The following is a 144,179-nucleotide window of genomic DNA, read 5'->3' on the forward strand; positions in this document are numbered from 1 at the left end:
TGAACCTCTCTCCCACCTCCCTCCCTATCCCATCCCTCAGGGTCATCCCTGAGCGCCCTGTTTCTTGTGTCGAACCTGGACAGGTGATCTATTTCACATATGATAATATACATATTTCAATGCTATCTTTCAAATCATTCCACCCTCTCCTTCTCCCACAGAGTCCAAAAGTCCGTTCTTTACATCTGTCTCTCTTTTGCTGTCTTGCATATAGGGTCATCATTACCATCTTTCTAAATTCCATATATATGCATTAATATACTGTATTGGTGTTTTTCTTTCTGACTTACTTCACTCTGTATAATAGGCTCCAGTTTCATCCACCTCATTAGAACTGATTCAAATGCATTCTTTTCAATAGCTAAGTAATATTTCATTGTGTATATGTACCACAACTTTCTTATCCATTCATCTGCTGATGGACATCTATGTTTCTTCAATGTCCTGGCTATTATAAACAGTGCTGCGATGAACATTGGGATAGATGTGTCTCAATTCTGGTTTCCTACTTGTGTATGCCCAGTAGTGGGGTTGCTGGGTTGTATGACAGTTCTATTTCCATTGTTTTAAGGAATCTCCACATCGTTCTCTACAGTGGCTGTACTAGTTTGCATTCCCACCAACAGAGTAAGAGGGTTCCCTTTTCTCCACACCCTCTCCAACATTTATTATTTTTAGACATTTTGATAGCAGCCATTCTGACCACGGTGAGAAGTACCACCTTGTGGTTTTGATTTGCATTTCTCTGATAATGAGTGATGTTGAGCATCTTTTCATGTTGTTTTGTGGAAGTTGCTCAGCATTCAAATGATATTTTGATGAATTTGTGGGGGAGAAAGTGGTCTCCCCATCCTAATCCTCTGCCATCTTAGGACCCTCTCCTCATTTTGTTTTGCTTTGACTTTACTATGAGTTCAACATGTTAAGCAATGGTTTCTAAAACAGTTGAACAGTCTTCTGAGGTAAAAATTTTGGAGCATTTGGAAAATTTGAAAAATTCTGGCAAGTTTGTTTAGCTGGTCCAATTATTTCATAGTCTCCCTTTCTAGAGTTGATACTATAACTCTAAGGAGGTGTGAATCACAGATTCTACAACATGAGGGTTTTTAATTTATAATGTTGCAAAATAAACCATCATTTGCTCTGTTCACTCCTTTTTTGGAAATAAGATGACTATAATTCAACATTTTGGTAATTTTCCAAAAGAATAATGCCTCCTGTCTGACCTCCAATATGTATTTGTTAGTTTTCTGTTATGTTCACAGCTTTATGGTGTTGGGAAAGTCTGCATTTAAAGTATCTTCTGCTAAATGTTTGCTGGGCTTTTCCTCTGAATTATCTTGAGATTTTCATGACAGCCATGCTCTGCTAGGCCTATTGCCAGCCTGGGGCAACCAGTGTACAGCCATGGGATTGAAAGGCAGCAGCTGGAGGAGCATTTAGGACCAGACTTCTCTGAGCAAGTGTACATCTAGTGGGGCTCACAGCATCTGACAACATCCACATTAGGCCAAATTGTATTCACTTGTGTCTCACCTCGTCAGCTTGCAGAATGCCAAGATTCCCCATGTTCTAGCAAAAGGGGAAGCAGATTAGCTCTGGGCCAGATAAGGAAGGGAAAATATGAGACATTTGTCAAAGTTAGTGAAAAATTAAATTCCGGACCATTGATGCAAGGGTCTCAAATTCTCTATAGAATTCTACCTAAGTCAAAGGAGGAAATAAAAGAAACACACAACCAACATAATTGTTGTCAAAATGTCTAAATTTTGTCAAATGTCTTAATTTGTCAAAATGTCTCTGAATGTCACGGGGTGAAAAGGGAGAGGATTCTCTTTCACAATATTCAGACAGGATCAGGAGGGACTAAATGTCTTCTCAAGAAAATTAAAATAAATATACGTTAGTACCATGATATAGTATAAGGCAAAATTGCAGATAGAGTGCAGACAGAAGAGAGGCAAAACAGAATATGGATAGTAGATTGAGTTACATTCAGGCTTGTAAACCAGTAGTCATAGTATAGTTCTGAATCTGGAGGAGAGGTCAAAGTAGGGAGAATTTACCACTAACTGTGATAAAGAGAATATTCCAGAGGTTAAACCAAAACTATGGATAATAACAATATTAGTTGGGCAGCAGGAATTCAAAACCACTCAAGGACACTAAAGGAAGGTATAGGTAAAAAGGCATTAGAGGTTTCAGCTGGACAAAATAGATAAAAAAAGGTTATATTATTTTTAAAAAGAGAGAAGAAAAGATAGCATAAAGCTGGACACTCAAAAAAATATATAGAGATTAGAACAGGGAAAGAATAATCTTTTTTTTTTTTTTTTTTTTCCATCTGATGGTAGAATATTTGGTAAATTTGTTCACATAAAAAGTGTGGGTGCCCACCCACAACAGGAGTAACAGATTAATAAAAATAAAGTAAAACTTGGCCTAACAAAGACTCTGGATAGATTGAGGTATTTCAGTCTGAGAGAGGAAAATGAAAGTTGCCTTCAGATATTTGAAGGACTATTGTCACAGAATAAAAATTATTACTTTCTATAGTCTCATAATCTTATCATTCAGATTTCATCTGCTTAACATTGCCTTGCAACTTCCTTCCGTTCCCTAATCCCCTGAATTCTGGAATTTTATGATGTAAATTAAAGTCAGAAATCAATGCAACAAAAGGTGACAAGAGAAGAGGGAAAGAATGAGGACGATTAAATTAGACTGGCAACTTCTGAGGGGAAAAGTTGCTTGACCTGAAGACAAGCTATTGATTCATGAGGAACAAGATAAAGTAGTGACAAAGTGGGATGAAGGGCAGCGAGGCTCTTCTGACACACTGGGTTTGTGAAGCCACTGAGCCTAGGTGATGTCTAGCCTAAGTTCTCTTTACCACCTGATATTCATAAGTCTCAACTCTAGCCTCTGGCCCACAGTACCATTCAGAGTTACTGGGGAGTAGCGTTTTCATAGAATCAATGTTCAATAACTCAAATAGTAGGCATTTCCTAGTCAAGGCATAATTAGCTTTCAATTTGTCACAGGTCTATGCCAACCAGCTCCAGTATTCTTTCCTGGAGAATCTGCATGGATAGGGGAGCCTGAAGGGCTACAATTCATGGGTTGTAAAGAGTGGATATGACTGAGTGACTAAGCAGAGCACAGAAGGAAATTTAAAGTAAATACTTGGAAAGCTATACACAAGAAACTTCTGTAAGATGCGAACTTCCCCCTTCCTCACATGGTGTTAGGTCTTGTTTCTGAGTTGCTGGAATGAACTATCTATAGTGTTGATTCCAATCAGCCTTCTATTTATTAGTCCTGAGTTATTGCTTTCAGGTGTACAGATCAAGGAGAAAGTCCATCTGTTTCAGTTCTAGGAAACTCATGATCGATTAGCCATTGTCAAAATTCCAAGTAGATCAAATTATTATGATTACCAGTTATGCCCTGCTGCTTTCAATGGTAATCTTGCTTCTGTGTATTAATAAATCATACTTTGCCTCTGCTATTCTGAGAATCCAGAGTTCTCATTGAAATCAGGAGTCCATTTAAATGGTTGAATTTCCACTTATATTCTAGCCTAGACACAACCAGTGAAGTGCTCTTTAAGGCCTTGGGTATTCACTTATCAATAGGGAACATCATTTAGGATGCTTGCAGAACATGTTTTGGGAGAATGACCAATTATACATGATAAAGCCACTCCAAAAATCTCATGTTTTCCTAAGCTTTTGGATTTATTCAGTTCATTTCAGTTCAGTTTAGTCGCTCAGTCGTGTCCAACTCTTTGCAACCCCATGGACTTCAGCACACCAGAATTCCCTGCCTGTCCATCACCAGCTCCCAGAGCTTGCTCAAACTCATGTCTGTTGAGTCGGTGATGCCATTCAACCATCTCATTCTCTGTCATCCCCTTCTCCTCCTGCCTTCAATCTTAATCTTTCCCAGCATCAGGGTCTTTTCCAATGAGCCAGTTCTTTGCATCAAGGTGGCCGAAGTATTGGAGCTTCAGCTTCAGCATCAGTCCTTCCAATGAATTTTCATGATTGATTTCTTTTATATGAACTTGTTGGATCTCCTTGCAGGCCAAGGGACTCTCAAGAGTCATCTCCAACAACACAGTTCAAAAGCATCAATTCTCTGATGCTCAGTTTTCTTTATAGTCCAACTCTCACATCCATACATGACAACAAGAATAATCATAACCTTGACTAGATGCAACTTTGTTGGCAAAGTAATGTCTCTGCTTTTTAATATGCTGTCGAAGTTGTTCATAGCTTTTCTTCCAAAGAGAAATAATCTTTTAATTTCATGATCTTTTAATTTCATAATCTTTTAATTCCACCATCTGCAATAATTTTGGAGCCCCCCAAAATAAAGTCTGTTACTGTTTTCATTATCTCCCCATCTATTGCCATGTAATGATGGGACCGGATGCCATGATCTTAGTTTTCTGAGTGTTGAGTTTAAAGCCAACTTTTTCACTCTCCTCTTTCACTTACATCAAGAGGCTCTTTAGTTTTTCTTTGCTTCCTGTCACATGGGTGGTTTCATCTGCATATCTGAGGTTATTGCTATTTCTCCTGGCAATCTTGATGCCAGATTTTGCTTCATCAAGCCCAGCAATTCACATGATGTACTCTGCATATAAGTTACAAAAGCAGGATGACAATAAATAGCCTTGACCTATTCCTTTCCCAATTTGGAACCAGTCTGTTGTTCCATGTATAGTTCTGTTAATTTTTTATCTGCATACAGATTTCTCAGGAGGCAGGTCAGGTGGTTTGGTATTCCCATCTCTTGAAAAATTTTCCACAGTTTGCTCTGATCCACAGTCAAAGCTTTGGTGTAGTCAATACAGCAGAAGTAGATGCTTTTCTGGAACGCTCTTGATTTTTCTATGATCCAACAGATGTTGGCAATTTGACCTCTGGTTCCTCTGACTTTTCTAAATTCAGTTTGAACATCTGGAAGTTGTCAGTTCATGTACTGTTGAAGCCTGGCTTGGAGAATTTTGAGCATTACTTTGCTAGCATGTGAGATGAGTGCAACTGTGCAGTAGTTTGAACAATCATTGGCATTGACTTTCTTTGGGATTCAAATGAAAATTGTCCTATTCCAGTCCTGTGGTCACTGTTGAGTTTTCCAAATTTGCTGGCATCTTTGACAGAGTGCATGAAGAACTATGGACAGAGGTTCATGACATTATAAAGGAGGCAGTGATCAAGATCATCCCCAAGAAAAAGAAATGCAAAAAGGCAAAATGGTTGTCTGAGGAGGCCTTACATATAGCTGAGAAAAGAAGAGAAGCTAAAGGCAAAGAAGAAAAGGAAAGATATACCCATTTGAATGCAGAGTTCTAAAGAACAGTAAGGAGAGATAAGAAAACCTACCTCAGTGACCAGTGAAAAGAAATAGAGGAAAACAAGAGAATGGGAAAGACTAGAGAAAGACTTCAAGAAAATTAGAGATATCAAGGGAACATTTCTTGCAAAGATGGGCACATTAAAGGACAGAAATGGTATGGACCTAACAGAAGCAGAAGCTATTAAGAAGAAGTGGCATCAATACACAGAAGAACTATACAAGAGAAATCATAATGACCCACATAAGCACAATCATGTGATCACTCACCTAGAGCCAGACAGCATGGAATGCGAAGTCTAGAGGGTCTTATGAAGCATCACTAACAACAAAGCTAGTGGAGGTGATTGAATTCCAGTTGAACTATTTCAAATCCTAAAAGATGAGTCTGTGCAAGTGCTGCACTCAACATGCCAGCAAATTTGGAAAACTCAGCAGTGGCCACAGGACTGGAAAATATCAGTTTTCATTCCAATCCCAAAGAAAGGTAATGCCAAAGAATGCTCAAACTACCACGCAATTTCACTCATCTCACACACTAAAAAAGTAATGCTTAAAATTCCTTAAACCAGGCTTCAACAGTATGTGAACTCTGAACTTCTAGATGTTCAAGCTGGATTTGGAAAATGCAGAGGAACCAGAGGTAAAGTTGCCAACATCTGGTGGATCATCGAAAAAGCAAGAGAGTTCCAGAAAAACATTTACTCCTGACTTATTGAATACAACAAAGCTTTTGACTGTGTGGATCTCAACAAACTGTGAAAAAGTCTTAAAGAGATAGGAATGCTGGAACACCTTACCTGCCTCCTGAGAAACCTGTGTGCAGCTCAAGAAGGAACAGTTAGAAATAGACTTGAAACAACAGACTGATTCCAATTTGGGAGAGGAGTACATCAAGGCTGTATATTATCACCTTGCTTATTTAACTTACATGCAGAGTACATCTTGAGAAATGCCGGGCTGGATGAAGCACAATCTGGCATCAAGATTGCAGGGAGAAATAGCAATAACCTCAGATTTGCAGATGACACAACCCCTATGGCAGAAAGCAAAGAAGAACTAAAGATGCTCTTGATCAAAGTGAAAGAGGAGAGTGAAAAAGTTGGCTTAAGACTCAACATTCAGAAAAGTAAGATCATGGCATCCAGTCCCATCACTTCATGGCAAATAGATGGGGAAATAATGGAAACAGTGAAGGACTTTTTATGGGGGGACTCCAAAATCACTGCAGATGGTGAATGCAGTCATGACATTAAAAAATGCTTGCTCCTTGGAAGAAAGTCTATGACCAACGTAAACAGTATATTAAAAAGCAGAGACATTACTTCACCAACAAAGATTCATCTCATCAAAGCTATGGTTTTTCCAGGAATCATGTATGGATGTGAGAGTTGGACTATAAAGAAAGCTGAGCAGTGAAGAATTGATGCTTTTGAACTGTAGTATTGGAGAAGACTTGAGAGTCTCTTGGCCTGCAAGGAGATCCAACCAGTCCATCCTAAAGGAAATCAGTCCTGAATATTCATTGGAAGGACTGATGCTGAAGCTGAAACTCCAATACTCTGGCCCCCTGATGTGAAGAACTGACTATTTGGAAAAGACCCTGATGCTGGGAAAGATTGAAGGCAGGAGGAGAAGGGGATGACAAAGGATGAGATGGTTGAATCTCTAGTCTTTCCCATTCTCTTGTTTTCCTCTATTTATATCCATTAATCACTGAGGAAACTTTTCTTATGTCTCCTTGCTATTCTTTGGAACTCTACATTCCTTGGTTGAATTGAATTTGGATTCCTTGCAATACATTAAACTAAGACATTTCTGGCATCTTCACTTCTTTTGGCTTAGGTTACTCCTGAATCTAGTTTCAGTTAACAACCCATGAAAATAATTAAATCCACTTTCAGTTACTTGAGTTAGTTTGTTCTAGTACATCAAATCCATACTCTTGTAATTACACCAAAACTGACAAATTCAACTTGATCTAAAATATGTTACTCTTTCCCTGGCCTAGCACCCTTGGGACCAAATCCTATATGTTTATTCCAAGATTTTTTTGCAGATATAGACTATGGAAATATATAAGTCAACATCTAGGTTAGATTTTTAATTAATGCCCAAGAGCATACTGGGATCTAACTCCAGATACCACATGGAACAATCCAGGGTCGTAGGAGGAGACCTGACATACTTTGTGTTGAAATCATCACAATGTTTCCAAGCATCACAGTTGGCCTCACCTCACAGGAAAGACGGAATATTTCTGAGATGTTAGTGTATTTGGAGGAGTTGGTGTTGTTCAAATTCTCTCAAATGTTCCAATTCCACTCCTTCAGGGTCCAACTTTTCACCAAACAATGTCTCGTCTTTTACCTGATGATCTAGTGAAGTTGTGAATTTAATCCATGTTTTATTCAGCAACTCACATGATAAGATTCTATAACTGTTTTTGCGTGCATCACCCTTGGAACCGTAAGAGATTATTTTAAGCAGGACATTTAAATGCCTTTATCCTCTACTGTAGTTAGAAGTAGACAGTATTTTCCATTATAACTCTGCTCTCTATAATGTTCTATTACAGTGTTCTTTCAGCCTGTCCAAATCATTCTTTCATTCTTGGTGGCCACAAATGATGACATCAGTATAACAGTTTGCACTGGATGGCACAGAATAAGACTAGAATAATATTAATGTCCTCCCTATAACAGTAACTGGATCCTTCCCCACCCAAATCAAGGAGCCTTTTCTTTTGAGTCTGTGCCCTGCGACTACTTCTGCTCCCAATTATTCTGTGAGTCAGTGTTCATACTTGCAGGCAACAGAACCTATTCTTCCTTTAATTTAATAAAAAGAGATGCCCATCCACACCACAGAGGTGTCTGGTGAAAACCCTACTGATAGAGCCACCTATTGCTTAACACCTAAAACATTATAATCTCCACTATAACTGCTGCAAAACAAACAACAATGAAAACAAGAGGTTCCACCAGTATATTTTACACAAAAAATGCATATCATTGTATCCTGATGTCTACATATACCTTCCAGATTTCATCCAGGTACACCTACTTGACTGAATCAGATCACAACAATCTGAGGTCCAGGGCGTCCAGCAAATGAAGCAGTTAGCTTCAGGAAACACATGCTACAAGGAGATTGGGGTGGTATTTTATGAACCCAGCTCAGGAGATGTCACAGTCACATTTACCAGTATGCAGTGATACTTTGATCTGAGATAGTTTTGGGACAAAATCTCCTTACTATTCGAACCTGGAGTATTAGAGTTAGCATGACTGCTATATTTCTCTGAGAGGAGAAAAGCACCTACAGATGAAAATTTCCATATGCAAAATAAAACTTGCTTTACTTGTTTATATTAGATATTCAAATTTACATCAGCACAGAATGTTAAAAAAATATCTTATTCAAGGTCAGTTCCTACCTTCAGGGATCTGCAGTCAGGTAAGGAGAAAGACACATAAGTAAATAATGATAAAATATTATGACAAATACAAAGGATGAAATGTGCACAGGGAAATCTTGTTGATACACAATAACAACAATGATGCTGGAAGTTAAAATGGATTGAACGTGTCCAGCTGTGTTCTTGGTTTATTTCCATGTGTGTAATATATCATGCCAATATCTTATGATTGAAACTCAATTGGATCTTTGCAATTTTAACATCCTGTAACTCATAAATTCTTTTGGTCCAGAAGGGATCGTACCTTTACCTCTTATATCATCTGACAGAGGAAGAGCTTGGTTTCGTTTACACCTTAAAAGTGGAAACTCTCGTCATAGGCTCTGGCACCCTCCCCCTTTTAGGCTAGACAATAATATTGCTGCTTAGATTTGTGTCAGTTTTCTCTTATTGAAGTTGACAAAATATACTTTGGGGGGAAAAAAAGCTTCCTTATAGTATTCTATGCCTTTAGATAAGTATATTTTCCAACAAAGAAATTTATTTTTATAAGTTTGAACCTAGTGGAGTGGGGGAGGGAATATCTAATTTGTTCCAAATTATTTCATTTCACCCTCCTAAAATTTGGGTGATGCTCAAATAAAATAGGATAATTTCATCATATATCTGCACTGTCATCTATTGTAAAGAATGGCACTTTATAGCAGTTCTACAAAGCCATATCCAGTGAACAAAGTTAGAATCAGCTCTGCCTAAAGTACTAAGTGAGAATGTCACCACCTCAGGTGTGCTGTGGGGAATATCTCCCTGAAACTATCCCTGAATAAGACATCTTTTTCTCTCACTTGGAGTAGTTTACACTAGGGAAAGTTCACAAAGGTTTTTATGTACACTATCATTCTTATTCTCGAACTTATTTCCCTGTATTCATAGGACACCAAAACAAAAGAGATCAACTCTGAAGTGCTAGATGAAACCACCCATTCTAACTTCCACTTTGAATCAACGAGGAAGTATTATTTCTAAAGTAACTCAGCTAGTCTGAGAGGAGGCCCAGGATAGTAATCTAAGTATACTTTAACAGATATGATGTCCCTGCATGCTGCTGGCACTCTTGATCTGCTCTCAGTGTTTTGTTTTGTTTTTTACCCCAGGGGAAGAAATAGTGCAGCCCGGTTAGACGCAAGCCTGTCAACAATTTGATTTATGGGGACCTAGTCCTGATTTCTCTCTCAAAACATTAGCCAAAGAGGCTTTTATTCAGTCATTACAGTTTTATTCCTTTGAGGTTTGGGGCACTTAATCCTCAAGACATTGATTAAACCTCTGTTAGCAGTCAGAACTGTGCTATTACCAGTGTCCTTTGTAGAAATTTCTAAGATTGGGCCATCTGACAAAGACTTGAGAGAAGAAGACATTGGATGGAAAGATGGGGAATATCTAAGAGTTCCGCTGACATCCTAATTTATCAAAGAGATGCCTATGGTGACACAGCATATCAATACTACTCTGCACTCCTCTTGGTTCCAAAGATATTTATTTGGAGTAAGCTGGCTTAGGTTATAAAAATTCTAAAGCAATAGATCAGGAATAAGAAAATCAAAGTCTCTCACTTGAGAATGAATCTCATGACCTTGGGTTGGGGTGGTTTTCTCCAAACACCCCACACCTTGAAGCAGACAGTTGGAGCCAACATCTTGTATTTGATATTGCCCACATTGTAAGTGGAAACAGCTATTTCAAGTCCAATTTCAAAGTGTAAATTATTTTCCAGGAATGACCTTTAGGGATTTTCACCCAGGAGGCTAACCTTTTAAAATCCATAATAAAAGCCTGTCAGATCCTATGTGACAGTCTAATATATTATTCTTGTATTAGGATCAATCACAGCCCAAGGCCTGAGATTCAATATATCTTGTTGAAAGAAGGCAAAGTTTTCAGAATACATTACAGTGAAATTTACAAATCCCATGGACATAAATTAGTAAATCTGTTTAATATACCTTTATGTCGCCAAATCTTTGCTGGGCACTGTGGTGGTGTGGAGACTGAGCAGGGCTCTTTCTGAGGCAGAAAATATAGCAACTCCCTGGACATGCTCCCTACCTCCTCTACCCCCATGACATTCTTGGGTTATTGAATCTATATTCCTCATAGCACATTATAATAACCCTTATAACCTTAAAAGAAGAAATGGTGGAAGATAGAAAAGGAAGAAACATCAAGGAATAAGCAGAAATGGAAGTGTATTTGTTAGTTCAATGAAAGAAAGTAGGAATAAAAAATGTTTTGCTCTGGAAATTTTGATTCATTTTTAAATATTAAGCTATTTTTTAATAGCAATTGGTCTTGGTTCTGATAAAATTTGATAACCCAGAAACTGCCCTTTCAGACACTTTTCACTCCTGACTAGCTCAAAGGCTATGGTTTGGCATGGCTGAGTGAGACCAGACTTCTCTCTTTCAGAGTCCAGCTCTATTGTGAAATCTTCCCCTGTTGACCTGGAAGGACATTGTTGCAAGGTTGCTAATCCTTTGCCTCAGTCAGAAGTGTCTCTGGAATTGGAGGGTGGTAGAAGCAGAACAAACCAAGCAGGTGCTAACACTACCTGACTTCTGAGAAATATTAATTCTCTTAAGAATTCCAGCCCTGTAACTTCTCTGACTTCAATGCTCACACCTTTTAAAATGTTTTACCCATCAGTTATTTGGTGAGTGAAGTCAGAGAAATTAAATCATGAAACTCAACAGAGGACAAGACTTTGTGTCCCATTTGTGATGATTATTTCTCTTCTTCTTGTCTTTTGAAAGTTCAAAGTAGAGACATGATAACCCTTGTAAAGATGTTATGTGCTTCTGTGTTTTAATATTCAATTTCAAAAGAACTTCCAAAGTGAAGATTGTCAAATAAGCAACTATATCCCTCCAGCAACTACAGCAGTGACACCCAACACTTTGGAGCAGCAAGTTCTACATTTGTGTTACCTTATTTCACTATCAACATGAATAAGGTAAAAATATAGATGAGCCATGAGACTGACATCCTTCATGAAGAATGGATTATGTCAGAGGCCAAGAAAAAAGCCAAATTCTTCACAAGAAAATGTGATCAGAGTACATGCTATGCGTGCATATTGGAACAGTTTTCTCTAAGTTACTCAAGTAACCCAGAGGTCATTAGTAAGACATCAAAATATAGACTTCTTGGCAGCAATCACTAAGTCAAAGATAAATACATTTCTCTTTTACATGTAAGTCTGTTAATCCAGGCTTAGCATTGTGGCACTACTGAGTTGGAGACCCCTGTGGTTCTGCTCTTTCTATGGTGCTGCCTTGTCCTCATCATCCAAGAGAACTCATCATCACACCTCATTCAGCCCACAGGAGAGGGGAACAAGAGGACACAGAGGTCATGCCCACTCTCTATTGAGGGCATGACCTAGAAATTTAACAGGTGAATTTGCTGACATCCATTGTCCAAAACTTATACAAATGGCTGCACCTAAGTGCAAGGAAATCTGCAAATTTTAGTCTTCATTTTAGGAAGCCACAGGTTGGGCTAAAATTTAGAGGTTTTAGTTCTAAAAGGAAAAGATAGACTATAGAAACTGGGAGGCTACAGCTATCTTTGACATACATGTGAACAGCCAGAGCCTGTCATAAAGTATTGAGTAAGGAGTGGTCAGTCTTCTACAGCCTGAGTCTTTCTTCTTGTCCAACTGCATGACCTAACAGTTTTCAAACACTGTTTGCCTTCAGCACTATGCCTTAATTTACCTTAAAAAACTATCCTCCCTGGCCCCTTTCTGTTGGGATTTTCCTCGGCATAGCAACCCTGTGTCATTAAGAGAAATGCATTAACAGACACTATATCATGAGTACTTACCTTGACATTTTTTAGAAAACAGTGCCCTCTGTGGCAACTATGCTCAGGTTATTGTCTTCTCTAACATACCTGACCACCCCTAAAATTCTCTGTTGTTTCATAAGAAACTTTGGGAAGCTTCTTTAGCTCATAATGCTTGTATGGATTCTCTCAGTCCATCTTTCATTTATTTCAAGTAATCAAATCCATCGTGATGGTCCAGGTTTAATCTCAACTCCTTTCTGAAGTTTCCTCTGACTACTTGGGACCTCACTGACTATATTCTCCTTCAAACTTCTCTTGGCTCTTAGAGAAATTTTAACCCACAATTTACATTTATATGGTCTCTTACATAACTCATTCATATCATGTAATGTCATAGGTATTAATATTCAGTCAGACAGTACAGTCGATCAGTCATGTCCAACTCTTTGCAACCCCATGGAATGTAGCATGTCAGGCTTCCCTGTCCATCACCAAATCCTGGAGCTTGCTCAAACTCATGTCCATCGAGTCAGTGATTCTATCCAACCATCTCATCTCCTGTCATTCCCTTCTCCTCCTGCCTCCAATCTTTCCCAGAACCAAGGTCTTATCCAAGGAGTCAGTTCTTCACATCAGGGGGCCAAAGTATTGGAGTTTCAGCATCAGTCCTTTCAATGAATATTCAGGACTGCTCTCCTTTAGGATGGTCTGGTTGGATCTCCTTGCAGTCCAAGGGACTCTAAAGAGTCTTTTCCAACACCACAGTTCAAAAGCATCAATTCTTCAGTGCTCTGCTTTCTTTATGATCCAACTCTCACAGTCATACATGACTACTGAAAAAACCACAGCCTTGACGAGATGGACCTTTGTCTGCAAAGTAATGTCTCTGCTTTTTAATATGCTGTCTAGGTTGGCCATAGCTTTTCTTTCATGAAGGAAGTGTCTTTTAATTTCATGACTGCACTCACCATCTGCAGTGAATTTGAAGCCCAAGAAAATAAACTCTCTCACTGTTTCCACTGTTTCTCCATCTATTTTCCATGAAGTGATGGGACTGGATGCCATAATTTTAGTTTTTTGAATGTGGACCTTTAAGCCAGCTTTTTATTAACATTGCCTTCTATCAATTCCTTGAAGACAGTGACCACTTATTATGCTCAGTACCAGTTCAAAACTTCAAACCTGATGAATCGATTAAGTATTTAAAAAGTGCTCATTTTAAGACTATCACTACAATCAAAACTAATATCCATGAAAAATAATAAGGAACTTTTGGAGATGATGGACGTGTTTATAGATATATAATTCTTCTAGTGATGGTTTCACAAATGTGTACTTTTGTCCAAACTTAACAAATTATATATATATCCATATAGCTTTTGGTAAGTCAGTCATACCTCAATCAAGTGGTGAAGAATGATCAAGAACTAAAATATATTCTGAAACACTAGGTCTAAAAGATGAACAGGTAAAGAAAGCAAGGTAAGAGGTAAGGAACAGGTTCCACGGAAGCACCAAGAATGCAGACTTCCCATCAGTTTGGTTGTACAGATGGGTAGACACTTTGACAGAAATACTGTAGAATGATACAAGAAGGGACCATTATCAGCGGTAATATTTCCCTGTTCTGCCAGTTTTACAACTTACAGTTTCTATTTCAGATGTCATTTGGATCTAACTTTTTCAAAACTGTTTCCTCCGCAACACTTCAGTGTTTTTTTTTTTTTTTTTTTTAATATCAAAACTTTACAAAGATCACAAAGGAATTACTGGAACATACCATGATATAAACAGATTTTTTTTTTAACTAAAGTTATGTACGGAGATAGAGAGGTAGAAGACAGTTGATAGATACACACACATACTATATATGTAGGTAGTACAAAGTATTATTGATGCATACCATATGGTTATGGCATTAACTATAATTCTTCCTCAGAATGGGCCAAGAAAAGCCCTAATCCATCTATCCAAATAGATGACCCCTGTATCTTCTTTTGTCTTATGATTCTATGTCATCATTACTTCTCTTGATCCCAGATCATTCCATGCCATATGGTGACTCACAGGAATGACCATTTTCTTACATTAAATCTGAAATACGAATTACATAGCACTTCAGTTCTTCTTCCTCCTCCTTTCTTTTCCTCCTCTTCCTTCTTCTGGCACTAGCTTCTTTCCTTTGCTGTTAGCTGCAGCATGAGTGATATCAGAAATGTTCTTTTGGGCAGGAATTAAGTAACTGTCTAGAGAAGTGACATACCATAAAATGTTCACTAAAAATAATATTCTTAAAAGTCTATTATAGCTATTTTCTATCTCAAACTACTACACTTGTTTATGCTCTCTTATGTGTGTGTGACCATAGCTCTACACATTGCAAGTTATATTTGTTTTGTCACATCTATGCAGCCAAAATGATCCATATAATGCATGTAAAACTTTATCCATTTCACACATTTTGAGACGTGAAGACTCTGACATAGAAGAAAATCACTATCTTTTCTTTTTCCTTTTATTGTTCCACATTTTGTATTCTGTCCTATAGTGCAACTTCTCTAATCACTCCAGCTTTGGAGAGATACAATGCATTAAAGTGGCTTTTATGATTGATTAAATGCTCCAGCTCTGCTCCTACATTTAATCAATGGCAGCAACCCAAGCTGTCTCCATTGGCTACAAGGCACTGCAGATTAAGAGCACACATTTTTTTCTATTTCAGAACAAATTATGATTTCTGTAACTACAATATTTTTGAGCTTCTGAAAGTGACAATTACTTCTAGGAAAATAACATATTCATCTTAATTATAATTAATTAGAATGCTCAATGTTATTGCAACATATATTCCGTTATTACCTTGTTCTGCAAAGGCTATGATAATGTTGGTTCCACAATTATTTCAACAGTTGTAAATGACTCATTAAATGACTACTAAAGAAAACCTGACACTTTAGCCACCAGACACCACACTTTTCAAGCCTTGGAGAATATTTATGAAGAAATTTTCCTCTGCTTGAATCGTCCATGATAGGCAAATCTTCCTTTGTTCTGATGACACAGGAGATACTTATTGTCTTTTATATATATTTTTTCTAGAATGAACTGAAAGACACCTTTCACCCTGTCGGAGGTAATATTTCTTCCCTAAACAACTGGCCCAGATACTGATGCTGATTAAGATTGTTAGTTTATAGTTAGCTTACAATTTATAGGCTTTTGGCCACAACTATAAAAGGAACCTAAGGATCACTGTTTACTGTCCTCTGAAAGTTAGCCCAATGTTTTGTTTTTCTTGACAGCAGAGAGTATATCTTATCATCTTTGTGTCCTTCATAAGAAGTGTAATTCTGTACTCATAATAAGAGTTTAATATACATCCCTTGAGTGTGATATTTGTGAACTATTTTTTTTTTAAGTCCTGAAATCCTTCACAGGAAATAAGACAAAAATTAATTAAGATGCCATCCATTTTATTTATGTGTATGTGAAGTTGCTCAGTTGTGTCCGACTCTTTGCGACCCCATGGACTGTAGCCCACCAGGCTCCTCCATCCACGGGATTTTCCAGGCAAGAATCCTGGAGTGGGTTGCCATTTCCTTAAGACTAAAAATATCCTCTAAGTGAACTCTTATACTGTGTTGATTGCCACGCTTTTGTAAACAAAAATATTTCCAGATTACTACTCAAGATGTCAAGAACACTGAAAAACTTACAGTTATGAATATACCAAAAATAGTGAGTACAGCTTTGACTAATGATCATGAAAAATAAACATCAGCATTTTCCAAAAATGTCAAGATATTGAAAGACAGAGACTAAGGAACTGTTCAAGATTGGAAGAAACTAAAGAGAAATTGTAAATAAATGGAGTATGTAATCTTGGGTAGGATCTTTAAACAGAAAAACAGATATTAGTGGAAAAACTGGTAGAATTCAAGTAAGGTCTGTATGTTATGAAATGAATTGGGACACATTGCTCATTCCTTATAAAATCAATTGCATGCTCACAAATGGTAGAAAAGAAAAGCACCTTAATTAGAATGCCAGCAATCTAGGGAAATGGTGGAATCAGCATCCCCCAAGAACCACCTCTGAAGATTCAGCTCATCCATGAAATTTCAAAGAGAAGGAGGGGAGTAATCTCAGTTAATCATTGAGAGAACCATCAGAATTGTCACCATCCCCCTCTGTGTGCATGCTTGTTGACTTCTGGTGATCTTCCCTAGATGTTATCTTGTTCACACAGTTTGGTCACAGTCTGGGAGATTACCGAGGAGGAAGCTAGGGAAAAGGTCTGGTTATTTGTTCATCCTAGAGGATCAGGTTATCACTTAGGAGTTCCTCAGATGCAAGCAATAGAAACTAGCTTAAACAGGAACGTTATCAGCTTCTTGAAAATTCAGAAGTAGGTGACCTTCTAATTTGGCCCAACAAGGCCAGAGGGAGCTTGGCAGCTCCAGCTCCACTTCTATTACTCTTTCCTTCTCCAACCATGGACTGTCTTCAGGCTAGATTTCTTCATGGCCTTACGATGAATACCAGCAGTCACTGAGAACAAGCTTCATCATTTGCTTTCTGAGAGAGAAACAAACCCTTGTTTTCCTTTTTCATCAGAGCAAGACTCTTCACAAAGTCCTCCAACCATTTTCCTCTTGAGTCTCATGGGCCAGAATTGAATCATATGTACTTTCCTATACCAGTGACTGCCAAGAGGTCACATGATTAATCAGAGCTCATCTTTGAGACAGAGTGTAGAGTTAGATAGAAATCTGAGTATAAGATGTCTTTAAGGGAAAAGGAAATGAATATTTGGGAGGCAAACAACAACAAAAAAATCATTACAATTATAATTTGAAAGCGTTCACTGTTGAATATTTAAGATGAAGTATCACTGCAGATGGTGACTGCAGCCATGAAATTAAAAGACGCTTACTCCTTGGAAGGAAAGTTATGACCAAATTAGATAGCATATTAAAAAGCAGAGGCATTACTTTGCCAACAAAGGTCCGTCTGGTCAAGGCTATGGTTTTTCCAGTAGTCATGTATGGATGTGAGAGTTGGACTGTGGAGAAAGCTGAGCGCCTAAAAATTGATGCTTTTGAACTGTGGTGTTGGAGAAGACTCTTGAGAGTCCCTTGGACTGCAAGGAGATCCAACCAATCCATCCTAAAGGAGATCAGTCCTGAGTGTTCATTGGAAGGACTGATGCTGAAGCGGAAACTCCAGTACTTTGGCCACCTCATGTGAAGAGTTGAGTCATTGGAAAAGACCCTAATGCTGGGAGAGATTGGGGTCAGGAGGAGAAGGGGATGACAGAGGATGAGATGGCTGGATGGCATCACCGACTCGATGGGCATGAGTTTGTGTAAACTCCAGGAGTTTGTGATGGACAGGGAGGCCTGGCGTGCTGCGATTCATGGGGTCGCAGAGTCGGACACGACTGAGCCACTGAACTGAACTGAACTGAACTGCTAAGTCGCTTCAGTCGTGTCCGACCCTGTGCGACCCCATAGACAGCAGCCCACCAGGCTCCTCCGTCCCTGGGATTCTCCAGGCAAGAACACTGGAGTGGGTTGCCATTTCCTTCTCCAATGCATGAAAGTGAAAAGTGAAAGCGAAATCGCTCAGTCGTGTCTGACTCTTAGCGACCCCATGGACTGCAGCCTACCAGGCTCCCCGTCCTTGGGCTTTTCCGGGCAAGAGTACTGGAGTGGGGTGCCATTGCCTTCTCCAAAGATGAAGTACTACTCTACACCAAATAGGGAAAGGAGTATGTCAAGGCTGTATATTGTTACCCTGCTTATTTAACTTATATGCAGAGTACATCTTGAGAAATGTTGGGTTGGATGAAGCACAAGCTGGAATCAAGATTGCCGGAAGAAATATCAATAACCTCTGATATGCAGATGACACCACCCTTATGGCAGAACGTGAAGAAGAACTAAAGAGACTCTTGATGAAAGTGAAAAAGGAGAGTGAAACAGTTGGCTTAAAGCCCAACATTCAAAAAAAAAAAAGCTCAGCATTCAGGAATCTAAGATCATGGCATCTGGTCCCATCACTTCATGGCAAGTAGATGGGGAAACAGTGGAAACAGTGACAGACTTTATTTTGGGGGGCTCCAAAATCACTGCAGATGGTGACTGCAGCCATGAAATTAAGACTCTTGCTCTTTGGAAGAAAAGTTATAACCAACCTAATTCAGTTCAGTTCAGTTCAGCCGCTCAGTCGTGTCTGACTCTTTGTGACCCCATGAACCACAGCATGTCAGGCCTCCCTGTCCATCCTCAACTTCTGGAGTACACCCAAACCCATGCCCATTGAGTTGGTGATGCCATCCAACCATCTCATCCACTGTTGTCTGCTTCTTCTCCTGCCCTCGATCTTTCCCAGAATCAGGGTCTTTTCCAATGAGTCAGCTCTTCACATCAGGTGGCCAAAGTATTGGAGTTTCAGCTTCAAAATCAGTCCTACCAATAAACACCCAGGATCTTCTTTAGGATGGACTGGTTGGATCTCCTTACAGTCCAAGGGACTCTCAAGAGTCTTCTCCAACACCACAGTTCAAAAACATCAATTCTTCAGCACTCAGCTTTCTTTATAGTCCAACTCTCACATCTATACATAACTACTGGAAAGACCATAGCCTTGACCAGATGGACCTTTGTTGACAAAGTAGTCTCTGCTTTTCAATATACTGTCTAGGTTGGTCATAACTTTCCTTCCAAGGAGTAAGAAACTTTTAATTTCATGGCTGCAATCACCATCTGCAGTGATTTTGGAGCCCAGAAATATAGTCAGCCACTGTTTCCACTGTTTCCCCATCTATTTCCCATGAAGTGATGGGACCAGATGTCATGATCTTAGTTTTCTGAATGTTGAGCTTTAAGCGAACTTTTTCACTCTCCTTTTTCACTTTCATCAGTAGCCTCTTTAGTTCTTCTTCACGTTCTGCCAAAAGGGTGGTGTCATCTGCATATCTGAGGTTATTGATATTTTTCCTGGCAATCTTGATTCCAGCTTGTGCTTCGTCCAGCCCAGTATTTCTCATGATATACTCTGCATATAAGTTAAATAAGCAGGCTGACAATATACATCCTTGACATTCTCCTTTTCCTATTTGGAACCAGTCTGTTGTTCCATGTCCAGTTCTAACTGTTGCTTCCTGACCTGCATACAGGTTTCTCAAGAGGCAGTTCAGGTGTCTTTCAGAATTTTCCACATTTTATTGTGAGCTACACAGTCAAACACTTTGGCACAGTCAATAAAGGAGAAATATATGTTTTCCTGGAACTCTGTTGCTTTTTTGATGATCCAGCAGATGTTGGCACTCATCTTACACACAAGTAATGCTTAAAATTCTCTAATCAGGCTTCAGCAATATGTGAACTGTGAACCAACCTAGACAACATATGAAAAAGCAGAGACATTACTTTGCCAACAAAGGTCTATCTAGTCAAGGTTATGGTTTTTCCAGTAGTCATGCATGGGTGTGAGATTTGGACTATAAAGAAATGGAGTGATGAAGAGTTGATGCTTTTGAATTGTGGTGTTGGAGAAGACTCTTGAGAGTCCCTTGGACTGCAAGGAGATCCAACCAGTTCATCCTAAAAGAAATCAGTCCTGACTATTCATTGGAAGGACTGATGTTGAAGCTGAAACTCGAATATTCTGGCCACCTGATGCGAAGAGCTGACTCATTTGAGAAGACCCTGATTCTGGAAAAGATTGAAGGCAGGAGGAGAAGGGATGACAGAGGATGAGATGGTTGGATGGCATCACTGACTCAATGGACACGAGTTTGAGCAAACTCCGGGAGTTGGTGGTGGACAGGGAGGCCTGGCGTGCTGCAGTCCATGGGGTCACAAAGTCGGACACAACTGAGTGACTGAACTGAACTGAACTGAACTACTCTACACGGTAGAGAGCAGGTATGTAGAGAACAGCAACCTAACATTATAACAAGCAAGTGCTACAGGTTTAAGTGCATTTCCAGCTGAGGAGAACTAGATAGCCTTAGGTTAATATACAAAACACATACCACCACAGAATCCTAGATTTAGAGATTTCTTACAGATCTGCACTAAACAGTGCAAAACTCCTCCATCCTAATAACAAGCCTCTTCTAAAACACCTCTCATATGCATTGGCTGCTCTCAGGTCTACTGGCCCAGAAATTATGTTTTACATTGCTTTCATTGTATCTTCCAGATCATCACTCATATTCACTCCTTTTCTCCATGGGAAACTTTCTGAATCTAGATGATAACTTTCACATTTCGCTTCTTCTTCACACTGAACAAGGTTGTTTTAGATATCTTCTATGCCTCCTTAGTCTCTGGATCACCATGTTACCTCTCATACCGTAGCCCTCACCGCCTCCCTCTCCCCAACAAGTTTGATTTCAGTAAAAGAAGCACAGTTTTACCACAAGTTGCAGGAAACTTGGATATTATATTAATGAATGCACCCTCACATTATGTGATTAATATGCTAATATTATTTCATTTTAAGTTCCTTGGGGAGTGTGGAGGAATGAGTTCCCACATAATAAACTGCTTAAATGTGCTGAATAATGATACAAATGTCACTTCCATTCTTCTTCCCACGAACTCCTGCTTAGTGGCCTCCTGAGGGTAATAACAATAAAGCGAAGTTAAGGAGAAAGTTGGGGAAGAACTTAGCAGATGTTTAGCTTATTTGAGCCAGGGGACATACTTTCCTACCAAGGCCCCAACCAACCTTCAAACTACAATAAAATAAACCTTGTTATTGCAGCTGAAGGCATCAAGTCTGAGTTATTGCCTTGCATTAGAATATGCATCAATCTATTTGGTGGCCTTGAGAGCAGTTCTAACTCAATATGCTAAAGTAAAGGTGAGAGGAAGAGACTGGAAAATCACTATATCTAGCAAATCCTCATTTTCCACTCAATGCACTAACATGTCCTTCACATGAAACATTGCTTCTGGACAGAACTGTTTTAAACTGGAGAATAAAATTCTCAGTTTCACAAAGCCAAACAATCTATTCCTGTGTAGACAAAGAATTCTTTCTCTTTCCCCCAAAACATAGTTCTAGTGATGGTCTGGTCTGCCTTCACTGGGGTGACCAAGCAGCTTGATTGGCTAGTATAGCCCCAGTGGATGACAGCTGTTCTGATGTAAATATTAGCAAAGGTCCCTTTCATTCTCAGGTGTCTGGATTTAAACAATAAATTATTTGGTCATTTGATAACAGAATATCACAGATTTAAACCAGGGATATTGGAAGTCCATATGAAGTTATCATCACCCCCAAAAAAAGGTCTTTATGGAATATGAGGCAATCATAATACACCCCCCATTTTGTATATCAGAGAGTAAGTGACACACATTGTCATATAATTTGGTCTTAACAGGACCAGCTATAGAACTCATTTCAAATGTTTCACTAGAAAATGTTGGAAATCATTTATTCTCCTCATCTCCTTTCTTGCAGTCAGACTGATGGGGAGAGAAGGGCAGCTAAGGAGAGCTCTTTTTTTTTTTTTTTTTTTCCTCTGTGCACATTACTTTGCTGTTTTTTTTTTAATTATTATTTTATTTTGGATGAAAGAGACAATATGATGTAAAGAAATATAAAACATGTCTTTCCCCTCTTCTTCACAAAATATATATTATTTATTTTATCTTTAAAAAATAATATATTATTACTAAAACATTTGGAGCATACACGAAATGTAGAGAGAAAAAGAAATGTTCAGTTCTCAGAACACTGTAAATGGAGAGTCTACAAAGAAAAAAACTAAAAGTTTTATTTAGAATTGTACTTTTACTTTATTTACTCTTTTCAGACTGCCCTTCCTACTTTTCTCCATTAATGTAGTCTTTGCATGTTCTTAAGACCTCTCTGAAACATTTCCTAAGAGTGCTGGTCCACAGTAGTTCCTCTTCCCCCACTGTTTCTCAATCACCTATTTCACACATGGTATATATTCCTTTGTAACTTTCTATTATTTATTTTATTGAAAAGTTTTTCTCAACTAGACTCACACCTTTTCATTCAATGGAAAGTCCTATCTTATACCTCTTCATAACCTTAGCACCTAATGTACACATGATAAGAGCTTAAAAACTATCTGTCATTTGAGTTGAAGATATGATGATGATGATAATGATGAAAATGCTACTGTCAAATGTGTTTCTAATTGACTCCATCTTTGTATATACACTATGTTCACTCTGCTCTCTTTGGTTATTAGCCTTGATCACATATCTTAAACGACTTTTAAATCCTGTCAATAATATCTGTGTCCCCACATAGAAAATTACATTCAAATCTAGAGCTTCTCAGATATAAAATGATGTTTACAAATTGCTGCAAATGCAGGGGATAGTTGCTGGATTGAATAAGTGAATGCAGGACTTGATTTATGAGGAAACATTTAAAGAAATAAATATGCATAGCTGGTTTCCACAGAGATTTAGAACTGAACTGGGGGGATCTGACAAATGTATATTAGTAGCTAATGGCTGAAAATAGCATTGCAAGAAGAGCAGCTTAAATTAGGGAAAACAGCCTTTGGAGACACTCACCAAGGATATTAATTACTAGTGAATCAAATATACCAATACATGAATCCAGTGTTTTCTCAGTGCTTCATATGCACAGAAATCACCTAGGAAAATTGTTACAATGCAGATTCTGATACACTGGGTCTGAAGTAGCCAGGATTCTGCATTTCTAGCAAGTTTCCAAATGGTCCAGAGACTAAACACACTTAGCCAAGCCCCTTCTCTTTAAGAATTGTGCAATTCTGCTTAATTACAAAGAGTAATAAGCTTCAAATAAGGGATATATATATATATATTTTTTTTATTTTTTATTTTTCCTGTTCAATAGAGAGGGAGGTGGGAGGGGGGATCGGAATGGGGAATACATGTAAATCCATGGCTGATTCATGTCAATGTATGACAAAAACCATGACAATATTGTAAAGTAATTAGCCTCTAACTAATAAAAATAAATGAAAAAAAAATAAAAGTATCAAAAAACTCCAAATTAATAAGGGATATTTAAATGAAACAAAGTATCCTGGAGCCTACAGTGAGGGAATTGGGGCACAAGCTAGTCAAGCAGGGCATGAAGATGAGTTCTTTCCTCCAAATGTTCATCTGCCTTTTTTGGCATCCATATAGGGCCTGAACAGTGCCATTAGCCACACTGTGATTAGCCTCATTGGTTCTCTCATCTTCTTATTCATATTTTCACTTGTGCTAGATGACATTACAGGAAGAAAGTGGAGATACCTACAAATTATGATGGTAGGCTGTTGTGAAGCTCCTCTTAGCTTCCAAAATAACTCCCCCACATTTTGATTAATGCCTAGAAATCTACAGCTCGTGCTTCATTCCTTTAGTTTAAAATATCCATCCTCTTTATAGAGGACAGGTTCATCTTAGTGTGAGTAGCTTTAAATTCTTTCTTGAAAGATTTTAATAAAGAGCAATAAGATACTATAAGGTTTATGCACTGGGGGAGTAGACAAGGACAGATAATGGTGAGGGCCACCTATTTTACACATAACAATGAGGCCTGAGGAAAAGAGGCCACTTTACCAACATTACCTGCTTATCTCTTTCTTAAATTCACATTTTTAGATTAGCTTTTTTTTTTTCTTTCCAGTACACCAAATCTTCCTCTCTCTACTCCTGGAAATCTGCATAGCTCTGATCTTCATCTATTTCAGGCTAAAATCTTAACTGAGCTTCCTGCAGCCTTTGAAACAAGTCACTGATAGACATTTTTTCTCATCTGAATTAGGCTTAATCAGATAACTTAAAGATAATGTTTCCCTCATGAGGTATAAGTCTTAAGCTGGTGAGTTTCAGTTCCTTTATTATAAGCAAAGCAATTGGGATAAAAATGGATAAGATGAGCTCATATGCTTCCTATCAAATAGCTCAAAGATACTTTAAATAACTTATTAGTTACTTGAAGATATATCATCTGGTCAGTCAAATGAGCACAGAGTAAGGACACTATGCCCCATCCCATCCCAACCCACCTCCTCCTGAACTCCTATGTTTTGTTTTGTTTTCCCCTTTGACACCCAGATATTAACATCTACTGTTCTCATAAGGTTTCATAGGTCACACACAATTTTATATATATCTTCTAATTTGATTATAATGATAACCTTTAAGATAGTAAGAAGTATTGTTACTATTTCTCATTTGGAGGCTGAAGAAATTGGTTCATGAAACAAGTTAAAGTTACACTCAATGTCATACATAATTTGAAATTTGGACTCTGGCCTTTGGACTGCAAACCTCATTTTCTTTTCTTTTCTTTTTTTTTTTTTTTTATTTATATGAATATGTTTTTTTTTTTTTTTTCATTTATTTTTATTAGTTGGAGGCTAATTACTTTACAATATTGTAGTGGTTTTTGCCATACATTGACATGAATCAGCCATGGAATTACATGTGTTCCCCATCCTGAACCCCCCTCCCACCTCCCTCCCCATCCCATCCCTCTGGGTCATCCCAGTGCACCAGCCCTGAGCACTTGTCTCATGCATCCAACCTGGACTGGCGATCTGTTTCGCACTTGATAATATACATATTTTGATGCTGTTCTCTCAGATCATCCCACCCTCGCCTTCTCCCATAGAGTCCAAAAGTCTGTTCTATACATCTGTGTCTCTTTTTCTGTCTTGCATATAGGGTTATCGTTACCATCTTTCTAAATTCCATATGCATGTGTTAGTATACTGTATTGGTGTTTATCTTTCTGGCTTACTTCACTCTGCATATTGGGCTCCAATTTCATCCATCTCATTAGAACTGATTCAAATGTAGTCTTTTTAATGGCTGAGTAATAGTCCATTGTGTATATGTCCCATAGCTTTCTTATCTATTCATCTGCTGATGGGCATCTAGGTTGCTTCCATGTCCTGGCTATTATAAACAGTGCTGCGATGAACATTGGGGTGTACGTGTCTCTTTCAGTTCTGGTTTCCTCGGTGTGTATGCCCAGGAGTGGGATTGCTGGGTCATATGGGAGTTCTATTTCCAGTTTTTTAAGGAATCACCACACTGTTCTCCATAGTGGCTGTACTAGTTTGCATTCCCAACAACAGTGTAAGAGAGTTCCCTTTTCTCCACACCCTCTCCAGCATTTATTGCTTGTAGATTTTTGGATAGCAGCCATTCTGACTGGTGTGTAATGGTACCTCATTGTGGTTTTGATTTGCATTTCTCTGATAATGAGTGATGTTGAGCATCTTTTCATGTGTTTGTTAGCCATCTGTATGTCTTCTTTGGAGAAATATCTGTTTAGATCTTTGGCCCATTTTTTGATTGGGTTATTTATTTTTCTGGAATTCAGCTGCAGGGGTTGCTTGTATATTTTTGAGATTAATCCTTTGCCTGTTTCTTCATTTGCTATTATTTTCTCCCATTCTAAAGACTATCTTTTCACCTTGCTTATAGTTTCCTTTGTTGTGCAAAAGCTTTTAAGTTTCATTAGGTCCCATTTGTTTATTTTTGCTTTTATTTCCAATATTCTTATTTTCTTAACAATATACGTTTTGGTCAAGTCAATTCTTTCAGTCCCAGGTTATCTTCAGGATTTGTTGTTTTTACTTAACAAAGTGAACTTAAGTTCAGTTCAGTTTAGTTGCTCAGTTGGGTCTGACTCTTTGCTTACCCCATGGACTGCAGCACGTAAGGCCTCCCAGTCCAACACCAACTCCCAGAGTTTACTCAAACTCATGTCCATTGAATCGGTAATGTCATCCAACCATCTCATCCTCTGTAATCCCCATCTTCTACCACCTTCAATCTTTCACAGCATCAGGGTCTTTTCAAATGAGTCAGTTCTTTGCATCAGATGGCCAAAGTATTGGGGTTTCAACTTCAGCATCAGTCCTTCCAATGAATATTCAGAACTGATTTCCTTTAAGATGGACTGGTTGGATCTCCTTGTAGTCCAAGGGTCTCTCAAGAGTCTTCTCCAACACCACAGTTCAAAATCATCAATTATTTGCCACTCAGCTTCCTTCACGGTCCAACTCTCACATCCATACATGACTACTGGAAAAACCAGAGCGTCGACTAGACAGACCTTTGTTGGCAAATTAATGTCTCTGCTTTTTAATATGCTGTCTAGGTTGGCCATAATTTTTCTTCCAAGGAGTATGTGTCTTTTAATTTCATGGCTGCAGTCCATCTGCAATGATTTTGGAGACCTAAAAAATAAAGAATGCCACTGTTTCTCCATCTATTTGCCATGAAATAATGGGACCAGATGCCATGTTCTTAGTTTTCTGAATGTTGAGTTTTAAGCCAACTTTTTCACTCTCCTCTTTCACTTTCATCAATAGTCTCTTTAGTTCTTCTCTTTCTGCCATAAGTGTGGTGTCATCTACATACCTGTGGTTATTGATATTTCTCCGGGCAATCTTGATTCCATCTTGTGCTTCATCCATGAGTGTTTCTCATGATGTACTCTGCATATAAGTTAAATAAGCAGGGTGACAAAGTACAGCCTTGACACACTCCTTTCCAAGTTTGGAACCAGTCTGTTGTTTCATGTCCAGTTCTAACTGTTGCTTCCTGACCTGCATACAGATTTCTCAAGAGGCAGGTCAGGTGGCCTGGTATTCCCACCTCATTCAGAATTTTCTACAGTTTGTTGTGATCCAGACAGTCAAAAGCTTTGGCATGGGCAATAAAACAGAAGTAGATGTTTTTCTGGAACTCTCTTGCTTTTTTGATGATCCAACAAATGTTGGCAATTTGATCTCTGGTTCTTCTGCCCTTTCTAAATCCAGCTTGAGCATCTGGAAGTTCATGGTTCACATACTATTGAAGCCTGGGTTGGAGATTTTTGAGCATTACTTTGCTAGCATATGAGGTGAGTGCAATTGTGTGGTAGTTTGAGCATTCTTTGGCATTGATTTTCTTTGGTATTGGAATGAATACTGACCTTTTCCAGTCCTGTGGCCACTGCTGAGTTTTCCAAATTTGCTGGCATATTGAGTGCAGCACTTTCACAGCATCATTTTCTAGGAGTTGAAACAGCTCAACTGGAATTCTATCAACTCTGCTAGCTTCGTTTATAGTGATGTTTCCTAAGGACAGGAACTTAAGTAAGTCATGATAAAATCAATTTTGTGTTTTCTTGTGTAATATTTATTATTTTCATCTATGTTTTCCCAGTTTACCTCCCACTTTGGGAAAATACAATTATTTGCAAGTTTTGATTATTAGAACTGTAATAATCAGAGTTGACATAGTTAGTATTTTCTTCAATTCAGTGGGTAAGAGAAAGAAGCAGAAGGCAACAAAACCAAATGGTGCAATTTTACTTCAATCCAATGCAAACCTTCAAGTCATTAAAGATTCAGTGTGAACTCATTTTCTGTCTCTGTTTTTAGTACAGAACACTGAAAATTCATGACCGTTAAGATGTAGCCAAGGCTGTTTAAGATCCCCAGTCTGCAGAGACAAAATCAATCTTGTTCAATAGGCTCTCCTTACTGAAAAGTAAAACAAATGTGAACATAAAGACAATGCTGCACAAGAGTTTGACAAGTATGTGTTAAAATGGTTTGTAATCTTGATTCGTCTTGAACTATAATTGATGAAACTTGCAGTAGTGGTTTAGTCGCTAAGTTGTGTCTGACTCTTGCTACCCCATGGACTGTAATCTGCCAGACTCCTCTGTCCATGGGATTCTCCAGGCAAGAATACTGGAGCGGGTTGCCATTTTCCTTCTCCAAGGGGTCCTCCCAACCCAGAGATTGAATCTGGGTCTCCTGCGTTGCAGGCAGATTCTTTACCAACTGAGCTAAGGGGGAAGCTTGATGAAACTTCCCACTCTCTATAAGTCCTGTTTAGCTTAGTTTTTATGCAATTTCTGTTTTTTTTCTAACTTGGAGACCAGTTGAAAATACCAAAGTATTCCCACCTCCTTTCATTGGGATAAGCATTTGGATCAGTAGCACAAAACCTAGCCCTCATTTGAGGACCACCTCCTATTCTACTTAGCTCTGTATAAATAATATCAGCTTAACTCTTTCTAGTGATATCAAATTGGCAGTATCGAGAGCAGATGGTACTGTCAATGAAGACATACTTTTTTCTCTGTCTTTTTCCTCTAAACAGTTGCCCTGCCTCCCCTCCCTGCCCCATGCCCCATATCCAAGGGTTCTGCATCTGGGAATTCAACCTGACTGCAGATTGGAAATATTTTTTAAAATTCCAGAAAGTTCCAAAAGCAAAACTCGAACATGTCATGCCTCAGCAATGATTTACATAGCATTTACATTGTATTTACAACTATTTACATAGCATTTGCATTGTATTAGGTATCATAAGTAAATCATCTATAAATGATTTAAAGTATATGGGAGGATGTACATAGGTCATATACAAACACTATGCCATTTTATATAAGAGACTTGAACACCTGTGAATTTTGGTACCTGCAGGGGTCTTAGAACCAATCCCCAATAATTACTGAGGAATGAATGTATTTTTCTATTTAAATTACATGATATTTTAATTAAAGGAGTGAGTAGTGATGTTTATGATTTTTATACATTTTAGTTATCCTATCTTATTTTTTATGTATATCCAAATAACTAAAAGATTTTTGTGCCTTTTTTTTTTTTAGTCATTAACTTTTGTCTGATTCTTGGCCATATGGACTGTAGCCCACCAGGCTCTTCTGTCCATGAGAATTCCCAGGCAAGAATACTGGAGTACATAGCCATTCCCTTCTCAAGGGAATCTTCCAGACCTAGGGATCAAACTCATGTTTCCTGCATTGCAAGTGAATTCTTTACCACTGAGACACCAAGGAAACCTTTTGTGCCTAGAAAGAGAACAATAAAAAATGAAGCCACTGTGACACGGTAAGTAGAATGTTGTTCCAAACAAACATACACTGGAGCACATTGGAAAAGAGCCATCAAAGAGGGTTCCAGACCAGATGTGAAGATAGCCAAATAAAATGCTAAATTTGAGGATTAAAATGAGATAGTCATAGACCATATGAAAATCAAAAGTCAAAAGTTATTCCCTAAAGCCCTTTATTTATACACCAAAATAGCTAAAATTAAAATGACTGTCAATATCAAATATTGTCAAGGACTGAAGTAACTAGGACTCTCACATATTACCTACATGGGTGGAAAATGGTATAACTATTTATATTCCCAAGGACAAAGTAGCCTGGTGAGCTGCAGTCCATGAGGTCACAAAGAGTCAGACATGACTAAGTGACTAAGCACATAGCACATTTTTAGTTTTATAGGCTGTCAGTATCTATTAAACTAAATGTTAACTTACTCTTTGTCATAGACTTTCCATTCCTGGATATATATACAAGAGAAATGAATATATTCAGCCACCAACAGACATGTACAATAGTGTTCATAATAGTCCTATTTTAAATAACCAAAAACCAGGAAGTAATCCAACTGTCAATCAATAAGAAAATGGGCAAATGGTAACATTTCCATAGAACTGAATACTGTATAACAATAATTTTTAAAAAAGCCCTAACTGACACATTCAACAACATGAATGAATTTTATAGATAGTGTGCTGAAAGACAGAGTTAGACAGAAAAGATGTATAATGAATGAATTTATTATATGAAAAAAGGGTGTTATTTATGGATGGGAATTGGGTGGGGTAAGAAGGCTTACCAAATGGAAGGGGGTATGAAAAAGCCTTCTAGAACATTTAGAGAAGTTCCTTATCTTCTGGTTATAGATACATGGGTATGTATATGTAAAAATCCATTGAGTTTTATTCCTAGTATTAATATACCTTATGGACTTTACTATGCATAGAAAGTGAAGTTGCTCAGTCATGTCCTACTCTTTGCGACCCCAGGACTATAGCCCACCAGGCTCCTCAGTCCATGGAAATTTTCCAGGCAAGAGTGCTGGAGTGGGTTGCCAATTCCTTCTCCATTACTATGCATACCACATACTATTATACTACAATTTTAAGTACCTGAAAGTAACAGTAAGTCTAAGCACAGAAACTGAGCAAAATCACCACCTCCATCTTTGCTTAAGTGCTTCCTTCACAGGTCTAGGTCCCAGAGAGAATTAATTCCAACTCTTTTAAAGACACACACTGGTCACACCGCCTCAGTACATACCTAGTCCTTAAAATGTTCTCATTTATCTAATGAGCCAGGTTGTTCCCAGAACCTGTGAGCATATCAGAAAAATGCCCACTGGCCAATGAGTAACACTGCAGTAAATGTCTTTTTTATGGGTATTATGCATATGCATAACTTTCATCATTAACACAAATGTTCCTTTACTCACGTCATCTCCATTTCCCTGTTTTAAAACTGAAAAACTTGGTAATTTGCCATGAGATTTCAGGATATTCATGAAAATGAATAATGTTCCATTATATTTTAATCACCTCTTATATGAGTTTTTATTTCTCACTTATGGATTCATAGTCTATTAAAAACTAGCCTAGGAGAAAATTAAAAAGCCGTAGAAAGGCATAGTGCTGGAATCAGATAATTTTTTAAATGCATTTTAAAGTATAGTGGAAACCTACAACCTATCCCTCCTACCATTTTAAGGTAAAACTGAACTGACAGCAATTTTTGTCCTAATGCTGGGCAAGATAGCAAATTGAATGAATAAATGAGTTTTAGAGGATGGAGATAGCTTGATAATCATTTTCTCATGGAAAAAATTATTCTGCTAGACAGATCAAAATGATTTTTGGACACTGCTGTTGCTAAGACCATTGTGCCATTCATTACAGTGCTACTGATTCAATACTAAGATCTTTCTAACAATAATTCTGAGAATCTACTATAAACGACAATCAAAGTCAGTCAGTCGGTTCAGTCACTCAGTCGGGTCTGACTCCTTGCGACCCCATGAATCGCAGCATGCCAGGCCTCCCTGTCCATCACCAACTCCTGGAGTTTACTCAAACTCATGTCTATTGAGTTGGTGATGCCATCCAGCCATCTCATTCTCTGCCGTCCCCTTCACTTCCTGCCTCCAAGCCCTCCCAGCATCAGGGTCTTTTCCGATGAGTCAACTCTTCGCATGAGGTGGCCAAAGTATTGGAGTTTCAGTTTCAGCATCAGTCCTTCCAATGAATACCCAGGACTGATCTCCTTTTGGATGAACTGGTTGGATCTCCTTACAGTCCAAGGGACTCTCAAGAGTCTTCTCCAACATCACAGTTCAAAAGCATAAACTTTTTGGCACTCAGCTTTCTTCACATACATGACCACCATCCATACATGACCACCAGGAAAACCATAGCCTTGACTACACGGATCTTTGTTGGTAAAGTAATGTCTCTGCATTATAATATGCTAACTAGGTTGGTCATAAATTTCCTTCCAAGGAGTAAGTGTCTTTTAATTTCATGGCTGCAGTCAACATCTGCAGTGATTTTGGAGCCCAAAAAAATAAATTCTGACACTGTTTCCACTGTTTCCCCATCCATTTCCCATGAAGTGATGGGACCAGATGCCATGATCTTAGTTTTCTGAATGTTGAGCTCTAAGCCTACTTTTTCACTCTCCTCTTTCACTTTCATCAAGAGGCATTTTAGTTCCTCTTCACGTTCTGCCATATGGGTGGTGTCATCTGTATATCTAAGGTTATTGATATGTCTCCCAGCAATCTTGATTTCAGCTTGTGCTTCTTCCAGCTGAGCGTTTCTCATGATGTACTCTGCATATAAGTTAAATAAACAGGGTGACAATATACAACCTTCACGTACTCCTATTCCTATTTGAAACCAGTCTTATGTTCCATGTTCAGTTGTAACTGTTGCTTCCTGACCTGCATATAGGTTTCTCAAGATGTGGGTCAAGTGGTCTGGTATTCCCATCTCTTTCAGAATTTTCCACAGTTTATTGTGATCCACACAGTCGAAGGCTTTGGCATAGTCAATAAAGCAGAAATAGATATTTTTATGGAACTCTCTTGCTTTTACGATGATCCAGTGGATGTTGGCAATTTGACTTCTGGCTCCTCTGCCCTTTTTAAACCAGCTTGAACATCTGGAAGTTCACGGTTCACATATTGCTGAAGCCTGGCTTGGAGAATTTTAAGCATTACTTTGCTAGCATGTGAGATGAGTGCAACTGTGTGGTAGTTTGAGCATTCTTTAGCATTGCCTTTCTTTGGGATTGGAATGAAAACTGACCTTGTCCAGTCCTGTGGCCACTGCTGAGTTGTCCAAATTTGCTGGCATATTGAGTGCAACACTTTCACAGCATCATCTTTCAGGATTTGAAATAGCTCAACTGGAATTCCATCTCATCCACTAACTTTGTTCATAGTGATGCTTTCTAAGGCCTACTTGACTTCACATTCCAGGTTGTCCGGCTCTAGGTGAGTGATCACACCATCGTGATTATCTGGGTCGTGAAGATCTTTTTTGTACCGTTCTTCTATGTATTCTTGCCATCTCTTCTTAATATCTTCTGCTTCTGTTAGGTCCATACCATTTCTGTCCTTTATCGAACCCATCTTTGCCTGAAATGTCCCCTTGGTATCTCTAATTTTCTTGAAGAGATCTCTAGTCTTTCCCATTCTGTTGTTTTCCTCTATTTCTTTGCATTGATCGCTGAGGAAGGCTTTCTTATCTCTCCTTGCTATTCTTTGGAACTCTGCATTCAAATGGAAATATCTTTCCTTTTCTCCTTTGCTTTTCTCTTCTCTTCTTTTCACAGCTATTTGTAAGGCCTCCTCAGACAACCATTTTGCCTTTTTGTGTTTCTTTTCCATGGGGATGCTCTTGATCCCTGTCTCCTGTACAATGTCCCGAACCTCCATTAATAGTTCATCGGGCACTCTGTCTATCAGATCTAATCCCTTAAATCTATTTCTCACTTCCACTGTATAATCATAAGGGATCTGATTTAGGTCATACCTGAATGGTCTAGTGGTTTTCCCTACTTTCTTCAATTTAAATCTGTATTTGACAATAAGGAGTTCATGATCTGAGCTACAGTCTGCTCCAGGTCTTGTTTTTGCTGAACTTCTCCATCTTTGGCTGCAAAGAATATAATCAGTCTGATTTCAGTGTTGACCATCTGGTGATGTCCATGTGTAGAGTCTTCTCTTGTGTTGTTGGAAGAGGTTGTTTGCTATGACCAGTGCGTTCTCTTGGCAAAACTCTATTAGTCTTTGCCCTGCTTCATTCCATACTCTAAGGCCAATTTGCCTGTTACTCCAGGTGTTTCTTGACTTCCTCCTTTTCATTCCAGTCCCCCATAATGAAAAGGACATCCTTTTTAGGGTTTTAGTTCTAAAAGGTCTTGTAGGTCTTCATAGAACCATTCAACTTCAGCTTCTTCAGCGTTACTGGTTGGCCCATGGGCTTGGATTACAGTGATACTGAATGGTTTGCCTTGGGAATGAACAGAGATCATTCTGTCATTTTTAGATTTTGTCTAAGTACTGCATTTCAGACTGTTCTATTGACCGTGAAGGCTACTCCATTTCTTCTATGGGATTTCTGCCCACAGTAGTAGATATAATGGTCATCTGAGTTAAATTCACCCATTCCAGTCCATTTTAGTTCGCTGATTCCTAGAATGTCCACATTCACTCTTGCCATCTCCTGTTTGACCACTTCCAATTTGCCTTGATTCATTGATTTAACATTCCAGGTTCGTATGCAATATTGCTCTTTACAGCATTGGACCTTGCTTCTATCACCAGTCACATCCACAACTGGGTATTGTTTTTGCTTTGACTACATCCCTTCATTCTTTCTGGAGTTATTTCCCCACTGATCTCCAGTAGCATATTGGGCACCTACTGACCTGAGGAGTTTGTCTTTCAGTATCCTATCATTTTGCCTTTTCATACTGTTCATGGGGTTCTCAAGGCAAGAATACTGAAGTGGTTTGCCATTCCCTTCTCCAGTGGACCACATCCTGTCAGACCTCTCCGCCATGACCCGTCTGTCTTGGGTGGCCCCACACGGAATGGCTGTTTCACTGAGTTAGACAAGGCTGCTGGTGTCTGCGAAGGATTGTGCAGAAGTGCGGTGGCTGCGACGGACCGCACAAAAGCATGGCCGAGAGGAGCTACCCCACCTCCGAGGTCCGGGGCGGCGGCCAAGAGTAGCTACCCCACCTCCAAGGTCCGGGGCGGCGGCCAAGAGTAGCTACCCCTCGTCCGAGGTCAGGGGTGGCAGCCAGAGGAGCTATCCCACCCCGAGGTCAGGGGCGGCGACCGAGAGGAGCAACCCCACGTCCAAGGAGCGGCGGCTGCGTAGGCACAGGAGGGCCTGAGAGGAGCTACTCCACGTTTAAGGTCAGGAGGGGCTGCCGTGAAGAGATACCCCTCACCCAAGGTAAGGAGCAGCGGCTGTGCTTTGCTGTAGCAGCAGTGAAGAGATACCCCACGTCCAAGGTAAGAGAAACCCAAATAAGACGGTAGGTGTTATGAGAGGGCATCAGAGGGCAGACATACTGAAACCATAATCACAGAATACTAGCCAATCTGACAATCAAAGTAGTATTATCAATAATTACATTTTAAAAAGAGAGAAGCTATTTTCCTTATATGGAGAAGGCAATGGTCGGGCCTGTTAAAAGCCTTGTGTAGCAATATTCTGCCAGAGAAGGCAATGGCACCCCACTCCAGTACTCTTGCCTGGAAAATACCATAGATGGAGGAGCCTGGTAGGCTGCAGTCCATGGGGTAACAACGAGTCAGACATGACTGAGGGACTTCACTTTCACTTTCATGCATTGGAGAAGGAAATGGCAACCCATTCCAGTGTTCTTGTTTGGAGAATCCCAGGGACGGGGGAGCCTGGTGGGCTGCCGTCTATGGGGTCGCACAGAGTCGGACACGACTGAAGCAACTTAGCAGAAGCCGCAGCAGCATTTTCATTATAAACTTTATTTTATGTTGATAAGATGGAGAAGGGGTGTTGGATGTGGAGTACATCTCTCTCCATGAATACATCAGTAATACATCTACAAATGCAGAAGTTCTCACAGAGTACCAGCTATGTACTGGCAGGATTTCTTGACCACCAGACAGGAACATATGGATCCATGCATAACTCAATAGAACAAAGGAAAGAAGGGGGAAAGAGGAGGAGAGAAAGAAGGATGAGACCAGTATCTGGGGGTGATGGGGAGCTAAAGAGGGTGTGAGATACCTGAATCTGGGGCAATTGTTTGGAACAGAAGGGAAGCATTTGAAGTTGTCAGAGAGTGAAACAGTTATTCTGTAACAGTTCAAATGGAGTGAGCAGCACACAATCCATGCCACAGCCTTACATACCCTGGAAATGGACTGTTCCACCAGAATACGAGGTGGCTGGGAGCTGGAGCATGGGGATTAGATAGCAATCCTGGAGCAAGGACTGCTGTTGACTGCAAGGAGATGGCCCAAGGGGAAAGGAGGGGGGAAATCGACAATGAAGAATGCCTTTGGAGGAAAGCCATCTGGTCATAGAGGCAGGGTGCTACTGTTAAGTTATGTGCAAGGGGTAGAGCTAACCCTGTAGTCTCTCTCTCTCCCCACATGCCAGTACCAGCAGCTGAGCAATAGAGAAAGATGCCAGTGAGGGTGGCTCTTTGATGTCTGATGTGCCAAGCAATAAAGAAAGACCCCAACCAGGGGTGCCCTTTCTGCCTGCTGTGCCAAACAAAAGAGAAGGACCAGCCAGGGAGGCCCTTTTAGCACCAGCTGACAGAGGCTAGAAAAGAATCTACTAGAGCCAGATCTCCTGTGCTCATGGCTGCCAGCTTCCCTACATACCAGGTGTCCCTGCAATCCAAGCAGCTGCATCACTTCCATGCCCAGTCCTCACTGGGGCAGATCCAAGTCCTCCAGGGCAGGCTTGAGAACAAACTCCTGTGGGTGACCCATAGGCAGAGGTAGGGATAAAAACACAATTAAGCTCCAGGGGTGAAGTGACTAAGGAAGAGTATCAAACACCTTTCCATGAGCTGCCCTAGGTAGGCAAGGTGGGTTGAGGCTCACAGAGAGAGGGAAAAGATGCTGACAGCTGAGGCCTGAGAAAAGCATTTATTATAATTATTATGTTTCATTCATTCTGTAGTTGGGTCTGGATTATTTTCTAAATTTGTTGTTGTTCGCTCTACTTTTTTCTCTGTTGTTATGGTGGATGTTTTCATTACTAATATCTCTTTTTAGGCTTTTGGGGATCTTTCTTAAATCACATTTTTATTTCTTTCACATATAGCTACTTCTGCTTTGTCTTTCTGTGATTTTCTTTTTATTCTTGTTGCACTCTTTCTTTAATATATCAATCTTTTTTATATATACATCTAGCTTTGTTTTTCTATTTTGTTTTATTTTTCTTCTTTCTTTTTATCATGTTTGTTTATTTTGTTTTCTCTGCTTTCCTCCTCAGTTGTGACTGCTTTGGTCTTGTTTTTCTGTTTTAACTACTTTGCTTTTAATTGGTTGACATCATTTTTGACTTCCTTTTTCTCACTGGGTGACACTTCCACTTTGTTTTGATTTTGTTTGTAAATGTTTATGTGTGTGTGTGTGTTCCTTTGTTTTTCTTTCTATTTGTCTGATTTTGCTTTTTGATTTGCCTCGGTTTTGGTTTTTATTTCTTTTGTTGTTATTGCCATTAAAAGCAAATTGAAGGATTTTGATTCCCCAGCCAGAAGTTGGCCTTGAGCCTGTGGGGTGGGAGTGTGATGTCCAGGACACTGCTGCTGCTGCTGCTGCTGCTAAGTCACTTCAGTCGTGTCTGACTCTGTGCAACCCCATAGATGGCAGCCCACCAGGCTCCCCCGATCCTGGGATTCTCCAGGCAAGAACACTGGAGTGGGTTGCCATTTCCTTCTCCAGTGCATGAAAGTGAAAAGTGAAAGTGAAGTCGTTCAGTCGTGTCCGACTCTTAGCGACCTCATGGACTGCAGCCTACCAGGCTCCTCTGTCCATGGGATTTTCCAGGCAAGAGTACTGGAGTAGGGTGTTCAGGACACTAGACTACCATAAAACCTCTGACCTCAGGGAGTTTTAATCAGTGAGAACTCCCATGAAAGCCTACACCTGGATCCAAGATCTGGCATCACACAACTGCTGGCAACACCGAATGTTGGAAACCTCACTCAAATAACAAGCAAGTGAAAGTCATTCAGTCAGGTCTGACTCTGTGACCCCATGGACTACACAGTCCATGGAATTCTCTAGGCCAGAATACTGGAGTGGGTAGCCATTTCATTCTCCAGTGGATCTTTCCAGCCCAGGAATCAAACCCAGGTCTCCCCCATTGCAGGCAGATTCTTTACCAGCTGAGCCACTAGGGAAGCACAACAAGCAAGAGAGGAATACGAACCTAATCATCAGCAGACAGGCTGCCCTTAGACAACCCAAAACACACCACCTCAAACAGCCCTGCTGATCAGAGAGAGAGAGGAAAAAAAAAAAAAAACTCACCTCCACCCACCAGAATACAATCAAAAGTTTCTCTCAACATGAAGTGTACACAGCCATTGGTCCCACTTCACCCACCAGGGTCTGAGATCAAAAGCAAGAAGAACTACAGCACTGTAGCCTACAGAAATATGATCTCAAACACAGTAAGCTAGGCAAAATAAAATGACAAACAAATATTGTGCAGATGAAGGAACAAGATAAAAATCCTAGTGACAATAAACAAAGAGGAAATAGACAAACTACCTTAAAAAGAATTCACAGTAATGATACCCAAAAAGATGACCCCAAGATTTCAAAAATACAATGAAAAAAATGTAAGAATCATTTTACACATTTAGCAAGGGCCTAGAAGAAATAAAGAATAAGCAAACAGTGATGAACAACGGAGTTACTGAAATTAAAAATACTCTAGAAGGAATCAATAGAAGAATAACTGAGGCAGAAGAATGGATAAGTGAGGTGAAAGATGGAATAGTGGAAATAACTGCTAAGGAGGAGAATAAAGAAAAAAGAAAGGAATTGTGGAAAATATCAGAAACCTCTAGGATAATACTAAATGACAAAACATCCAAATTATAAGTGTTGCAGAAGAAGAAGACAGAAGACAAAAAGGGTCTGAGAAAATTTTTGAAGAGACTATAGTTGAAAACTTCCCTAAAATGGTGAAAGGTTGCAGCTGTAAGCAGTGAATGATGCCAAGATTCATGGCCTCTGGAGGAGAGGAATTCGATCCAAGGCCAGAGATAAGGCTTGATCACTTGAAGCTTTTTTGTGTGTAGCAAAGAAGCTTCTGACATAGACATCAGAAGGGAACAGAAAGAGTTGCCCCTTGCTAGGTTTTAGCAAGGCTTTTATACCTGTTAGCAAGTTGCTAATCAGATAAAGAAATACTTCAAAACTAAGAGAGTTTCAACAGGCCTCTTTCCCATAACATGCATCTTAAGATAAAATAGCACAAGGGGAGTCATCTCTGGAAATATAACAATTGACATGAATCTTGAAGAAAGGTAAATTTCCAGCCAAATACATAGTTTTGTTAACACAGCTTAAGAGAACATTTTCATGAGTAAGAAATGCAAAAAGGCAAAATGGTTGTCTGAGGAGGTCTTACAAAAAGCTGAGAAAAGAAGAGAAGCTAAAGGAAAAGGAGAAAATGAAAGCTATGCCCATCTGAATGCAGAGTTCCAAATAATAGCAAGAAGAGATAAGAAAGGCTCCCTCCATGATCAATGCAGAGAAATAGATGAAAACAATAGAATGAGAAAGAGAACTCTACAAGAAAAATAATTAGAGATACCAAGGGCCCATTTTATGCAATGATGGGCACAACAAAGGACAGAAACGGTAAGGACCTAACAGAAGCAGAAGAGTGGCAAGAATACACAGAAGAACTATGCTGTGATCACTCAACTAGAGCCAGACACCATGGAATGCAAAGTCAAGTGGGCCTTAGGAAGCATCACTATGAACAAAGCTAGTGGAGGTGATGGAATTCCAGTTGAGCTATTTCAAACCCTAAAAAAATCCATGGCTGATTCATGTCAATGTAAGGCAAAAACCACTACAATATTGTAATTAGCCTCCAACTAAAAAAAAAAAAAAAAGTCTGATATCAAGATATCTCTGTTGCATTATGCCTGTGCATAGTGATTCAAGGGGGGGAAAAAAAAAAAGATGCTGTGAAAGTGCTGCACTCAATATGTCAGCAAATTTGGAAAATTCAACAGTGGCCACAAGAGTGGAAAAGGTCAGTTTTCATTCCAATCCAGAGGAAGGGCAATGCCAAAGAATGTTCAAGCTACTTCACAATTGCCCTCCTCTCACAGGTTAGCAAAGTAATGCTCAAAATTCCCCAAGCAAGGCTTCAACAGTATGTGAACCATGAACTTCCAGATGTTCAAACTGGATTTAGAAAAGGCAAAGGAACCAGAGATCAAATTGCCAAGATCCATTGGATCATAGAAAAAGCAAGAGGGTTCCAGAAAAAACATCTACTTCAGCTTATTGACTATGGCAAATCATTTGACTGTGTGGATCACAACAAACTGTGGAAAATTCTTATCAACAGATGGGAATACCAGACCACCTTATATGCCTCCTGACAAATCTGTACACAGGTCAAGAAGCAATAGTTATAACCGGACATGGAACAACAGACTGGTTCCAAATTGGGAAAGGAATACATCAAGGCTATACATTGTCACCCTGTTTATTTAACTTATATATAGAGTACATCATGTTAAATACCAGACTTTATGAATAACAAGCTGGAAACAAGACTGCTGGAAAAAATATCAATAACCTCAGATATGCAGATGTCACTACCCTCATGGCAGAAAGTGAAGAGGGACTAAAAAGCCTCTTGATGAAAGTGAAAACGGAGAGTGAAAAAGCTGGCTTAAAACTCAATATTCAAAAAACTAAGATATGGCATCTGGTCCCATCACTTCATGGCAAATAGAAGGGGAAACAATGGAAACAGTGACAGACTTTATTTTGGGGGACTCCAAAGTCACTGCAGATGGTGACTGAAGCCATGAATTTAAAAGACATTTGCTCCTTGGAAGAAAAGCTATGGCCAAAGTAAACAGCATGTTAAAAAGCAGAGGCATTACTTTGCCAACAAAGGTCCATCTAGTCAAAGCTTTGGTTTTTCCAGTAGTCATGTATGGATGTGAGAGTTAAAAAAAAAAAAAAGAAAGAAAACTGAGTACCAAAGAACTGATGCTTTTGAACTGTGGTGTTGGAGAAGACTCTTGTGAGTCCCTTGGACTGCAAGGATATCCAACCAGTCCATCCTAAAGGAAATCAGTCCTGAATGTTCATTGGAAGGACTGATGCTGAAACTGAAGCTCAAATACTTTTGCCACCTTTTGCGAAGAACTGACTCATTGGAAAAGACCCCGATGCTGGGAAAATTGAAGGCAGGAGGAGAAGGGGATGACAGAGGATGAGATGGTTGGATGGCATCACTGTCTCAATGGACATGAGTTTGAGTAAGCTCTGTTGGTTGGCGAAGGATAGGGAAGCCAGGCATGCTACAGTCCATGGGTTCTCAAAGAGCTAGACACGACTGAGCGACTGAACTGAAAATATCATTTTCATGCGTAAGATACACTGGTTTTCCAAGTCATTATTGCTTCAAGGTTTGAGTCTTTAGGCAGAACAAATTTGAAGAAAGAGAGATTCTAAGGCAAATACAAAGTTTGATTAACATAGTGTAGGAAAAACATTTCCACAAGAAAAAACGCATTAGTTAACTCAAGACTCGTGAAATGTTAAGTTCAGTTGTCATCATGATAACACAGGATTAGAAGAGAAAAAAAAGAAAAAAAAAAAAAAATCTGCCACTTGCAGTTTATTTCTTCCAGTCACTTGGGGACCTTGGCCTTCCTACCAAGGCTGTTAACCTTCTCAATGGGAAAAGAAACAGTCAACCAATTCCAAAATGTGCAGAGAGCTCCATATAGGATAGCCTGAGGAAAAACACAGCAAGGCACATGTTGATCAAACTAAAAATATTTCAACACAAAGGAACAAAATATTAAAAGCAGCAAAGGAAGAGAAATATACAAGGGGAAAAAAAAAAAAGCATATACAAGGGAATCCCCATAAGGTTAACAACTGAACTTTCAGCAGAAACTCTGCAGGCCAGAAGGGAGTAGCAGGATATATTTAAAGTAATGAAAGGGAAAAACCTACAACCAGGATTACTCTACCCAGCAAGAATCTCATTCAAAATTGATGGAGAAATTAAAAGATTTACAGACAAGCAAAACAAGACAATTCAGTACCAATAAGCCAGTTTTAAAACAAATATTAAAGAGACTTCTCTAGGCAGGAAACATAAGAGAAGTAAAAGACCTACAAAAGCAAATTCAAACAATTAAGAAAATACCAATAGGGCAGTGTGTATCAATAATCAGTCTAAATATAAATAGATTAAATGCTCCAACCAAAAGACACACACTGGCTGAATGGATACAAAAGCAAGACTCACCCTTGATAATATACAGATTACCAGCCCAGGTTGGATGCATGAGAGAAGTGCTCGGGGCTGGTGCACTGGGAAGACCCAGAGGGATGGGGTGGGGAGAGAGGTGGGAGGGGGGATCGGGATGGGGAATACATGTCAATCCATGGCTGATTCATGTCAATGTATGGCAAAAACCACTATAATATTGTAAAGTAATTAGCCTCCAACCAATAAAAATAAATGGAAAAATAAATAAATAAAATTTTTTAAAAAGCAAGACTCATATTTATACTGTCTATGGAGACCCACTTCAGATGCAGAGACACATACAGAATGAAAATGAAGGAATACAAAAAGATATCCCATGCAAATAGAAAAAAAAAGACAGCCAGGGTAACAATTCTCACATCAGACAAGATTTTAAAATAAAGAATATTTCAAGAGACAAGAATGGACACTACATAATAATCAAGGGATGAATTCAAAAAGAAAATATAACAATTGTAAATGTTTATGAATTCAACATAGGAGCACCTCAATACATAAGACAAACACAGATATAAAAGAGGAAACTGGAAGAGGAAACTGGCATTCACACAATAATAGGGGACTTTAACACACCACTTACACGGATAGAGAGATCATCCAGACAGAAAACTAGTTGAGAAATACAAGCCTTAAATGACACATTAGATCATATAGATCTAATGATATTTATAGAACATTGCATCCAAATGCAGCCTAATGTACTTTTTCTTATGTGTACATGGAATGTTCTCCAGGACAGATCACATTTTGGGTCACAAATCAAGCTCAGTAAATTTAAGAAAATTTAAATTGTATGAAGCATGTTTTCTGACTATTACATGAGATTACCTATGAATAAACTGTAAAAAAACACAAACATATGGAGGTTAAACAATGTACTTCTAAACAACCAAGAAGCTACTTTAAAAAAAAAAGGAAAGAGGAAATCAAAATATACCTAGAAACAAATGTTAATGATAACATGACAACTCGAAATCTATGTGTTTATTCGCTCAGTTGTGTCTAACTCTTTTTGATCACGTGAACTGCAACCCATCAGATTCCTCAGCCATGGGGATTCTCCAGGCAAGAATACTGGAGTGGGTTGCTATTTGCTACTCCAAACCTATGGGATGCAGCAAAAGAGGTGCTAAGAGGGACCTATATAACAAACAAACAAACAAAAAATCCTACTTAAAAAAAAAAACATGAAAATCATCAGACAACACAACTTGCATCTAAAGAACTAGAAAAAGAGGAATTAAAAAAAAAAAAAAAAGAAGAAGAATCCCACAATTAGTAGGAGAAAAAAATATAAAGATCAGAATAAAAGAAATTAAAAAGAAATGAAGCAATCAGTTCAGTTCAGTTCAGTCACTTGGTTGTGTCCAACTCTTTGTGACCCCATGGACTGCAGCACACCAGGCTTCCCTGTCCATCACCAACTCCCAAAGTTTACTCAAACTCATGTCCTTTGAGTCAGTGATGCCATCCAACCATCTCATCCTCTGTTGTCCCCTTCTCCTCCTGCCATCAATCTTTCCTAGCACCAGAGTCTATTCAAATGTGTCAGTTCTTCACATCAGGTGGCCAAAGTACTGGAGTTTCAGCTTCAAAATCAGTCCTTCCAATGAACACCCAGGACTGATTTCATTTAGGATGGACTGGTGGGATATACTTGCAGTCCAAAGGACTCACAAGAGTCTTCTCCAACACCACACCTCAAAAACATCAATTCTCTGACTCAGCTTTCTTTATAAGCCAACTCTCACATCCATACATGACTACTGGAAAAACTATAGCCTTGACAAGATGGACTTTTGTTGGTAAAGCAATGTCTCTGTTTTTTAATATGCTATCTAGTTTGGTCATAACTTTTCTTCCAAGGAGTAAGCGTCGTTTAATTTCATGGCTGCAATCACCATCCACAGTGATTTTGGAGACCCCCAAAATAAAGTCTGACACTGTTTCCACTGTTTCCCCATCTATTTCCCATGAAGTGATGGGACCAGATGCCATGATCTTAGTTTTCTGAATATTGAGCTTTAAGCCAACTTTTTCACTCTCCTCTTTCACTTTCATCAAGAAGCTCTTTAGTTCTTTGTGTTCTACCATAAGGGTGGTGTCACCTGCATATCTAAAGTTATTGATATTTCCCCTGGCAATCCTGATTCCAGCTTGTGCTTCATTCAGCCCAGCATTTCTCATGATCTACTCTGTATATAAGTTAAATAAGCAGGGTGACAATATGCAGCCTTGATGTACTCCTTTTCCTATTTGGAACCAGCCTGTTGTTCCATGTCCAGTTCTAACTGTTGCTTCCTGACCGGCATACAGATTTCTCAAGAAGCAGGTCAGGTGGTCTGATATCCCCATCTGTTTAATAATTTTCCACAGTTTGTTTTGATCCACACAGTCAAAGGCTTTGGCATAGTCAATAAAGCAGAAATAGATGTTTTTATGGAACTCTCTTGTTTTTTCGATGATCCAGTGGATGTTGGCAATTTGATCTCTGGTTCCTCTGCTTTTTCTAAATCCAGCTTGAACATCTGGAAGTTCATGGTTCACGTACTGTTGAAACATTGCTTGGAGAATTTTGAACATTACTTTACTAGCATGTGAGATGAACGCAATTGTGTGGTAGTTTGAGCATTCTTTGGCTTTACCTTTCTTTGGGATTTGAATGAACATTGACCTTTTCCAGTCCTGTGTCCACTGCTGAGTTTTCCAAATTTTCTGGCATATTGAGTGCAGCATTTTCACAGCATCATCTTTTCGGATTTGAAATAGCTCAAGTGGAATTCCATCACCTCCACTAGCTTTGCTCGTAGTGATGCTTCCTAAGGCCCACTTGACTTCACATTCCAGGATGTCTGACTCCAGGTGAGTGATCACACCATTGTGGTTATCTGGGTCGTGAAGACCTTTTTTTTCTCAATGTCCTTTTAATTGCCTAAAACAATTCAGATTGCAAGCTGTTATATTATATTATTGAATATACCTTTGTTTTACATACGAAAGACCTCTCCATATGGCATAGAAAACATTTGTTTATGGAACATTTACTTCTCCAGTCTCTCTGTGAATTATCCTTTGTCCCCTTTGAAGTTCTAGACTCCCACCCCCTTCTCCTTAGCTCAGAATAGCATATAAGCCTCAATTGACTGACTGTCCACTGAGTCCAAAATTCTTATAATGCCCTACTTATACAAAATTACCTTTGGTTTTCTCCTGTTAATTCTCTGTTCCAGCCAGAGAACCTAGAAAGGCAAAGAAAAATTTCTTCTTCTCTGACAGAAGAAAGGAATGGGAAGAAGAGAAAGAGAAAGAAAGTTCTGTTTTATAGTAGAATGACTAACAAAAAATGTAGAGTGTTGGAATTAGAAGATTAACATTTGGTATCCATCATAATAATAATTGATTCTAGAAAGAATCATAAGTGAATGCCAATAATTTTACCGAAGTGAAATTTGAGGCATACTGAAAGATTTTATAAGCCTCAAAGTGTCTTCTGACTAGGTACTTAATGATTATAAAGGCAAAAGCAGCAAAATTTTATAGTGAAATCACCTAGAAGACATGACCGTGATCAGGTGATCAAAGTTAACTTCGGTAGTAATCCATATCAGCTGTCTCCTGATGTACACATGAAGAACACAAGATCACTTCCAGGGTATTTCTGCCCCGAATGCAACATCTAATTGTGAGGAAGTACTAAAGAAGCCCAAACTGGAGGATAGCCTACAATATAACTGGCCTGTATTATTTTAAAATAGTTAATACCATGAAATAGAAAGACTGTGGTACTGGGCCAAATAAAAGGAAACTGAAGAAAACATGAGAATTGAATATGGAACATGATCCAGGATTTTCTGTAACTATAAAGGGCATTACTTGGATAAAACATAAAATCTGAGTATGGTTTTAGCATGCACGTTCAGTCACTCAGTCATGTCCAACTCTTTGCAACCCCCTGGGAGATGCCTGTCTATGGGGTTCTCCAGGCAAGAATACTAGAATAGATTGCCATTTTCTCTTCCAGGGAATATTCCCAACTCAGAAATCAAGCCCATGTCTCCTCCATCTCCTGCATTGGCAGGCAGATTAACATATTAGATAATATTATTGTAACAATGAATGCCCTGATTTTAACAATTATACTATGTCTCCTCCATCTCCTGCATTGGCAGGCAGATTAACATATTAGATAATATTATTGTAACAATGAATGCCCTGATTTTAACAATTATACTATGGCTATGTAAGCAGATTCTGTATTTTTAGAAAACACGTTGAAATATTTAGAAGTAAAGAGACATTATGTCTGCAATATGTAGAGAGAACAAAAATGGTAAAGCAAATGCAAGTATGCCAAAATGTTACCATTTGGGAAACCTGAGTGAAAGAAGTACAGAATTTTTTTTTCCTTACAACTTTTATGTTTGAAACTAGTGAAAATAAAAAATTACTGGAAAAAAAAAAAAAAAAAAGAGGGAAAAAAATGTGCAGGCTTGACAGGCATAAATGTGGGCTTGAATCCTGGCTCTCCTGCATGCTAGCTGTGTGGTCTTAAGCAAGTTGTTTAACCTATCCAAGCTTTACATTATAAGCTATAAAATTTCTCTCCTAGAGTTTTTAGGAGAATTAAATATTATTACATGTAAAATGCTCTATAAATTTATTATTAGGATGTATAATACAGAGAAAAGTGGATAAACTCTAAATATAACAAGGCGATCATGGGAGGTTCTGTGTACTGGATTGGGCACCACTTCCTGTTGCTCCCAGACTACCAAAATCATTTACTAAATAATACCTGAGGCAAACTTCTCAGTCCTTCCCCTAATCCTTCCCACTTTTTTTTTTTGAAACTATGAAAAAACTTCAAAACTCTGATGATATCTTCTAGGTGATGAGAAAGAAGCAACTTAACAAACTATAAAACTAAAGCACACATACCTTAACAAAAGATATGATATTATAAACTTTAGCAAATTTGTGCTAGCCATTTTTATTTATCATAGTACTTATGTATAATGATATGTCAAGTTGGTCCAATACTTCAGATGACTCTCTTTACCAATTCATTGCACTGGGGAAATGGGAAACTCAGATATAAATGCTCTATTTCTGTTTATGGGACCTAGGTTGTGAAGGTTTCATTTGGATGCCAATGAATTGTCTCCGACAGAATCATTTATAATTTAAGCCAATTCTCTTTTTGTTCAAGAAAGTCTTCAAGATTCTTTAGTTCAAGAAATGTTCAAGGCTATCCATCCATCAGAATTGTGAAGAAGATAATATTCTTGAACTGGTGAAATTATATTATATGAAGGTCCCTATTTCTCCCCCATGCAAAAGGTCAACTCTGCTAAATAATTTCCCATTGTACAAGGCAGTCCTTTTTTATAGTTTTATCCCTTGCAGCATGCAGTCTTATTCATCATGTCATGTTTCAAGGAAGAAATCAGCAACCTATCAGCTTTCAAGGTCTGAGTGATGGGGACAGGAACAAAAAATACCTCAAATTGGAGCTGGACAGGAGCAAAGTTTACAACAGCTCCTGAGAAGTCATTTGTTTTGCTTATTTATATCCTGTCAGGACAGTAGTGAAAAGGGAACCAAATCAAATATAGAACTCAGTAAAGCATCCATAATTTGTCCTTGTCCTTATTTAGAGAATAATATTTCTGAAGAATATAAAGAGTTTGATTAGGAATAAGGTCTGCTATAAGTAGGATGACCATGTAAGTTGTCATTTAAAATGAGCCCCCTTGAAGAGTAAAAGGGGATCAATAATTATTCCAGCACAAAAGACTTCAGTCAAGACTTCCTCCAAACAAATCAAAGCATACGGTCACCACAGTGATGGAGATATTATTTAGAGGTTTGTTCTAATTTTTTCAGATGACTGACAGACCAGGTTCTAAAATCTTTATTTCAGAATAATAGAATAAGCAAAACAGATTTTTGGAGCTCAGATAGCTTACCCTTTCCATTTTACAAATAAAACTGAAAGAAAAGAGAAACTTTATTAATACCTGTAGAATTATAAAATGAAAATATAAAATTATTATTATTTTTTATTGTTGTTGTTATTGTTAGTTCAGCTAACAGCCTGGAATCTAGGTTTCCAAATCATTGCAAGTGACAAGGGAAGTCAATCTATATGCATAATGTTATGGTATTATCTATCTTCTTATCATGTTCATTTGGGGAAAAAAAAAAAAAAAAGACTCAAATATTGTATCACAAGCTTGCTACTCACCCTCATTCTCATACCATGATCCCTGAGTAGAAGTTCTACTTATCAAAGCGAAGACCCAACATGAAGCCAACACACCATTAAACACATTAGTACCCATGAAAAAATACTCCACTCACTTTTCCAAACTTATAGAGAAAAAACATGTCTAAGCTCATAATCCAGAATCCAGATGCATTCACCTAACCAAGGTCCTTGCTTTGTACAAGCCAGATATAAAAATTAAAACTCATGTACACATGCATACATGATTGCCTATAAATGAAGCAAGGTATTGGATCCCAACACAATTGAAGTAAGTATTGTTGTTGTTCAGTTGCTAAGTCATGTCCAGTTCTTTGCAACCCCCATGAACTGCAGCACACCAGGCTTCTGTCCTTCGCTATCTGATGGATTTTGCTCAAACTCATATCCATTGAGTCAGTGATGCCATCCAACCATCTCATCCTCTGTCTTGTCTCCCCCTTCTTTTCTTGCCTTCAGTCTTTCCCAGCATCAGGGTCTTTTCCAATGAGTCAGCTCTTTGCATCAGGTGGCCACAGTATTACCAGAACCTGTAAAGAAACTGTATGCATATAGTGAGGGATTCTCTGGGGAGGTGCAAGTGTAGAAACATAAACAGCAGTGGAGTAGGGGTTGAATATATCCCTCAAAAGCATCAGACTGGAGGGTTGAGAGAAGTATGATGCTTAGCTTTCTGCCATCTGACCAGGATCCTTCTTTCTCTGTGGAAACTCAGAAACTTGCTTCATCCATGATTAGGTATTAGTAACTTTTCTCAAATATGCAGCTGCCAAATTCTTCCGTTCTCATACCACTTCTCTGATCAGCCTCTATGTCTGCCATTCCAGGTCTGTGTCTCCATTCTACTGGAAGGGAAGGAGGGAATAAGTTCAACAAGCAGGAGTCTGGGGCCAGGATGCAGCTCCCTCCCATGATGTCCTAGGCACCACTTCATCTCCTGCCTCCTGCCCCTCATATGTCCTGGCAGTAGACTCTCCCTTACTTCTGTGTTCCAAGTTTTATCTGACTTCCTTAGAGATGGGCATTTCTCCCTTCCTTCTGGATTGTGGGAAGTGGGAAAAAGTAGCAAGCAGGGAGTAAGAGACAAGAAGGGAATAAGGATAGATGGAAGCAGTAAAGAAGAAATAACCCAAGCAATGGAAGTAAATGTAGTAATTTTCAACAAGGATAAGTCCAAATTATGTTTCCGAGGTGAACATAAACCCGTAGCAAATTTCTAAAACAGGTGATTTACAGATGGCTTTGTGCTACAAAGAAAGGGGATCACCTCAGTTTTATTACAGAAGCTACCAACATATTCAATCTACTGTCTCAATCTGCAGTCCCATGAAGTTTGTTAGGAACTGTAGTATGGAGGGAATTTGGGTATAATAGAGAATGAGAGTAAACATCATTCTCTAAGCAGAGCTAGTTAGGGATCCCAAGTCAGGCCACTCCATTGTAGGCAAGGACAAATTACACTATAACTTCCTTCACACCACAGAGGAAGCAATGAGCTCTGTTAGTATTATTTATGGTATGTCATATTAATACAAATCAACTGACCCTTTCCTGAAAAGCTTGGGCCACTTAAGTTTCAAAGTCTTTTTTTTTTCAATTTTAGAAGGAAAACATTGCATAAGTACTATATATTAGACAATACACCAGTTTTGATTTGGGTCTGTAACTCATAATCAGATATAAATTTATTCTCTAGCAAAATATATATTCACACTAAGTGATATAAAAACCATATGTAGTTTCTAAATTCCATATATATGCATTAGGATACTGTATTGGTGTTTATCTTTCTGGCTTTTTCATTCAGGCTCAGGTCTAATTTATCAAGTCATTTTGTCATGCATTTAAGAAAACTTTTGAGTTTGGGAACCTTTTGAATCTTGTCATCATGGATAAGAGATTGTGAACCACATGTTTATTCTTTGGAATAATTAATTCCAAATATTCTTTGGAATAATTAATTCCAAATTTTTTGAAATAATTCTTTCATATTCTTTGGAATAGATGTTGAACAAAGGGATAAATTAATACTGTATTACAGTTTCTTTAAAGGGAGATTATCCATCTTTAAATATCTTTTCCTTAATGCTCCTATCTCTACTATCTGTTGATAATAAAAATTAAAAATAAAATATAGCAATAAAATGATTTATCCTGGTTTATTCTAAGACAGAGAAACAAATGGTAAATAACATATCCTGGGGCTACTTGGATAAAGTTTTACTTCTATTCCTTATCAGTTTCACAACTTTAAGCAAGTTACTTAATCTATCCATTCTTCAGTTTCATCTTTTAGATAATAGGAATAAATATTAGCACCCATATCATGTGAATATCTGAAAATTAAATATGTCACATGTGAACAATGCCTGTCATATGGTGAATACCACAAAAGTGTTAGGTTCTGTCATTATTCAGCTCACAGTGCTCCTCAGCATGACATCAAAATAGTGGCCACTAAAATTCAGTCTTCACATGGCATTGAATGCCCTGTAATAATTGGGGGAAACTAAGGGCCTGCTCCTCCGAAGAGCATCTTCCCCACTAACTGTTGAAGACTTACAGACTAAGATCTTTCCTTACTATAACCCTTGCTAAAATGCATAAGCCTTGGAAGAAGTCAAATTTTGATGGAAATTAAAAAGCTAAAACCAAAATGTTGTAAGAGAAAAACAAAAAGAAAATCTTTTGGACCCTTAGAGGCATGTCACCATCAAGGAAGGAAAATGAGAAATGAGAAAATCAGTTTTCAATTTTTCTCTCTGGATGGTTCTGAAGACTAAGGGCTGAGCACACGAGCATCTCTGAACTCATTTTGCTCAAGCATAAAACTGGCCTCACTTTCCAGGTGATGGCACTGAAACTAAGGATGTAAACTCACTTATCCAAGGCACCTTGCTTTAGAATACTGTTATCTTATGTATACCCATTGCTTTCAGATTTACCTTGGTTTATCTTATCCAATTCATACAGTTAATAAGTGCCAACAGTAGAATTCTAACCCAAGTCTTCTAATTCTAGGTCCCATCTTCTACTCTCTACAACACAAATTTTCCCACCACAAAGCTGCCTAAGCATCCAGTAAGGAATCCCTCTACTTGAGACCATATGGATGGCAGGAAGTAATAGGTGAATAGGAGCTTCACAGTCAAAAAGATCTGGGGTTGAAGGGTCATTAACAAAGTACTCACCATGGTTTATATGCCCATAATATTGGAATAAATAATAGCTGCTATGACAACTACATGAGTTAACATGAAAAATATTGGCAGCTATACAACCAATAGGAGGTACAAAAATACTCTCCACTCCTCCATTTACTTCTGGTTATAAAAAATAGAGTCTTTTTCTGTTCTGTCTTACCTATGTTCCTTTCCAAGCACCAGTCAGAATCTGGAAAATATTGGGAATGGTTGCCAAGAAGAAAGAAGTAAAGACAAAACAACATCAAAAACAGCATGACTACCATCCAGCAGAGAGTTCTGAGTCCTTTCACAGATAATAAACACAAGAAAACAAATAACCCCTGTCATTTTTGGAGGGCAGTGCCAAGGCTCATGAGGAAGCAGCTGGGAGCCTTCTGATATTCTGCACCACTAATGAGGACACCAGAGTTTCAGGGCTCTTTATTTGTACAACATCAGTGACAAGAAGCATCCCCTCACTCCTCTATGCTCTGACCCTGTCAGCGATTTCTGTCTCTTTGCAACACTCTCTATGGACTCCAGAAAAATGCTGTGACAGGGGAAGGAGGTTTGGAGTTCAGAGGAAACTTTGCTCATCATGGCTAAGCCCTAATCTGTCAAGGAGACTTCTTGGGCCCTGACAACATAGATGAGAAGATGCCCTTTCTCTTGGTAGTCTGCAGAGCTGGATTAGCTGCTGTTCAGTAATCTAAAGACATAGCAGGAAAAATATCAAGAAAGATATTGCTCAAATACTTGGCAGGTGTCTGGTTGCTTTTCTTTATTAAAACCAATAACCGTGATTCAGTCTGGCACTGATGTGTCATTTATCAGCCTGCTCTTTCCCTCATGCTATGCCAGATACACCCCCAACCCACACACCCATGTAGCCTTTTTTTGAACTGAGAACAGAATGGCCAGGACAGTAGCATAACACTGCCAATATCACTGAAATATATGACTTGTCTTTCCCCATTAACTCTCCAAATAATTACAAATGAGGGATGCTTACGATAACACAGACTGGTCATTAATTTGAAAATTTTGCTGACAAATTCTTACAAATGACTGTTAACAGGCAAGTCAGAGACTCAGCAGGCAGGACTCCTCTGCCTCTAAAGGTTGACAATTTATGAACACAAGATGCTACTTTTATACAGGCAGATTAATAATAAGAATGTATGAATAATTATCAAATGCAAACAGAACAATGCTGAGAATCAAAACTATAAATCCATAAAGGGTCAATCTGTTAAAAAAAAAAAAAACAAAAAAAAACTTTTGAGTACAAATAAACAGAAAATGACCAAAAAAATCATATAAGAATTCGTTCTTTCTCATGAACAAGTGTTGTATAAAACTTAATTTTATTCCTTCAATACCTACCCATCTAATGTCATTGGCAATGATTTAAAGGCATATGCTTTTCCACCACCGTGATAAATAGAACCTACTAAACCTACCCTGGGCTTCCCTCATGGCTCAGTCAGTCAGTAAAGAATCCACCTGCAGTGCAGGAGACCTGGGTTTGATCCCTGGGTTGGGAAGATCCCCTGGAGGAGGGCATGGCAACCCACTTCAGTATTCTTACTTGGAGAATTCCCATGGACACAGGAACCTGGTAGGCTGCAGGCCATGGGGTTGCAAAGAGTTGGACATGACTGAGCGACTAAGCACAACACACAACAAACAAACCTATACCTTAGCCCTATCTGACCTCTATTAAGGTACAATTAGGATACCCTTATGAGGGATAAAGATGGGCAGGGCCCAAATGCTATGTGGGTACATACTCCTTCCCCACCTCCCTCATGGATATACTTCTATCAAAAGTGTTCTTCCTCTTCCACTTCGTGCACTGTTTCATAAAGTATAAGGATGAACTAAAAATCTCACAGATTTTTCTTAAGGTGTCTGAAAGTAGGCTGCTGTTGTTGTCCAGTCATTCAGTCATGTCTGACTCTTTGTGACCACATGAACTGCAGCACACCAGGCTTCCCTGTCCTTCACTATCTCCCAGAGTTTGTTCAAACTCATGTCCATTGAGTTGATGATGCCATTCAACCATCTCATCCTCTGTACACCACCCCCCACCCCCACCACCACCACCTTCTCCTCCTGCCCTCAGTCTTTCCCAGCATCAGGGTCTTTTCCAATGAATCATCTCTTTGGATCATGTGGCCAAAGTATTGGAGCTTCAGCTTCAGTATCAGTCTTTCCAATGAATATTCAGTGTTTATTTCCTTTAGGATTGACTGGCTTGATCTCCATGAAGTCCAAGGGACTCTCAAGAGTCTTCTTCAGCATCACAGTTTGAAAGCATCAATTCTTCCATGCTCAGCCTTCTCTATGGTCCAATTCTCATATCCATACATGAATACTGAAAAAAGATAGCTTTGACTATATGGACCTGTGTCAGCAAAGTGATGTCTCTGCTTTTTAATATGCTTTCTAGGTTTGTAATTGCTTTTCTTCCAAAGGAAGAAGCATCTTTGAATTTCATGACTGTAGTCACTGTCTGCAGGGATTTTGGAGCCCAAGAAAATAAATCTGTCACTGTTTACATTTTCCCCCACCTGTTTGCCATGAAGTGATGGGACTGGATGCCATGATCTTAGATGTTGGGTTTTAAGCCAGCTCCTCTTTCACCTTCATCAAAAGTCTCTTTAGTTTCTCTTCATTATCTGCCATTAGGGTATTATCTGCATATCTGAAGTTACTAATATTTTCCCTGGCAATATTGATTGTAGCTTGAGTTTCATCCAGCCTGACATTTTGCATGATGTACTCTGCACATAAGTTAAATAAGCACAGTGACAATACACAGCCTTGATGTACTCCTTTCCCAATTTGGAGCCAGTCTGTTGTTCCATGTCCAGTTCTAACTGTTGCTTCTTGACCTGCATACAGATTTCTCAGGAGGCAGATAAGGTGGTCTGGTATATCCATCTCTCGAAGAATTTCCCACAATTTGCTGTGATCCACACAGTCAAAAGCTTTAGCATAGTCAATAAAGCAGAAGTAGATGTTTTCCTGGAATTCCCGTGCTTTTACTCTTACCCAGCCAATGTTGGCAATTTGAACTCTGGTTCCTCTGCCTTTGCTAAATCCAGTTTGTACATCTGGAATTTCTTGATTCACGTACTGTTGAAACACAAAATAATTCTTAAGGCCAAGTTGAGAGCATACAGGACTTGGGGGAGAGAATAGGACTTTAGTGAAGACTATCTAAGAGCTCCAGGACTACCCCAGTGTTTTCAAAATATGGTCCTTGGAGAAGACCCAAATATAACCATAAATTTTGCATGGGCATATAAGGGCAAAGAACCTAACATCAGTGACTTAGACACAGAATAATAGATCCTGGCCCTGGGAGACAAAAACAATGGTCTAAAGAAAGAAGGTGTTTCTGAATGATACACAAGGGCAGTGGTCTACTGTTCAAATCACTGTTCAAAGTATACATACTACTCACTGAAGATTCTTGTCTTCTCAGGAAGCCACATTTATTCAGACTCAAAATTTTTTCCAGGCCTGCTATGATGACTGCTTGCTCCTTACCTGATTAGAAAATAAATCCTGACTCTGGTCATGACAAGTTCTGACATTTGGCCATCTGTTGAGATTAGGTCCTCCTAGAAGGTGACACAGAGCCAAGAGTTTAAGTGGGAATGATTTAGTAAGTAAGTGTTCCCAAGAGCAGGCAGTAAGTGAATGGGAGAATCAAGATAAGGAAGAGAAGAAGTCAAGCACATCTCAGCCTCAGCCTGATCCCATGGGCACCTCATTCAAAAGCGTAATTTCATGAACATTTATTCACTAAAAGCATCAAGCTGTGCATACAAAAAGGATAAATTTTAAGATAGATAGGTATAAGGTGTGCCTCAGTGAGAGAGAAATAGATAAACAGAAGAACAATTGGAGACAGAAAATCTGGGCTACTCTTTAGAAAATGTTAACGTGAATGAGGATGAGAAATAGATGCTCTATGAAGAGGAAAGTACAGTTTAAGTGAGAGCCACTTTTAGATGGAAGAAATAATGTCATTCTGTATGTTAGTTTAAATGACAGTGCCATAGAAAGAAATTCTGATGCATGAATGAAACGGGCAGATTGTCAGATAATTAATCTAAAATGGCAACTATTCACTAAGCCCTTACAATATGTCAGTTGCTAGATGACATATTACATATACTATTTCATGCACTCCCTAATTGCTGCTTCCTTGGGAAATGGATAATTATGTCTTCAATTACTTGATAAGAAAAGTAAGGTTCAGAGAGGTTAAATACATTACCAAGGGACACACAGAGGGTATTAGAACTAGACTTCAAACTTACCTTTTACTCCAAAAATGCTGTTTCCCTAAGAGTCCAACCCACCTAACTTTGTTAATGACTTCAGTAATCTGCACAATTGACCTACTGTCCTGCCTAGGGCAGAATATGATCCAACTGTAAAAAAATCAATGACTTTCTTTAAAGGGCTAAGCCAGCAAGTGGTCTTCAGATCCCACCCAAACCAATCACTAAAGTACATCTAATATACATATGAAATATTTAAGCTGAAAAACTCTGAGATGAAATATTCAGAACGAGGGCTGAATTCTGCTTTTCAGAAAGTATCATGGCATTTTCACACCCTAATGAAGATGCTTATCCCCCGCCCCCCGCCCCGAGAAAGGAGGTGAATTTTAAATATTCCCACTATCACAGATTATAAAAGAAAACTAAATGTTGACTATCTCGGGTGATCTGGCACCCCAACATAGAGCTGTGCTATAGGATAGAGTCCCACATATAAGGAAAGAGCATTTGCTCTGCAACCAGTGGTAGGCATTTGCCGAGCTTGTGGAAATTACCAAGAGATCTCTAAAAATATCACTGGAAGGAACTCTATTCATAAATTTTGGCAATTACAAATTCACAAATTGTAATCTAGTATTTTATACCAAAAATTAAAGTTTCAGTATATTTTGGTATGGTAATCACAAAAACAGCTCCCCAAAGATGTCCACATTCTGATCCTCAGAACCTCTGAATATGGTACTTTACATGGCAAAAGACTTTGAATGTATGATTACATTAAGGGTCTTAAAATAGGGAATTGATTCTGTATTATATGGGTGTAATTAATGTAAACACACTCCCCTATAAGAAGGGTCCTTATAGGAGTGAGGCAAGAGGGTGTTTTGCAGAAAGTTTTCACTTTCATCTCAGGTTCAAGGATTTGTTAAAGTCATGCATTACATACAAATAAACAGTCCCAATATTTATTAGAGAATTATCTAGCTTACTTTCAATATATTAACATTAACTGAAAAGGGAAATAGAAATCGCAGAGGCTACATTACCAAACTGGGTTTGAGCAACATCCAGACCTAAACAGCAGTTGGAAGTCCTGTGACACAGCACATCTGGAGTCCCAATTAGGAAAATGTCCCAGACTGTGCATCCACTCCATGGATGAGAGTTCAAAAATTGCAGTTTGGCGTTCCTACTTAAAATCCCAGGATACAAACCAAGATGGTCATCAATCTGTGAGCAAATTGCAGCTCTGATTTCATGTTAATGCATAAACATTGGGCTACTGTTAAGCCCAGGACTTGGCTGGTCAGATCCCCTCCAGGGGCTCAACAATCAGTCCCCTATCATATCGATGGTGCCACAAGGCTTGCACTCATGGAAGGCAGCCACATACAATCACTCACAGTCAGGGTAGTGTCCAGGCAGGTTAGAAGCAAGGCCTGCTCTGCTTTGTCTCTGAAGACTAAACAAGACTATCTTATTTCCCTAACAAAGGATCAGAGTTAAAGATTAGGAAATGTTATGCCATTGGCTTTGAACATGGAGTTAGGGACCATCAGCCCAAAAATGCAGGTAATAGATTCTCTCCTCAAGTCTCCAGAAGGGAATACAGCTTTGCCAACACATATTTTAGCCCAGTGAGACACCTTTTGGACTTCTGACCTCCTGAATTGTAAGATAACAAATATCTGTTGTTTTGAACCAACTTGATCTATGGTAATATGCTGAGGCATCAGGAAGAAACTAGTACATGAATATTTGGAGGCCTAGAGAAAAATATTGATGGATCTGAAACACTAATTTATATTCAAAAAAGCAATTATCTTGGCCCAAGCTACAGAGATATTTAAAATTAATACCAAAGTCTAGAAGTCCCTTAGACACAGAGCCTCAGGTAAAGATTGAGGGCAGGTGGTGTATGTAGGAGGTGATGACAGGAATAAAGAGTAAAAGAGCAGTGAAGAGTAAAACAGAAAAGGAAGAGGAAACAAAGAATGGTACATTATCAGTGTCACTGCTGAAGGCCATGGTAGCCACTGGTTCCTCTAAGAAGAATGCAACATGCTTCCCAGAATTGGGCTTCCCTGATGGCTCAGCTGGTAAAGAATCCACCTGCAATGCAGAAGAGACCTGGGTTCAATCTCTGGGTTGGGAAGGTCCCTGGAGAAGGGAAAGGCTACCCACTCCAGTATTCTGGCCTGGAGAATTCCATGGACTCTACAGTCCATGGGGTCACAAAGAGTCAGACACAACTGACTTTCATGTTCACTTACTTTTTTCCAGAATTAACCATCCAGTGTGGGGAGGCTAGAGCATCGCTCCACTGCCTCCAGTCCCCTACTGGATGAGCATTAACCCACATCATCCAGTTAGACTGCAAGACTGGAGAATCCCCTAAAATGGGAAGCAGACATGATGGATACGTCAGAAAATCTGACCTTGCACAGAACCCTTATCCACAGTTATGGATTAATCATAGGTAGGTCAAGAGTAGGTGATGAAGGGCATCAAAAGAATTTGTTATAGTTAGTGTTTTATAAAAACAGTGACTCCGAGGAGAGAAAAAATATCACAAACCTACCAGAAGGCAAAAGGAATAAAATGTAGGTAGGCATTATACCAAAGAATTAATACAAATTAATAATAGGTACATGAAAAATGGCAGCATTCATAAATAGTGGTAAGTGCAAATGAAAGTAATGAATAACCCCTTGACTATCAAATTAATACTTCTACACTAACGAAGAGAGTATAAACTATACCAGTTTCTCTGGGAGTTATTTTTGTCTTTTGTATTAAAGGAATGAAAACATGAATTTTCTTTTACTCATCATTTTCAGTTGTAATAATAAGGAAATTAATAACATATTTAATAATGTAAATATATTGTAACAGGAGACTGCTTAAATAAATCTTAGGATAAAAATATAGTGAGATATTAAGCATTATTATGTTGTAACCATTTTTAGATATGATAATATATTCATGACAACTTATTAAATATGTAAGTAGGCACCCATAGGGCTATTCAGTTTTCTATAAAAATATTTTTATACCTGAAACTATACATTTCAGCTTTTTATAAGTAATTATCTTTGGAGTTTGGTTTATTTGTCAATATTTTCTACAAAGAGTATGTATTTCTTTTGTAATACACTTCAAATTAGGATTCCTCAAAAAGAACCCCACACTATAATAATAGTGGTCAGTTTTATCAAATAATTCTTTAACTGAATAGTAAAACTACAGATAGTAGAATATATCTACTTGATATTCTCAAAGGATTTGTCCTGAGACATTGGAGGATTCATTTTTTAAAAACTGGCATTCTAATCGCTTGAACTTTCTCTTAAAATACAGTAGAGTATTACACACACAAAAATAAGTGAAATAAGGATTTCAGATCTTTAATAATTCCACAAGACTTTAAAATTCGTTCCTGAAATTAAGATTTATCATGAGCAAAACAAGCCATATTGCATCAACATTCTAATACTCAAAATAAGTGTTTATGATAAAAAAAACTCAAGCAGAGATAGCCTGAAGCATACAGTAGGATGAATTAGATTTCTGGAGTATATCTAAGTTCACCCCAGTCTACTGTATACAAAGAAAAGGAAAGAGCCACCTATTTGCAATGAAATGCAGATAGCTGATGGTCGACTCTACTTTCTTAAATATGTATGCACACAAGACAACTATCCATTCTATAAATTCATTCCAAATGCATGCAAGAAATCCAGGTTCTACTGTAGTGTTCATAGATTAATTCATTCTCAACAAATAATGTTACTGTTTTCATTAGGTCCTAAAATAAATCTCCTACCTTGTATGTAGTAATCATGCCTTAAAAAAAAAAAAAAAAATGGAGCACAATTGCTTTACAGTGTTGTGTTAATTTCTGCTGTAAAACGAAATGAATCAGCTATATGTATACATCATGTATCCCATCCCTCTTGGACTTCCTTCCATCACCACCCCCGTCCCACCCATCTAGGTCATCACAGAGCACAGAGCTGAGTTCCCTGTGCTATACAGCAGGTTCCCATTAGCTATATATTTACACATGGTAGTGTGTATATGTCAATCTTAATCTCCCAATTTGTCCCAATCTTCCCTTATCCCTTGTGTCTACATGTCCATTCTCTACATCTACATCACTACCTGTGTTCTTCAAATAGGTTCGTGAGTACTATTTTTCTAAATTCCACAGATATGCATTAATATACATTTGCTTTTCTCTTTCTGACTTACTTCACTCTGTATGACAGATTTTAGATCTATACACATCTCTACAGATGATGTGATTTCATTCCCTTTTATGGCTTAGTATTATTTCATTATAAATATGTACCATATCTTATTTATCCAATCATCTGTTGATGGACATTTAGGTTGCTTCCATGTCCTGCACTATTCTTTGCCACTCAGTCATGTCTGATTCTTTGTGACCCCATGGACTGTAACCTACCAGGTTCCTTTGTCCATGGGGATTCTCCAGGCAAGAATACTGGAGTAGATTGCCATGCCCCTCTCCAGGGCATCTTCCCAACACAGGGACTAAACCCTGGTCTCTCACATTGCAGGCTCAGACCCACCTGAGCCACCAGAGAAGCCCAAGTCCATGTCCTGGCTATTGTAAACAGTGCTGCAATGAACATTGGGATACACATGTCTTCTTGCATTATGATTTTCTCAGGGTATATGGCCAGTAGTGGAATTTCTGGGTCATAGAAAACCCTCAGAATAGGAGAAAATATTTGTAAGCAAAGCAACTGACAAGGCATTAATCTCCAAAATGTACAAACAGCTCAAGCAACTCAAAATCAAAACAAAAACAATCTAATCAAAAAAATGGGCAGAATACCTAATCAGACATTACTCCAAATAAGATATACAGATGGCCAATAGACACATGAAAAGATGCTCAACATCACTAATTATTAGAGAAATGCAAGTCAAAACTATAATGAGGTATCACCTCACACCAGTCAGAATGACCACCACCAAAAGATCTACAAACAATAAAAGTTAGAGAGGATGTGGAGAAAAAGGAACTCTCTTGCACTGTTGGTGGGACTGTAAATTGATACAGCCACTATGGAGAACAGTATGGAGGATCCTTAAAAAACTAAAAATAATCATACATTTTTATTTTTTGTATTTTCTGATGTTTTGACATCTGGAGCCCTGATGATCCTGGAGAGACTGCTCCTTCCAGGGCTAATTAATCCCCAAAGGTAGTAAACTGGCACTCAGAGCATGCTTTTCATATGCACACTAATCAATCCAGAGCTAGCACCATTTTCCTCTATGGGTTTCTTATATGCTAGACCAATGTTTCCCCATTCTAGTCACCCTTGTGGCAGGTATCAGGCAATTGGGACTATGTCTTATTCCCTAGAGTCAGATAAAATTATTCATTTAGTCAACCTTAGACAGTCAGCTTACCTGTCTCAATCATTGCTTCTGTCATAAGCCACAATGAAGACTCTTATCCACATTTCCCCTGGCTTTCTCTGCCTCTTGACCCATCCCAGGGCCACCTGTGTGGCAAGATATAGTACCCCCCCCCTCCAACCCCTTGGGAACTGTGAGTAGCTGTCTTTTCAATGGCAATTTTCTCCTGATCTCTTGGCTTCACCATACTAGAATAATAATAAGACCTATATTTTAAAACAATATATGACTCCAGATAGCACCTGTTGATGGGTGCAGATTAGGTATAATATATATAAATAGCAAAGCCAAATGTCACATTAACTATCTAGTTTCTGTCTGATGTGCTTCATATTTCATATGGAATTTATAACAGTTGTTTTTTTCAATGTCAGGAAGAGTGTATTTCAGAGACCAATAAGAATATCCAAGTAAAAAAAAATAGTCCTTGCAAATCACCAAATTAAAGGAGGTTTCAATGTGCCCAACAACATTGTCCGTCTGATTGATTCTGTCTCACTTTGGTGCATTTGCCTGTTCAGAGATTACTTCCAGTGCTGCAGGCTGCTTCACAGCACAGGAAGAAAGCAGGGCTGATCCAGCTGGCTCTGTTCCAGCACACTTCTGCCACCAGCTTTAGTTCTGCCCCACTTACCATCCTCAAGACTGCTGATGCCCTGCTTGTGCCAGTCTTTCATCATTTCCCGTGATCTTGCCCAGAATTCCACAAAAATATACTTGTTCAAGCTGAATACACGTCCAAAATGTTAACTCTACCCTCTGAAGAAAAGATCGCATTCTTTACCATAAGTCTACCTGATTCCAGCCTCAAAAGAGAGAGGAAAGGGTGATTAATTACATTGCTCTGTTTTTGTGCTTATATCTGGTTTCTCCCTCTGGAATCCACTGTAACAGTTTCAAATAGGTCCTATGGATCATATAGGTAGTAGCAACCTCTTGATAATCTATAGTTTTGTTAAATATTGCTTTGACTCAGGGATCCTTTATAACAGACCTGCTAACCTCTTCATCCCTGGGAAGCTTGACTTCAGGATCAGGGCATAAAATTAAAACTTTTTTTTTCATTTATTTTTATTAGTTGGTGGCTAATTACTTTACAATATTGTAGTGATTTTTGCCATATATTGACATGAATCAGCCATGGATTTACATGTGTTCCCCATCCCGATCCCCCCTCCCACCTGCCTCCCCATCCCATCCCTCTGGGTCTTCCCAGTTCACCACCCCCGAGCACTTGTCTCATGCATCCAACCTGGACTGGCGATTCGTTTCACACTTGATAATATACATGTTCCGATGCTATTCTCTCAGATCATCCCACCCTCGCCTTCTCCCATAGAGTCCAAAAGTCTGTTCTATACATCTGTGTCTCTTTTTCTATTTTGCATACAGGGTTATCATTACCATATTTTTAAATTCCATATATATGTGTTATGCTGTAATGTTCTTTATCTTTCTGGCTTACTTCACTCTGTATAATGGGCTCCAGTTTCATCCATCTCATTAGAACTGATTCAAATGTATTCTTTTTAATGGCTGAGTAATATTCCATAGTGTATATGTACCACAGCTTTCTTATCCATTCGTCTGCTGATGGGCATCTAGGTTGCTTTCATGTCCTAGCTAATATAAACAGTGCTGTGATGAACACTGGGGTACACGTGTCTCTTTCATATCTGGTTTCCTCAGTGTGTATGCCCAGAAGTGGGATTGCTGGGTCATATTGGCAGTTCTATTTCTAGATGTTTAAGGAATCTCCACACTGTTCTCCATAGTTGCTGTACTAGTTTGCATTCCCACCAACAGTGTAAGAGGGTTCCCTTTTCTCCACACCCTCTCCAGCATGTCTTCTCCATCCTTAAGTGACACCCCAGGGTGAGCTGTGTACCTAGGGACTGAACCATAATTTTCAAATAAAAGTACTTACTTTCCAGGACATTCATGAATTTTGTTTACATGTAATTCATTCATGTGCCTATATGAATCAATGAGCTCTTCCTTTTTATTTACAGAAAAAGTGGTTTAGTGTGTAGGGTCTGGAGTAGACTGCCTGGCCCTAGATCTTGACTCTGACATTTACCAGCCATGTGACCTTGGGCAAGCTACTTAGGTTTCCTATGCCTCAGTTTCCTTATCTGCCAAATAGAGATAATAATAAAAGTACCTAACTGATATTCTTTAGGTAGGCAGTGTGATTGAGTGAGGTAATACTCTTAAATCATTAGAAACAGTATCTAGAATTCAATAAATTTTAACTGCTATTATATAACTCCAACCTGTCTTTTAAGGCCTATCTCATATTGATTCTATTATATGAGTAATGCCCAGGTTTTTGTGTACATAATAAACACTTGAAGACTCTGTTTTTGAAGGCAGAGTCTCATACCCCAGTCCAGAGAGAATGATTGAGTAGGGCTAGATATGCCTTAGGAATCTACATTCTTAACAAGCATTCCAGGTGTTCTTATACAGGTAACTTGAACTGTATAAGATAGCACTGTTCTAAGTCATCTCTAACTACCTTTTGTCCACTTATCAGCCTTGCTATTCTAAATTTACATAGCAGTTGCCACTTGGCATTTACTAATTTATTTTTCATGTTTAAGTTATATCATCAAGTAAGATTATAAATTACTCCAAGACAGGAATTTAATTTTCTTCAGTTTGGTATTCTCCATAGAATGAAATAGTGTCTTTCATACACACCAATGTAGGATATAAATTAGTTTCTTGACAGGTTGATTATTGAAACTTCCAGTTTCAAATGCACAAACCCAAGTCTTCTAACTCAATTCAGTTTTAAATAAGCAGCACTAGACTCTGTCCTTAAATACAGACTCAGGATATTACTTTAGTTTTTCTAAAACTGTAATTATTTAATTTGCTATATTTACATTTTGATTTTATGAGATGGTAGTGGGTTAAATCATGAATGTTATTAGACTCCAAATACTTTACAGAGAAAAGTTTAAGGCACTGAGAAATTATGTAACATTCTAGAAATGATTTGTATAAGTTTGGATATGCCCAGAAGAAACAATAACTTGAAGAAGACCTTGGACAACCACTGTTATCCGTAATATAAATGTCATATTTCATTGTAGTATTTTGAGTTAATTATGTGAAATTATAAATTCTCAGTAATGACGAAAATTTCCTGACATTTTCCCAAACTTGTCCACAAATAGTGGTCATATGGTTAGCTTCAATATAGCTCAGTAGCTGCAGAGTAGAATCCCCTGGGAAAATTTAAAAAGTACTGATACCCAGAAAAAAATCCCAAACCAATGAAATGAGACTCTCTAGAGTTATGTCTAAAGGTTCAGAATCTATAAAGCTTCTCAGATGACTGCAATATGCAGCAAGTTTGAGGACCACTGGGACCACTTGATGAGAATCGATTCATTCAAGTTTAATAAGCATAAATGCCCAGATCTCAGTCCTAATGATATGTAAAAAGCAGAGAAATGTAAAAAGTCCCCAAAGTTATTCTATTTCATAGTAAGCCATAAAAGATGCTCATCTAATTATGTTTTCTATTTGATAGGTGAGAATTAGTGACAAAGAAAGATTGTTCTAGATCTCTCATTAGCGGGAAATTATGTCACAAGATACTATTTCCTGATGCTATTACCACTACAGTTGACCTAAAATATCCTCTCTAACTCAACCTAAGTTTGAAAGAAGAGGATAAAATAAGTTCACTGGACTGCTGAAGCAGGAGATGAAGGATTTTTGAGGAATCAGAGATTAGAAGAGTGAACCTAACAACTATGGGCAAATTTTATACTTTAGCAAAGTTTCGTTGAATAAATATATCTGGTCCACTTACAACTGTAACTGCATATGAAAAGGACCACTTAAGTATTTCCTATTTTAGAATGAATGTGGGAAGAATACCTCTATCTGTAATATGCACCAGGAAAAGTGATGTGCTGATAGTCAGATATACTCTAACACAAGAAAAATGAAAATGCTCTTACAAAACAGCAAGTTAAAATGGCAGAAATTACAGAGCCTTACTTTTTTATGAGACTCATAAGTAGACTATGACATATTTGAGGGTTAAAATTTTATGAAGTTACTAAAAATTATGTTTCTTTAAGGTTAAAATACCATAAGAACATCCTTATGTTACAATGTTAAATGAAAAAGTCAGAATTAAACATGATGCAAAGTATGATCACAGCCATGTAAAACAAACAAACTACACATTTTCACGGGAAATCTCTAAAGAAAAACACATCAGAATGTGTTGGCTTTGAGTGACAGAAACATGACTTTTTGTCTATTTTTTATGTAGCAAATGCTCTATCATAAGCAGTCATTATTTTTATAATAAAAATTAACTTGACTTTTGAAATATGCAGTATAAATGAATTCTGTTTGTATTTAAGTCTGAGATTGATCATTTCTAGTACATATATGTTAGACATGGCACGTGTCCTCACAAACTACAGTAGTATTATTACTACTAATGTGTTTATACATGTACAACTATTTTATGTATACAAAGGTTTTTTCAGACAATAGAGGAAAGTCAACCCTGAAATCTATGAGCAGTTAAGTAGTCCCACCATGGAGGGTGTGGAGAAGGAAATGGTAACCCACTCCAGTATTCTTTCTGGGAGAATCCCATGAACAGAGGAGCCTGGCAGGCTACAGTCCATGGGGTCACAAGAGTCAGACATGACTTAGCACCTAAACCACCCCCATCACCACCACCACCACCACCATAGAGGGTGAAAGCTGAGGCAGACCTTGTCTTATTTAGTTCTTACTAAATAAAATAATTAATTTCATTCTTTTACAAGTGGTTGACCAGTTTTCCCAGCACCACTTGTTAAAGAGGTTGTCTTTTTTCCACTGTATACTCTTGCCTCCTTTGTCAAAGATAAGGTGTCCATAGGTACATGGATTTATCTCTGAGCTTTCTAGTCTGTTCCATTGATCTATATTTCTGTCTTCATGCCAGTACCACACTGTCTTGATGACTGTGGCTTTGTAGTAGAGCCTGAAGTCAGGCAGATTGATTCCTCCAGTTCCATTCTTCTTTCTCAAGATTGCTTTGGCTATTCGAGGTTTTTCGTATTTCCATACAAATTATGAAATTATTTTTTCTAGTTCTGTGAAGAATACCATTGGTAGCTTGATAGGGATTGCATTGAATCTATAGATTGCTTTGCATAGTATACTCATTTTCACAATATTGATTCTTCCAATCCATGAACACGGTATAGTTCTCCATCTATTTGTGTCCTCTTTGATTTCTTTCATCAGTGTTTTATAGTCTTCTATGTATAGCTCTTTTTTTTCTTTAGGTAGATATACTCCTAAGTATTTTATTCTTTTTGTTGCAATGGTGAATGGTATTGTTTCCTTAATTTCTCTTTCTGTTTTCTCATTGCTAGCGTATAGGAATGCAAGAGATTTCTGTGTGTTAATTTTATATCCTGCAACTTTACTATATTCATTGATTAGCTCTAGTAATTTTCTGGTAGATTCTTTAGGGTTTTCTATGTAGAGGATCATGTCATCTGCAAACAGCGAGAGTTTCACTTCTTCTTTTCCTATTTGGATTCCTTTTATTTCTTTTTCTGCCCACAAAAATTAACTCAAATGGATTAAAGATCTAAATGTAAGACCAGAAACTATAAAACTCCTAGAGGAGAACATAGGCAAAACACTCTCCGACATAAATCACAGCAAGACCCTCTATGACCCACCTCCCAGAATATTGGAAATAAAAGCAAAAATAAACAAATGGGACCTAATGAAACTTAAAAGCTTTTGAACAATAAAGGAAATTATAAGCAAGGTGAAAAGACAGTCTTCAGAATTGGAGAAAATAATAGCAAATGAAGAAACAGGCAAAAGATTAATCTCAAAAATATACAAGCAACCCCTGCAGCTGAATTCCAGAAAAATAAATGACCCAATCAAAAAATGGGCCAAAGATCTAAACAGACATTTCTCCAAAGAAGACATACAGATGGCTAACAAACACATAAAAAGATGCTCAACATCACTCATTATCAGAGAAATGCAAATCAAAACCTCAATGAGGTACCATTACACACCAGTCAGAATGGCTGCTATCCAAAAGTCTACAAGCAATAAATGCTGGAGAGGGTGTGGAGAAAAGGGAACCCTCTTACACTGTTGGTGGGAATGCAAACTAGTACAGCCACTATGGAGAACAGTGTGGAGATTCCTTAAAAAACTGGAAATAGAACTGCCATATGACCCAGCAATCCCCCTTCTGGGCATACACACCAAGGAAACCAGATCTGAAAGAGACACGTGCACCCTAATGTTCATCGCAGCACTGTTTATATTAGCTAGGACATGGAAGCAACCTCGATACCCATCAGCAGACAAATGGATAAGAAAGCTGTGGTACATATACACTATGGAATATTACTCAGCCATTAAAAAGACTACATTTGAATCAGTTCTAATGAGATGGATGAAACTGGAGCCCATTATACAGAGTGAAGTAAGCCAGAAAGATAAAGACCAATACAGTATACTAATGCATATATATGAAATTTTAAAAGATGGTAACGATAACCCTGTATGCAAAACAGAAAAAGAGACACAGATGTATAGAACAGACTTTTAGACTCTGTGGTAGAAGGCGGGGGTGGGATGTTCAGAGAGAACAGCATTGAAACAAGTATACTATCAAGTGTGAAACAGATCACCAGCCCAGGTTGGATGCATGAGACAAGTGCTCAGGGCTGGTGCACTGGGAAGACCCAGAGGGATGGGATGGAGAGGGAGGTGGAAGGGGGGATCAGGATGGGGAACACATGTAAATCCATGGCTGATTCATGTCAATGTATGGCAAAAACCACTACAATATTGTAAAGTAATTAGCCTCCAACTAATAAAAATAAATGGAAAAAAAAAAAAAAAGAACAAAAATGAAAAATAAAATAAAATTATTGTTTCACCTAAAAATAAATAAATAAATAAATAAAATATTTAAGGACTGCAACTGACAAAACTAGAATACCAATTCAGGCCTTGTGGCAAATTTGAAAGTGAAAGTTAAGTCGCTCAGTCGTGTCTGACTCTTTGCGACCCCGTGCACTGTAGCCCACCAGGCTCCTCTGTCCATCGGATTCTCCAGGCAAGAATACTGGAGTGGGTTGCTATTTCCTTCTCCAGGGGATCTTCCCACCCAGGGATCGAACCCGGCTCTCCCGTATTGCAGGCAGACGCTTTAACCTCTGAGCCACCAGGGAAGCCCAAATGTAGAGCACTCCAAAATTCCACCACGATTAACCTATTCATACCAACTTGTTTCTCTCTCTTGATAACATAAAATAGCTAATGTTTAGTTAGTGAGGAGTTTTATGAAGTTCTGGGGATTCACAACAAGGTGTAAGGTACATGTGGAGTTTCTTAAATTCTGTTTGCTCATATTTTTATAGAAATGTAAGTTATAGCAACACCCCCAAATAATCCTTTAAGGCCCAGTATGAATAGAAATCACAGTTAAGGCAAGCTGGGTTGTTGTACTCTCTAAGTGTCCAAACATCGTGATGGACTTCCGGTGGGGTAATCTCGTGAGGCTTAATGGGCCAATCGTGCTTCAGAGGAGCTGACAAGATTCAATACACTAATATGTAGATTTCCTAAGGACTTGTTAGGCAATGTAGCATCTTATGAAGCAGCTCTTTAAAAAGATTTTTAAGAGATGAATTTTATCCTTCAAGTCCTACAGGTTTTCCTTCCAAGTCCCTCTCCCACCTCCCTGCCACACTCCCAGGCCTGGTTCCTTGTCACCTTTGCTGCTCCATGCAGTTAGTTGTCCCACTACCAGCCTCAAGAACTTTCTTCTCAACTGCTGCTAAAAAGAGCTTTCTGTTATACCTGAAGAGGATTTGCCTCTTGATAGAGGGATACTAAAGAGTATAAAAACACATCTCTAAATAATAATCTCTGTTATCATGATCTCAAAATTCATCTTTATCTTTATTCAGCCTCACCTCTTTCCTTCCTGTGTTATCTCCCTTTTCATAGCAGAACTATATTGCATCTCCTCAGGCATTTGGTTCCTCAAATAACCCCACCTATAATTCCTCCATGTCTTTCTAGAGGCCTCTTTTTCTTCCTTCAGCTAAAAACAAACTTGTTGAATCACTATATTCAAGATATGCACAAGCTGGACTTTATCTGCTTTGTGAACTTCCCCTGCTCACCACCCTGTTGTTTTACTTTCCATCTCCACAAAGGACCATTCAACATTTACTGAATATTCATAATTGTGTCACACCTGCATGCTCATGCCTTGATGATGTCTTCCAATGGAACTGTCTTGCCTTGAACTCCCCACCCTTTTCTAAGGAGTTTTCTAATCTTTCTTAGGGAAACTGAGCTAATTCTTCCTCTGTATGTGTGTTCTCAGTCACTCAGTGATGCCCTACTCTTTGCAACTCCATGTACTGTAGCCTTCCAGGCTCCTCTTGCCATGGGAATTCTCCAGGTAAAAATACTGGAGTGAGTTTCCTACTCCAGGGGATCTTACCAACCCAGGATCAAACATGTGCCTCTTGTTTCTCCTCCCTTGGCAGTGTACTCTTTACCATTGTACCACCGGAGAACCCTAATTCTTCATCTACACTACCATTATTATCATCACATAAGTTTATTGTAAAACTCATTGCATTCTATGATAAATGGAAATTTGTGTTTCTATGATGCTATCTGATTTGAGCTGCTCAGTGTCAAGGTCTCTCTCTTATCCACTCTCACTGTATCAAATTACTGATAAAGAATTGGGCACATACAATGACCAAAATAATAATTTAACTACTATGGTAAAATTTAAAAAAAAATCATGATGATTAATGCTAGCATTTCAGTCATCCTAAGAAGCAATGTAGGAGAGAATTTCTGGTTAGGCACCTGGAACTTCCTGGAAATTATGTCAACCAATTGCCTTGCTATGCAATTACAATTGCTACAAGACAAGTCAATTGCACAATAAATACTCTCTCTCCCTTTTAAATTAAAATCAAACAAGTTTTCACTTTGAAGAACCAACTATAAAATTTAAGAGCTGTAATTAAACAAACATTACAACCAAATTAATTTGGACTAAGCAGAATACTTACCAGAATGTGTTTAATAGGGCATTAATATTACTAGCAGACATAGAGGAAAATAGAGCTCAGGAGTCTAAAACATTACAATTTATCATGTTTCAGATTTACCCGCTATGAGAGAAAATTATAAATATAGGAAATTTAACATGAAATTAAACAAGTGGAACGTATTTTCTAAGCAAGAAAGAGTTACATCATAGTTAATGGTATAATTTGACCAAGTTAGAAAACTATGTGAATGTTTCTGACATTTATATCTCCACAGGAAATGTAAATATAACTAAATCCCATTTATCAGCCAATGATAAATAGGTTGATAAATAGAAACTATGAAGAAACTATGATGGGCACAAAGAAATATATATGTATGTCTGTCTGTATGTGTGTGTACTCCTGACTTGTAACATTTACCAAGTCTCTAAATATGATGGAGGGACAAGACATATGTTTCCTGACAATTTCAGACACTGGTTAATGATGAAAACAAATTATATGATCTAAAAGCCATTTAATAACTTTTTCTGTTTGAAAATTGTAATATTACTGTGTTTCCAATAGTGTTTTGTTTTGTTTTTCCTAATTCAGTCTAAGAAACAACACAACCATGAATCACTAGGTTGGACAAGGAAAGGATAAACAACTTTGCTATGGTTCTGTGGTTGCTAGGTTGCTAAAGGCTTGAAAGTGGTAATTTTCCTTATTTGATACAGATAATTTGCTAAATGAGTGTTAAGGCAATCGTTGATGCCTGGAGTAGTTGAAGTGACTTACTGGCATACTGACCACCATGAAATCTCTTCCATTCTCCCCAAGAGTACAGTCTATTTCACTGTTCTCACTGCAGATTTTCATTACTCAAGCACATCCAGATTTATTCATTTCAGTACCATTTTCATCAAACTATTTAAAGGCACAAAATGGTTCCTAACCATGTAAAAATAAAGTTCATCCTCCAAAATATATCTTCAAATAATAACACAATCTATCTACAATCACCATTCCAGTATTATAGTAACAGCTCTCCTAAAGCAACCCTGTGACCTATACAAACTTACTTCTGATCATAGCGTCTATATACACACTTCCATACTCAATCTACCTAATAGATCTCATTTCTCTTTTCCTTACCACCCATTTTTTCCTCATTTTTTTCTGACTTGTCCTGCTCTTTGTGATTATCCCAACCTCTTAATCAAATATCATGCATTCTCCAAAATGCTCACAATACAGTAAATGTTCATATATAAAAACATGAAAATATAAAAAATATGAAAATATTGATTCCTGAATCAGAGTATAAGAATTTTAAGACAGCTTGTTTTACACTCCTTTTTGAAACTCCACACAATCTATTGGAACAATTTACAAAGCAGATCCTTGGTAAATCCTTATTTTAACATCTAAGGTTTTAGGATGAAATGTAAAAGGCACCTTTCCTCAAAAGACATCTCAATTACTCTAGTCATGCCAGGCATTCTGACTTTTATTTGAAGCACTTAAACATTCTCCTGTAAGCAATCCACTTTTTAAAATCTTTCTTATTTATACTAAGACAAATTCTGTTTTACAGTACCTTCCAATTGAGAGCCTTAGTTTTGTTCTCTGAAGTGACACAAACTAAGTCCAACTCATTTTAATTAATACTTTTGCATTTACTTGAAGGCAGTTTACGATGTTTCTCTCTTAAGGTGTTTTTCTCCATTCTACACATTATTCTTCATGTAACATAGCTTCCAGAAATCCTAGTCATCCTTTTGGCCTCTTCCTGGATTCCAAGATATTTTTTCAAATTTTCTGTTTAATGTGGTCATCAGACCAAAACACAAAACTTTAAATGTCATCTCACTGATGTACATTTCAGTGGAATACCTGATTTGCTTAATCTTGACACTGAATTGCTAGTAGCAGTGTCTAAGTTAATGCTACTTATTTTAATATCATATAATAATCTTGGCTCAAATTAATGTCTATAAATATTTTTCATGCAAATTACACTTTACTAAGGTGTTTGCATCTTGAACTTGCATGAATATTTGTTGCTGTTAAACTCCTAATCTTACAGTAAACTTTCAAAAGGGGAGATGTTAGCTTGAAATAATGTTTCCTCCTTAGAGAAAACTTGTTGGCAAATGTGGATGGGGAAGTAGTGATTTTCTTCTAATAATTGTAACCTGTCCTCATATATCTAAGACACTACCAGTTAGAAAAGAAACTAAATTAATCTGTGTATCTTCAGGTAACCAAATAAGCAATTAGTTGGATATAAATGGCAAAAGCTTACTGTAAAGATAAATGAATTCTAACAATTAAAACTGGCCCTCAAAGAGATTATCTCATCATTGATTGTTTTTAAGCCATCCCTTTTCTAAAACTTTTAAACTAGAGTGAAAATTTTTCAGGTACAATGGGTTGTCAAATGGAAGCCCCATGTAGAGTTCCCACAGCTCAGAATCTTGTAGTGCAAGAAGTAATTAGCCTCCAACTAATAAAGAAAAAAAAAAAGTAATTGGAAATGATGCTCAATGTCAATAACCTCAGATAAGAAGATGACACCACCCTTATGGCTTAAAGTAAAGAGGAACTAAAGAGCTCTTGATGAAAGTGAAAGAAGAGAGTGAAAAAGCTGACTTACAACTCAAATTTCAAAAAAACTAAAATCATGGCATCTGGGCCCATCACTTCATGATAAATAGATGGGGAAACAATGGAAACAGAGAGAGACTTTTTCTTGGGCTTCAAAATCACTGTGGATGGTGACTGTAGCCATGAAATTAAAAGATGCTTGCTCCTTGGAAGAAAAGCTATGACCAACCTAGATAGCATATTAAAAAGCAGAGACATTAATTTGCCGACAAAGGTCCATCTTGTAAAAACTATGGTTTTTCCAGGAGTCATGTATGGATGTGAGAGTTGGACTATAAAGAAAGCTGAGCACCAAAGAACTGATGCTTTTGAACTGTGGTGTTGGAGAAGACTCTTGAGAGTCCCTTGAACTGCAAGGAGAACCAATCAGTCCATCCTAAAAGAAATCAGTCCAGAACATTCATTGGAAAGACTAATGCTGAAGGAAACTCCAATACTTTGGCCACCTGATGCAAAGAACTGACTCATCGGAAAAAAACTCTAATGCTGGGAAAGATTGAAGGCAGGATGAGAAGGGGACAACAGAGGCTGAGATGGTTGATGGCATCACCAACTCAATGGTCATGAGTTTGAGTAAACTCTGGGAGTTGTTGATGCACAGGGAAGCGTGGCAAGCTGCTTCCACAGGGTTACAAAGAGTTGGACACTTAGCAACTGAACTGAACTGAACTCCACCAGACAAAAAGATGCTTACTGTGTAAACAGTGCCTGACAATCATTATAAATGGCCCACAGTAACTCACTTGACCTTGCAGGATATTGGCTGTCTTGGCTCTAAAATAAGAAAGACTCACCTGGAGAGTTACCATGTCTCCTTTTGAATAATAGACTCTACAGTCTTCCTAAGTATATTCACATGATACATTAAATAATTTGTTCTGAATAAAGATATGAGAGAGTTAATTCTTAGGTAGGTTGATAAGGAGTCTTGAGCTCTGGAGAAGAAAGGGGTCTGGGGCCCTCAATGAGGAGAAAAGGACAAACATTTTTGTGTTTTACATTCCTTTAATCTTAGTCACATAATTTTTTTTTCTTTAAGCCTGGAGATAATGATTACACAAAAAATAACTCATTTTAAACTCTATACCAATCATGCTATGGTTTTGCCAGGAATCATGTATGGATGTGAGTGTTGGGCTATAAAGAAAGCTGAGCACCCAAGAACTGATGCTTTTGAACTGTGGTGTTATATATGATTATATAATAATAATGTATCCTGCTTGAGGACATGTTTCTCCTTAAAAACCTTCTGACTAATCCCTGTCATCTTAAAGTGTATGTTGTGGGAGTGGGTCTGGTAAGATCATTCTATTGTTAGTTCTAATCCTGTTAAAATGTAAATTGTGGGAGTGGGTCTGGTAAAACTTTTATAACCTTGAGATATTCTTTAATTTAACATATTAACCAATTGAAAAAGTATATAGCTCCCTTGCTAAGACTAGCAAGTGGGGCACATTCTGTCTCCCTTCTGGTGTCTATAGTAGATGCTTTCTCTGTCCTTTTCACTGTAATAAAAATTCTGCCAAACAAAAACTCTTGAATGATCAAACCTGGTCAATGGCCCTGAAGCTAAATCTTCTTTGGAGATCATGAATCTGACACCTTCACTGTAAGCTATCAGATGGATATTGGTGTTAAATAAATCCGTTTAAGGTTTAAAATAGCCAAATTTTCCTCCATTGGGAAACTGGAGCAGATTTTATCTTTTTATATTGTATTTTGCAAAGATGGAAAAGCTGAAATTGAATGGCTCTATGATGACGTACAAGACATTATAGAACTAACACCAAAAAAAGATGTTCTTTCATCAAGGGACCTGGAATGCAAAAGTAGGAAGTCAAGAAACACCTGGAGTAACAGGCAAGTTTGGCCTTGGAGCACAAAATAAGCAGGGCAAAGGCTAACCGAGTTTTGCCAAGAAAATGCACTGGTCATAGCAAACACCTTCTTCCAACACAAGAAACAGCTCTACACATGGACATCACCAGATGGTCAATACCGAAATCAGATTGATTATATTATTTTCAGCCAAAGATGGAGAAACTCTATACAGTCAGTAAACACAAGACCAGGAGCTGACTGTGGCTCAGATCATCAACTCCTTATTGGAAAATTCAGACTGAAATTGAGGAAAGTAGGGAAAACCAATAGACCATTCTGGTATGACTTAAATTAAATCTCTTATGATTATCCAGTGGACGTGACAAATAGATTCAAGGGATTAGATCTGATAGAGTGCCTGAAGAACTATGGACGGAGATTCATGACATTGTATACAGGAGGCAGTGATCAAGACCATCCCCAAGAAAAAGAAATGCAAAAAGGCAAAATGGTTGTCTGAGGAGGTCTTACAAACAGCTGAGAAAAGAAGAGAAGCTAAAGGAAAAGGAGAAAAGGAAAGATGCACCCATCTGAATGCAGAGTTCCAAAGAATAGCAAGGAGAGAAAAGAAAACCTTCCTCAGTGATCAATGAAATATAGGAAACAATAGAATAGGAAAGACTAGAGAACTCTTTAAGAGAATTATAAATACTAAGGGAACATTCCACGCAAAGATGGGCTCAATAAAGGACAGAAACGGTATGGACCTAACAGAAGCAGAAGAAGAAGTAGCAAGAATACACAGGAGAACTATACAAAAAAGATCTTAATGACCCAGGTAACCACGATGATGTGATTACTCACCTAGAGCCAGACCTCCTACAGTGTGAAGTCAAGCGGGCCTTAGGAAGCATCACTACAAACAAAGCCAGTGGAGGTGATGGAATTCCAGTTGAGCTATTTCAAATCCTAAAAAAATGATGCTGCATAAATTCTGCACTCAATATCTCAGTAAATATAGAAAACTCAGCAGTGGTCACAAGACTGGAAAAGATCAGGTTTCATTACAATTTCAAAGAAAGGCATTGCCAAAGAATCTTCAAACTACCACACAATTGCACTCATCAGACATGTGAGCAAAGTAATGCTCAAAATACTCCAAGCAAGGCTTCAACAGCATGTGAACTGTGAACTTCCAGATGTTCAAGATGGATTTTAAAAAGGCAGAGGAACAAGAGATCAAATTGCCAAAGTACCCAAATTGCTAAATTTGGCAAAATTGCTAAATTGCCAAGGTACCAACATCCGTTGGATCATAGAAAAAGCAAGAATTTCAGAAAATCATCTACTTCTGTTTTATAGACTACGCCAAAGTCTTTGACTCTGTGGATCACAACAAATTGTAGAAAATTATTAAACAGATGGGAATACCAGACCTCCGGATCTGCCCCCTGAGAAATCTGTATGCAGGTCAAGAAGCAACAGTTAGAACCATACATGGAATAACAGACTGGTTCCAAACTGGGAAAGGAGTACAACAAACCTATATATTGTCAGTCTGTTAATTTAACTTATATGCAGAGTACATCATGCAAAATGCTGGGCTGGAAGAAGCACAAGTTGGAATCAAGATTGCCAAGAGAAATATCAAAAACCCCAGGTATGCAGATGACACCATCCCTATGGCTTAAAGTGAAAAGGATCTAAAGAGCCTCTTGATGAAAGTGAAAGAGGAGAGTGAAAATGTTTGGCTTAAAACTCAACATTCAAAACACTAAGATCGTGGCATCCAGTCTCATCACTTCGTGACAAATTGATGGGAAAAAAAGGAAACAGTGAGAGACTTTATTTCCTTGGGCTCCAAAATCACTGCAGATGGTGACTGCAGTCGTGAAATTAAAAGATTCTTGCTGCTTGGAAGAAAAGCTATGACCAACCTAGACAGCATATTAAAAAGCAGAGACATTACTTTGCCGACAGGTCTTGTCTTGTTCGTCTTGTCAAGGCTGTGGTTTTTCCAGTAGTCATGTATGGATGTGAGAGTTGGAACATAAAGAAAGCAGAGCACTGAAGAATTGATGCTTTTCAACTTGTTGGAGAAGACTCTTGAGAGTCCCTTGGACTGTAAGGAGATCCAACCAGTTCATCCTAAAGGAGATCAGTCCTGAATATTCATTGGAAGGACTGATGCTGAAACTGAAACTCCAATACTTTGACCACCTGATGCAAAGAACTGACTACTTGGATAAGACCCTGGTTCTGGGAAAGATTGAAGGCAGGAGGAGAAGGGGATGACAGAGGATGAGATGGTTGAAAGGCATCACTGACTTGATGGACATGAGTTTGAACAAGCTCTGGGAGTTGGTGATGGACAGGGAAGCCTGGCGTGCCGCAGTCCATTGGGTTGCAAAGAGTTGAACATTACTGATCGACTGAACTGACTGAATGATGATTTAACAATTAAATAATTTGAACAACACCTTCTAAGATTTTAAAAAAAAAAAAGTTGATTTTTTAAACAAATTAATACCTAGCAAAACCATGAATATATGCCTCAGTGTATCTTCTCTTAGCCATTCTGACTTTATATCCCTGGACCAAATTATTCCAGGTCCTAGTCAAATTGAGATAGAATTATCTTGTGTATGTGTGTGTGTGTGTGTGTGTGTTTGCCAATGTGTATCTGTTCATCAATCACATTTAATTATCAGAAACTATGATTTCACTTTCCTGCCCCTATTTCAGTTCAGACTTTGGAGTTGTCAAGTGACAAAGTGTTAACAACTAGCAGATGGACTAGACGGGCAGATGGGGCTCTCCAGAAAGCAGCTCAAAAGTGATTAAAATTACCAAAGACTGCACGCATTATTCCTCCTTTCAAAGGAGGCTGTATTTTTCTTAATGTTAAATCTGATTAAAATAGCAAAGCAAACAATAGAAGAGAATCAATTCCTGTTATTCTTTCTCACTCTCTCTCTTTTTTTTTTTTTTTAAGGAAGCCAAGGTAGTGGAAAATACTTCAAAATAGAATTTACAGAAACCACCTGCCAATGCTGGAGACATAAGAGATGTGGATTAGATCCCTGGGTTAAGATCCCGTGGAGAAGGAAATGGCAACCCCATCTAGTAATCTTGCCTGGAGAATCCAATGGACAGAGGAACGTGGTAGGCTATATAGTCCACAGTGTCTCAAATAGTCAGACATGACTGAAGTGACTTTGCACATAATGGCCTTCCCTAAAATATTGGGTTGTGTATTAAGATACTTTTCATTTTTACAAAATTTTAGATCTATCAACTCATTTGCACATATATTTGGGTGTCTATACCATTTTCTTATCTATGCAATCACTTAGCATTGCTGGCTAAAAAAATTAATCACAGCCTAAAAGTAGAGAGATATTTTATTTGGTGGGAATGTAAAGGACTCTTATCCCAGAAGACAGCATCTCAGCAGCCCTAAGAAAACTGTTCTGAGGAGGCAGGAAAGGGAGTCAGGCTATACACAAGTTTGCAACAAAGTGGACAAACAATCCGAACATCAAAGGTTATCATTAAGTAAGGAAAACCAGGTATCAAGTTAAGAAATTTAGCATTCTTCCATGTGTGCAAGCCTCTGAGCCAAATGAATTCATTCCTTTCATATGCACAACAGCTATCTGGGGCCAAATCTTATTTCTTGATTGCTTACATCCTTAATTCCTTGTTCACTGTAAGGAATGGTAGATATAGTAAATGGCTGCTTCCTCATTCCACTCCCCACCTGAGATCCTCAGCATCACTGTAGGAGGTGGTGGCATCTGTTGGATCACAGGCTTTCTGTTCCCTTTTGGGAGCCCTCACTCACATTTGGAGACCCAAAATCCTTGATGGCTGTGACATTTCTTGCCCAGAAAGATGGCAGGAAATATTTCATTTCACAACATATATGTAGGAATCAGGACATTTCCTGACATTACAGTGAAGAGCAGTATAACCGCCCTAAATTTGCACTCTGATTGGACTAGTAACAGTCACATCCACATGACTATGCAATTCAGAACATCTGTTTTGGAATTTTGTACACTTATCATAATAGCATTTCTCCTATCTGCATTTCTGGGGCATCTCCTTACTGATCTTGCTAAATGTAAATGTACTGATTCTATTATTGGTCACAATTCCTCTCATCTTCTTTTCCCTTTGGCAATGCCTCAGTTCAGTTCAGTTTAGTCACTCAGTCGTGTCCGACTCTTTGTGACCCCATGGACTGCAGCATGCCAAGCTTCTCTGTCCATCATGAAACCCTGGAGCTTGCTCAAACTCATGACCATTCAGTCGGTGATGCCATCCAAACGTCTCATCCTCTGTCGTCCCCTTCTCCTCCTGCCCTCAGTCTTTCCCAGCATCAGGGTCTTTTCCAGTGAGTCAGTTCTTTGCATCAGGTGGCCAAAGTACTTGAGTTTCAGTTTCAGCATCAGTCCTTCCAATGAATATCCAGGACTGATCTCCTTTAGGATGAACTGGTTGGATTTCCTTACAGTCCAAGGGACTCTCAAGAGTCTTCTCCAACACCACAGTTCAAAAGTATCAATTCTTCCATGCTCAGTGTTCTTTATAGTCCAACTCTCACATTCATACATGACTACTGGAAAAACCATAGCTTCGACTAGACCTTTGTTGGCAAAGTAATGTCTCTGCTTTTTAATATGCTATCTAGGTTGGTCATAGCTTTTCTTTCAAACAGCAAGAATCTTTTAATTTCATGGCTGCAGTCACCATCTGCAGTGAATTTGAAGCCCAAGAAAATAAAGTCTCTCACTGTTTCCATTGTTTCCCATCAATTTGCCATGAAGTGATGGGACCGGATGCCACGATCTTAGTTTTTTGAGTGTTCACTTTTAAGCCAACTTTTTCACTCTCTTCTTCCATCTTCATCAAGAGGCTCTTCAGTTCCTCTTCACTTTCTGCAGTAAGGGTGGTGTCATTTGCGTATCTGAGGTTATTGATATTTCTCCCAAAAATCCTGATTCTAGTTTCTGCTTCATTCAGCCTGGTGTTTTGCATGATGTACTCTGCATATAAGTTAAATAAGTAGGGTGACAATGGAAATGCCTACATCCACTAAAATGCTGATAGCTTTCAAGCCTGGCAGCAGGGCTAGGGCATGTAACCCAATAATATCTAAGAGAAATTCTGCTGGATATTCCTTGGAAATCTATTCCACCCTGATAGAGACTGAAATATATGGAAACCCTTCTCTTACTCACCTTCCTAAGACCTAGATAAAATCATGACTTGTAAAAACACTTCCTTACAACCCCGTTCTACCCCTTTCTGCTTTGAATTTCTGTGCTACTGATGGACATTTAACCCAATGATCTTTGCCTGTGTGTGTGTGTATGTCTGTGTCTGTGTGTGTGTATCTTCCCTCTTTATTCCATTCTGGAAAGGCAAAAACATTGAGTTGTGAATATATATATATATATATATATTATATATATATATATACACACAATAAAATCTAAATTTTATTCATATAGAATGCAAGTGGTATGTTTTGCTGCTACCAATACAATTTTTTTTTTTCCAAATTAATACTGGTGGCACAATCTGATCAAAAATGGAATTTTACCTTAGCACCAGCAATACTCAACAAAGGATTGCCAAAACCTTGATCCTTTGTTGGGGTAGGGAAGGGGAATCTTAAAATGCCCATTCTAAGAAACGTGAGGTGTCCACAGGAAAGATTCTGCACCACAGTAAAGCAGAATCATACTATGAAGACAACAGTATTTTAAGTGCAACAAACAATATGCAAACCCAAGGCAGCCAGACAGTCATACTATATGCTAACAGTAGAGACTAGACATGCTGACCTGACTCCCTTGAAGCTCCCTCACTCAGATAGTTCTTGCTTAGGTATATCCTACAGTCTCTGTTATAGAGAAGTGTTTGTGACCCCAAATTTATATGTTGAAGCCCCTAATGTGATGACATTTAGACGTGGGGCATTTGGAAAGTATTTAGATTGAGAAAGTCATGAAGGTAAGGCCCCCACGGAGGATTACACTGTGCACCATGCTTAGTCGCTCAGTCATTTCTGACTCTTTGTGACTCCATAGACTGTAGCCCACCAGTCTCCTCTGTTCATGGGGGTTCTCCAGGCAAGAACACTGGAGTGGGTCACCATGCCCTCCTCCAAGGAATCTTTCCAACCCAGGGATCAAACCCAGGTCTCCCATATTGCAGGCAAGTTATTTACCAACTGAGCCACCAGGGAAGCCCCACGGAGAACTACTGCCCTTATAAAAGAGGTACTACGAAAAGGGGTGGGGGGCGGAGGGAGGCACCAAAAGGTGCTTTCTTTCTCTCTCCACCATGGGAGGCACAGCAAGAAGATAGCTAAGTAGAGTTAAGAAAATTGTCATCACCAGGAATTGAATCAACTGACACCTTGATCTTGGATTTCCCAGCCACCAGAACTGTGAGAAACAAACATCTGTTGTTTAAAAATTCCATTTATGGTATATCGTTATGGGATCCCAAGCTAAGGTAGATTTCTCAATCCTACCCTCTGCTATACATAACAATGCTCCCTTATTGTTACTTCCGTCTTAGTGCCTTTTTCTCTGGTAAATACTCATCTGAAGTTTTTCCTTTAAGCCCCAAGGTGGCTTATTTAATATAAATGTATTACAGTTGTGGGTGTTACTGGTGATGGAAGTAAAGTCTAATGCTGTAAAGAACAATACTGCATAGGAACCTGGAATGTTAGGTCCCTGAATCAAGGCAAATTGGAAGTGGTCAAACAGGAGATGGCAAGAGTGAATGTTGCATTTTAGGAATCAGTGAACTAAAATGAACAGGAATGGGTGAATTTAACTCAGATGACCATTATATCCACTCTGTGGGAAAGAATTCCTTAGAAGAAAAGAAATAGCACTCATAGTCAACAAAAGAATCTGAAATGCAGTACTTGGATGCACTCTCAAAAACGAAAGAATGATCTCCATTTGTTTCCAAGGCAAACCACTCAATATTACAGTAATCCAAGCCTATGCCCCAACCAGTAATGCTGAAGAAGCTGAAATTGAAGGTTTCTATGAAGACCTACAAGACCTTCTGGAACTAACACTCAAAAAAGATATTATTTTCATTCAAGGGGACTGGAATGCACAAGTAGGAAGTCAAGAAACACATGGAGTAACAGGCATATTTAACCTTAGAGTATGGAATGAAGCAGGGCAAAGGCTAATAGAGTTTTGCCAAGAGAATGCAGTGGTCATAGCAAACATCCTCTTCCAACAATGCAAGAGAAGACTCTACACATGGACATCACCAGATGGTCAATACTGAAATCAGATTGATTACATTATTTGGAGCCAAAAATGGAGAAGCTCTATACAGTCAACAAAAACAAGACTGGGAGCTGACTGTGGCTCAGATCATGAAATCCTTATTGCTAAATTCAAAATGACGTTGAAGAAAGTAGGGAAAACCACTAGACCATTCATGTATGACCTAAGTCAAATCCCTTATACAGTGGAAGTGACCAATAGATTCAAGGGATTAGAACTGATAGACAGAGTGCCTGAAGAACTATGGACGGAAGTTCATGACATTGTACAGGAGGAAGGGATCAAGACTACACCCAAGAAAAAGAAATGTAAAAATGAAAAATGGTTTTCTAAAGATGCCTTACAAATAGCTGAGAAAAGAAGAGATGCTAAAGGCAAAGGAGAAAAGGACAGTTATATCCATTTGAATAAAGAGTTCCAAAGAATAGCAAGGAGAGATAAGAAAGTCTCCCTCAGTGATCAATGCAAAGAAATAGAGGAAAACAATAGAATGGGAAAGTCTAGAGATCTCTTTAAGAAAATTAGGGATACCAAGGGAACACTTGACACAAAGATAGGCACAATTAAGGACAGAAATGGGTGTGGACCTAACAGAAGCAGAAGATATTAAGAAGAGCTGGGAAGAATACGCAAGAAGAATACAAAAAAGATTTTCATGACCCAGATAACCAAGATAGTGTGATCACTCATCTAGAGCCAGACATTCACTTAAATGTGAAGTCAAGTGGGCATTAGGAAGCATCACTATGAACAAAGCTAGTGGAGGTGATGGAATTCCAGTTGAGCTATTTCAAATCCTAAAAGATGATGCTGTGAAAGTGCTTCACTCAACATGCCAGAAAATCTGGAAAACTCAGCAGTGGCCACAGGCCTGGAAAAGATCAGTTTTCATTCCAACCCCAAAGAAAGAGAATGCCAAGAATGTTCAAACTACCACACAATTGCACTCATGTCACATGCTAGCAAAGTAATGCTCAAATCTCCAATCCAGACTTCAATAGTACATGAACTGTGAACTTCCAGATGTCCAAGCTGGACTTAGAAAATTCAGAGGAGCCATAGATCAAATTGCCAACATCTGTTGGATCATTGAAAAAGCATGAGTGTTCCAGAAAAAAACATCAACTTCTGCTTTACTGACTATGACAAAGTATTTGACTGTGTGGATCACAGCACACTATAGAATATCTTAAAGTGAAAGTTGCTCAGTCATGGCCAACTCTTTGCAACCCTGTGGACTTAATCCCTGTAATTCTCCAGGCCAGAATACTGGAGTGGGTAGCCTTTCCCTTCTCTAGGGGGTCTTCCCAACCGAGGAATTGAACCAGGGTCTCCTGCAAAGCAGAGGGCTTCTTTACCAACTGAGCTATGGCAGAAGCCCAAAAAGTCTTATAGAGATGGGAATACCAGACCACCTGACCTGCCTCCTGAGAAATCTGTATACAGGTCAGGAAGCAACAGTTAGAACTGGACATGAAACAACAGACTGGTTCCAAATAGGGAAAGTAGTACATCAAGGTTGTATATTGTCACCCTGCTTATTTAACTTAACTGCAGAGTACATCATGGGAAGTGCCAGACTGGATGAAGTACAAGCTGGAAGCAAGATTGCTGGAAGAAATATCAATAACCTCAGATATGCAGATGACACCACCCTTATGGCAGAAAGTGAAGAAGAACTAAAGATCCTCTTGATGAAAGTGAAAGAGGAGAGTGAAAATGTTGGCTTAAAACTCAGCATTCAGAAAAATAAGATCATGGCATCCAGTCCTATCACTTCATAGCAAATAGATGGGAAACTAATGGAAACAGTGAGAGACTTCATTTTTTTGGACTCCAAAATCACTGCAGATGGTGACTGCAGCCATGAACTTAAAAGACTCTTGCTCGTCGGAAGAAAAGCTATGACCAACATAGATAGCATATTAAAAAGCAGAGACATCTCTTTACCAGCAAATGTCCGTCTAGTCAAAGCTATGGTTTTTCCAGTAGTCATGTACGGATGTGAGAGTTGGACTATAAAGAAAGCTGAGCACCAAAGAATTGATGCTTTTGAGCTGTGGTGTTGGAGAAGACTCTTTTGAGAGTCCCTTGAACTGCAAGGAGATCCAACAAGTCCATCCTAAAGGAAATCAGTCCAGAATATTCATTGGAAGGACTGGTGCTGAAGCTGAAACTCCAATACTTTGGCCACCTTATGGGAAGAACCAAGTCATTGGACAAGACCCTGATGCTAGGGAAGATTGAAGGCAGGGGGAAAAGGGGACGACAGAGGATGAGATGGTTGGATGGCATCACTAACTCAATGGACATGAGTTTGAGTAAGCTCCGAGAGTTGGTGATGCACAGGGAAGCCTGGCATGCTGCAGTCCATGGGGTCACAAAGGGTTGGACATGACTGAGTAACTGAAGTGAACTGAACTGAACAGATTTACAGCTCTTGTTTATAGTTTATAAGAGGGTAACTGAGGTCTAACAACTTGGTCTGGTGTATAAAAGAGAATTTCAGGAGATGCTAATGAAAAGGTGGAGAGGGAGCAAGGAACACTTAGAAATGTTATTTCATCCCACATGTTTTATCTCCCATCACACTGAGTACTTATTTAATGATGCATTTGGATACACTCTTGAACTTTAATGGTGAGCATAACAACAGATGCAAGCCCATAAATGAGTTAACACCCTGAGAGTTTAAGTCATTTGTTCCCTCCCCTCCTACTCTAGGAGGTTTGATTTGTTGATTAATGCAGTTTTAATTGTAGAATTTGCTTCTTTCCAAGAGTCACTGAGAAAGTTTTCAGAAACAAATAAAACATAATATGATGCAATGTCAAAAAAATGTCAAAAAATAAATAATTGGGGACTTCCATTTTTGGTAATAGTGGATCAGATAATTTTTACCAACCCTATCTCTGAGAACAATTGGGAAAAACTAAACACTTAAAATTTGTAAACTTTTCCAATAAGGTTTTTAAAAGCTAAGACAGTAAAGAATTATGAGTCACAAATGCAAAGCCTGATATTTATGGTCACTTTTCCCCTGAGTGGCTGAGGGCTGAGTAAAGCAAAAGAAAATAAAAAGATAGCATATATCAATAAAAAAAAAAATAATATGGTATCAATAAGGCCATATATGGTTCTTTGAAAAGACCAATAAATTTGATAGAGTCCTGTGACTAAAGGTAAAGGGCAAAAATAACCAGTGTTAGAAGTGTAGAGACATTTTTTTATTACAAATATAATAAAAAGTTTCTTATGAATTACTTAGCTAATAAAATTAAAAATTTTAATAAAATGAAAACATTGCTTAAATAGTACTATTTGACAAAAGTGATGCAAAAGAATAAAAAGTATGAATATTTATACAAATATAAAAGAAATTGAATCTGTAATTTAAATTATTTAAAATATTCCCATATAAAAAGTTAAAACAATTTGAGAAATGTCATTAGGTTAAATGTCCATCACTAACACATAAGTTCAGGGACTTCCTGGTGGTCCAGTGGATTAAGAATCTGCCTTTTAATGTGTGTGATGTGGGCAAGGCAGGTAGGCTCATGCACTCTAGAGCCCACATGCCCCCACCTAGAGAGCCAAGGTGCTCTAGAGCCCACAAACTGGAACTAGAGACAACCCAACTGCCATCAACAAAGACCCATCACAGCCATATATATGGAATTTAGAAAGATGGTAACAATAACCCTGTATGCAAGACAGCAAAAGAGACATAGATGTATAGAACTGTCTTTTGGACTCTGGCTTACTTCACTCTGTATAACAGGCTCCAGTTTCATCCACCTCATTAGAACTGATTCAAATGAATTCTTTTAATGGCTGAGTAATATTCCATTGTGTATATGTACCATAGCTTTCTTATCCATTCGTCTGCTGATGGGTATCTAGGTTGCTTCCATGTCCTGGCTATTATAAACAGTGCTGCGATGAACATTGGGGTGCACGTGTCTCTTTCAATTCTGGTTTCCTCTGTGTGTATGCCCAGCAGTAGGATTTCTGGGTCATATGGGATTTATATTTCCAGTTTTTTAAGGAATCTCCACATTGTTCTCCATAGTGCCATACTAGTTTGCATTCCCACCAACAGTGTAAGAGGGTTCCCTTTTCTCCACACCCTCTCCAGCATTTATTGTTTGTAGACTTTTGGATAGCAGCCATTCTGACTGGTGTGAAATGGTACCTCATTGTAGTTTTGATTTGCATTTCTCTGAGAATGAGTGATGTTGAGAATCTTTTCATGTGTTTGTTAGCCATCTGTATGTCTTCTTTGGGGAAATGTCTGTTTAGTTCTTTGGCCCACTTTTTGATTGGGTTGTTTATTTTGCTGGAACTGAGCTGCAGGATTAGCTTGTATATTTTTGAAATTAATTCTTTGTCCAGTTCCATTCTTCTTTCTCAAGATTGCTTTGGCTATTCGAGGTTTTTTGTATTTCCATACAAATTGTGAAATTATTCGTTCTAGTTCTGTGAAGAATACCGTTGGTAGCTTGATAGGGATTGCATTGAATCTATAGATTGCTTTGGGTAGTATACTCATTTTCACTGTATTGATTCTTCCAATCCATGAACACAGTATATTTCTCCATCTATTTGCATCCTCTTTGATTTCTTTCACCAGTGTTTTATAATTTTCTATATATAGGTATTTTGTTTCTTTAGGTAGATATATCCCTAAGTATTTTATTCTTTTCGTTGCAATGGTGACTGGAATTTTTTTCCTTAATTTCTCTTTCTGTTTTCTCATTGTTAGCTTATAGGAATGCAAGGGATTTCTGTGTGTTGATTTTATATCCTGCAACTTTACTATATTCATTGATTAGTTCTAGTAGTTTTCTGGTGGAGTCTTTAGGCTTTTCTATGTAGAGGATCATGTCATCTGCAAACAGTAAGAGTTTAACTTCTTTTCCAATCTGGATTCCTTTGAGAAGATAAATAAAATTGACAAACCATTAGTCAGACTCATAAAGAAACAAAGGGAGAAAAATCACATCAACAAAACTAGAAATGAAAATGGAGAAATCATAACAGACCACACAGAAATACAAAGGATCATAAGAGACTATTATCACAACTATATGCCAATAAAACGGACACCTTGGAAGAAACAGACAAATTCTTAGAAAAGTACAACTTTCCAAGACTAAACCAGGAAGAAATAGAAAATCTTAACAGAACCATCACAAGCACAGAAATTGAAACTGTAATAAGAAATCTTCCAGCAAACAAAAGCCCAGGATCAGACGGCTTCACAGCTGAATTCTACCAAAAGTTTAGAGAGGAGCTAACACCTATCTTACTCAAACTCTTCCAGAAAATTGCAGAGGAAGATAAACTTCCAAACTCATTCTATGAGGCCACCATCACCCTAATACCAAAACCTGACAAAGATGCCACAAAAAAAGAAAACTACAGGCCACTATCACTGATGAACATAAATGCAAAAATCCTTAACAAAATTCTAGCAAACAGAATTCAACAACATATTAAAAAGATCATACAACATGACCAAGTGGGCTTGATCCCAGGGATTCAAGGATTCTTCAATATCCACAAATCAATCAATGTAATACACCACATTGACAAATTGAAAAATAAAAACCATATGATTATTTCAACAGACGCAGAGAAGGCCTTTGACAAAATTCAACATCCATTTATGATAAAAAAAAAAAAAACCCTCCAGAAAGCAGGAATAGAAGGAACATACCTCAACATAATAAAAGCTATATAAAACAAACCCACAGCAAACATTATTCTCAATGGTGAAAACTGAAAGCATTTCCCCTAAAGTCAGGAACAAGACAAGGGTGCCCACTCTCACCACTACTATTCAACATAGTTTTGGAAGTTTTGGCCACAGCAATCAGAGCAGAAAAAGAAATAAAAGGAATCCAGATTGGAAAAGAAGAAGAAAGAAATTCTAAAAGAGAAAGTTTGTAAGTGCTCTGGTATTTTGTCTATACCATCTCACTTTTAGCACTTCAGTGAACACCAGCCAACTACTAGCACTTTCATTCCTTTGTTTTCTCGCACTGTTGGGGTTATTTGGTCTGCTCAGGTGGTAGGCTAAAAGTAATTTGCTCCTTGAAATTAATTTACCCCTGGGAGTTATCTCAAGAACAGGTGTACAGAACTTTTTAAAAACACTTTTATTTGCTTATTCCTTGGATGTGATAGCTCTAATGCACACTTTCTACACTGGTTCATTAATTCCTTGGTGTGATTAAACTTTCAAGGTAACTTGATTGATAGGAACCTTCTGATTAGTGATCTTATTTGACTTTTTCACTCCTGATATAAACTCTAAAATAAACCACTTGCACTTGAATCCTTGTCTAAAGTCCTGCATATAGGGATCTCTAAACTTCAACAGGCAAGGTGAGTAGTGACAGATAAAGTCAGAAACCTTTAAAAGACAGAAAATGTGTCTGCACACTGGGAGAATATATTTGTAACATATATATCTGAAGAAAGGTTCATATTCAGAATACAAAAAGTACTGCTACAAATCAATAAGAAAAATAGAATCAATAGAAAAATAGGCAAGAGACTTGAATAGGTTAAGCATCTATCTCAGCAGTCAAAGATATTCAGCCTCCTCCATAATCAGAAAAACACCAATTAAAACCACAGTGAAATTCAACTGCACACTCACCAGGATGGAAAAACTTAAACATCAACAGCATTAGTATTAGCAAGGATTTGAAGCAAAGGAGATTTTAAACTGCTGGTGGAAAGTAAATTTGTATAACCACTTTGATGGACTATTTGGCAGTAACCACCAAAGTTTAATATGTGAATAATCCATCACATCACAGTTTCATTTTAGTTATATAGCCAATAAAATTGTGAAAACATGCATAAAAAGTCATAAGAACAACAGTATTTCTAGTAGTCAAAAATAGAAAACAACCAAAACGTCCATCAACATTCAAATGGATATATACAGCACATATTCTACTGCAATGAAAATGAGGAAATTACAACTGTATTTAAGAGCATGGGTGAATCTTACAAAATGATTCTGAATGACAGAATGAAGACATAAAACCATATATTTCATTATCCCAATGATATGCAAAAACAAAAAAACAAAAATCATGTGAAAACTATAAAGAAAGGCAAGAAAGTGATAATTATAAATTCAGAATAGATGTTGGTCATGTTCTTGTTCTTGATCCAGATGTCCATACATCAGTGCCACTCCAAGTATAATCTGAAAAGCAGTGCCAGTCTATGAACTGTTTGATATGTTACACTGTGAAGTTTAAGTCCAGTAAGTTTGGAATTGGCCTGAACTGTTTTGCTAATATACCTGCAGGGCACTGACCATTGATAAAGAAATGAAATGTACTGACTAATAGTAGTGCTTTGTCAGGACTAATTTTCAAATACCCAAGTGGCTCATGTATCTCAGTATCAGAAAAACAAACAACCCGATGAAATAATCAGCAAAAGACCTAAACAGACAGTTCTGTAAAGAAAACATTACTATAATTGTTCAGAATTTAAATCATGTCTGACTTTGTGAACCCATAAAATGCAGCACTCCAGTTTGCAGGGAAGGAAGTCTTACCTGTCCTTCACTATCTCTCACAGTTTGCCCAAACTCATGTCCATTGAATCCATGATACCATCCAGCTATCTCATCTTTGGTCACCCCCTTCTACCCCTGCCCTCAATCTTTCCCAGAATCAGGGTCTTTTCCAATGAGTTGGCTCTTCCCATCATATGGCCAAAGTATTAGAGCTTCAGCTTCATCATAAGTGCTTCCATTGAGTATTCAGAGTTGATTTTTTTTTAGGATTGACTGGTTTGATCTCCTTATAGTTCAACTCTTGTGACCCCATGGACTGTACCCACCAGGCTCCTCTGTCCATGAGATTTTCCAGGCAAGAATACTTAAGAGAGTAACTATTTACTTCCCCTGGGGATCCTCCCAACCCAGGGAGTGAGCCTGGGTCTCCTGAAATGCAGGCAGATTCTTTACTGATCAAGCTAATAGGGAAGCCCACCCAAAATTATTCTCCAGACAAGAATACGGGAGTGGGCTGCCATGCCCTCTTTCCAACCCCAGGGACCAAACCCAGACCTTCTGCATTGCAGACATATTCTTTACCATCTGAGCCACCAGGGAAGCCCAAGAATGCTGTAGTGGGTAGCCTATCCCTTTCCAGGGGATCTTCCTGAAATAGGAATTTAACTGAGCTCTCTGGCATTGCAGGTGGATTCTTTACCAGTGGAGCTACCAGGGAAGCCCCCTTGAAGTCCAAGGAACTCTAAAGAGTCTTTTCTAGTAACACAATTTAAAGGCATCAATTCTTCAGCACTCAGCCTTTATTATGGTCCAACTTGCTCATCTGTACATGACTAGAGGAAGAACCAGAGCTTTGCCTAGATGGTACTTTGTTGGCAATGTGATCTCCTTGCTTTTTAATACACAATCTAGGTCTGTAATAGCTTTTCTTGCAAGGGACAAGTGTCTTTTAATTTCATGGCTGCAGTCACCATCTACAGTGATTTTGGAACCCAAGAAAATAAAATTTGTCATTATTTCCACATTTTCCCTATTTGCCATGAAGTAATGGGACAGATGCCATGATCACAGCTTTTTGAATGTTGAGTTTTAAACCAACTTTTTCATTCTCTTATTTCACCTTTATCAAGAGGCTTCTTGATTCTTCTTTGCTGTCTGCCATTAGAGTGATATCATCTGCATAACTGAGGTTGTTGATATTTATCCTGGCAATCTTGATTCCAGCTTGTAATTATCCAACCTGACATTTTGCCTGATGTACTCTGCATATGAGTTAAATAAGCAGGGTGGCAATACACAGCCTTGACATACTTTTTCCCAATTTTGAACCAGTCCATGGTTCCATGTCCAGTTCTAACTGTGGCTTCTTGACTTGCATATAGGTTTCACAGGAGACAAGTAAGTTAGTCTGGTATTTTAAGAATTTACTTTAAGAATTTTTCACAGTGTGTTATGATCCATACAGTCAAAGGTTTTAGCATAGTCAATGAAGCAGAAACTTTTCTAAAATTCCCTTGCTTTTTATATGATCCAATGGATGCTGGCAACTTAATCTCTGGATCCTCTACCTTTTCTAAATCCAGTTTATACATCTGAAAGCTCTCAGCTCACGTAATATTGAAGCCTAGCTTGATGGATTTTGAGCATGACCTTGCTAGCATGTAAAACAAACACAATTGTACAGTAGTTTGAACATTCTTTGGCATAGCCTTTCTTTGGGATTGGAATGAAAACTGACCTTGTCCAGTCCTGTGAACACTGTTGTTACTTATTTCCGGCTCTGTGTGATGCTATGGACTGCAAACCGTCAGGTTCCTCTGTCCATGGGATTCTCTAGCAATAGTACCATAGTGAGTTGTCATGCCCTTCTCCAAGGTATCTTCCCAACCCAAGGATCAAACCCAGTTTCCTGCATTGCAGGCAGAGTCTTTACTGTTGAGCCACCAGGAAAGACTGCTGCGTTTTCCAAATTTTCTGGAATATTGAGTTGAGCACTTGAAAAGCATCATCTTTTAAGATTTGAAATAGCTCAGCTGGAATTCCATCATCTCCACTATCTTTGTTCATAGTGATACTTTCTAGGCCCACTTGACTTTACACTCCAGGATGTCTGGCTTTAGGTGAGTGACTACACCATTACAGTTATCCAGATTATTAATACCTTTTTTATATAATTCTTCTATGTATTCTTGCCACCCCTTCATAATCTCTTCCACTTCTGTTAGGTCCTTTCTGTTTATGTTCCTTATTGTGCCCATCTTTTGGTGAAATATTCCCTTCAGCTCAGTTCAGTTCAGTCACTCAGTCATGTCCAATTCTTTGAGAACCCATGGACTGCAACACGCCAGGCTTCCCTGTCCATCACCAACTACTGAAGCTTTTTCAAACTCATGTCCGTCGAGTTGGTGATACCATCCAACCATCTCATCCTCTGTTGTCCCCTTCTCGTCCTGCCTTCAATCTTTTCCAGCATCAGGGTCTTTTCCAATGAGTCAATTATTTGCATCAGATGGCCAAAGTACTGGATTTTCAGCTTCAGCTTCAGTCCTTCCAATGAGTATTCAGAACTGATTTCCCTTAGGATGGACTGGTTGGATCTCCTTGCAGTTCAAGGGACTCTCAAGAGTCTTCTCCAACACCACAGTTCAAAAGCATCAGTTCTTTGATGTTCAGCTTTCTTGACAGTCCAACTCTCACATCCACACATGACTACTGGAAAAATCATAGCTTTGACTAGACAGACCTTTGTTGGCAAAATGATGTCTTTGCTTTTTAATATGCTGTCTAGGTTGGTTATAGCTTTTCTTCCAAGGAGCAAGCATCTTTTAATTTCATGGCTGGAATCAGCATCTGCAGTGATTTGGTACCTCCAATTTTCTTAAAGAGGTCTCTAGGCTTTCCCTTTCTATTGCCTTCCTCTATTTGTTTGCATTACTCATTTAAGAAGGCTTTCTGAGTTCTCTTGCTATTCTTTGGAACTCTGCATTCAGTTGGGTATACCTTTTCCTTTCTCTTTTGCCTTTTGCTTCTCTTCTTTTATTGGATATTTGTAAGGTCTCCTCCAATAACCACTTTGCCTTCTTGCATTTCTTTTTCTTGGGGATAGTTTGGTCACCACTTTTCATACAGTGGTACAAACCTCCACCCATCGTTCTTAAGCACTCCGTATACCAGATCTAATCCCTTGAATCTATTTGCCACTTCCACTGTATAATCATAAGGGATTTAATTTAGTTCATACCTGACTGGTCCAATGGTTTTCCCTAATTTCTTCATTTTAAACTTGAATTGTCCAATAAGAAGCTTATGATCTGAGCCACAGTCAGATCCAGGCCTTGTTTTTGCTAACTGTATACTGATTCTCCATCTTCACCTGCAAAGAATATAATCAGTCTGATTTTGGTGTTGACCATCTTGTGATGTCCATGTATAGAGACATCTCTTGTGTTGTTGGAAAAGGTTGTTCTCTATGACCAATGTGTTCTCTTCAGAGAAAAAAAAAAAAAAGCTAGATTTTGTTCTTCATTTTATACTCCTAGGACAAACTTGCTTGCTACTCCACGTATCTCTTGACTTCCTACTTTTGCATTCCAGCCCCCTATAATAAAAAGGGCATTTTCTTCAGTGGGGGTGGGGGGAGTGGGTGTTAGTTCTAGAAACTCTTATAGATGTTCATAGAACCATTCAACTTCAGTTTCTTCGGTTGGGACATAGATCTGATTACTGTGATATTGAATGGTTTGCCCTGCTAACAAAATGAGATTACTCTGTCATTTTTGAGACAGCATCCAAGTACCAAATTTTGGACTCCCTTGTTGACTATGTGTGCTACTTCTTTTCTTCTAAGGGATTTTTGCCCACAGTGGTAGATATAAAGGTCATCTGAATTAAATTCACCCATTGTCATCCATTTTTGTTTACTAGATGTCCTTTTCATTATAGGGGATTGGAATGCAAAAGTAAGAAGTCAAGAAACACCTGGAGCAACAGGTAAATTTGGCCTTGGAGTAAGGAATGAAGAAGGGCAAAGGCTAATAGAGTTTTGACAAGAGAACACACTGGTCATAGCAACCACCCTCTTCCAAGAACACAAGAGAAGACTCTACACATGGACATCACTAGATGGTCAACACTGAAATCAGATTGATTACATTCCTTGCAGCCAAAAATGGAGAAGCTCTATACAGTCAGCAAAAACAAGACTGGGAACTGACTGTGGCTCAGATCATGAACTCCTTATTGTCAAATTCAGACTTAAACTGAAGACAGTAGGGATAACCACTTGATCATTCAGGTATGACCTAAAAAATATCCCTTATGAATATAGAGTGGAAGTGAGAAATAGATTTAAGGGACTAGATCTGATAGACAGAGAGCCTGATGAACTATGGATAGAGGTCCGTGACATTGTACAGGAGACAGGGATCAAGACTATCCCCATAGAAAAGAAATGCAAAAAGGGAAAATGGTTGTCTGAGGAGGCCTTACAAATAGCTGTGAAATGAAGAGAAGTGAAAAGCAAAGGAGAAAAGGAAAGATATTCCCATTTGAATGAAGAGTTCTAAAGAATAGCCAGGAGAGATAAGAAAGCCTTCTTCAGCAATCAATGCAAAGAAATAGAGGAAAACAACAGAATGGGAAAGACTAGAGATCTCTTCAAGAAAATTAGAGATACCAAGGGAACATTTCATTAAAAATGGGCTCAATAAAGGACAGAAATGGTATGGACCTAACAGAAGCAGAAGATATTAAGAAGAGGTGGCAAGAATACACAGAAGGACTGTACAAAAAAGATCTTCACGACCCAGATAATCACAATGGTGTGATCACTCACTAAAGCCAGACATCCTGGAATGTGAAGTCAAGTGGGCCTAGCAAGCATCACTACAAACAAAACTAGTGGATGAGATGGAATTCCAGTTGAGCTATTTCAAATCCTGAAAGATGATGCTCTGAAAGTGCTGCACTCAATATGTCAGCAAATTTGGAAAACTCAGCAGTGGCCACAGGACTGGAAAAGGTCAATTTTCATTTCAATCACTAAGAAAGGCAATCCCAAAGAATGCTCAAACTACTGCACAATTGCACTCATCTCACACGCTAGTAAAGTAATGCTCAAAATTCCCCAAGCCAGGCTTCAGCAATACATGAACCATGAACTTCCATCTTGAAGCTGGTTTTAGAAAAGGCAGAGTAACCAGAGATAAAATTGCCAACATCCGCTGGATCATTGAAAAAGCAAGAGAGTTCCAGAAAAACATCTATTTCTGCTTTATTGACTATGCCAAAGCCTTCGACTGTGTGGATCACAATAAACTGTGGAAAATTCTGAAAGAGATGGGAATACCAGACTACCTGATCCACCTCTTGAGAAACCTGTATGCAGGTCAGGAAGCCACAGTTAGAACTGGACATGGAACAACAGACTGGTTCCAAATAGGAAAAAGAGTATGTCAAGGCTGTATATTGTCACCCTGTCTATTTAACTTATATGCAGAGTATATCATGAGAAATGCTGGGCTGGAAGAAGCACAAGCTGGAATCAAGATTGCTGGGAGAATTATCAATAACCTCAGATATGCAGATGACATCACCCTTATGGCAGAAAGTGAAGAGGAACTAAAAAGCCTCTTGATGAAAGTGAGAGGAGAGTGAAAAAGTTGGCTTAAAGCTCAACATTCAGAAAACTAAGATCATAGCATCTGGTTCCATCACCTCATGGGAAATAGATTGGGAGACAGTGGGAACAGTGTCAGACTTTATTTTTTGGGGCTCCAAAATCACTGCAGATGGCGACTGCAGCCATTAAATTAAAAGATGCTTACTCCTTGGAAGGAAAGTTTTGACCAACCTAGACAACATATTAAAAAGCAGAGACATTACTTTGTCAACAAAGGTCTGTCTGGTCAAGGCTATGGGTTTTCCAGGGGTCATGTATGGATGAGAGAGTTGGACTGTGAAGAAAGCTGAGCACCAAAAAATTGATGCTTTTGAACTATGGTTTTGGAGAAGACTCTTGAGAGTTCCTTGGACTGCCAGGAGATCCAACCAGTCCATCCTAAAGGAGATCAGTCCTGGGTGTTCATTGGAAGGACTGATGCTGAAGTTGAAACTCCAATACTTTGGCCACCTCATGCAAAGAGTTGACTTGTTGGAAAAGACCCTGATGCTGGGAGGGATTGGGGGCAGGAGGAGAAGGGGACGACAGAGGATGAGATGGCTGGATGGCATCACTGACTCGTTGGGCATGAGTTTGAGTAAACTCTGGGAGTTTGTGATGGACAGGAAGGCCTGGCGTTCTGCGATTCATGGGTTCGCAAAGAGTCGGACACGACTGAGCGACTGAACTGAACCGACTGAAAATATCAATGTTCACTCTTGTCATCTCCTCCTTAACCAAGTCCAATTTACCTTGATGCATGGACCTAACAGTCTGGATTTGTGTGCAATGCTATTCCTTACATCGTCGAACTTTATTTTTACCGCCAGACACATTCATAATGGAGCATCATTCCCCCACAGGTCCAGACTCTTCATTCTTTCTGGAGCTATTTCTCTGATCTTCTCCAGTAGCATTCTGGACACCTACCTACCTGAGGGGCTCATTTTCTAGTGTCATATCTTTTTGCCTTTTCATAGTGCCAATAGCACTACCATAGCCTCCTGTAGACGCCAGGCCTTGATTGCCTTAGGCCAAACAACTAATAGGGAGGGGGAGCAGCCCCACCCATCAGAAGACAATTGGATTAAAGATTTACTGAGTATGGCCCTCTGCACCAGAGCATGACCTAGTTTTCCCCCATATCCAGTCTCTCCATCAGCGAGCTTGCACAAGCCTCTTCCTCATCCTTCAGGAGGCAACCAGAAGAAGCAAGAATTACAATCCCATAGCCTTCAAAACAAAAACCACAATCACAGAAGGCTAACCAAAATGATTATATGAATCACAGCTTTGTATAAGTCAATGAAGCTATGAGCCATGCCATGAAGGACCACCCAAGATGGACAGGTCACAATGAAGCGTTCTGACAAAACATGGTCAACTGGAGGAGGGAATGTCAAACCACTTCATATTCTCGCCTTGAGAACTCCATGAACAGTATGAAAAGAAGATATACAGGTGGCCAATATATACATGAAAAAATGCTAAACATTGCTCATTACTAAAGAAATGTAAATCAAAACTACAATGAGGTATCACCTCATATAAGTCAGAATGGCCATCATCAAAATGCTGGAGAGGATGTGGAGAAAAGGGACCCCTCATGCACTGTTGGTGGGAACATAAACTGATATGGTCACTATGGTGAACAGTATGGAGATTCCTTTAAAAACTAAGAATAAAGCTACCATATGACCCTGAAATCCTACTATGGGTTATATACTTGAGGTAACCATAATTCAAGAAGATACATATACCCCAATGTTCATTGCAGCACTATTTACTCCTGGTACTCCTTGGACATTCCTTGGGCTACAAAGAGATCAAATCAGTCAATTTAAAGGAAATCAATCCTGAATATTCATTGGAAGGGCTGATGCTGAAGCTGAAGCTCCAATACTTTGGCCATCTGATGGGAAGAACCAACTCCTTGGAAAAGACACTGACACTGGGAAAGATGAAAAGCAAAAGAAGAGGGAAGCAGAGGATGAGATGGTTAGATAGCATTATCGACTCAGTGGACATCAATCTGACTCCTGGACATGAATCTGGGAGATAGTAAAGGACAAAGAAGACTGGCATGCTTTGGTCCATGGGGTTGCAAAGAGTCAGACATGATTAAGTGACTGAACAACAACAAGAACCCTAATGTTCATTGCAGTACTATTTACAACAGAGGTCATAGAAGCAATCTAGAATTCCACTGACAGATGAAATGATAAAGAAGTTGTGGTACATATATACAATGGAATATTACTCAACCACAAAAAGGAACCAATTTGAGTAAGTTGAGCTGAAATGGATGAACCTAGAGCCTGTTATACAGGGTCAAGTCACAAAGAGAAAAACAAATTTTGTATATTGATGCAAAAATATGGAATCTAGAAAAGTGGTACTGATGAACCTATATGCAGGGCAGGGGTAGAGACACAGATGTAGAGAATGAACTTGTGGACACAGTAGTGGAAAGAGAGTGAGAGGGTAACAGGCAGGAAGGCCAGAGGTCTCCAAACGGAGGAAACAGGCAAGCAAGTGCCAGACATTTTTATCTCTCTTAAGTGGCAGGAGGAAACCAACTAGAGTTTTTTGTTTTTTTGTTTTTTTTTTTTTTTTCTTTCTCTGTACAAATTTAAAAGGAGATTTCTCTTAAAATGCTGTGTTGCCATGACACCTGGTTTCACCTGAAGCTAACTGTTCTCAAAACCTTGAGTTAGCCAATACATTTTTTCTTATGGAAATGTTTGTCTTAAGCTATGTTAATGTACCCCAGACTCTGTCTTCAAGTTGGTTCCACCAAATGGCTCAAACTACTTGACAAACCAGTATGTTATACTCAGATATTGTTCCCCTAATCTATGTAAATGAAACTATTTGTGTGGTAATCTGCCATTCTACAAGATTCAAGTCAATCGTTTTATGGCCTGGGATGAATTATCTGGTGCCATTCTGAATTTTAAGACATTCCTTTCTTTTCATTAACAGACTGTGAATGACTATATAACATACAGCTGAAGACTAGCAGGAGGGGTACTCTTTCTGCCCCCTTCTGATGCCTATGTCAGAAGCTTTCTCTATCTCCTTTATACTTTAATAAAACTTTATTATACAAAAGCTCTGAGCGATCTGGCCTCGTCTCTGGCCCCAGATTGAATTCGTCTCTTCCAGAGGCCAAGAATCCCTGCATCTTATGGTTCAGCAACAACCTTTCAAGAGGATGGAACAAATAGAAAGAGTAACATTGAAAAATATACACTACCACGTGTAAAATACATAGCAACTGGAAAGTTGCTGTATAACACACGGAGCTCAACCTGGTGCCATATGATGACCTACAGGGGCGGATGGGGGGCAGCGTGGTAGGGACGTTCAAGAGGGAGGAGGTGTATGTATACTTATGGCTGATTCACATCATTGTACAGCTGTGCTGTGCTTAGTCACTCAGTCATGTCCAGCTTTTTGTGACCTCATGTGTAACGGAATGTTTAACAGTAGGATTCCTGTGTGCTGCTTCCTATCTCTCTTGAACCCTGTGTTCCTTATCAGTTTCTGTCAGGAGTGAGAGGAGCGGCAACCAGGAGTGAGATCAAAGAGATGGGATGCTTGCATAGGATTTCCTTCATTAGCTTTTCCATATGGGAAAGGGATTATTTATGACCCTCTTTTGATATGGATTGCCTTTTAGCCTTATGGCTTCTATTGCTCCTTGTTTCCTTGGTAACTTGTAAAGTCTGGTCTTTTGATCTTTATCTGAAGAAGCTACCTTGTATTACAGTATATATACTCACACAGAATTCAATAAAGCACCTTTGTTCCACCAGAGACTCAGGTCCCCGTGCCCCTCTCTCTCTCTCTCTCTCTCTCTCTCTCTCTCTCTCTCTCTCTCTCTCTCTCTCTCTCTCTCTTTCTTTCTGGCTGATTCCCTGTAGTGTGGAGGCCTGCTGTGTAACCCATGGAATATTGGCCTCTTTCCTTCTTTTACTTTCTTATCGTTAACTCCAGACCACTAGGTTCTGGTGCATTAAAGAACCCCAACAAGTGGCGCCCAGAACAGGGGCCTGATATACGCAGCACTTCGGATGGAGTGACTCAGGGCCTATTGAGATCGGTAAGTACAAGGAAATGGGTCAAATGTCTGGAAAGCCCCATCACTTTTCTACTTTACTTCATCATTTATTTAAATTTCAGGGACTTTCAGTTTAGTACCAGCGAATAGAGGCTTGCCTTCAAACAATAGCTGAACATAATCCCTGGTTACCTGATGAAGGCAGTTTTGATTTAGAAATTTGTCACTGGGTCAAAGAGAATGTTGAACAAGCTGCCAGACAGGGAAAAAATATTGCAATTGATTTCTGGCCCCTGTGGGCTCTCATTAAAGCTGTAATTCTGTCATTTCAAGGCAATTCTAGCCCTCCCAATATTCGACAACAGACAGAACACTTATTACACGAATATGAATTATATGATGAAACTTTACAAAAGGACCAAATAGAACAAGATAAAATATTTCAGATTTTTCCTATGAGCCCTGCCCTGGTTGCTCCAAATGCTCCTCCTTTGCCAACAGGCATGAATCCAAAAGTCTCTCCTTTGCTAGAACCTAATGATTCTGACAATGACTCTTCTGAGACACTTTCTGACACCAAAGCTGGCAATACTTTTCTGGATAATAATGATAAGTCCTTAGCACAAACTCATATTTGCAAAAAATTGCTACCTACTCACCCTCTTTCACGACAGAGGCTCTCTGAATTGCTGGCTTTGCAATCACAAGTCTCTGAAGCCGATGGTTTTTCTGCCTTCCCAGTAACACTCAAGGGCAAATAATACCTCAATAGGAAGGTATTAACCTTTTTTACATGCAACAAATGAAAAAGGCTATAACTATTTATGGCCCACATTCACCGTTTACTAGACAGATTCTAAATACTATGGCATCTTCTATTGGAAATTTTATTCCCTATGATTGTCAAATTTTAATAAAAGCTGTCCTTAAACTAGGAGAGTATCTTCAATGGACAATGTGGTTTCAAGATATAGCCAGAGATCATGCTAACAAAAATGCTTGAGCTGGTGCTCCCCCAATCCAAATTACTTTTGAAATGTTAACTGGCACCTGACAATTTGATGCTCTGGAAGCTCTGTCCTCCTCAGTTGCATAAACAATTAAAAACAGTGGCCACTGAAGCCCAGGATCCAATTACTCCTCAAGGGGAACCTACAGGTAGCTACACTAAAATATTGCAAGGGCCTAATGAAACTTATGCTGATTTCTTAGCTAGATTAGAAACTGCTATTTCCCATACTGTAATTGGAGAAGAAACTAAAAGGTGACTAGAGAAATTACATGCTTATGAAAATGTGAATCAGGAATGTCAAAAGTCTATAGCCCCATTTCGTGAGACAGGGACCATTATTGATTATTTGAAGGCTTGTCACAATCTAGGATCAGAAACTCAAAAAAATGCAAATGCTAGCTGAAACAATCGCTGCTTGCTTTAAAAAGGGAAATGAGGGATGTTTTAAAAGCGGGGATAAGAAACATTTAAAAAGGGATTGCCCTAAGAAAGCTAAAAAAAAAAAAAAAAAAAAAAAAACAAAACCTCCAAAAGTCTGCCCCCGCTGCCATAGGGGAATGCATTGGGCCAAAGAGTGTAAATCTAAATTTGATATTGAAGGAAAACCTATTTTGGGAAACTCCAAGCAGGGGAACCCCCAGATCCCCTTCAACAAAAACCAGGGGCAAATTCCATCTTTTCCCTCAAACCCTCAACATCCGGCAGTGCTGCCGTCGATATACCAGCCCTAAATGACTTTCTCCCTTACCCTCAAGCAGTCCCCTCTAGAATACCTACCAGACTTTTTGGGCCCCTGTCCCCACAAACCTTTGGTCTTTTACTTGGCTGATCTAGTTTGACTTCTAAAGGGATTTCTGTTCACCCTGGAGTAATTGGTTCAGATTATAAAGGAGAAGTTCAAATTATGATGTCATCTCAGATTTTATGGCAATTAAAAAAGGGGGACAAAATTGCTCATTTACTCCTTTTATCTTGCATTTCTATTAACTCCTCTAATGATGTACGGACAGGCGGATTAAGCAGTACAGATCAAAGACAATCTTTATGGACATCATTGTTATGTGAATATGCCCGACCAAAAATAAATATCAAAATTAATGGTAAAAGATTTTCTGGTCTCCTCAATACTGGTTCTGATGTTACTACTATATCCAAACATTTATGGCCCAAATCCTGGCCTATACAAAAAATCTCCTGGAAAACTGCAGGAATTTCTCAAACCAAAGTACAAGAAGTTTATCAAAGTGTTCAAATCTACCCATGTGAGGGACCAGAAGGCCAACCTGCAAGATTAAAACCTTATGTGATAAATACACCACTTAATTTAATAGGAAGGGGTTTACTTATGCAATGGCAAACTCAGAGAAACATTCCACATTTTTCCTAGGGGCCACCGCTCATTTAACAAATAATGCAATTATTAAAATAACTTGGAAGAATGACAAGCCTATTTGGACAGATCAGTGGCCCCTTACAAAAGAGAAACTACAGGCTGCTAAAGAACTTACAGATACACAATTAGAATTGAAACATATCGAGGAATCTTGCTCTCCTTGGAACTCTCATAATTTTTGTTATAAAAAAGAAATCTAACAAATGGCATCTCTTAACAGACCTTAGAAAAGTTAATGCATCTATGAAACCTATGGGTGCATTACAACCAGGAATCCCATCACCTACCACTATTGCTCAAAATTGGCACATCATTATTATTGATTTGCAAGATTGCTTTTTTAATATACCTCTACACCCTTTAGAATACTACAGTATTCTTGCCTGGAGAATCCCACGGACAGGAACCTGGTGGGCTACAGTCGATGGGGTTGCAAAAAATTGGACACAACTGAGTGACTAACAGACGCACACACACAACCGTTAGACCGAGAGAGATTCACTTTCTCCCTCCTTTGTCCTAATCATATCGGACCTCATAAATGATACCAATGGACTGTATTGCCTCAAGGAATGGTGAATTCTCCCACCATTTGTCAGTACTATGTAGCTAAAGCCCTTGAGAATGTGAGTAAACAATTTCCTGACTTTCTTGTTATCCATTACATGGATGATATATTGTTTTCAGCTCCATCCATTTTAGAAACTCAACACATGTTTGACATAGCTCAACAATGCTTGAAAAACTCTGGATTAATTACTGCCCGTGAAAAAATTCAAACCTCTACACCTTATCATTACTTAGGATTTGTTGTTAATAGAAAATGTATTACTCCCCAACTAACTCATATTCATACTGATAAATTATTAACCTTAAATGATTTATAGAAACTCTTAGGTGATATACATTGGATTAGACCCTCTTTCAGTTCAGTTCCATTCAATCGCTCAGTTGTGTCGTACTCTTTGTGACCCCATGAATCGCAGCACTCCAGGCCTCCCTGTCCATCACCAACTCCAGGAATTTACTCAAACTCATGTTCATCGAGTCGGTGATGCCATCCAGCCATCTCATCCTCTGTCGTCCCCTTCTGCTCCTGCCCCCAATCCCTCCCAGCATCAGGGTCTTTTCCAACAAGTCAACTCTTTGCATGAGGTGGCCAAAGTATTGGAGTTTCAGCTTCAGCATCAGTCCTTCCAATGAACACCCAGGACTGATCTCCTTTAGGATGGACTGGTTGGATCTCCTTGCAGTCCAAGGAACTCTCAAGAGTCTTCTCCAACACCACAGTTCAAAAGCATCAATTTTTTGGTGCTCAGCTTTCTTCACAGTCCAACTCTCTCATCCATACCTAACCACTGGAAAAACCATAGCCTTGACTACGCGGACCTTTGTTGGCAAAATAATGTCTCTGCTTTTCAATATGCTATCTAGGTTGGTCATAACTTTCCTTCCAAGGAGTAAGTATCTTTTAATTTCATGGCTGCAGTCGCCATCTGCAGTGATTTTGGAGCCACCCCCTCCTAAAAATGTCTGACACTATTCCCACTGTCTCCCACCTATTTCCCATGACGTGATGGGACCAGATGCCATGATCTTAGTTTTCTGAATGTTAAGCTTTAAGCCAACTTTTTCACTCTCCTCTTTCACTTTCATCAAGAGGTTTTTTAGTTCCTCTTCACTTTCTGCCATAAGGGTGGTGTCATTTGCATATCTGAGTTTATTGATGCTTCTCCCGGCAATCCTGATTCCAGCTTGTGTTTCTTCCAGCTCAGAGTTTCTCATGATGTACTCTGCATATAAGTTAAATAGACAGGGTGACAATATACAGCCTTGACATACTCTTTTTCCTATTTGGAACCAGTCTGTTGTTCCATGCCCAGTTCTAAATATTGCTTCCTGACCTGCATACAGGTTTCTCAAGAGGTGGATCAGGTGGTCTGGTATTCCCATCTCTTTCAGAATTTTCCACAGTTTATTGTCATCCACACAGTCAAAGGCTTTGATGTAGTCAATAAAGCAGAAATAGATGTTTTCTGGAACTCTCTTGCTTTTTCAATGATCCAGCGGATGTTGGCAATTTGATCTTTGGTTACTCTGCCTTTTCTAAAACCAGCTTCAACATCTGGAAGTTCATGGTTCATGTATTGCTGAAGCCTGGCTTGGAGAAATTTGAGCATTACTTTACTAGCGTGTGAGATGAGTGAAATTGTGTGGTTGTTTGAGAATTCTTTGGCATGGCCTTTCTTTGGGATTGGAATGAAAACTGACCTTGTCCAGTCCTGTGGCCACTGATGAGTTTTCCAAATTTGCTGTCATGTTGAGTGCAGCACTTTCAGAGCATCATCTTTCAGGATTTGAAATAGCTCAACTGGAATGCCATCACCTCCACTAGCTTTGATCATAGTGATGCTTTCTAAGGCACACCTGACTTCACATTCCAGGATGTCTGGCTCTAGTGAGTGACCACACCATCGTGATTATCTGGGTCGTGAAGATCTTTTCTGTACTGTCCTTCTATGTATTCTTGCCACCTCTTCTTAATATCCTCTGCTTCTGTTAGGTCCATACCATTTCTGTCCTTTATTGAACCCATCTTTGCGTGAAATGTTCCCTTGGTATCTCTAATTTTCTTGAAGAGATCTCTAGTCTTTCCCATTCTGTTGTTTTCCTCTATTTGTTTGCATTGATCACTGAGGAAGACTTTCTTATTCTCTTGCTATTCTTTGGAACTCTGCATTCAAATGGGGATATTTTTCCTTTTCTCCTTTGCTTTTCACGTCTATTCTATTCACAGCTATTTGTAAGGCCTCCTCAGACAGCCATTTTCCCTTTTTGCATTTCTTTTCCATAGGGATGGTCTTGATTCCTGTCTCCTGTACAATGTCACAAACCTCCGTCCATAGTTCATCAGGCTCTCTGTCTATCAGATCTAGTCCCTTAAATCTATTTCCCACTTCCACTGTACAGTCATAAGGGGTTTGATTTAGGTCATACTTGAATGGCCTAGTGGTTTTCCCTACTTTCTTCAATTTCAGTCTGAATTTGTCAATAAAGAGTTCATGATCTGAGTCACAGTCACCTCCCAGTCTTGCTTTTGCTGACTGTATAGAGCTTCTCCATCTTTGGCTGCAAAAAATATAATCAATCTGATTTTGGTGTTGACCATCTGGTGATATCCATGTGTAGAGTCTTCTCTTGTGTTCTTGGAAGAGGGTGGTTGCTATGACCAGTGTGTTCTCTTGTCAAAACTCTATTAGCCTTTGCCCTTCTTCATTCTGTACTCCAAGGCCAAATTTGCCTGTTACTCAAGGTGTTTCTTGAATTCCTACTTTTGCATTCCAGTTTCCTATAATGAAAAGGATGTCTTTTCTGGGTGTTACTTCTAAAAGGTCTTGTATGTCTTCATAGCACTGTTTAACTTCAGCTTCTTCAGCGTTACTGGTTGTGGCATATGCTTGGATTACCGTGATATTGAATGGTTTGCCTTGGAAATGAACAGAGATCATTCTGTCATTTTTGAGATTGCATCTAAGTACTGCATTTCGGACTCTTCTGTTGACCATGATTGCTACTCCATTTCTTCTAAGGGATTTCTGCCCACAGTAGTAGATATAATGGTCATCTGAGTTAAATTCACCCATTCCAGTCCATTTTAGTTTGCTGATTCCTAGAATGTCCACATTCACTCTTGTCATCTCCTGTTTGGCCACTTTCAATTTGCCTTGATTCATGGACCTAACAGTCCAGGTTCCTATGCGATATTGCTCTTTACAGCACTGGACCTTGCTTCTATCACCAGCCACATCCACAACTGGGTGTTGTTTTGGATTTGGCTCCATCCCTTCATTCTTTCTGGAGTTATTTCTCCACTGATCTCCAGTAGCATATTGGGCACCTACAGACCTGGGGAGTTCCTCTTTCAGTATCCTATGATTTTGCCTTTTCATACTGTTCATGGGGTTCTCAAGGCAAGAATACTAAAGTGGTTTGCCATTCCCTTCTCCAGTTGCCCACATGCTGTCAGACCTCTCCACCATGACCCAACCGTCTTGGGTGGCCCCACATGGCATGGCTTAGTTTCACTGAGTTAGACAAGACTGTGGTCCTGTGATCAGGTTGACTAGTTATTTGTGATTATGGTTTCAGTGTGCCTGCCCTTTGATGCCCTCTTGTAACACCTACCATCTTACTTGGATTTCTCTTACCTTGGACGTGGGGTATCTCTTCACGGCTGCTCCAGCAATGCACAGCCACTGCTCCTTATCTTGGACTAGGAGTATCTCCTCACGGCTACCCCTCCTGACCTTGAACGTGGAGTAGCTCCTCTCAGCCCTCCTGCACCCACACAGCCGCTGCTCCTTGGACATGCGTTAGTTGTCCAACTCTTGGCCACCACCCCTAACTTCAGGCATGGGGTAGCTCCTCTTGGCCGCCGCCCCTGACCTAAGACGGTGCAGAAGCATGACGGCTGCGATGGCACAGGAGTGGCAGAGAGGAGCTACCCCACGTCCAAGGTCAGGGGCCGAGAGGAGACCCTCTTTAGGCATTGCTAATTATCAACTGACTAATCTATTTAATACTTTGAAAGGAGACCCTGATTTAAATAGCCCCTGGTCACTTTCTCAAGAGGCATGAGAGGAACTCTATTTGGTACAAAATAAATTATAAAAGCAATTTCTTACTCTCATTAGACTAGATTTACCTTTAGAACTGTTTGTACTCTCCTCTCTTCATTCTCCCATGGGACTTCTTGTCCAAGAAGAACACCCAAAAGAATGGATCTATACCCATTTTTGAGGGTTAAAGTCACTTAAACCCTACCTTGATTTAATTGCTCTAATCATTATCAATGGAAGAAATAGGACTAAAACTCTAATTGGCTCCAATCCCCATAAAATTGTGATGCTTGTCAATAAGTCTCAATTCGAGAATGCCTTACAAATTTCTACTGATTTCCAAATAGCTTTTTTGGAATATTTTGGAGAAATTTCATTTCATTATCCTTCTAAAAAGCTATAGAATTTCTTCAGAAATACTGAATTTATTATTTCCCGCATCATCAGCTCACAGCCTATACCTCAAGCTGAAGTTTTCTATATAGATGGGACTAAGAACACTAAAGCCTCATTCTGGTCTCTCAAAGAATATAAAGTTTTTTACACTAAATTCCATTCTGCTCAGCAAAATGAATTATATGCTCTTTTCCAAGTTATTTACCTACATCCTTATCCCATTAATATAGTCTCCGATTCCTTGTACTCACTTTTTGTATTAAAAAATACAGAAACCTCCACCATAAACTCCAATCAACCTATTACTCAACAACTCTTTTTCGAACTGCAATCTGTTATTAGAAACCTCAATTCTCCCATTTATATTACACATATTTGAGCACATTCTTACCGTCCCGGCCCCATGACTCATGGTAATAAGCAGGCTGATAAACTGGTTTCCTTTGCTACTCTGGAGGAACAGCATGCTCTGTTACACAACAATGCTGGCTCCCTACATCAGCTATGGAAAATCCCATATCGCCAGGCTAAAGAAATTTTTAATAATTGCTCTACTTGCAGACCTTACATCTTCGACCCATTGCACAAGGTATCAATCCTTGAGGATTACAACATAATGAACTATGGCAGATGGATGTAACTCATTGCCCTGAACTTCCTCCATCTTCTTTCCTACACGTCTGTATCGACACAAATTCTTCTTTTATCTGGGCCACACCTCTTCGCCATGAAGCTACACAACACATTGTAACTCACCTACTAGCTTATTTTGCCATAATGGGAATGCCTAGCTCTATAAAAACCGACAATGGCCCTGCCTATATTTCTAGACACTTTAAACAACTTTTACAATCATTTTCTATTAAACACATCACAGGTATTCCTTATAATCCACAGGGACAAGACATAGTTGAATGAGCACATCACACACTAAAATTGCAAATAAAAAAATTAATAAAGGGGGAATACACTGGGACATTGCTACCTTCCCTTTCTAAAGCAGACTCTACTAGATTCCAATATAAGATATTTTCTAAACCTATAACTATTGTTAATACAGCTTTATTTGTTTTAATTTTTTTTTTAAACTTACCACAAGGAGATATCTTGAGAAGAGCAGAAAAAAATTTCAAGGAATTGAAGGACACTTCTCTTCCTCTGCCCATTTGGTATCAAGATGGGTTCAATAAACAATGGAAATCTGGGAAATTAATCCTACAGGGAAAGTGGTATGCTTGTACTTCCCCAGATGGATCCAACAAATTCACATGGCTTCCTTTTCGGAAGATTCGACCCAAGGGGGCCCCCAGCATTTAAAGTGGAGATGAAACAACAAAAACCCCAGAAGGAAGAAATTCCAATATGGGCCATATCGGCTCTAAAGATCTCCAGGAAGCAGCTGCCCTCGGCAACATCAACCTTATGACCTCCCCTCTTGGGGACAAATAAAACCCTTACTAATCAAGCTGAAAATCTGGTTTCTCAACAGGGAATGCCTCAGAGTCCTGAAAACCTTCTTATCACTATGCTTACTCTGTTGGCCTGCACGTCCCCCAGTCGAGCCAGATTAACTAATCATACTTACGGGGCTTACTTACCCAACGCCCCTTTATTGCAGGTCGTAAAATGGACGGAGAAAGGACCGATCGTATCAACCAATGACTCCACCCATATGCCCCCTCCCTGGAACGTGAAGGGGCCCTCAACACCCTGGGGAGGAGGGAAAACTAATTAACATTTTTTTAGGCTATGAATTCCTTCCATTGTGCCTGGGCTCAGGGGAATTATGCATAAACGTTGGCCGACAAACTTGGGCTTTCCTCCTGTCTCCAAAAGAAGACTTTCGGACATTGCTTGGGTTATTTATGGCTCTTTCTTTTTCTGAAAACCATGTCAACACTACTGAGACTCTAGGAAAAGAACAAAGAACATTATGTGAAGGGTTTACTTATAAGAACTTTAAATATACTCCTGTTCGTTGGGACAAATGTCAAGCCAAATCAGGAAAACTAATATTTGTGGCTAGTCACACCGTTGTCAATTGGGGACCCCATGGTATGTGGCTGTCTAACTGCTCAGATGACATTAACAGCACTGTATTCGATTATGCTACTCAAGTCGCTTAGAAAGTTACTAACACTCCAGTGGAACATTACCATGACAAAGGACTTCTTGGCTGACTTGACGGTAGAATGGCACCCCCTTGTCCTTGGATCGTCCTTGACAAACAAATTGGGCCTGAACAATGGGACATATGGAAACTTGATGCAAGCATCGAAGAACTTGGAACTTGAACCAGACATTTCACAGGAACCAGTCATAGTCATAGTAATTATTTCTTTTGCTATAATCAATCGTATTTCATACAAGCTTGTATTCCCCTTCCTTTTGTTTTAGCTATAGGAAACTTACAATTCAATAAGACTTTATGTTCTGAACATGTATAAATTGCAAATTATATACCTGTCTTAGCTCTATTTCCTTAAGAAATGAATCCCTTTTGATTCTTCGATCTCGACGTAATTTGTGGTTACCAGTAAATCTCCAATGGCATTGGGAACAAGGTCCCATGATCGGGCTTGCTTCCCGGTTACTTACTAAATTACTCCGATGATCTAAACGATTCATTGGATGGCTGATTCTTGGCATTTTGGGATTAATAGATATTTGCACCACTGCTGCCGTCGCTGGCATTTCTTTACAAACCTCAATTCAAGCACATAATTTTATCCAAAATTACTAAAGATGCTCATACTATGTGGGCCACTCAGGCTCAGATAGATGAGGATATTCAAGATGAAATACAGGAACTAAAAACAGCCATCAAATGGGTTGGAGATCAATTAATAGATGTACAAAAACAAGTGATACTAAAATGTGATTGGAATTCTACTTAATTTTGTGTTACTCCTGTTCAATTCAATCATAGTGCCTATAACCAGGAGCAAATCAAATTTCATTTACAAAATATACATGATAATGCCTCTCTGAATGCACAATTATTGCAAAAAGAAATTTTTGAAACTTTCTGTAAAAGTCTGCCCTCATCCACCAATCTGGAAATTTTAGCTGGACAACTAGCTGATCAATTATCTGAGCTAGACCCACGAGGATGGTTTCAAAGCATCACCCACAGCATCGGGTCTGGAACTGTAACTCTGGCAATTGTCTCGGCAATTATATTTGTTGTTTACATTGCCTTTCTGCAAAATTTGTTAAAAATAACAAACTCAAATGGTCAGGACCTTTTTTACAAATATAATAAAATAGGGGGAATTGTCAGAGAATGTTTAACGGTAGGATTCCTGTGTGCTGCTTCCTATCTCTTAGGCCCTCTATTTCTTATCAGTTTCTGTCAGGAGTGAGAGAAGCAGCAAGCCACTCCCAGGATTGAGATCAAAGAGATGGGATGCTTGCATAGGATTTCCTTCATTAGCTTTTCCATATGGTGAAAGGGATATTTATGACCCTCTTTTGATATGGATTGCCTTTTGGCCTTATGGCCTCTATTGCTCCCTGTTTCCTTGGTAACTTGTAAAGTCTGGTCTTTTGATCTTTATCTGAAGAAGCTGCCTTGTATTACATTATATATACTCACACAGAATTCAATAAAGAACCCTTGTTCCGCCAAAGACTTGGGTCCCCATGTCCTCTCTCTCTCTCTCTCTCTGATTCCCTGGAGTGCAGAGGCCTGCTGCATAACCAGGGAATATTAGCGTCTTTCCTTCTTTCACTTTCTTATCGTCAACTCCAGACCACCAGGTTCCAGTCCATTAAATGACCCCAACACCCATGGACTAGAGTCTGCCAGGCTCCTCTGTCCAAGAGATTCTCCAGGCGAGAATACTGGAGTGGATTGACATTTCCATCTCCAGGGGATCTTCCCAACCCAGGGATCAAACCCAGGTCTCCCACATTGCAGGCAGATTCTTTACCATCTGAGCTACCAGACCAGAAACACAGCTGAAACTAACACAACATTGTAAAGTGTCTATACTCTATAAAAAAGCAATTTAAAAAATAATAGTGCTTTGTTAACATGGGTTTGAGGAATGTAGAGGTAGTTTATACCATCTTGTCAGTCTTATTTTTTTATAATATTGAGATCAATGATTTTTACCTGATCTCAGTGTGATACCTGGAATGCTCAGCCACTGGGGAAGATTGTATAGCAAGAGTACAGCTACACAACTAGCCAGTATAAGAAGCACCAGACAAAACTCCATTTTGGCCTCTCTGAGTCAAAATTTGTTGTTGCTCAGTCACTAAGTCACATCCAACTCTTTGTGACCATATGGAATGTGGTACACTGGGCTTCCCTGTTGTTCAGTATCTCCTGGAGTTTGCTCAAACTCATGTCTTTTGAGTTGGTAATGCTATCTGATAATCTATGCATGTATTGATGGTTCAAAAGAGAAAGTATGTCCAATAAGGCTCTGCACTGGTAAAACAACTGGAGCTTGTATCTGACCTCTCTGGATGCTTTGCTGGGAGACAGCTTTACTTTGATGCTCTTGTCATATTGTATCCTTGTAGTCTTTTATCTAACAAAATGTATATTTGTCTATTTGCAAGCATCGTCATTTTGGGTCCTGTGATTTTTTTTTTTTTTTTTTCAGTACTTGAATTCTAGTTGCCAACATTAGTGCTTGAATCCAAGTGAGACAAGTAGAGAAATTGAGAATAAACTCAGAATCTGTATTTGACCAGATAATTTTTATGATTTTTGAAGGTGATCAAAAGAGACAAACTTCCAGTTATAAAATAAATAGCCATGGGGATGCTGTGGTGGCTACAGTTAATGCTATATTACATATTTGAAAATTACTGAGAGTAGATCCTAAAAGTTGTAATCACAAAACAAGGAACTATTATGGTAACAGATGTTACCTAGACTTATTATAGTGATCATTTCATAATATATATGCATGTTAAATCAATACCGTATACCTGAAACTAACATATGTAAATTGTACATCAATAAAAAAATAAAAAGCAACAACAACAACAAAAAACCCCAAACTCTTAATTCCTTCCTACCTAAGAATAAATAAATTCAGTTGATGCTTGAAGAATATGGGTTTGAACTTCATGAATCCACTAACACCTAGATTTTTTCAATAAATGCATACTACAGTACTATACCATTCAAAGTTGGTTGAATTCACACATGCAGAACTTTGGATGTGGAGGACTGACTGTGAAGTTATATCAGGATTTTTGACTGTACAGGTATTAGTGCCTCTAGCCCCTTAATTGTTCAAGGGTAAACCATAAATACAATTTTAAAAACAAGTGGGGGATTTTCTCTTTTTTTTTTTTTCTTACTATTTATTTGATAATCCATTTTTACTGGTTCCCCAAACCATGTATTTTTATAAATCTGCATTTTTCCTATCCCTTTTTAGTATTTTACTTTAATTTTAATTTTTAAACTGATGAAATAAAAAGAAAACAGTCCACCACAGATTGCTTGAGAAGCATTGCTTTACCTTGAATGTTCAATTTGTGATAAAACATTATGTGATACATCTTTGTTCTACACACTTTTAAGTGAATTATATTACACAACAAAAATTTTATAATAAAATTTAACAATTCCATGCAACTTGTTTTGCTGCAAGGTTGAGAGCACTGTCCCTCAACCCGACTTCTAATTGCAACTTCAAGAGTTATGGTTCAGCTACAGAGTTAGAGGAAAGAGCCCATACAAGCCCACTCTCACTTCTGAGAGCAATTGGAGGTTCAGAGTTTTCAGGGGAGGGTTTCCCAAATACACTCAGGTTCAAAAATGTGTTTGTAGAATTCATTGAAGCCAATTATATTCCGAGTTATATTTTATTACAGGGAAAGTATACAGATTCTATCTAAAGGAAGAGATGCATAAGGCAAAGTCTATGAGGGTTCTGAAAGCAAAGTCTATTATTCTCAGGTTGCATTACTCTCCTGGCATCAATATGCACGGAGTATTTCCAATCTGAGAAGCTCACTCGAGCTTTAGTGTCCAGAATTTTTATTGTATCTTTGATATGCAGACATGATCAGTTGATTGCCCATGTGATTGTTGCAGATGGATTAATAATACAATATGACCTGAAGTCCCATCATAAATTACATGGTAGATTTTTTTTTCAGCACAGCCAGCTCCTGCCCTAAACAGAAACATTCTTATCAGGTATGACATCCCTGGGTTTGGAAAATCTGCTGGAGGAGGGCATGGCAACCCACTCCAGTATTCTTGCCTGGATAATCCGCATGGACAGAGGAACCTGACAGGCTACAGTTCATGGGGTCACAAAGAGTCGGACACAACTGAGCAATAAAGCACACATCAGGTATTGTTGCAGGAAGGGGGACCCCTTCCAGGGTCTGAAACTGGGCTCTTGCCTAACACTCCAAAATGAATTGTCCGAGGAGACACATGTGCTGACAAAGCAAGAGATTTTATTAGGAAACAACACCTGGGCAGGGAGCAGTAGGGTAAAGGAACTCAGGAAAACTGCTCTGCCACGTGGCTTGAAGTCTCGGGTTTTATGGTAATGGGGTTAGTCTGCTGGCTGTCTTTAGCCGATCATTCTGACTCAGAGTCCTTATGTTGGTGCACACCTCGTTCAGCCAAGATGGATACCAGCGAGAAGGATTCTGAGAGGTGATTGGACATGTGGTGTCTCCTTTTGACCTTTCCTGAAATCTTCCAGTTGGTGGAGGCTTACTAGTTCCATGTTTCTTACCAGAACCTCTGTCGTAAAACAACTCATGCAAATGATTACTATGGTGCCTGGCCAGGGTGAGCGGTTTCAATCAGTGTGCTTCCTGTAACAACTCCCCGCTGAGAGACTTCATACTCAAGATACTTCTTGGGAATTGGTGCAGAGGTCTCTTTCTTCTGTAACTTCTTCCTGCTGTGCATGGGCCTAGGCCTGCCTAGCAGAGCAGAAGTCTCTCTCTACCTGGTCTAAGTCGAGGTATTCTTTGTCTGAAACCAGCATTCACCCTTGTAATAACAGCAATTTAGGTTGAAACTGTTGGCCCCTGTCAGAGATGAAGCAGACGGGGCCAAACAGGAGGCCCAAACAGATGGTCATCACCCTGCCCCCAGAAACAGAAGGTGACATGTGGGGTGACGGCTGCAGGGAGTATGACCTTGTTCTGATTGGTTGGTGGTGAGGCAAAAGAGCAGTGATCTAGCAATCTTGTGTTCAGCCTGAAGTTACCATCCTCCACCTGGGTGGGGGTCCCAGTTCTGTAGAAGAACTCAAAGACATTGTTATGCTTTTATTTATTTATTTATTTTAGTAGGACCCAGAACCCTGTCTCAAGGCTGTACCACCATTCGATTGTTCCTCCTCTGTTTCTGTATCCCCTCCCTTCCCTGATTAGCAACTGTTTGAATCTGCTCTTTGGGACTCATGGAAGGTCAAGGAGGCTGAATGAATGTTTTTATCCTAAGAACAAGAAACAGAGAATACAGAACATATCTGTACGCCAGAACCCCATGGAGTCCTGCTCAGTTTTAATTTAAGGAACTGCAAAACTATGACTCTGATAACTTCCTGTCAAAATGGGGCACAGGACTGCCTCAGTTTGGAGAATAGACACTGAATTGCAAGTATTTCTGAGTTCCAAGTCCTAGATCTCAGTCTTTATGATTAAAATTGCAATGCCTTGGTCTGCCATTTTAGTGTAACAGACCCAACTAGAAGTAGTTGGAGGAGTGACCACTGAAATTTTAAGAGACAAAATAAATCTCATTTAATTTTTAGAATAGGTCTGAAACCCAGTCTGGACCTGGTACTTTGGGGAGACTTGTAGCCAGGTAGCCAGTTTTCTAGTTGTATAAAAAGTAAAGTTGTAGCTGCTAGCTGCCAGCAGACATTGTTTTGAGAATGTCTGGTGGCATCCAAGCCTGACACAACTCAGAAAACTCAAGTGTTTAGAAATACAAGATCTAGCCTGAAATACACCCATAGTATCCCCTAGTGATTTTCCTGGATGTCTGAACCATAGCTATTCTGTTTTGACTTTTAATTGTAAAATTCTCCTTAATAGTCAAAGCAGATGTCACCATTAACAATGTCAGTGTTTCTCTAGGTATGAGAAGATGCAAGAATTGGGACTCATGAAATCTTTTCCTTAAAAGATCTAACTACCTGAAGGCCTGTTCTGCCAGTTTTGCCCAGAGCACAGAGTACCTCATTCCTGATTTCCACCCTGAACCCCTTTCAGGGGCGTTGAAGATCAGCAGCTGCAGTGGCCATGATTTAATCTTTATAGAGGTAGATGGCAAGTGTCAGTTTTTAGTTGGCAGAGCCCCTTCTTGGTCATAAACTTGATCATGATTTGGGCGGGGTGGGGGGGGGGGTCATTTCATGATTATTTTATCCCATGGTGCTGAGACTGTCCATTCTCAGGTTTTGGCAAAGATTTTGTTGACAGGACACTCAATGTGCTGTTACTGGACTAGGCCATAAAACAGTATCCAAAATTCTATGGACCACCTGTCTTACTAGCCTCTTGGTCCAGGAAAACATTCCCTCTTGTTGCTTCTTCCCATATGTAGAGTTATACTGTTACCATCATCAATCTCATATGGAACTATATATTATTTTATCAGAGGCCTCAGTCAAACATTTGGTAGTGTAAGAAAGAGCAATTTTGCAAAACAGGCAAAGTACAAATAACACAGTCAGCAGTATCAGTAAAGTCATAAGTAAGACTTAAGTTAAGAGCTTCCATTAGATGTAGCCCAGTATATCCCAGGTCATTGAACTTAGTCTACTCTATAGGAATCTTTATCTTCCAGGGAAATTATATATTGGCACAGTCTATAAGGCACATAGCCCAGTTTTCTAGTGTTACTAGACTGATTATCCTTTGTCTGATTTAATTGTTTCCAACATAGAGGAGACTTTAAATCTAAATTACCATAGCCTGGTGTTATTTATATAAATCCATCCCATAATTGTGGGAAATTTTTTTTTCCTTTGTTAAAACTTTGCTTGTTGCTCTGATTGAGCTTGAGTAACAGAAGAAAACACAAATTTATGGCCAGAGTCAGAGCAGGCATTATTAATTGGCCAGGTGAGAGGATCCCATCTAGTAATATCAATAGTGACTTGAATCTGACTATATATATATATATATATATATATATATATATATATATATATATATATTTTTTTTTTTTAAGTAAATTTTCTCAGGGCCAACCAGTTATTCTTGGAATAGAGAAATTCAGCAAGGTAACCCAGAACTAGACACAGGTAATTGGCCACAAACCCAATAATTGGATTGATGTTTAAAACTAGCATAGGATCAGGCCTATGATCAGGCATTTGATTTATATTCAAAGGTCTAAGAAGTCAAGAAAACATTTTAAATGATCATATGAATCAGGTTCAGCATCTTGGGCAAGCTGTCTATCTCTGATGTTGTCTTCTTCTCGTCCTGGTGCAGTGTAGTTTCTTCTCTGTTTGAGCATCATTTTAAGGTGAGATGAGGTGAGCTGTCCTCTCTATAGACTAGTTCAGTGTAGGGTCCTTTGGAAGTGGGAATTAATCTAAGAGTCAGTTTCCCCTCAATTTCACTGTGCAAGAGCCAGTTAAGAGTACCTGATAAAAAGTTCCTTCTATCCAGGTTGGAGACAGTCCCTTAAATTATGTCTTTGTCCAGTCCTGCTTGCAGCTCATGAGGCATCTGATCTTTATCCAAAGATAGATGACTGAGAAGCGCTCCAGAAGCAAACTTAGAGTGTTCTTTAAGAATTCAATTAAATTTTACATTAATATCACATAACAGGAAAAAACTATTCAAGAAATGAGTCTTACTAGATGCAGACTTCCATTAACAAGCTGGGATTTAATATTTAATGAAACACCTTTTTCTCCCTAAAATTACCCTCGTTTAAATCAAATATAACCAAATTAAGCCTAGTTTGCTTGCAAAATAGGTCTGTTCTCAGTAATTTTGGTCTGATGATTTATATAAACATAATTGATCATAGACTTTTTGCTTTGCTGAAACATTTATAGTCTCAGACTGAACTTTTAAAATAAAATAGGGCTGGGAAACTCACACCAAAGGCTTATCACAGATTTCGCCTAACAAATCTAGGTAAATTCTTCCTTTTTCAGGGTCTCAAAAATTCCTTAAGATTTTTGCACCTGTTAGTGAGATAACTTTCCTAACTCATCTGATAAAGTTACTGGAAACCTAAGAGTTCCCAATCTCTGGAGAAGTTAGATAGAGAGGAAATATAATTGTTTTGTTTATAACATATAATTTTACCAAATTACTATCATAATTAGTTTGAGAGGAAGGCTTTCCCTACTCCCAGAAAACACAAGATTCAAACCTGTAATTTTTCAGATAGAAACCATGAAAGTTATAAGCATATTCGCTGGTTCATTCAGTCCTTTTGTTAACTTTTGGGAAGTCATCAGGATTTCCATTAGAATACCAGGACATAACAGAATGTTAAGAATTACATATAATTTCTAGGATACCTATATTAGTACTATTTATCATACATTATATTAGAGGATTTATTACTCATTTGATAATATTTTAATGCAATTTAACCAATCAAATAAACATAATTAGTTTAATATCTTTCTTTGGAATGTTCAGGGGCCCTCTGAAGCACACCAAAGTTAACTAGATGTCAAAAGCACTTCAACAGAATTTGATATAGGAAGTTTTGTCCAAAAAAAAAAAAAAAAAAAAAAAATCAATCAATTAAAAAGGTTTAGAACATTTGGTCAGATTTGGTTAATGCTAATGGTTGTATAATTTAGCTTGTTGATACGTCACAATGGGCATATATACCAAGGCTCAAGGTCTAGTGAAAGTCAACTCTGCCATCTTGGACCTAGCTGGCTCTTAGTCAATCCTAACAAAATCCATTCATCTAACTAATCCAGTTTTAGAAAATCCTGATCATGCATAACTCTTTTTAGTATTTTTTCATAACTTCTTTTACTGAAAACACTCCTCCTACTTTCCTTAAGCAACCAAGAACTAATTTTATATTAGCATTTTATAGATTAGTGAGCATAAATACCAGTGATAATTTCTAAAACATTTGCTTTCTTAGAACATTTTAGGATGGCACTAAACATTATTCATTTGTAGTCCCAAATCACTTTAATTTCTTTGTCATAGGAAATTAGTGTTTGAAAGAAAGAAAGAAAAGTGAAAGAAAGTAAAGTCACTCAGTCATGTCTGACTCTTTGCGACCCTGTGGATCATAGCCTACCAGGCTCCTCCAACCATGGGATTCTCCAGGCAAGAATACTGGTGTGGATTGTCATTCCCTTCTCCAGGGAATCTTCCAATCCCAGGAATCAAACCCAGGTCTCCTGCATTGCAGGCAGATTCTTTACCCTCTGAGCTACTAAATAGTGTTTAGTAGTAAATGTTTCAAAATCTTATTTTATTTGGAAATGACTGAGCTATTCAACAGACTTTCAACACTTAGTTTAGCACAACCTTTAGAGATGTAAGTTACCCCAATATGGAGAGACTATTTTAGAGAGACATTCCTAAAGCATAATTATTCTTAATAGAGCTTATTAAGAGCTCTTATTAAAAGCTCATATGTCATTTACATTTTTTAGAAGTTTCTTCACTTGAGGTAATTTCCTTGTTGACAAATTTGTAACAGATATAATAATATTTAACTTATATTAAACCTAGGTACAATGAAAATATTCTACTTAATGTTAATTACTCTAAGACATGTCTATATTAGTTAGATCAACAAACATTAATACGAGGTATTTAATATTGAATATTTTCCAGTTCACATGAGCCTGGAATTCATTGTTCAATTTAGAATGATTTCATGTGTAAGTGCTTACATTTTTCTAAGCCAATTAAATAGAGCTCATTTACAAATTAATCTCAAAAATATTATCCAGAGACAAAGACATATGGAGACATATTCAGACAGACACAACACAAGATCTAGCTTCATTTTCAATGCTTAGTTAGTCATGAATTACCTATTACAATATAAAATTCACTAGTATATAAATAACAGTTAGAATAAATAAAATTTTAAATAAAAGTTTAAATAAAAGTTTTAAAAATTTAAATAAAAAAAATAAAAATTTCCCATTTTTCCTCAGTCTTGGGAGTTAGAGATGGTCTAGATAAGTGTTCCTGAGAGCCCTGGTCTCAAGGTACAGGGAAAGAAAATCAAGTTCTAACAAAATGATGGCAGGTCTAAACCAAACGGTAACTAAACAAAGCAAAATGGCCATCACAAATCACTACACAGAACACAGAGTATAAAACACACACAGAGACCTGGTAGTCCTCATCAGGCACTCCCTTAAATACAACATTACAGTCTCTCAGAAAACTTCCTATAGAGACACAGAACTTCATATCCAAGTACTAACAGAGTAAATGAAAATATCTCAGGTCTTCAAAGATTTCAAAGACCAGACCAGACTAGACCAGACGAAAACCAAAATTGGAGTTCTCTGCCAAGAAGAGGTGATCAGTCTCCAATCCTCAGCTCAGGCTGAGGCCCTTCGACCAGATTCCTGCATCCAGGACCAGGGGACTACAAAAAAAGTGTAGGATAGGAAGGGTTAAGGAGAGGAAAGAGAGAGGGAAGGGGAGAGAGGTCAATAAACTTTCTTGTTCCTTACCCGATTGGGGCGTTCTGGCCAGTTGTCTGTGTCAGGAGGAGACCAGGGACAAAAGAGTCCCAGTTGCAGCCGTTGGGTCTGGTCCATCAGCGGGCAAGCTGGTCCCTGAGTACCCCAAGTGGTCAGGATGTCAGTTGCAGCAGAGACCTGCCAGAGTTGCCATTTGTTGCAGGAAGGGGGACCCCTTCCAGGACCCAAAACTGGGTTCTTGTCTAACACTCCAAAGTGAATTGTCCAAGGAGACACATGTGCTAACAAAGCAAGAGATTTTATTGGGAAAGTGCAGCTGAGCAGAGATCAGTAGGGTAAGAGAACCCAGGAGGACTGCTCTGCCACGTGGCTCACACTCTCCGGTTTTATGGTGCTGGGATTAGTTTCTGGGATGTCTTTAGCCAATCATTCTGACTCAGAGGCCTTCCTGGTGGGTCACACCTTGTTCAACCAAGATGGATGCCAGTGAGAAGGATTCTGAGAGGTGGTTGGACATGTGCTGTCTCCTTTTGACCTTTCCCTAACTCTTCCCATTGGTGGTGGCTTATTAGCTCCCTGTTCTTTACCAGGACCTCCTATCCTAAAACAACTCATGCAAGTGGTTACTGTGGTGCCTGGCCAGGGTGAAGGGTTTCAGTCAGTGTGCTTCCCTTAACAGTATGACAAACTGTGCCTCCACAAGGCTGAAGGCAAAGACAGTTTCTCTCTTAGAGCAAGGCTAGATTCTTTATTACAAAATATCCTTCACTCAAATAGTTTCAAATATTAATCTTTTGCTGTATTTACTTTATTCTTGGCTATCAAACTCCATTCTCCCCTCTCTTTCTCCCTTTCCAGCAGACGCCACTCAAATAGAGGGAAGACTTGATCCAGTGGAGGGAAAAGTCACTCCATACGGGTTCCAGTAGGAAACCAAACAAAAGAGTTGCCATTGGCCAAAAAAAAAAAAAGAAAAAAAAAGCACCAAGAGAAGAGATGAGGTAGGCAGAAAACAAAGACTACTGCTACCTTCTAAATTTGCCCAGAGATAACTTTGAGGTCTCTTTGCTCTTGTTCTTTTGAACTGTTGCGGTCTCGACCTGTGCAAGCTTTCGCACTGTAAACGGATAAATCAGATTTCAGGAGTTTCCCCTTGGAGTCTGCAGAGTGATACCCAGCAATACGCAGCACTCAGGCCACTGCGCGGCACACTCCTGAGGCCGCGACTGCCCTTCCTTTGCCCTTCTCCAAGATGGCGGCCGCTCTGCCGCCTGCCGCCTTGGCCCCGCCCCGCCGCGAGCCGCCCCCAACCCCGGAGCAGGCCCGCCCCGCCTAACCGCCGCGGGGCCGCGCCGCGCGCTCCCGCCGCCCCTTCCCACCAGAGCCCCACCCAGGTCCAGGCAACGCGGTCTGCGGTGCCTGTTTCCTGCCATTAAGCGAAGTGGAGACAGGGTTCCCGCGCCTGCCCGTCGCCTGCAGCGCCTCGCTGCCGCCGCCCTCGCCGTGGTTCTCTGAGACGCCGCGAGGCTCGCCCCGCGTGGGAAGGTGCGGGCGAGGGGCGGCCGAGCCCCGGAAGAGGTGCAGCGGCGAGAGACCCAGGGCGGCTCCGCCTCCGAGCCGCTGGCTAGATGCCCTGTGGGGAGGATTGGCTCTCTTTGGAGGATTTTCCTTTTCTTCTTCCTTTAAAAAAAAAAAATATTTCTCCCTTCCTCTCTCTTTTCCTCACTTTATTCCTCTCTTCCTCTCACTCTTTTGTAATCTTTCCTTTCTATTCCCCTTTATAGTCTCTCTTTAAAAACAAAGTCATTCTCTGTTTTTTTTATTACCACACTCCAGTTATCAAATAATTCAGATTTTGCCAGTTGCCCCAGTGTCTTTTTTCAGCAACAGAAAATATGGTGTTGGGCCTTACCCCAGTTGTCATCCTTACATTCAGTTGTCATCTCTCTTTGGTAGGGAACAGTACCTTATTCTGACTTAGAATTTCATGACATCGACATTTTTGAAAAGTACAGATCAATTTATTTTGCAATGTCCGTTTATTTGAGTTTGTCCGAAGAACTGATGCTTTTGAACTGTGGTGTTAGAGAAGACTCTTGAGAGTCCCTTGGACTGCAAGGAGATCCAACCAGTCCATCCTAAAGGAGATCAGTCCTGGGTGTTCATTGGAAGGACTGATGCTGAAGCTGAAACTCCAATACTTTGACCACCTCGTGCGTAGAGCTGACTCATTGGAAAAGACCCTGATGCTTGGAGGGATTGGGGGCAGGAGGTGTAGGGGACGACAGAGGATGAGATGGCTGGATGGCATCACTGACTCTATGGACATGAGTTTGAGTATTCTCTGGGAGTTGGTGATGGACAGGGAGGCCTGGCGTGCTGCGGTTCATGGGGTCGCAAAGAGTCGGACATGACTGAGCGGCTGAACTGAACTGAAATGACTGAATGTTTCCATTGGGCTTCCCTGGTGGCTCAGCTGTAAAGAATCTGCCTGCTAGTGCAGGAGATGTAGAGTCAGTCCCTGGGTTGGGAAGATCCTCTGGAGGAGGAAATGGCAACTCACTCCAGTATTCTTGCCTGGGAAATCCCATGGACAGAGGAGCTTGTGGGCTACAGTCCATGAGGTTGCAAAGAGTAGGACATGACTGACAGATTAAACAACTCTTTCCAAATTCCCATGTCATTTGCTTACTCTGTCCTCTGTATTCTCTGATGTTTTAGCATAGCTTCACCATTCTGGGTCATAATTATTAATCTAGATGTTACTATAATACCCTGAGCGCCCAGTGTCAAGATTAGATTTCAGTCTAGTGCCTGACATATAGTATGTCTTCAGTAAACATTTGTTCAATAAACAAATGGTTTTTAGACAGTGTTTGTTATAAACCCTCTAGCAGCTACATGACAGCCCTTACTTTTTCATTACACTTGTCTAAACCTGTCACCAAGTTTACTGAACATCTAGTTTCTAGCATGTGCAGAGATACAGTGCAATGTCATGAGGAGCATTTGGCTAGGCTTTAGGAAATATGTTTATACCCAGTTACAAATATGGGCTTCCCCAGTGGCTCAGCTATAAAGAATCTGCCTGCAATGCAGGAGATACAGATTCGATCCTCGGTTTGGGAAAAGCCCCTGGAGAAGGAAATGGCAACCCACTGCAGTATTCTTGCCTGGAGAATCCCATGCACAGAGGAGCCTGGTGGGTTACAGTCCACAGGGTCAAAAAGAGTCAGACAAGATGGAAGCGACTGAACACACAAACACAAATGTATAACTTGTTTTGTGTCTTTTTCAGCCAAAATAACCTCAGCTAGAGTCTAGGCCTAACACAATTCCCCTACCCAAAATGGGAAAACAGATAAGAAAGTAATTTGACACCTTAAGTAAAGCATGGCTGTGAAATAATGGTATAGTACTAATAGGGATCTAGGGGTTATAGCAACTATACAAGGACTTGATTTTGAGTTAATCCACTCTGTTTTTATCAGTATCTTTAATATGCAGGCCCTGTGCCAGATAATGGGAATATGATAATATTGAGGTTAATGGTCCGCTTGATACAGACCTCTGAGGAAGCCCTTCTCTCTCACCAAAACGTCCTAAAGGACTTTTGCCAAAACAGTACCAAAACCATGGAGTTTTGCTGTAATTCTCCCTTTATACATGAAATCTCTGTTTTTTCCTTTATTTTGCTCCAAATACATAAAAACACCATAAACTTGAAAAATCAATTTAGGCTGCTTAGACTTCCGCTCACATCCTGAACTCTCTATATCTTCCAGGGGCTTTCTTGTTATGCATCCTGGGTACTAGGCATTATTGACAGTGCCGTATTAGTGTTAAATGTGATTCAGACCTGCTTCCTGATAGATGGAGGCTGAGAAAGAAAATACCAAAAGTCTGAAGCTCACCACATAAATCAGAAACTGCTTCATGTTGTGACCATGATAAATAGATCTGAAAATATCTACCAAGAAAAGTTAAGTCTTGGGGCTTTGTGTCATACCTGAATTAAAAAGCAGTTTTGCAAAAAAATGAACTTTTCTCCAGGCCAGTATGCTTGTTGTTTTATGTTTATAAATGAAGTATAGCAAAAACTCTATAAGGTATTAAAGAGATCTTGCAGTTCAAACCCAGGATGCATTTTGCTAAGGGGTGGCCATTGTATTAGGCAGACAGAACAGATGGGTTATTTTTCTTAGAGCTAATAGATAAAGGCCCTCAGTGTCTATCAACTTCTTGCTTTCATGAACTTTGCTAATTTTATTTTTTCTTTCCATTTTGACTGATATCCGTTCTCTGTCAGATTCCAATAATAGCCTACTAAGGATTATTACTCAGTATTATTCAATATCTGGGAATTTAAACATTTTATTCTTTGAAGCTGTTATTTGGAAGTGCCAAGATCCTTGGAATAGGTTCTGACAACCTAAAATTATGGTGACAAAAAGCAGGTTAACTAAAATGACATAATAGTTGAATTTCACTATTGCAAAATCTTAGGTCTATTTCTCCATTGATATTGTTTTGAAATAATTTCATATTTTGGTTTCAAATTGGTCTCTTTTTAGACAAGCTGAATTCATTTTGTTCTTCAGATTACTGATTTTAAGTTCATAGATGGATCTGGTGGGTTAGGATGTCTGTAAAGAACAAAATGGTCCCTTCTGTGATAACAGTCCAGAGAAAGAATGTGTCATGTTAGAAACCCACATATCCTGGACTGTAAATATTTCCTTACCAAACTTAAGGAGTATTTTTAACTCTCTTATTTGTTAGTACTAGCATAACAGTAATAGAAAAAAGCACAGGCCTTCAGACAATGAAGTTATGTTCTTAATTACCATGCAGTACTGACTCAGCTTCCTGTACATAAAAGTGGAACTGTGCTATTTTGAATCCTTTGAAAATAAGGTTAGTAACTAACTAGAAACTCTATAGAAGTTTAGCAATGTGACTAAAAGGTTCAGCTCTGGAGTCAATGTAATCAAGGCTAAGCTCTTTCAACTTACTAACCCTCTTTCTTTTCTGGAAATAGAGATGCAAACAGGAATTTTTTTCATATGGTTTTAGGAGTCAAATAATGTATATAAAATTATTTCAATTCTTTGTATAATGTTAGAGCTCAGTGGCATATTACATTGACATTATTATTATAGCATGTACAGCATGTAGGAAAAAAGGTAAAAGCATTGCACAGAATGGACAAGTTAATACTCAGTGGTGGCATGATTGAAGATTATCACTCATCCCTTCCAGTGCTAGCTCCTGAAAACATTGAGAAGAATTTGCCATTCCATAGTTGGGAAAACGTCAAAGCAAAACTGAGAAGTCAAGCAGCCTGGAGGTAGATGCCAAGAAGTTACACCTCCTGTCTATTAGGTGTTAATTACAACACACACACACACACACACACACAGGAAAACATTTAATAAAATAAAATTTTACCCAAATTGCTTAAATAGTTCAGAGACTTTTAATGTTTATGTCACTTTGTTGGCTTAAATAATTCAGAGACTTTTAATGTTTATGTCACTTTGTTGACTTAAATAATTCAGAGACTTTTAATGTTTATGTCACTTTGGGTCAAGAAGGGACACATCAAGATAGAAAATCAAGACAAAGAAATGCCCAAATCTGTGAGAAGACTTGAATTCAAGATGCACTATTACAGAGAAGAAACCATATCTCGACTAAGTGAATTAGAAAGCCCAAATTTGCTCCAAAAGACAGGTGCAAATTCAGGTAATGTTAGGCAATAAACTAAATTCACTTGGAAAAGTGTTGGAAAATTAAAATATTTTTGAAGTATGAACACTTCAGTGTTGCTTAATTTTGTGTATTATGTATATGTGCTTGGAGAAACACCCTATCCTTCCCAACACTACCATTACCACTACCTTACTATCTTCATTCCTATTGAATTTTGAACAGAAAAGCCTCAAAAAATCATGATGCTAAGGGTTTGAGCTCTGTTTTAATTGGTTATTAACTGTCTTTGAAGTCATTTGACATCACTTGTGGAATAAAGACAGGTGCTAGTCTTGAGTGAAAAGATCCAGAAGCCTGGAAACCAATCTGGAAGAGTTCTTCTGGAATAGTCTACAGCTTGGTAAGTGCCTAGACAAGTAGACGGAGTGGATGTCACATATGAGGGACATTTTAAAAATGTCCATGGAAGGGATCAAATTGAGGACAACTTGCTAGTCAGTACTGCCATTTTCACTTAAGTGGGAATTAGTACCTCCACCCAGAAATTTCCCCAGTCAGCCAAGAGTCCCATTTCGGTTGGAGTAAGAAAAGTGCCTACTCTTGACCTGAATTGTTTCTTACCACCTTATTTCATCATATAATGAAGATGTTTCCTCACAGAGCCCCAGAGTTACATGTTAAATAGCTGGAGAAGTTATTAATTAAAAATAAAATTTTCTCCCAACCCAGAAAACCTCTCCAGAATAGTTACAGAGAAAGAAAATAGCTTATTGAATAATCGTTAAACCAGAATCTCATGCACATCACAGGCAGTCCTCTGTGAGATTGCAAAATAGAAAGAAGTCTTATCCATTTATAACCAGGTAGATAGTACCCACTACCTACATGTTCTCTAAATAAACAGTAGTTAGTCCTCAAATAAGAGAGTACAATAGCACCATTTATTACACACATGCTTACCTAAATTCACCTGGTAATTGGAGTGACCACCCATGTTTTTTAAATGGTTTATACAAAGGAAAAACAAATTTCTCATATCTTTTGGACAAGAGGTATTTTTTCAACTTGAAGCCAGGTATCCACTGAAGTTAGGCTCTTACTGTCCCACAGAAACTGCAAAATAGGGGTGCTATTTCAATTGATGTTTACTTTTCAAAGAGATATCTCCCAGACCCTTAAGAAAAGCATTCTTAAGTTATAAAGCTGGCAAGAGGTTTATTTTGTTTCTAGAAAGATTTACATACATTTTAAAGAGACAGTGAAAGAACTTACAAGTTTTCTAAAGTAAATATTCTAATAAAAGAGAAGGATGAGAAGACCCTCATTTACAACAGGGAGAATAAAGCCTCTTAAAAAAAAAAAAAAAAGTATTCAAATGGGGACCTTGGACTCTGATGCAGTGGTGGAGAAACATCCCCATGCTGTTTGCTGTGAGTGAAATGAGCTGCCAAGGCAGGGCTCTCCCATTTGGAAGAGCAGCACAGGCGGTGGCCATTTCAGTGAGGAGAGTATTAACTATAATAATTGTTTATCAAAGTGTTGTTGAAAAATAATAACATAAAGAAAACCTAACATGTAACTTGAAGAAGAAGACATGCATAACGCATTTTAATGCCCAATGTCATTGTTCTAGGTCACTTAGAATGGTAATGCTGTAATTATTTCTCTCTGACTAGTCAAAACATGCCTTTTTCTCACCTGGTGGATGTTCAAACACTTCTTTCTTGTCTATGCTGAATTTAGAGACTCTTTTTTGTTTGTTTGTTTATTTGTTTGTTTGGTTTTTCACCAGTGCATGGAAATTATAACTCTATCCCACAGTACCTCAAGTTATCTTATAAAACCTCATGAAAGCAAGGATGGGAAAATGCTCCTAAAGTTAAAATGAAGTATTGTCATTGTTGGAAGTAAAATGACTTGCAATAATTCAAAGAATGGTCACTCCAAAAGACATATTAGGTTTTTGAATACATTATACAGAACTTGTATTTAAACTGAATATCTGAATAAGTTCCCTGGAAATGTTAATTAAATTAACTTGTATGAGGCACACAGGAAGAAAACAAGAGAAGCATTTCCTGTTGTAAGGCATCTCTCTTCCTTATGTCTAATATACAAAACATCAACAATTTTTTTCATTGGTTTCTGTCTTTGGAAAAATTTATGTTTACTATCTTTCATAAACACATGTGACCATCAAAGAATACAGTTTATCATATTTTGTTTTAGGGCTTCTAAATCACCTATACCTTAAGATAAACCTGAATTTTTCTCACACTGATATATCTACTTGAACTAGAGTTCAGATATCTGATTTTGTTCTTATATAACTTAGCTTTTACAATCAAGTGCCAAACTTGATCTGACAAATGCATTAAGGGAAACAGAAAACTTTCAGAATATGTCCTAAAGTAAATAAATACAACCCAACTCCCGTAACTTTCTTATTTCTATCTAATATTCTGTGTCATTAAATGTATCTTTAGAATGATCCTAAAACTTTGGAAAGGTCTTCAGATTGCTAAACATGTTAATGATATTCCACAGCATTTTAGTGGACATTAATTTCAAAACTGATAATCTAAGTAGAAAATGATTAAGTTTGATTAAGCAGACTATTCATGTGATTGGACTATTGTTTTGTAAACACATTTCTGGAAAAATAGAGATTGACTATTCTTAATATACTTTTGTTAAAATAAGAAAATATATGGATGTTGATGGCTGACTTTTCATTAGCTGATATCTGGGCATCATATGGGTGGATCAAGAAAGGTCCCTAGAACCCAGACATTATACATAAATGCTAAAGTGCTGTGATTACACTCAGTTTGGCTATTGCATACAAATTGTAATAATACTTACATGTCAGCCACCAGGAACAACTTAAATAGTTTTTCCTATTGATTCTTTACACCAAATGTTAACCAAGCAGAATGCCATATTATTACCCAAAATGTTTCATAAAAATAATCAAGAAAAGATATATCTATATTATTCCCCAAATATATACTGGTGATAAGAATATATGAGGTAGTTTGTAAATACATCAGCAGTGATCCTTCTTCTAACAGATGGTGCAAACTGGGCTGTACTTAGCTCCATTTTAATAATAAGCTCTTTGAAAACAGAAGGCTGGCTTCAGAAAGGAGCAGCTGGCAAAGGCAAAAGAAATAGAATGTATTCAAGGTTGGCCTAAATAGGTTTTCCAGAGCATTACTGCATGAATTGCTTTGTGGATTCCCACTAGACCTTACCCCATAGATAAACTGTAATGTTTCACATGATCCATCACATTCCTGAAATGAATGCATAGACAATGTCCTGGGAATAAAAGTCCTCTTGTGACAGCTGCCCATTCCAACTTGTGTTTCAAACATGAAGGGAAAAAAATGAATGCATTCCACTGAATATTGCATTCATTCCTTGTTAACAAAAATATGCTCAGAAGAGAAAGGCACTTGTCTTAATTCAGGAAGGGCTCCTGTGGAAAAAGAATGATATTAAGGCTCATGATTATTTTTAAATGAGCTTATTGTATACCTGTTATTGATTGCCAACTTAAAAAAAAAAAAAAAAAAAAAAACACAATGTAAGAGTGGAGAGTTAAGTTTTATTTGAGGGCAGAATGAGGACTATTGCCCAGGAGACAGCATTTCAGGTAATTCTAAGAAACTGCTCTGAAGAGGTACAGGGAAATGTCAGCATATATGTGAATTTGATGAAGGGGGAGTACATGCAATTAAATACATATTTTTCAAGATTTCTGCTATTCATGAGGAACAGTAATCACTATGAAGGGTTCTATTGCTTTTCTGGATAGGAGAAGATAAAAAAAACTGGACTCATAAAATCAGTTCATAAAAATATCCATCTGAAGACCTGTTCTGCCAATTTTTCCCAGAGCACAAAGTGCCTCATTTGTGCTTTCCATCCTGAACTCCTTTCAGGGTTTGTTGAAAATCAGCAGCTGCAGCAGCACGTGATTTAATCCTTGTAGAGGTAGATGGCAAGTGCCAGTGGCAAATGCCAATTTGCAGTTGACAGATAGTACAACTTTTATCTTTAGTTTACTTTTGATATTCAATTTAAATGTAAACTTAAGCAGATTGATCAAGCCAAATGTCACTGGGAGAATTATGGAGAAGTCCCTGTAATGTTTCTACTGATAACTGGGAGTGCTACAATCCTAGATATCAACTCTGACTAAAGATCAGACAACACTAGTAAAGAGATTCCTAACCTACTTTGATGTCTTTTCCTCTAAAGAATGCTATGTCCTAACAAGAATGTGCAGGACATTCACATTCACAAATGAACCCCAAGATAGAAAACATAGTAATACTCAGCTGTTCTCAAGGAGCTCAGTGTCCATTGCTGGCAAAAATCTAGAGTTGGTTATTAAACCGATAGATTCCAGAGGTAATCACAGGGACAACAAATTTAAATTAATTAAGAAAAATCAAGCAACACTCACTATAGCAGAGACTAACATACAGCTAGAGAATGGAAGCTTGGTCTGTGAATTAAGAGCCTATTGTGTCCAAGAGAACTGCATGTGAATCCTAGCCACATACTAGATGGCTGATGCTGCATAAGTAATTAGTATGACTGAGCCCCAATTCTTTTCATATATGAGATTGCTATAGTAACTGTAACTATGTTCATGATTAATATTTTGATGAATTTATGATGTGAGTATATCTTTATGTTAGGTAGTTAGAATAGGGAAAAGGAGTCCAAAATGGTGGTGGCTAAAAGACAAGGAAGGGAAAAGCCAGCGAAAATAAAACAAAGGAAGGTCAAAGAAAGGTCCGAGGACCAGAGTGAGGACTTCAGGTAGAACAGCACTCCTGGCTGAGGCCCAATTTGCATAGGCCAGGCCCAGGGGGAAGAAAACATAAAGGGAGGAGTCAAGCATGTGCTCTCTCTCTCTCTCTCTTTCCTGTGTGCGTACGCTCTTTCTCTCTCTCTACCCTGCCCCCCCAACCATGTGCTGGCATGCTCCTCCATTCTCTTCTCTTCTTCGAGGATGGATTCTCCTGCTATGTTCTAAATAAAATAGAGCTGTAACACTGATTTGTCTAAGAACTATGACACAGTTTGTCCAAGACCCGAGAGCTGTGACGCGCTGAGGGCTTTAATGTCCGTCGCTCCAAACCATTGTTGTGATGAAACAAGAACCGAGGAGCATACACTCGCCTGACATTTATATACTATACCCTCCAGAAGTGTGGGAATACTTACTATTAATATGCAAATGTTTTAAAAGGAGAGTCTAGAGTTAGAAATAACTGTGAAAGAACTTAAAGAAACTTTAAACCGTTGGGGCCTGAATAACATTTATATTGTAGAAAGTCATTTACTGTTACAGAAAAGAGGGGATGTTACTGAGTCCCAGCTCCCTCTGCTCACCACACAACAGGCCAATGAATTCAAGATAAGGTGTTGAGACTAGGAACTTGACTTTATTCAGTCAATCAGCTGACTGAGAAGATGCAGACTGGTGTCTCAGAGTAACCATCTCCTCAGGGTCTGGATTCCAAGTTCTTTTGTAGGGTCAGAAAGAAGCAATGAGGAACTAAAGTCAAAAGGCAGAATAGAGAGGAGAGGCAGTGGGGGAAGTAAAGTAAAAGAGTCTTCAATCTTGCAAAACATCTCCAAGTGAACGGCCAGCCTTGGGAAGGTGTGTGTTAATCTCTTGTATTCACAGGTGGGCAGGGCCACATTATCTATGAACTAAACAAAAGCACTTTAGTTTACATATAAAAGGAGGAGTTTACAGTTTACAGTCAGGCAGAGGGGCAGGGTCCTCTGAGTCAAGTTGTTAAGTCTGATTATAATAACAAAAGCAATGAAAAGCAAGTCAAAGAAACAGTTTCCAACATGGAGTCATAATTGGTTTCTTCTCTGCAATGGAGATAGTCACTCCTGCTGTTATTTCCACTTGATAGAAAGGCTGCTTAGAAACAAAGAGTTCTCTAGTCAGCTATCCCATAAGTTAGGGATGTTTGCTTTTGCCTGCTTCCAAATTACAACCATTGTAAAACATCTTGACCTATACCATGAACCAATTATTTAAAAATTTAACAGGGCAATTAAATGTCATTATGATAAAATCTCTTTAGCTCTCAACCCTGAGACATCTTGAATAAATGAGGAAAACAATAAGAAAGAATTGATCAATTTTAAGGCAAGAGTGAAGATTCTAGGGTTGATGTTTTTAGTGGCATTTCCCCTATAATAAATCCATTTTACTACATAGTTCTGTGAGATCTGCTTTCCAAAATAGTAAAAAAAAAAAAAAAATCTATAAAAGCAGCTTGGTGTATTTATTTCTCTTATTATCCTTAGAAAAATAATCAGAAAATCTTGAGCCTGTAGTGGCCTGATAATAAATCCAAATCCAATTTTATCTACTGATGATAGTTTCTTCTTTGTTTGTATCTTTTCTTTAATTTTATTTTTTTAACCCCAAAAACATTTTGTATTGGGGTATAGCAGATTAACAATATTGTAGTAGCTTCAGGTGAACAGTTAAGGTACTCAGCCATACATATACATGTAACCATCTCCCCCAAGGAGCCGTCCCATTCAGACTGACACATAACATTAAGCAGAGTTCCATGTGCTACACAATAGGTCTTTGTGAGCTATCCATTTTAAATACAGCAGTGTGTACATCACCTGGGGGCTTCCCTGGGGGCTCAGCTTGTAAAGAACTCACCTGCAAAGGAGGAGCTGCAGGAGGTAACAGGTTCGATCCCTGTGTCAGGAAGATCCCCTGCAGGAGGGCATGGCAATCCACTACAGGGTTCTTGCCTGGAGAATTCCATGGACAGAGAGCCTGATGAATTACAGTCCATGGGGTAGCAAAGAGTTGAACAGGGCTGAAGCAACTTGGCACGCATGGCACATACATGTTTTCTAAGTCTGTGAGTCTCTTTCTGCTTTGTAAGATCAATTGTATCATTTCTTTTTAGATTTCACATGTAAGGAATGTCATATAAATTTCTACTTCTCCATCTGACTTACTTCACTCAGTATGACACTCTATGGATCCATCTGTTTTGCTGCAAATGGCAGTATGTCATTCTTTTTAATGGCTGAGTAATATTCCATTGTATATAAGTACCACATCTCCTTTATCTATTCCTCTGTTGATGGACATTTAGGGTGCTTCAATATCTCAGCTACTGTAAACAATGCTATGATGAACATTGGGATGCATGGATCTTTTGGGGCCATGTTTTTCTCTGGATATATGCACAGGAGTAGGATTGCAGGGTTATATGGTAGCTATATTTTAGTTTTTTAAGGAACCCTCATATTGTTCTCCATCAAGTTTGGTCTTGGAATACAAAATGAAGCAGGGCAAAGGCTAACAGATTTTCTAAGAGAATGAGCTTGTCATAGCAAACACCCTGTTCCAATAACACAAGAGATGACTCTACACATGGACATCACCAGATGGTCAATACTAGAATCAGACTGATTATATTCTTTGCAGCCAGGGATGGAGAAGCTCTATACAGTCAGCATAAACAAGACCAGGAGCTGACTGTGGCTCAAATCATGAACTCCTTAGTGCAAAATTCAGACTTAAACTAAAGAAATTAGGGAAAACCACTAGGTCATTCAGGCATAACCTAAATCAAAACCCATGGGGTCCAAAGAGTCAGAGATAACTTCGCAACTGAAAAATATACTGTTCTATATAGGGACTGTACCAATCTACATTCCCACCAACAGTGCAAGAGGATTCCATTCTCTCCACACCCTCTCCAGCATTTGTTGTTTGTAGATTTTTTGATGATAGACATTCTGAGTGGTGTGAGTTGATATCTCATTGTAGTGTTATTTGCATTTCTCTAGTAACTAGTGATGTTGAACATCTTTTCATGTGCTGATTGACCATCTGCCCATTATGTTAGTGAGTTGTTTGTTTTGATGTTATTAAGCATCACAAGCTGTTTGTAAATTTTGGAGACTAATCCCTTATTGGTCATATCATTTGCAAATATTTTCTCCCAATCTCTGGGTAGTCTATTACTTTTGTTTATTGTTTCCTTTGCTGTGCAAAAGCTTGGAGTTGGAGTAGGTCTATTGGTTCATTTTTGCTTTTATTTCCATTATTCTTAGAGTTGAATCAAAAAAGATATTGGTATGATTTATATCAGAGGGTGTTCTGCCTATGTTTTCCTCTAGGAGTTTTATATTGTCCAGTCCCACTTGTAGGTCTTGAATCCATTTTGAGCTTATTTTTGTGTATGGAGTTAAGGAGTAATCTAATTTCATGTTTTTTACATGTGGCTGTCCAGTTTTCCCAGTATCATTTGTTGAACAGACTGTCTTTGCAACATTGTGTAGTCTTGCCTCCTTAGTCACAGATTTCTTGACCATAGGTGCATGGGTTTATTTCTGGGTTTTCTATTCTGTTCCATTGATCTATGTTTCTATGTGAGTACCATGCTGTTTTGAAGACTATAGCTTTGCAGCATAGTCTGAAGTCAGGGAGCCTGATCCCTCCAGTTCTGTTTTACTTTTTCAAGATTGCTTTTTCTGTTCAGGGTCCGTTGTGTCTCCATAGAAATTTTAAGATTTTTTGTTGGTGTTTTTCTTCTTATGTGAAAGATACCATTGGTAATTCAATAGGAATTGCGTTCAATTTTTAGATTGCCTTGGATAGGAGAGTCATTTTGACAATATTGATTCTTTTGATCCACAAACATAGTATACCTTTCCATCTGTTTATATCTTCTTCAATTTCTTTCATCAACATCTTATAATTTTCAGAGTCAAGCTGTTTGTCTCCTTCAGTTCAGTTCAGGCAGTCAGTCGTGTCCAAATCTTTGCAACCCTATGAACTGCAGCATGCCAGGTCTCTCTGTCCATCACCAACTCGCAGAGTCCCCAAACCTAAGTCGATCAAGTCAGTGATGCCATCCTACCATCCTATCCTCTGTCATCCCCTTCTCCTCCTGCCATCAATCTTTCCCAGCATAAGGGTCTTTTCAAATGAGTCAGCTCTTCGCATCAGGTGGTGAAAGTATTGGACTTTCAGCTTCAACATCAATCCTTCCAATGAATACCCAGGATTGATTTCTTTTAGGATGAACTGGTTGGATCTCCTTGCAGTCCAAGGGTCTCAAGACCCTTCTTGAAGTCTCAAGAGTCTTCTCCAACACCACAGCTCAAAAGCATCAATTCTTCAGCACTCAGCTTTCTTTATAGTCCAACTCACACTTCCATACATGACCACTGGAAAAACCATAGCCTTGACTAGATGGACCTTCATTGACAAAGTAATGTCTCTGCTTTTCAATATGCTGTCTAAGTTGGTCATAACTTTCCTTCTAAGGAGTAAACATCTTTCAATTTCATGGCTGCAATCACCATCTGCAGTGATTTTAGAGCCCAGAAAAATAAAGTCAGCCACTGTTTCCAATGCATCCCCATCTATTTGCTATGAAGTGATGAGACTGGTCGCCATGACCTTAGTTTTCTGAATGTTGAGCTTTAAGCCAACTTTTTCACTCTCCTCTTTCACTTTCATCAGGAGGCTCTTTAGTTCTTCTTCACTTTCTGCCATAAGGGTGGTGCCATCTGCATATCTGAGGTTATTGATATTTCTCATGGTAATCTGGATTCCAGCTTGTGCTTCCTCCAGCCCAGCATTTCTCATGATGTACTCTGCACGTAAGTTAAATAAGCAGGGTGACACTATACAGCCTTGACATACTCCTTTTCCTATATGGAACCAGTCTGTTGTTCCACATCCAGTTCTAACTGTTGCTTCCTGACCTGCATACAGATTTCTCAAGAGGCAGGTCAGATAGTCTTGTATTCCCATCCCTTTCAGAATTTTCCACAGTTTATCATGATACACACAGTCAAAGGCTTTGGAATAGTCAATAAAGCAGAAATAGATGTTTTTCTGGAACTCTCTTGCTTTTTCGATGATCCAATGGATGTTGGCAATTTGATCTCTGGTTCCTCTGCCTTTTCTAAAACCAGCTTGAACATCTGGAGGTTCACAGTTCACGTATTGCAGAAGCCTGGCTTGGAGAATTTTAAGCATCACTTTACTAGCGTGTGAGATGAGTGTAATAGTGCAGTAGTTTGAGCATTCTTTGGGATTGCCTTTCTTTGAGATTGGAATGAAAACTGACCTTTTCCAGTCCTGGGACCACTGCTGAGTTTTCCAAATTTGCTGACTTATTTAGTGTAGCACTTTCACAGCATTGTCTTTCAGGATTTGAAATAGCTCAGCTGGAATTCTGTCACCTCCACTAGCTTTGTTCATAGTGATGCTTTCCTAAGGTCCACTTGACTTCACATTCCAGGATGTCTGCCTCTAGGTGAGTGATCACACCATTGTGATTATCTGGGTCATGAAGATCTTTTTTGTACCGTCCTTCTGTGTATTCTTGCCACCTCTTCTTAACATCTTCTGCTTCTGTTATGTCCATACCATTTATGTCCTTTATTGAGCCCATTTTTGATGAAATGTTCCCTTGGTATCTCGAATTTTCTTGAAGAGATCTCTAGGCTTTCCCATTCTATTGTTTTCCTCTATTTCTTTACATTGATCGCTGAGGAAGGCTTCCTTATCTCTCTTGCTATTCTTTGGAACTCTGCATTCAAATGGGAATATCTTTCCTTTTCTCCTTTGCTTTTCACTTCCCGTGTTTTCTCAGCTATTTTTAAGGCCTCCTCAGACAGCCATTTTGCTTTTTTGCATTTCTTTTGCTTGGGGATGGTCTTGATCCCTGTCTCCTGTACAATGTCACGAACCTCCATCCATAGTTCATCAGGCACTCTGTCTATCAGATCTAGTCCCTTAAATCTATTTCTTATTTCCACTGTATAGTCATGAGGGATTTGATTTAGGTCATACCTGAATGGTCTAGTTGTTTTCTCCACTTTCTTCAATTTCAGCCTGAATTTGGCAATAAGGCGTTCATTATCTGAGCCACAGTCAGTGATATTGGCCTGTAATTTTCTTTGTGTGTGTGTGGTATCTGACTGGTTTTGGGGTCAGGGTGATAGTGGCCTCACATTGGGAAGTTTTCCTTCCTCTGTGACATTTAGGGACAGTTTCAGAAGGTTAGGCATTAAGTCTTTATCTAAATGTTCAATAAAATTCACCTTTGAAGTCATCAGGTCCTGGACTTTCGTTTGTTGGGAGATTTTTACTCAAGATTTCAATTTCAGTGTTTGTGTTTGATCTGTACATATTTTCTATTCTTCCTACTTCCATCCAGGGAGACTGTACCTTTCCATGAATTGCTTTGAGTTTGTCCATTTTATTGTTATACAGTTGTTCATTGTACTCTCTTATGATTCTTGGTATTTTTGTGGGGTCCATTGTAGCTTCTCCTTTTTCATTTCTTATTTTACTGATCTGAGTCCTCTCCCTTTTTTCTTGATGAGTTTGGCTAATCAGTTTTGTTTATCTTTCCAAAGAACCAGTTTTTCATTTCCTTGATCTTTGTCATTGTTTTCTTTGTCTCTTGTTCATTTATTTCTGCTGATCTTTATGATTTCTTTCCTACTACTGATTTTAGGATTTGTTTGTTCTTCTTTCTCTTGTTGTTTTAGGTGTAAGGTAAGGGGGTTTATTTGAGATTTTTCTTGTTTCTTGAGGTAAGACTGTATTGTTCTAAACTTCCCTCTTAGAATGGCTTTTTCTGCATACCATAAATTTTTGACCATTTTGCTTTCATTTTCATTTGCCTCTAGGTATATTTTTTTTCTTCTTTGATTTCTTCAGTGATCCAATGGTTGTTTAGTAGCATACTATTTAGCTGTAACATATTTGTGTTTCTTAAAATACTTTCCATGTAGTTTATATCTAATTGCATAGCTTTGAGGTCAAGTTTCTTCTGTTTTACAATAAAAGAGAGAGCTTTGATGATCATGAGCACACAGTATAAATATTGAGGTCACATGCTATCCCCTGCCACACTCAGGAGTTCATTTTTTCATAGCTGACATCTTTGCAACATCTTTCTCAGACAGAAGTGTTCCTCTGTTAACATCTGAAAGAAGCAGCTTGCTGAGAAGCTCCATCCATCTCTCAATCATAGTGATCCAGATATCTTTTCAAAAGCATTCCTACAGTGATAATTCAATCAAGTGTCAAAGCACAGTTGTAATTAAAAAGTTGATTTTTACCCTAGTGGTTTTGAAATCTAAGAATTAAACTTGGTTATCCAGATCCTAATAAAATGTAAAAGCTCAGAATGTTTCATGAATTATGGAGAAATCCCCTAGATGGGCTGGGAGTTGGGATAGTGTCTAACATATTAGAAGATCCCCAACTCAGTCATAAGAAAATCTTAAAAAATCCTTGATGCAATTTCAAAGATAGGGGTTAGAGAATTGGGAAATTGAGAATTGGGAAAGTGGCTGACCTTAACAGTAGAACTGACCTCTGTACCCCCAAGAATGATAAATATGGAGCCCTATACCAAGGTCACAGGACAAAAATCTCTCAAATTGACCAACCCCAAGAGCAACTGTTGTCATGAGCCTCCATATCTAAGCAAGCCATTTCTCTGATCCCATATTAGGTAAAATACCCACCACATAGCATCCTAACAAAACACTTAATACCATCCTTCCAGCAGAAATTTTATTTGTCTTGAAGCTATAAAAATTGGCTCCTAGCCAGTGAAAGTGGTGGTCAGCTCTCCCTTGAGCCAGTACACTGTTCTAACAGCATGTCCCACTCTAATAAACTTTATTCTCCTCTCATTCTGCCTCATGTCTGGAATTTTTTTTTTTTTCAACCTGTGCACAGACCATGACAATAAGGAATATTTACATCCTCACAGTAAAAGAATATATGGGAAAAAAAAAATCTGCTCCAAGTAAAATGGCAAAGTCACATAAACAGGGTGCAGATTGCAGTGTGGATTTCCCTAGGAGTTTTTAATCTTATCTCAGTAAGGAGAGAAGTCATGGTGTGGATAATCAGTCACACTTTCTGGGGGAAGATGTGAAGCCAGGCCTGGAGAAGTAACTGTGGAAGAGAAAGGAAGCTACAAGGCTGACCAAAAATTCAGGGGTAAGATGTAGGCTATGGTTGCCTCCCCTTAACTCTGCCCAACACTTCAGTCTGTTCACCCTCACCTGGCCTGCAGTCATAGCAAAGTATCAGTGCCACCGTCAGAAATAAAACCACCTGTTTTGATGGGGTTCAGAATATGCTACCTCAAAACAGGGTACCTTGGCATACTGAATATTTCAGGCTGAAGGAATTTAAGAAAAAGCATGTGTAGGAAGGAGTTGCAGACTTTCACCTGAAGCAGGTGTTAAAATTCTCACTTGACAGGTACTATCCTCTATATCTGAAACAAAGGAACATCTTTAGATGGGAAAAAAAAATTTCTGCCTGTCATTTCAACAAGCAAACAGCAAAAGCTGCCAGCCACTAGGTCATCAGCCACTGAAGCCACTCCAACGGTGCCCTGAGGAAAACGAGGGGGGGTTTAGGATGGAGAAACACAGGATACTGGCCTGAGATAGTTAGGATGCTTTGATAAATGACAATTTGTGAGCACTGTGCTCAGTCGCCCAGTCATGTCCAACTCTTTGTGGTCCCATGGACTCTAGCCCACCAGGCTCCTCTATCCATGAAATTTTCCAGGCAATAATTCTGGAGTAGAGTACCATATCCTACCCCAGGGGATCTTCCTGAACCAGGGATCAAACCCACATATCTTTGTGTCCTCCTGCATTAGCAGGTGGATTCTTTACCACTAGTCCCACATCTGTACCACAGTTAAGATGCATATCAAAAGAATAATTTCAATAAGCCCAGAATCTTGGATCTTCCTATGCATAGAAAACCACTAAAATTATGAAGTTGAGATGTCTATTTTTTTGATTAGCAGTATTATTTTCATGTTTGACATTTTTTTTTCCAGTAAACTCCTATATATCTTGATATTTCCCTTACATATTTGGAAGAATCCCTCAGAGCTATCTGAGAATCTGGGCTATAGTCCTCAGTAAGGTCCAGGAATAAACATAACTCTCAGCTTTAAGATTACACTTTGTTGCCTGGTTGATTGTTTTGGTGGCCAACAAAGAGATCCAGAGCAGACTTCTCTCCTTCAGCTGAACTCTACAAGGAACCAGACCTTTGGTACCAGCAGAGGCTTCTTGTGCCTGTCCACCTTCTTGGATAGTCCAAACAAATTTGGGTGAGTGTCTTCTGGGTCTTGAGTCTCCCATTATTGGCTGATAATCCTAAATTTTATTTGGTTATGTTAAACTACTCTCTTGAGGAGTGATTTTCCTTGAAACATACATTCATGAAGAGCTACCTGGGTTATCCTCAGTTGAAAGACACTGGAAAGATTTTGCTCAATTGAAAGACATTCTGTTAGGGGAACCACTGACCAAAACTTCCCTCTCTGGCCAGGTAAGATAGTAACCACTTGAATGATTTACCTTATAACTGGAGTCCTGGTAAGGAATATACAACTAAAAACTACCACAAACTAGAAGAAGTTGAGAAAGGTCAAAATGAGAGAGGGGCTTCCCAGGTGGCTTAGCGGTAAAGAGTCTGTCTGCCAATGCAGGACCCCTGGGCTGGGGAGATCCCTTGGAGTAGGAAATGGCAACCCACTCCAGTATTCTTGCCTGGAAAATTCCATGGACAGAGAAGCCTGGTGGGCTAGTCCATGAGGTTGAAAAGAGTCAGAAATGACTGAGCACACATGCATGCAAAATGAGAGGTGAAATGTCAGCCCATATGTCCTAGTAACCTTCCAGAATCCTTCTTGCTGGAATCCATCTTGACTGAGTGATGTGTGCACCATCAGGAAGGATCCTGAGTCAGAATGATTGGCCAGAGACAATCTGGAAATGAATCCCATTATGATAAAACTTGAGACTGCAAACCACTTGGCAAAGCAGTTCCTGGATTCACTTACCCTGCTGCTTTCTGCCTGGGTGCCCCTTCCCAATGCTGCAATAAAATTAAAAATGAGCTTTTTTTTTTTTTTTTTTTTAAACTAGGAAAATAAAAGGAACAATGAACAGGCTAGAGAAAAACATAAACTGGCCTGAAAGAGCTAAGCAATCCTAGTTTTACTTTAACTATTACTCGTCTGTAATGTCTATCCTTCACAAAGCTCACCTATCACCCTGTACTCCTGTGTAGATTACCTCCTGAATCCGGTGTTTACTCTCCCTGCACTCTCTTATAGCATATCACCCTGTATAGCTGTTTGCATTTCAGAAAGAAGCTCAAAGGCCGATAACTCAATGAGTGGGCCCAATTACTGAGCTGTTGGACCCACGTCTGCCTGATGCCAGCAGTGACTTTTATAATGATGCAAGCAGAAGAAAAATGCAAATCCTTCACCACTTTGATCCTCATCACTTACCCTGGACTATGTGTTTCACCTATAAAACACTCTGTATTTCTCCAAGAAGTGGGGTACAGTTCTTAAGGTTTTAGTCTACTGTGTTTCCTTTTGGCCAGGAAAATAAAGCTACTATTTTATATTTCCTCCAAACTCTGTCTGTGTATTTCCATTTGGCATCAATAGGCAAGGAGCTAAGATTTTTAGCAGTACCAATAGTCTCTAGCTGCATCAGCATGTATATCTCCTGGGACAATTTATTTCTGAGTGTTAGATAAAAGCCCACTCTTGGGCCCCTTCCTGGAACAATTCAGTGGTTTATTCTTAGTTGAAAGACACAAAGAAGACAGTTTTGGGGAATGAACTTTATATTGATAGATCTTGTGAAGGCTACATTCTTGGTACTCTCCTGTGGGAACATCTCTTGTGTCTTTTTGGTTTGACTTACTATTAAAATACTACTCATCAATAACCAGACAGATCCTTCAAATTACATAAACTTCTAAATTGGTAAATTTTTAGAGAGCTCTCATTGTTAACAGGCTTCCCTGGTGGGTCATTTGTAAAGAATATGCCTGCCAATGCAGGAGATGCAGGAGATGCAGGTTCAATCCTTGGGTCAGGAGATTCACCTGGAGGAAGAAATGGGAACCCACTCTAGCAATCTTGCCTGAAAAATCCCATGGACAGAGTAGCCTGACAGGCTTACAGTCCATGGAGTTACAAAGAGTCAGACATGACTGAGAGACTGAACACACACACACATTATTAAAAACTGTTTTATTGGTACTTATTAAAAAACAAAATATTAATAGAGTGTGGATATATATAATGGCATATATATATGTTTATATATATAAGAACTCTCTTAGTTTAAAATAAGCAAATAAAAAATGTATTGAGAAACCTTATTTGTGGTCATGGTTTCCCTCAATGGGTCTTACACCTCGTAATAAAACATCAGATTGCTAATTAGATTGATTAAAAAAAAGCTGAGGGAAAAATCAAGAAACGTCTTCCCCAAAAGGTGAAAATTTTAGAGACACATGTCAACTGGATAGAAATCTTTAGATAATTATTAAGAAATGGAATAAATAAAACTGATATTAACAGGATTAAAACAAAAGGTTTTGATGCAATACTACATAAGGTTGGATGGACTAAAGGGATCCCTTATCAGTCCATAACATTAAAGGACCCCAAACAAGTCTGCTCTATTTATCCCATTATATGTGTTTTTGTATGTATATAATTTGACATTATATATATATAGCCAATTCCATAAAAGATATATATATAATCTGCATATGTTAAGCTGGAAGAAAATTATACTAAAGTACCTAACCAGAAGTGGTTTGGGGCAACAGTTAGGCCAATTAAGCAAGTTGAAAGGTTTAGCAAAAGGTCTGGGTTCCTTGGCTCAAACCCTCACTGAGGACCCCAAAGCATTTATACAAAAAATAGATAAAATGGCTGGGAAATAAAAAGGAAATATTCTGAGACTTCTTAACATGAAGCCATGATGAGGAGGTTCTAAAGGAAAGTAAATTTAAAGATATAAAGGTTGATAGAATTGAGATTAAAGTCTATAAACATTGGTATATTTAAATGGACTTTTTGTAAGATGGCTATATCATTGTTGCCTAATTATACTCTGAAATAGACACAGCTCACTGGGGAATGCTTCTGTGCCTGGTATTATAAGACAGAGTATATAAATATGCCCCTCAGGAAATGTTAATTCAACATATTAAAAGAATGATCAGAGTAATCTCAGTTCATTTCCAAGGCAAAACATTCAACAACACAGTAATCCAGGTCTATGCCCCAAACACTGATGCCTAAAAGCTGGAGCTGTACAGGTCTATGAAGACCTACAAGAACTTCTAGAACACATACACACACACACACACACACACACACACACACACACACAAAGGTGTCCTTTTCATTATACAGGATTGGAATGCAAAAGTAGGAAGTCAAGAGATACCTAGAGTAAAAGACAAGATTGGCCTTGCATATAAAATGAAGCAGGACAAAGGCTAACACAGTTCTGCCAAGAGAATGCATTGGTCATGGTATGGTAATCCATTTCCAATAACACAAGAAACAACTCTACACATGTACATCACCAACTGGTCAAAATCCAAATCTGACTATATTCTTTGCAGCCAAAGATGGAGAATCTCTATACAGTCAGAAAAAATAAGACCTGAAGCTGACTGTGGCTCAGACCATGAGAGCCTTACTGGAAACTTCACAATTAAATTGAAGAAAGTAGGAAAAACCACTAGGCCATTCAGGTATGATACAAACCAAATCCCTTATGATACAGTGGAGGTGATAAATACATTCATGGGATTCAATCTGGTAGACAGAGACAGAGATTTGTAAAGTGCAAGAGTTGGTGACCAAAGTTATTCCAAAGAAAAAGAAATGCAAAGTGGTTTTCTGAAGAGGACTTACAAATAGCCAAGAAAAGAAGAGAAGCAAAAAACAAAGGAAAAAAGGAAAGATACACCCAACTGAATGCAGTTCCAGAAAATAGCAAGAAAAGATAAGAAAGGCTTCTTAAGTGAATGATGCAAAGAAATAGAGGAAAACAATAGAATGGGAAAGATTAGAGATCTCTTCTAGAAAATTAGACATACCAAGGGAATATTTCATGCAAAGATGGGCATAATAAAGCACAGAAAATGCAAGGACCTATCAGAAGCAGAAGAGATTAAGAAGAGGTGGCAAGAATACACAGAAGAGTTATACAAATATGTCTTAATGACCAGATAACCGTAATGGTATGGTTACTCACCTAGAACCATACATCTTGGAGTGTGAAGTCAACTGGGCCTTAAGAAACATTACTATGAACAAAGTAAGTGGAGGTGATCCTAAAAGATGACACTGTGAAAATGCTGTACTCAATATGTCAACAAATTTGCAAAACTCAACAGTGGCCAAAGGACTGGAAAAAGTCAGTTTCCATTTCAATCCCAAAGAAGGGCAATGCCAAAGAATGTTCAATCTACCTCACAATCGCACTCATTTCACATGCTAGCAAGGCAATGCTCAAAATCCTTCAAGATAGGTTTCAGCAGTTCAACTGAGAACTCCCAGATGTATAAGCTGGATTTAGAAAAGGCAGAGGAACCAGAGATCAAATTGCCAACATCTGTTGGATCATAGAAAAAGCAAGGGAATTCCAGAAAAATATCTAGTTTTGCCTCATTGACCATGATAAAGCCTTTGAATGGATCACAGCAAACTGGAAAATTCTTTAAGAGGTGGGAACACCAGACCACCTTACCTGCCTCCTGAGAAACCTGTATGCAGGTCAAGAAGCAACAGTTAGAATTGGACATGGAACAGTGGACTCATTCACAATGGGGAAAGGAGTAAATCAAGGCTTTATATTCTCATCCTGCTTGTTTAACTAATATGTAGAGCACATCATGTGAAATGCTGGACAGATGACTTGCG

The 144,179-nt window shown here is 38.7% G+C and overlaps 1 protein-coding gene across 1 annotated transcript; it reads right to left on the reverse strand.

The window, feature by feature from the left end:
* Positions 1-54,506: 54,506 nt before the first annotated feature.
* On the reverse strand, positions 54,507-121,541 carry LOC122425533. Its single transcript, XM_043444016.1, has 5 exons — positions 121,511-121,541; positions 120,989-121,231; positions 119,629-119,879; positions 55,141-55,214; positions 54,507-54,723 (listed from the first exon to the last, which is right to left on the reverse strand). Exons 1-5 carry the CDS (start codon positions 121,539-121,541, stop codon positions 54,717-54,719), a joined length of 606 nt encoding a protein of 201 aa, XP_043299951.1. The 3' UTR covers positions 54,507-54,716.
* Positions 121,542-144,179: the final 22,638 nt, after the last annotated feature.

Source organism: Cervus canadensis, chromosome 23, assembly GCF_019320065.1.
Source record: "Cervus canadensis isolate Bull #8, Minnesota chromosome 23, ASM1932006v1, whole genome shotgun sequence".
NCBI lineage: Eukaryota > Metazoa > Chordata > Mammalia > Artiodactyla > Cervidae > Cervus > Cervus canadensis.

Coding starts and splice junctions, on each gene's coding strand:
- LOC122425533 (XM_043444016.1), bottom strand. CDS start 121,541: ATGACAACTGAATGTAAGGATGACAACTGGG. Junction 119,880..120,988: donor ACCGCGTTGCCTGGACCTGG/GTGGGGCTCTGG, acceptor TTGCTTTGTTAG/CACATGTGTCTCCTTGGACA. Junction 55,215..119,628: donor GGCCAGAACGCCCCAATCGG/GTAAGGAACAAG, acceptor GTCACCTTCTAG/GAGGACCTAATCTCAACAGA.